Below are 144179 nucleotides of genomic sequence, written 5' to 3' on the forward strand. Positions count from 1 at the left end.
AAACTGCGTGCAAGTGCCATATACAGTATTTACAAGGATAATTTCAGGTGACTGGGAGGGGAAGGGACAGAGGGAGCGTGACCAATATTAAAAAGTCACTAAGAGTATTCTGTAAATCCCAATAGTCAGTTTCATAAACAGAATCCTTAGAAAAATGGTCTACTGTTATATTTTGTGGACGTTTCAACCCTAATGTAGCGCTCTTGACGCGTTTGCGTGGGTCTTCATCAGGACTGAGGGTAGGGGTAGGGATAGATTTGGCAGCCTCCAGATAGACCCAGCTGTGCTGTCCAGTAGGAGTGTAGAGTTTGCCGAGGGCAGAGTATTAAATAAATTATTCCGGTTCCTAGTTCTCCAGGTAGACCCAGCCGGGCTTTCCTTAGGAGTGTGTAGGATGATAATTTCTTTAGTGCAGAGTTCTCAAATATAATCAATATGCTCCTTGGGATTTCTTCAAAATATTAGTAGCATCCAGAGTTTTGCTGTGGATGCAGGCAGCCGTCGCTTATGCACAGCGTGGGACAATACAAGATCGCTCCTAGGCATTTCTTTACTTTCAGCATCCAGCGTTTATGCAATGGATGCAGTCCGCTCTGGCTTAATCACAGCACAGGATTAGGTCCCATGGGATCCTGATAACTTGACGGGCCTGAAGGCGAAGAATGCACTTGTCGGGTCGCTGGTGACCCGATGAGTGCATTCTTCGCCGTCAGGCATGTCAAGTTATCAGGATCCCATGGGACCTAATTCCATGCTGTGATTAAGCCAGAGCGAACTGCCTTTTATACCTTCAAAAGAGAATATTGATAAATGAACACAATTTATAAAGTATCTTGCATATACTACGGCTTGTTTGGATTCCCTCTATCTGATTGTTACTTTGTTGATCTATTCATGTCCCAATGATTGAATGCTTTGTGTGAAATATAAATAGAAGTAAAGAGAAATATAAAGTGAAGAAATGTATAGTGCACCCGAATGAACCAATTGTTTAAAATTTACTTTACTACCCAGGTTCTTTGGGATACTTGGTCACTCCATAGTTACGTAAACAGTTTTTAGGGTGTCACAGAACAATTGCAATAATGTGAGATATTTAGCTTCTTGCATGTGTATGAAACTTATGAAACTTATGAAAATTCAGACATGCCTTTTTATCAACATAAGTAGGATTCCACATTTGTTTTCCAGGAGTGTTTTTGTGAACCTGTGAACTTCTGAAAACCTTTTTGAATTCCAACAAAGGCACCGATTCCGATCTCGTCAGGAAGGAGTTCGAATTGTGTACAGAATTGCCTAAACCGTTACCGAGCCTTTGTCCCCGACTGAATCATCCCTCATTCCGAATGACCAAGTGCAATGCGAATATCGCGTCTGCGTTGACTGAATCATTTACAAACCTGATCCAGTCTGTACGACTCATGCAGAGACGATTCGTACAGCTCTATGGACTCTGTTTACGAGCGAGCAAGTACGATGAGCGAATCAGACAGCCTTCACGATACTGTATGTCCGGATTGAAAAGGCTGCCGGAATCGTTCTTCGGGGCCCGTAGCAGGCCCTCTTTCACCTGGAGACCTCCAAATCAAACCCATGGGGGTGCCCATGGGTACCCCCGATCCAAGCATGCACAGTGTGGTGGGCACCATTCGTTGCCCGCCACAGGTTATATGCTTTTCCACAATCACCCCTTTTTTGCTATGGGAGCCTGTGTATGCTTCCAGTATACAGGCTCCAATAGAGTTCAATGGGAGTCAGAGCGAACCGAGTCCGTGACCATGCAGATGCATCGTACTCGCTCAGTCGGACTCCAGTGCACTGAATAGTACAGCAAGCATTCCAGATCCGAATCGGTCAGGATGCTTTCCTTACGAGATCGGAATCGGGCCCTGAATGTGCAATACACTCCAAATATCTAAGGAACTAGAAATTACAAAATGTAACATTTTCTGGTATGAAAAGGGGTAGTTGGCGATCTGCCCGCCATCCTTGCAGAAGTGACCCCCGCCATATTACAATGGCTGGGGGGGTCTGCGGCGGACGGAAAGACCGTCCGCCGCTTTTCCGCACGGTCGACATGTCGCCTATGCGGAAAATGGGTTCAATATGGTGGCGGTGTCTGAAAGACACCACCAGCCATAATACAATGTGGCTCTGGAAAGGAATGCAGAGTTTGCTTGGGGGGCCTAGTGGGCCCCTAGGGACTCCGGGGGGGTAGGAGGTGCACATGGGGGGTACCTATGGTACCCCCCTGCATTTCAATGTACAACGAGACAGGCACCACGCGGTGTCTGTCACGTTGTGCATTGAAAAGCACAACATGCATTTTTGGCAATGCGGCAGGCGGTGCATTCAGCAAGGTCAAAAATGCGGGATGCGCCCACCAGTGTGGTGGGCGCATCCTAATGGGATGTACGGGACTGCCGCACCCTTAGCGGGCAGTCCCAGTTCCCACTGGTATGGCGAGAGGACAAAGTCCCTCCGCCATACTTATGTGCCCTTAGGTATGGATATGGCAACACACTCGTTCTTCTTTGGTGGCAGGTGACTATTAGGATTACCTTTGGGCCACAGGACTTTTATTTTTGCAAATTGTGCTTTCAATAAGTTTTCATAGAGTGCTTTAAGTGGGATGTTAAAGGTAGAGGCTCTCTAAATGACCTTTATCATATCTGTGGTGTATGCACCCAAGGGTAACCTAATACATATGAACTTGAACCATTTACTGTTTTTTAAGGCAACTTTAAACTTGAAAATGAGCAATAAAATACACCTAGATTAAATAATTATTTTGACTTAATGATGTTAATCGAAATGTAAAAGTATTGATTTAATACTAATCGAAATAGCACTACCCACTCAATCACCCGTAAAATCATGAGCCATGAAAATAAAACTAAATACTCTATTCAAATATGTTCAAAGAAAGAAACACAGAAACCCACATGAATAGATTATTAAGAAATCTGTAAGAAAAACAATTTAATACATATACACTAACAATTTAATAATAAATATTTAAAAACAAAACAGGACCCCCATAAACACCCAAAGCAACAAAAAGAACATAACAAATAATGTATTACTATAAATTAAAGAACATGCATTTACATCCAAAATCATACCCCAGAAATACACATTAAAATACTAGTGAAAACTATATTAAATACATTTAAGAAATTGGGTTACTGGTTGAGGGGGTGTAAATTCTTCTCAAACAGCAAGCATAATTCTTCTCAGGATCAATCACTAAATCAAACTGTTCCTATAAAGCAAGGCTTGTCACCCATGAGTGCCACCACGATGGATTGCACGCCGGCTACAGGGAGCCAGAACACCCCCAGAAAAGAGTACCTTAAATCCTGGTTTGTGGAGCATTGTGAGGATCCACATTGCGCAGTCGAAGAGATGCATCAGTTCTGAGAGGTGGTGAGGCTGCAGTGCGAGTTCTTGTGTCTTCACTGAGGAACCTTTGATGAGGGCTTGTGATGTGAAGTCTGGTGTTGAGGATGCGTCTCACTGTCAGAACAATGCCCCGGTTCCAAGTAGGTGTGGGGCTGCGGTGTGGAGTCTGGCATCGTCATTGAGGCAGCCGCAGGCGAGGTATGAGGGCCTGGGCTTTGCTGACGATGCGTCATGAAGCAGCAGTTCAGATGAAGCAATGAGATTACATGCAATGCAGGTCTTCATGACGGTTCTTCCACACAGCGGCGGTGATGCAGCAGTTCTGCTTGGAGTTTCACCACAAAGCAGAGGCACTGTGTCGGTTCTGCTGTATCCACTGAGGCTGGCAGAGCACCTTAGCCCACTTCCAAGGGTCCAGAACTGGGGTGGCACCAATTGGCAGGGTAGAACAAAGCCAAGTGCAGGTGCAATGTGGGAAGACTGTTGTGTCCTTAAGGCATCAGATCAGAAGGCCAGCCACCGACCCTTAGGAGTCACTCTGGGGTTCCGAGTTTAAGAGATGAGGTCCAGTCCTTCTCACCCAGGCAAGAGGACAGCAGGCAGCAGGTCTGTACAGCAAAGCAGCAGTCCTTCAGAGCAGCAGTCCAGCAAAGTGGCAGTCCTTTCAGCAGCACAGCAGTCCTTCTTCCTGGCAGAGTATCCACAGGTCCAGGAATATACTGAAGAGTTGGTGTCTGAGCTCTAGAATTTATACTCAGCTATGCCATTGAAGTGGGGGAAAAGCTTCTAGTGGTTTCCCTATGAAGTCCCCAGGCATACTGACTTCGCTGACCTGGCTCCAGACTAACTACAGGGGGTATGCAGCTCTTTATGTGGAGGCAAGACACAGCCTATTCAAGTGTAAGTAACCCCTTCCATGCTTGTGACGGAACCACTCCGTCATAAGCACAGACTACCCGTGGCTCGAGATGGAGTGGTTCCGTCACAAGCATGGCAACGCCGCGCAAACCTCTATTACACCCCATTACAATTCCAAAGACACTAAACATGAACTGGTTACCTGTTCCCATTTGGAAATTACAGCTCATTAAATGTAATACAACTCCAATCTTATCCTGTAGAAGAGGTGGGCCTTGCAATAGTGATGGATGTACCATGTTACAACGCATACCATTACAACTACCTACCATTACAACGCGACCATTACAACGCATACCATTACAACGCATAGCGCTTAGAGGTGCTGGATAGTGGTAAGTATAATTTACTATTCCAACTCCAGTCCCCGTGGACACTAGGGAAGGTGTTGGATAGTAAATTAAACTTATTCCCTATCCTAGAGCGCCCCAAGCGCAATGCGTTGTAATGGTATGCGTTGTAAAAGTTGCGTTGTAATGGTAGGTAGTTGTAAAAGTTGCGTTGTAACAGGTGTATACCAATAGGGATAAACACATTTGAGAGTTTTTCACTACCATGACATGTAAAACCTCATATTAAATGACCCATTTTTCAAATACATTGCACCCTGCCTTGAGGGCTGTTTAGGGACTTCCATAAGAGTGACTTATAGGTATTAAAAAAGAAGGTTTGGGCCTGATAAAAGGATTATTCTGCTATGTTGAAAGTGCAGTTTTAAAACAGCACACAAAGGTTGCAATGACAAGCCTGAGACATGTTTAAAGGGCTACTTAAATGGGTGGCACAATAAGTGCTGCAGACCTGATTGTTCAACACAGGGTTAAGCCCAATGACAGGAACCAGGTAGGGCCCAAAATACAAGATACACAGAAAAAATACCTGGATTTCTACTTTTTGTTTTTCAGAAACCACACTATATTCTTTTTGTGGTTAGGTTATTTTATTCAACCTCTTATTTTTCAGTTTGAATATTTTCTGAATAGGAAGTCTCTTCTATTCCCAGAAGGACATATAATTTACACCACGAGGACACATTAAATACAAACATATATAAATGACTTTGGACAAAATCAATTAAACAAAATAGACACATATATATACAACAATTGCTTCAAAATTGCAACATACAATACAACGCAATATCTTTTATATATACGTGCGTAGCCAAATTCATTTTTGATTAAAAAAACATGCTGCTCAATGTAATTCATCAAAAAAGCAACACAGCAGATAGTTGCCTATTTGTAAAACACCATGAAAAGGTTTTAATCGATTTCATCAATTTAAGAATATGCCGACGCATTTCCAGCCACATTTAAATTCTTCGCGGGCTTTCATCAGGGCTTCTGATTATGGACACAACGGGGCAATCTATGAAGCAAATAAATAAATAAAAACTAGTCAACAATGGTGCCTCTAACCTTCCCTCGCAGCCTTCATCTGTTTCTAATGGTCACAAATCATACCTTCTAGACGATTCTTAAATGGGGAGCATTTTGTGATTTCCAAAACATGGGTGGCGGCCACAAACGTAATAATCTGAAAAAGACAATTATCTGATTCAGTGCTCGTGTCTCCTATGCTCAATTTCATGGATCTAGTGGCGAGTACTGTATCACAGCATACCTTGCATTGATTTGTATCAGGTTCGTGCAAGCGATCTGTCATTCCAAAATGTGTGGTCTCACGTGGGATGGGAGGCTGGGGGCAGCGCTGTAGGAGAAAGAGTATATATCGTTGGGAGATACTCCCTTTTACAGTCTTTTATCCACATTGCATATAGATATTTTATGGCGGAATACCTGTATCTAATTACGATGGTTTCGGACACGGTTTTCTTCTTCTTTGAGCCGATCCTATTATAAAAATGCCAACAGTCATATAAGTGCACATTCTATGTCTTGCACTACGGGAGATTTATACAACTACTACGGTGTCTTCTCACCTATTGACTTCTGAAATGCCCAAGGAGCAAGTCCCAGCGTTATCTCTAGTAGTGAAGGACCCGGCCGGATTCTTCTTCCGCCATTCTGATACCTCGCACTCTAAAAACACCGGAGATATGATTACTCTCGGGTGCACGGCCTCAATACCGGCAGTTTACAAATGTTATTTGGCGCATTCTCACCTATTCCGCTTTGTTTCTGCCAACTACCAAGGTGTCTTTACTGCAGTCAACCGCTAGTTTGTTCACCCGGAAGTGGTACCTTGATAACCTGTACCTTGCGCCTCTAAGAATGCTAGGATTGTGGTCCAGCGTGTATTCTCGCCGCTTTTTATGGGTTGTTATCACCGCGCTTTTACGTTATTTGAATGCAAAGGCCCAATATCCATACTTTGCACTATAATCATTAGCGAGCTACCCTCTTACCCCTAAGGAGTTTCTAAGTTTTGGTGTCAGCTGTGTACTTAGCTCTATACCCATTAGCGAACAAGTTTATTTTGATGTCTCGACCCGCCTCCATTGAGGTCACTTACACTGCGTGTCCATCATTCTCTCACTATAAGAATCTTCATTAAAAGGTCTCACTGACAGGTTAGTTTAACCAGGCTTATAGTTACACCATATTTTAGTCGCATCCATTCTTCTGCTCTCCGCCAGATAAATTGTTGGGGTATCCTAGACAACTCTAGATAACTCAGACATTTCATTAAGGCCTGTTAGAATGCTGTTAAATTTCATGATCAGGTATGCTTCTTTAGTCAGTAATATGGAGTCCATGTCTGCAGTAATTCTAGATGTGTTTATCAAGACTGTCCATTTAAAATCATGCTCAGAATGATTTTCTTTCAAAAAATGGTCAACCATCGTGCTGTACACACTTTCTTTTTAATTGAGAAACGAAGTTGTGTGATTCTTTGGTTAATTTGTTGGCTGGTCTTGCCAATGTAGATTTTTTGGCATGGGCAGACTACGGCATATATGACATTTCTTGTCCTGCAGTTCGTGAATGTTGAATGCTTCCATTTGACGTTTTCATCATGGAAGACTGTTCCTTCGACTGTACTTGCACAGGCAACACACTTGCCACATTTGTGGTGTCCCTCAACTGGTTTTAAGCCCCATTTGGAGAGTAGATCTTTTTTCACTTCCCTAGTGAAGATGTCAGCTCTTACCAATTTCTGCCCAATGCTTTTGCTTTTCCGCATTGCAAACATTGGGTGCGGTAATTTGACCTCGATGTTTTCCAAGAGGTGCCAATTTTGCGTTATTATTTTGTTTGAATTTGTTAGTTTGTGGTCCAAATGTGGTCACACAGACTAGCTTATCCAATGGTGACTTCTCTCCCTTTCCCAACAGTGTCTCTCTTGGAGTATTCCATGCTTGTTTCTTTGCATGCTTAAGCATTTTTTTAGGGTAACCCCTCATTAGCATCCGGTCACAAAATACATCTGCATGGTAGTCAAAGTCATCTCTACATGAACAATTCCTGCGAATATGCAGTAGCTGGCCGTAGGGGAGATTTTCTTTTAGACTTTTGGGGTGTGAACTCCAAAAATGTAGGATAGTGTTTTTGTCTGTCACCTTCCGGTGTAAAGTAACCGTGAGGTGCCCTTCCCTAGGGGCTACATCTACATCCAAGAATGTCAATTTAGTCTGGCTTTTAGAACAGCAAAATTTAATGTCCTTGTGTCTGCAATTCAGCCAACCGAAAAAGTGGCTAACTCATCACTCGTGCCTGTCCATAGGCACCAGACATCGTCTATATAACGAAGCCATTGTGTAATATTCTTTGAGAAAGGATTGTTTTCATAAATATATTTCTCTTCAAACTCTGCCATGTAGAGGACCGCCATATATCTATAATATATTGTTTTTGGTCATTGAAGTCCATCGTTTCCACTTTGTGTATTAAAGAAGTTTCCCACAGTACCGGTGTTTTACTTCCTCCTGAAGATACACCAGAGGCTAAATGATCCACCTGGACGACCTATCGTCTCGGGGTGTGATTCCGCCCTAGAGCCCTTATCAAAGTATGTCGATGTTTTCTTAAAGCCCTTTTTAACAGGGGTGCGTTCGTACCTTACCTGACTTTATACACAAAGTGGAAACGGTGGACTTAATGATCAAGAACAATGGATGGTGACCTTTGATGTCACCTCATTGTATACCCAAATACCACAAGACGAGGCTCTTGAAGTTATAGAATTGTATTTGGACAAAAGAGAAAGATCCCACAGAGTTCCAACAGACTTCATTCTCAGCTTGGCAACACTTGCCCTTAAAAAGAATTATTTCAAATTCAATAACTCGTTCTACCTACAAGTCAAGAGGACCGCCATGGGATGTCCTTTTGCCCCAGAGATGGCGGTCCTCTACATGGCATAGTTTGAAGAGAAATATATGTATGAAAACAATCCTTTCTCAAAGAATATTACACAATGGCTTCGTTATATAGACGATGTCTAGTGCCTACGGACTGGCACAAGTGATGAGTTAGATCACTTTTTCGGTAGGCTGAATTGCAGACACAAGGACATTAAATTTTTCTGTTCTAAAATCCAGACTAAATTGACATTCTTGGATGTAGATGTAGCCACTAGAGAAGGGCACCTCACGGTCACTTTACACCGGAAGGTGACAGACAAAAACACTATCCTACATTTTGGGAGTTCACACCCCAAAAGCCAAAATGAAAATCTCCCCTACGGCCAGCTTCTGCGTATTCGCAGGAATTGTTCATTTAGAGATGACTTTGACTACCATGCAGATGTATTTTGTGACCAGATGCTAATGAGGGGTTACTCTAAAAAAATGCTTAAGCGTGCAAAGAAACGAGCATGGAATACTCCAAGAGAGACACTGTTGGAAAAGAGAGAGAAGTCTCCATTGGATAGGCTAGTCTGTGTGACCACATTTGTACCACAGACTAACAAATTCAAACAAATAATAACGCGAAATTGGCTCCTCTTGGAAAACATGGAGGTCAAATTACCGCGCACAATGTTTGCAATGCGGAAAAGCAAAAGCATTGGGCAGGAATTGGTAAGAGCTGACATCTTCACTAGGGAAGTGAAAAAAGATCTACTCTCCAAATGGGGTTTAAAGCCAGTTGAGGGACACCACAAATGTGGTAAGTGTGTTGCCTGCGCAAGTGCAATAGAAGGAACAGTCTTCAATCATGAAAACGTCAAATGGAAGGATTCAACATTCACTAACTGCAGGACACGAAATGTCATATATGCCGTGGTCCGCCCATGCCACAAAATCTACATTGGCAAGACCAACAAACAAATTAACCAAAGAATCACACAACATCGTTCCAGAATTAAAAAGAAAGTGTGTACAGCCCCGATGGTTGACAATTTTTTGAAAGAAAATCATTCTGAGTATGATTTTAAATGGACAGTCTTGATGGCGGTAAACACATCTAGAATTACTGCAGACATCGACTCCATATTACTGACTAAAGAAGCATACCTGATCATGAAATTTAACAGCATTCTAACATGTCTTAATGAAATGTCTGAGGTATCTAGAGTTGTCTAGGATTACCCAACAAAAGGCTCTTAATGCATTTATCTGGCGGGGAGCAGAAGAATGGAGGCGACTAAAATATGGTATAACTATAAGCCTGTTTAAACTAACCTGTCAGTGAGACCTTTTAATGAAGATTCTTATAGTGAGAGAATGATGGACACGCAGTGTAAGTGACCTCAATGGAGGTGGCTCGAGACATCAAAATAAACTTGTTCGCTAATGGGTATAGAGCTAAGTACACAGCTGATACCAAAACTTAGACACTCCTTAGGGGTAAGAGGCTAGCTCGCTAATGATTATAGTGCAAAGTTTAGAAATTGGGCATTTGCATTCAAATAACGTAAAAGCGCGGTGATAACAACCCAAAGAAAGCGGCGTGAATACATGCTGGACCACAATCCCCAGCATTCTTAGAGGCGCAAGGTACAGGTTATCAAGGTACCACTTCCGGGTGAACAAACTAGCGGTTGACTGCAGTGAAGACGCCTTGGTAGTTGGCAGAAAGGAAGCAGAATAGGTGAGAATGAGCCAAATAACATTTGGAAACCTCCGCTATTGAGGCCGTGCACCCGAGAGTAATCATATCTCTGGTGTTTTTAGAGTGCGAGGTATCAGAATGGCAGAAGAAAAATCTGGCCGGGTCCTTCACTACTAGAGATAACGCAGGGACTTGCTCCTTGGGCATTTCAGATGTCAATAGGTGAGAAGACACCGTAGTAGTTGTATAAATCTCCCGTAGTGCAAGACATAGAATATACACTTATATGACCCATGGCATTTTTATAATAGGATCGGCTCGAAGAAGAAAGCTGTGTCCAAAATACCATTGTAATTAGATACAGGTATTCCGCCATAAAATATCTATATGCAATGTGGATAAAAGACTGTAAAAGGGAGTATCTCCCAATGATATATACTCTTTCTCCTACAGCGCTTCCCCCAGCCCCCGGTCCCCCTTGAGAACACACATTTTGGAATGACAGATCGCTTGGACGAACCTGATACAAATCAATGCAAGGTATGCTTTGATACAGTACTCGCCACTAGATCTATGATATTGAGCATAGGAGCCATGAGCACTGAATCAGATAATTATCTTTTTCAGATTACTACGTTTGTGGCCGCCACCCATGTTTTGGAAATTACTAAATGCTCCCCATTTAAGAATCGTCTAGAAGGTATGATTTGTGGCCATTAGAAACTGATGAAGACTGCGAGGGAAGGTTAGAGACACCATTGCTGACTAGTTTTTATGTATTTATTTGCTTCATAGATTGCCCCATTGTGTCCATATTCAGAAGCCCTGATGAAAGCCCGCGAAAAATTTAAATGTGGCTGGAAACGCGTCGGCATATTCTTAAATTGATGGAATTGATTACAACCTTTTCAAAGTGTTTTACAAATAGGCAACTATCTGCTGTGTTGCTTTTTTGATGAATTACATTGAGCAGCATGTTTTTTTAATCAAAAAAGAATTTGGCTACGCTCGTATAAATTAAAGATAGTGCATTGTATTGTATGTTGCAATTTTGAAGCAATTGTTGTATATATATGTGTCTATTTTGTTTAATTGATTTTGTCCAAAGTCATTTCTATATGTTTGTATTTAATGTTTCCTTGTGGTGTAAATTATATGTCCTTCTGGGAATAGAAGAGACTTCCTATTCAGAAAATATTCAAACTGAAAAATAAGAGGTTGAATAAAATAACCTAACCACAAAAAGAATGTGTGGTTTCTGAAAAACAAAAAGTGGGAATCCAGGTATTTTTTCTGTGTATCTTGCAGACCTGATTGTAGCATTTATTTTGCAGGCCCTAGGTACATGTAGTACCACTATACTAGAGATTTCTAAGCAAATTAAACGTGCCATGGCATATGCAAACTGGAAAGCATATGGATAGAGTGCAGAGTCCTAAGGCTAGCAGAAACCTAGATCAACAAAAATAGAGAAGGTAAGTAAAATTTAGGGGAAGACTACACAAAGGCCATCCTCACGGAACAAGGGACCACCCACCATAAGGGCAGGGGTCCCATGGGGGCAATTAGGATGCGCCCACCACAGTGGCGGGTGCATCCCGTATTTTTACACCGCCAACCGCAATGCAAAAAATACATCTTGTGCATTTCAAAGCACAATGTGACAGGCACCGCATGGGGCCTGCCATGTTGTTCTTTGAAAGGCAGGGGGGTACCATAGGTACCCCCCATGTGCACCCCCCACACCCCAGAGTTCATGGGGGCCCGCAACGGGCCCACAAAGCAGACTCTGCATGCCTTTCTGTGGCGGCATTGTAAACTCGGGCAAATGAAAATAGTTTTTCAAAAAAACACAGTAAGGATATGGCCAAGATGTAGTTGCAAACATTGGTGACAGCTGAATAGTGCAAGGGTGCCTGCGTTGAGGGAATGATTGTTTAAGTGCAGGAAGGTGATCACTAATGGTGATTTGTAACTCCTATGTGTGGTACATTGTGTAGAACACATAGTAGTTGCGTATCGTCATTTTTTTAATGACTGTTTATGTGCAGGAAGGAGCATCTTCATGCACATAAAAATAATTTCTTGTGATTTGCTGTTTCTATGTGTGCTGCACAATGCAGCACACATGGAAACAGCAAAATAAAGGAGAAATGTATTATTTCTCCTCGTTTCGCCATGTTAAGGCCAGGTTTTTTTGTCCTAATTTTGGCACTGTCCCATAAATACGCCACCCTTGTAAATATATATGGGGAAGAATCAAAATCAATGGGTGTTGCGGCTGAACGCCCACCGCAACACCCATTGCACTGCCCTTTCAAGCTAAGTGCAGAGTGAAAGGGGACATTATTTACAAAGCGGCATTAAGCCACGTTAAGTGGTTTAATGCAATCTTGTAAATAAGGGGAAGGACTTACTGCCACCAGGAAGTCTCAAAAAGTGATTCTGTGGTGGCGTTAAGTCCCTGTAAATAAGCCCAGTACTCTGTAGAGTGGCTCAACAAAGGGAAAAAAATAGCTCTGAAAAGTGCGAGCAGTGGACAGACACAAGTACTTGGGCTATGCTTTACGGGAGGGTAACACACAATAAAAGGGAAGTGCCGGCAATGAAGTAAGCAATCGAGAGTGGCTTTGAAGCCCACCACTTGTAAATAATGGGAGGGCTCCATGCCCACTAACAGTAAACAAAATGTCTCGAAGAGACAGCGCATGTGCTGTTTACGCAAGACCTTAAAATGCACAATGGAACATCTACCTTAAATAAAACAGATGGTCTGTCATACATTGATTGCTCGATGGTACAATGGCTGATGAACTAGTGGTCAAAGGTTTCGACTGAGGGAGCCAGCAGAGGTTCCTCGGTCAGAAGGACGGCACTACAACTGACTCTATATAGAGTGGGGGACCACAAGTCTGGCAAACTCTGGAGGAGCCCATTTAGTCCTTATCATTCAGGCACTCATAAATTCTTTCATACAATCACTCACTCTTCATAAATGCACACATTATGCACCCAGTTCCTTTCACTATCACTCGTTCCAGCTCTCACTCCGACAAACATTTTCCTAAAACAGAAAATGCGATGTCTAACAGATCAAATTAAATTATTCAGAAAAAAAAATAGAAGTGAGTTACATACCTAAGCAAATGCCTTGGGGTCCTCAAAAGTCAGGCAAGACGTATTTTTCAGATATTTCCTCGAGAGCTTTAGGAAAAAAAGAACAAAAATGTAATGACTCCAAGGAGATTCCAGTAAACAAAACAATTGCACATCTGTGTTCAGGGTTATTGACAGCAAAGAGCCGTGTGTGTAGCTGAGCCAGACTCCTGCTGCTGCTCAACCTCCAGTGATTTCAAATGTGCTCTATCTGGCACGTTTGAGAGAGCTCCTCAGTCTGATCTGCCATTCAAATTATGGCTAATGTGTTATTCAATTTACTACCAGCTTTTCATATGTATTCATCGTACCAAGTAATGTAGGTTTGGTGCCATGGACCTTGAAGCAAGCTGTGAAATGTCTTTGCTCCTATGTATTGGGTAGTAATATATAGCAATCATTGGGGAGCAGTGGACCCCTGAGACTCCTGGGCCCTGGTGCCACTGAACAATAGTTACAAACCTGATGTCACCACATGCAATTGGATAAATATATTGACTCTCATTACGAAAGCTCCTTGTCCCTTCCTCGGCAGTAGGCAGAGTTACTACTTCTGGCCATGGATGAAAAAGATGAGATTGCTGCTAAAATGTGTGTATCTAGATGTATGCTAGCCTGTGTAAAGCAGCAGACATAGTTAAAACAAAACTGTGCAGCAGGCATTTCAGAAGCATTTCTGAGGCCCATGTCCATAATGGGTAGAGGGGATACAGCGACCAAGGCGCCTGACTCCGGAGCGTGGGGATCACAGTTCAATTCCCCGAGGCAGATCAGCTCAGCATCATGTGACTCTGGGCAATAGCTCACTTAATCTCGCTGACGGCCCCCACTGCTTGAGACCCTTACAGGTGATAAGTTTGTGCTTTACAAATACCGGGTTATTCTTATTATAATACCACCTCTCTCTTGGGGGCCCTGCCTGGTGCATGAGGACCTCTTAGAAAGGAAAAACAATGTCCTTGGACATTCTTCAAGACTACACCAGTCTGTGTTGCTGTTTAGAGGCAGCCGGTGTTACCTGCCCACATTGGCAGAGCAGGACCGGGGCCAGGGGCAGACAGCCCAAGTTGCTCACCTGTTGTGATGGCCATGCTGTGCAGGTGACTTCCTTTAACTCCAGGTGTTGATTCCTCTTCTTATGAGTTTATGAATGGCTTGAACTGTGTCAAAGCACTGAGATGAAACTCTGGAGTTAGGAGTCCATGAGCCTGGGGTACACCGAAAAGGCCCTGGGTATGCCTGCTCTCAGGGCGAGAAGGGGTTGTGGATCATCAATCCTGCGTGACCTGAGGAGGCTTACATTTGGGGTACTGCTTGAAGCGAACCAGACCACAAAGAGCAAAACAGAATAATGCTTTCAAGGCATAATGAAAATCTTAAGACTGATTCTCATTGCACCAGTGGATAAATAAGGGAGAAAAACTCATCACTTTAACCAAACACCCAATAAACTGCAGCATTCCGTACACTGGCGAATCCCGTACTCTAGCTGTCCTTCATAGGAGGCTTTTCCATACCCAGTTTTGGAATGAATAAGTGCCACCACTGTCATCTAGACTAGAGTGATGTCATGGACAATGCTGGAACTTTTCAGTGAGTTATGCACCTAAGTACGGGCTCTCTGTTGTGATCAGCAACAAGCGTGCCAGAAGTTGTTGTGGAGCAGTCAACCTGCTAGAGCAGGACTTTTCCTATAACGAGAACCAGTTTCAAAATCTCCTGTTGAGAAAGAGTACAATAACATTAGCAGTGGTCCATCCTTAAGGGTGGGAGGGCCATGCCCCTTCACATTTTGGCCGACTTGAAAAGTGCTTGGCAAGCTGAGCAATAGTCAGACTGGCAGATACTCAGGCAGCCAGGCACTAGAGATGCACTAAATATGCAGGTGCCTGGCTGCCTGAGCAGAACTTTGCCAGGCTAAATACGTCACAGCCCTGTGGCCATGATCTCTTCAGACTGGCATAGCACTTGGAGGATTCGCCCTCAAGACGAGGGAGAGCGTCACTGATAGCCTCGGACCTGGATGCTTCAGTTTTAAGTCCTGAAGGGCTCAGGGCTGAAGCCCGAGAGTCTATCATTGACACCTCATCACAATGTGAGGTGTGGGGTCAACAAGTCTCACTGACCCCATCCCACGCTGTGACGAGGTAGGAACTGCAATTTTGCAGGAACCTCAAGGCTGAGATCTCTGCTGCAGCCGGTAAGGTATTTCTATTTTATTTCATGTGTGTGTACATGCGTGTATGTAAACAAATAAACATACATTCATACTGTATGGAGGTATGTTTATTTGTGAGTGTTTGAATGAGTGTGTGTGCGTCTGTGTGCTTGTGGATGGTAGGTGTATGCATCAGGGTGTGGGTGAGTGTGGATGTAGATGTCTGCGTATATGTCGTATATGTGTATGCGTGTGTTGCCTGCCTGCCCGCCACCCTCCTGCATAAATTACTGCCCGCCACTGTGTAGCATATGTGTGTAGCACCTGGAACTATTTTGTGGTATTAGCCATGTCAGCTGTCTCATCATTAATACACAGGGTGGAGTTGCTAGAAGATCTATAAATAAATGTTGCAACATGAGCACAAAGCACTCAAAATGTTGAGGGCTGGGGGTACAATTACCCCATCGCCCCTTTGTGACAGGCCATTATTACAAATGAGTATATTACCCTTTTCATCAGTTAATTAATATTTTATAAAATCATTAGTAAATGAAATGGTGGTAAGAAAAGCAAGGAATGTTTTGCCATGTTCTCAGGAATTTAAAAAAAAGTGCACTAACTGATAAAAAATGTAAGATCAGCATCGGTGGTAATGACAATAGAGGCATGTGACAACGTGATAATTAGGCGCAATATCATAGAAATGTGGCTACTATTGCCAAAATGATGGTTTGCACCCATTTTTGCACAGATGCGCATTGTTCATGATACAGTCAATATTTTGTTTCAATTCCAGTAAATGTGCTATTCATTCAGAATGTAGGATTGCTGTCTAAGCCCTGCAGAATATGGATTGTCGTGCAGTGGTGTCACATGATTCATTTATTATTCTATATACTAAAAAAGCCCTAAGGCATAATACTTATGACATTTGGGGTGGATTAGCCTTTTGTTCGAGATGCATGTATGTATTCTATCCAATGTTTAGGTATTGTAATGAGTATCCTTTGATAGAGAAGAAAATATTACATACCTGCAGCACCTTTTCTCAGTCAGGGATATCTTCACAAAATTCACAAAACCACCCGCACACCTTCACTATTGAGTCGCGGGAATAGGAGCAAGGAATTTGGCATGAAATCCTGTGGTTTTTAACAGACCGCCAACCTGAAGCAAAGGAATAGCTGTCATTGTGGTGCAACTGGCATTGTGTTGCATCTGTCATTGGTGGCATTGTGGTGACTCTGACATTGAGGTGGATCTGGCATTGAGGTGCGTCTGGCATTGTGGTGACTCTAACATTGGGGTGCATCTGGCATTGAGGTGCTTCTGGCATTGTGGTGACTCTAACATTGCGGTGCATCTGGTATTGTGGTGACTGACATTTTGGTGCATCTGGTATTGTGGTGACTCTGACATTGTGGTGCATCTGTCATTGTGGTGACTCTGGCATTGTGGTGACTGTCACTTTGGTGACTCTGGCATTGTGGTGCATCTGTCATTGTGGTGACTCTGACACTGTTGTGCATCTGTCATTGTGGTGCATCTGTCATTGTGGTGACTCTGACATTGTGGTGCATCTGTCATTGTGGTGCATCTGTCATTGTGGTGACTCTGACATTGTGGTGCATCTGTCATTTTGTTGCATCCGTCATTGTGGTTACTGGCATTGTGGTTCATCTGGCATTGAGGTGCTTCTGGCATTGTGGTGACTCTAACATTGTGGTGCATCTGGCATTGTGGTGACTCTGACATTGGGGTGCATCTGGCATTGTGGTGACTGGCATTGAGGTGCATCTGGCATTGAGCTGCTTCTGGCATTGTGGTGACTGGCATTGAGGTGCATCTGGCATTGAGCTGCTTCTGGCATTGTGGTGACTCTGACATTGAGGTGCATCTGTCATTTTGGTGGACCAAACGGCAGTCTTAAAGTGAGGCTGCGTTTCTATGGCAATTTCTTTAACTTTTTTACTTGTGAAAAGTAAACATAATTGCTATATGGTTTATTAACCCATTTTACATCTGTAATGGGCTTTTGATAATTTCGAGCTTTAAAACATGCAAAGAAAATTAAAAGCATGTGTTGCCTAGTCATAGGCCCTTTTTGTTTGCTGGATAGCTTTTTCTCGCCAACATTAAAAGTGTTCTCGGTTTTCATAGGTGGGTGATACTTTTCAGTGTTTATCAATATTCATGAAGATCCCTTGATGGAGAATTGTAAAGGAAGGCTCAAAGTTGGTCAGGGAGGAAACAAGAAGAGGGACTTATTAGCCCAGAGACTTGAAACAAGACGTCGGTTTTAGAACTAAGCCGAAAGCAGTATTTAAAATATCTTACCTATTAATCACGATTTTTTCTGGAATATTGTTTGAATGTGCTAAAACAGTTAGGAGGGGTACATTTTTGTGTGTGTAAATTATTATATATATAGAGAGAGAGAGATAGATAAATAGATAGATAGATAGATAGATAGATAGATAGATAGATAGATAGATAGATAGGTAGATAGATAGATAGATAGATAGATAGATAGATAGATAGATAGATAGATAGATAGATAGATAGATAGATAGATAGATAGATAGATAGATACATAGATAGTTAAAGTATTTTTTGTTTGCAGTGAATAGTAGGAGCATTGACAAAACACCTATAAATACTTCTTCAAGATTGTCAGAACCATGTTCAAAGGTTAAGTAAAAAAAAGTTGGATATTTACTCCCACAACATTATTCATACATTTACCACAAATTTGACATTACCAGCAAATATATGAATATGTTGGTGTCCTGTCCAGCGCAACCTCCAAAAGAGCTTCTCTCCCAAAGGTGGAGAGTGCAGAAGGCGACACAAGAAGTTGCGTTCACCTGGAAGAAAAGGAGTAGACCAGTAGCAACAGAGCTTTGAGTGGCCCACCACCCTCGGGGTCTCAAACCCGGCAGTAAATTCAAATGAACACCGAAAGGAGTTTCTTTCCGACCCTATATTCATGTCCTTAACTGGAATGGCAAAAGCACTGATCAATGAATGTCAAAAAAAGTTATGGTAATCCATGTCACGATTTTGTTTCTGTTTATATTTTACATGTTGTACTGATTCTTGCATTCTCGAACGGCCATTTGCATCAACCTATTTACGAAGTGCAAATGGTGCGAATCGGTAAAGTCGGCCGTTTGCGATTCCTAAATAGGTTTTTGGGATGCATCAAAAATTTTGGGAAAAATCGCTATTTTTAGCGAATTCCAAAAATGCGATTGCTTGTAAGGAATCGCAAATTTGTGATTCCTTAAAAGCAATGCATGATTACTTTTAAAATTGCGAATTAGCAATTAGGGGGTGCAAATTACCACGAGGGTGAACCTCGTGGTAATTTGCGAAAATGTATTAAAATTCTCAAAATTGCATTTTAAAACACTGTCATGTTACAGACACACATGTCCTTAGGACATGTGTGTGTGAAACATGCACTTCAAAATACATTTCAGGGGTGCAGGGGGGGTCCTTTGGAATGCATTAACATTTTGCGAATCTCTAATTGAAATTCGCAAAATGTTAATGCCTTCCCATTAATTCCTATGGGCCTTTTTGCCCATAGGAATCAATGGGAATTGCAAAATCGCAAATTAGAATTCGCATAATATTTGCGATTCGGTAAAAATCGCAATTTTTACCGAATCGCAAATATTATGCAATTTAAATCATGCATCCCATTTTGCGATTCCTTATTTGCGATGCCCTAAAAATCGCAAATAAGGAATCGCAAAACCGTACTTTGATGCATGTGGCCGTAAGAGTGTTAACTATTTCCAGGATGTTTTTTTTATTTCCACGTAGCATATTACTATTGTATAGTGCATACTTTCAACTGAGTTGCCACCAGATGTTTACAACTGTCCAGAATTGAGAGCTTCGGAGTTGAGACTAAAGGCAGTGCGAGTTACTCACTTTGCCTGTCAGTGGGTAAAAACTGTGTTAAAAATTCATGGTCATCCAATCCTGTGCAAATATGCATGAAGGAATTGCACAGTTGTCAAAATACTGTCAAAGTGAAAGTAAAAGAAAATGCAATGCTTATAGGCGAGTGAGTATATTGTGTGTTTGGGGGTAGTGAAGTGAAGGAGATGCTAAGAATTGCATTCAGGAGAGAGTGAAAAGGGGTGATGAAGAGGGAAGGTGAGGTTAGATGTTTAACAGAGTGAACATAACGGTAGTGATTGAAGGACTCGGAAGACCACACATTCCAAAGGCCTCCATAATGTTTAATTCACAGTCTCACAATTTCAGAATTTAAATATTTGTAATTTTTTTCTTACAACAAATAACTTTGTTACTCATTTGTTTTACACTGCTTACAACCAGTAAGTAATTAAGTATGCAAGTGGTTTGTAAAGCGCTCAAATGCCGAGGCGTCTTAGCGCTGGGGTTGCAGAGAAATGCAGAAATACCAGGGGAAGTTCAGGTCACTACGGTGGAGGGAAGAGCCAGGTTTTAACCACGCTCCTAGTTTGTGATCTGACAGATTGAAGCCTGATGGTGAGTGGTAGCTTATTCCAGAGCTTAAATGCTAGATAGGAGAGAAATCTTCCTCCCCATCTTGCCTTGTTCATTTTAGGATCGTTGACCAGTGCTTTCTTAGCCGATCTCAGCAAGTGGGTGGGGGTGTACCATTGGAATAGTTTATAATAATCCATTGTCCCTACTCCATACAGGACTTTGTGAACCAGACATAATGCCTTGAACTCAATCCGCTGCTTAACTGTAAGCCAGGGAAGGTTCCTAATAGCCCCAGAGATGTGATTGAATGTGGTAAAGGAAATAGTCCTTGCTGGATTTAGGTGTATGTAAGCTTAGAGAGGAACCAAAATACTGGTTGGGCAGCACACTATGGGAAACACAGAAATGTAGTTTACATGTTTAAGCCACACCCTTAATTAAAACACATCACACCCCTTTTAGCAATCCCCCCACTTTTTTAATCCCACTTAAAGCTCTGAGTAGCTTAGACATTCATTCAACCGGCAGATTACAAACCTATTCTTGCACAGATACACATTGTCCATGATGCAGTCCCTGATGGTCTTTAGAGGGAGCAAAAGGCAATACTGAAAACTGAAGAACCTTAGAAATAGAGCCCTGACCTACAAGGTGAATATGTCACTTCCTATGATGACACTGGAGTATCAAAGCCCATGTGAAACTCTTTCCTTGTATATGCAGAGGGCAAAAGGCCATGTAGACTAAAAAAGTTAATTCAAAATGTGATTCAATGTCGCACAAATTTAACAACAAAGCGTTAACGCAATTCGGTGGGCTGACAAGAATAAAGCCACCGAGGAAGGTGGCTTTATGATGTACCCTCACAAATGATCTTTTTAATGAAAAATGTGATTGTGTTATGTGTTGTCTCTCCCATTTTTATAACACAAGTTTGAAAGATATTTTATATATGTTTTAAAATATATTTCTGTATTAAATTGCAAAGGATGACCTGTGAAACTGAATATTTTTATTAAACTGGATTTATAAGTGGTTCGAAATCCTGTTGAATTCATATTTTGTTTAAGACTGAGTTATTGTATGTGTGAAGAGTACATGTGGAGTGGGTGATCTGAATGACAAGTGAACCCCAAGGGAACTATATACTTGACTGTTAAGTCTTACCTGATGCCCTGTCCCTTTGGTCCGTGGGGCCCCTCTCTTTGTATTTGATGGTAGTAGAACACACCTGATGTCCGTTGGCCAAATAGAAACACCTGCATACCACACTATAAGACACACCTCATTTCAGACCATGATCCTTTGCACTCCACTGCACCACAACATTTGCTACCAGATTCTTTGCCAGTTAAGTGAGGGTATTTTGTTACTTTCCCCTGTTTCTTGTCCCTTCATCCTCTTTCATTTAATTGCATGTGCTTTTTATTTTTTACATTTCTTCATATTCTTTTGCACAATGCCAGGCCACTACAATCCCCATTTTACTGAGGGAGAATTGCCAGTCATAGTGGATGAAATCCTAAGAGTAGAAACACAATTATTTGGAGTCCAAGTACATAATACACCCCTAGCTCAGAAAAGGCAAATGTGGGTCAGAATAGTCAACAAAGTGAACACTGTAGCAAACAACCTGTTCACACAGGAGAAAATTAGGAAGAGGTGCAAGGACCTGCAGGGGAGGGTGCATTCCCCGGCCTTCAAGTGTCATGTGAAGGTCAACAGGACTGTGGTGGTTCTCTCATGCCCGAAATACAACTCATGCCCTGGGAGGAGAAGGCTTTGCAGATCCTACATACTGAAGGCATGACAGGAATACTTGGTGGAGTGGAGTCCGGTAAGGTACACTTTACAACGTGTCACTGAACCTCAATGTCATGTTTGTTCTCAACCCTGCTCTTGCCAAGGTGTTCTGCACATATTTTCCAAACATAAAAGCCTCAAAGTATTAATAAAAGATAATTTGGATTGTTTGTGTGAATGTATTGAGTCGCATCTAAGATTACAGATGTCAATCTCCATTACATGTCACATGATGTTATGGGGCGTGTAAGTGTAACAACAGCAAATAACTCATTACCCATATGTGTGTCACATTGTAAGTGTCTGTCCCATTTCTACTGCATATTTTCAACAGGTATGTTTCACTAACCATTTTGTAATTGTTGGGAAGTTGCCTTTGAAATGACTACAACTACCACAATGCCCTGTTTCTGACTTTGGCAAAACTATATTGCTATGTTATATTGCTGAATCTCGCTTATCTAACATATTTCTACTTATAGTAAAGTATCAAGTAGTGATCAATGCCTATGCAATGCTCTCATTTCAAAATGATCTGTGCTGTTTTCTGAATGTTGTTCTGTTCTTCTCAAACAATTGAATTGATGTCATGAGTTCCACAAATCAAACTGTGTTGACCCCAAATGTGTTAGGTATGCACATTACTATGCTAAATATCAGTAGTACTTGAAAATAATGTGTCTGCACTGTTCAGATTATTACTATTGTTAAACCATTACACCAAAGAGTACCCAGGAGTCAAAGACATATTCTACTCATAGACAACCAACTGCATGACAAAAGATTGTGGAACAAATGTGATTAAACACGTAAAGTAATTTCAACCAAAATACGTGTAACACACAACCAAGGCGAGAATTTTTCCCATCAGTCGTCTCTCTGTGTCACCACTATTTCATCATTTGGGTTCTCCTTACCCAGGAGTTTGTGTGCACACAGTCTCACAGGTTGTAAAGGAAAGACTGTGCGAGTAAGAAGACTACGCAGTGATTTTTTACACACAAAGTGGTGCCAGTTTGGTGTTACAACTGAAAAAGCAGTGCAAGTGAAGATAGTGAAGTGAGTAAAATTAAGTGAGACTGAGTAGAATTGATTTTAATGTTTTCTCTCAGCTCAACATTGGTAGTAGTGGTGGCACAGAGAGACGACTGATGGGAAAAATTGTCTATGAGTAGAATATGTCTTTGACTCCTGTGTACTCTTTGGTGTAATGGATTTTCTGTGAGGGGCATGTATCCAGTGCAGAGTCATTAAAATAGCCCTTGGACCCCCTTCTAAGTAATGTGTTTTACAGTACTATTGTTAAACATCTGTCCAAGTTGTGGAAATGTCTGTTTTGAAGTCAGCTAGGCCTTTGAATTGTCAATTATATATTTCACCTCTCTAAGGTGTTAGGTTGAATGGTTGGGAGATGCTATGTATACGTCATTATGACTTCATAAACATTTAAGGACATCATATTACCTTCTTATTTGAAGTTCGGACTGATTGAAATTGCAAAAGATCAGGGTACTATGTCCAATACCCCTGAAAGCTATATTCATAATAATCTCTATCTTTTTTTCTTCTAGGTGTCAACATTGTTTGTCTCAAAAGATTTGGATGTATAAAACACACTTTTACTAATAAAAACATTCTCAATTTCTCAATAGGTCCAACTGCCAGACCACGTGGCCAGGAATCTGTCACTGAAAAGACCTCCACTCTAGCCCAGGATCAGGTTGTCAGTAATGACAAAACTCCTGGTGATCTGGATGACGATGAGGATCCTGGTCCATCTGGTCATCATGGGCAGACTGCTCAAAAGACTCTCACTGGGCCCACACTGACACAGAGCTTGCGGAGTGCAGAAAACTCTGCTTCACGTAGTGCTTGCGGTGTATTTTCCCTGGTCACGCCCGCGAACTGTAGGTTCGTGAGCGCAAGCTGCCGCTCGAGTATAATTTGTACTCGAGCAGCAGGAAGACCAGCCCAAACAACAGTTCGCACTACACTCCACCACTTGCGGAGCTTTGTAAATTTGCTGAGTTTCACGTAGCAAAACTCTGCGAACTATGCCCAGGCTTAATTTACAGCCATATGTGCAGGGCTTTCCGAACACCATCTACCCCTTCTTGTGGGGCTACAACATCTGGCCCATCTACATGTGCTGCAGCCATAGGAAAGAAGGCCCTGCCACCGGAACAACCACCTGCAGCCACCCCAGGCCCTACAACTGTGAATCCCCCGCAAGAGGTGACATCCATCAAAATTATCTGATGCAGTAAGCGAACGCCGCATAGCGCTACAGACACAGGGGGAGATCGGCGGCCAGCGCTGGAAGGGCCCCGTCAGAGCAGTGCCATCATGGCCAAGAGCATTAAAATGGTCGCAGGAGGCCAAGGCGGGTAGCTGAAACGGCGGCATACCAGGAGATGTGATTCACAAGGCGCACAGGCAAAACCTTGGCACTTGTCGGCCCCGTGCCTGACCTTGCCTGATCATAAGATGGCTGCCCATAATTAAGTGAGCAGTTGAGGGAAAAGAGGCTCGTAAAACGAGGGGTTTCAGATACAGCCAACATGAGTGCACCCCTCTTGCACAGACACGTATACCTGCTGATACCCTCTGGGCTATACGAACCCTTTGATGCGGCTCTGCATATCTGAAGCTCACAGCAGGGTGGATTCCCCATTCAGTTCCTGCAGCACCATGCCCCGACTAGGGCATGAAGGACCTACAAAGCCTCAATGTCGCCAGCCTACACTGAAGGTGCCCACTATGATATATATAGACATTCCTGCTCTGAGTCACTGCTGCCACCACACACAGCTCGCAGGGTGCAGAGGAGCCCACACTTATGTCACCAAAGAAGATACAACCGCCACCCAAGGTCATCAGCTTCTTCCACCCCTCAGACAAATGACAGCCACTTGACCAAGGGGAGTCTACGAGTGTCATGGCCCTCACCAAAGATGACTTATTAACCTCATTGCGCGATTTTAAGGCTGAACTACACACTGAGTTAAATCAAGACATGAAAGCCTCCAACGACCAGTTCCGGGCAGATCTGTTCACACGCATGCCCACTCTCCAACAAGACGTTGATTCGGTAGACACGAGAGAGATGGACCTGGAAACGCAAGCTTCTGGAACAGTCTGTGCTAGGTCTTTAGCTTAGAGATGGGGCAAACTCATGGCCACAGAGAGAAAACAGTCTATTCCCCAAACTGATGTTGTTTGTTCCCATTCAGTACTCTTTTCTTTGTCTACCTCCTTTGCTCCTATCCCCTCTCCCTTGAATCCCCCCTTGCCTGCTTCACCACCCACTCCCCTGTCCTTCGTGCCCTTTGACTAAGCACTCCTTCTCCCCTTGTTGGGAAAAGATCCAATATTTATACTCTGGAGTCTTAGCAAACCCACTGAGAGAGTCCACAGCACCAAGGGAGCCACTCACAGTTGAGGTGTGGTATGACACCCCTTGCCAAAGCACTCCTTCTTCCCTTTTTGGGGAAGGATCCAGTATGTTGGCCTTGGAGTCTCAGAGACCCCTCTGAGAGCGTCCACTGCGTAAAGGGAACCTCTCGCAACGGAGATGGGGAAATTATAACACTTCCCCTGGGATCACAGCTTACTGGACTTTGGACGCAGTTTTGACTCGTCTACCGGTTTGTGACCCCGTCACCCTCCCCCTCCTCTTTCCACGCTGTTGTCTCTCACCCTCATCTACTTTTTCCCTCCTTCATTTTCTGCCTATTTCCCCTGCTCCTACCCCCTCCCCTGAATCTCTCCCCTTGCCTGCTTTTTCTCTTATGTATATGTCCTTATTGTCTATCTCGACCTTACATGTAACTATGTTGCCATGCTCTAACAACTGTGTAACCTTTGTAACGATGTAACCTGCAAGTACGGTCTGATACTCATGCAAAGCACTCTGATACCTCCGGGTCTAGCCAGCGCTATATAAAACCTTTAAAATAAATAAATGAATAAAATAAATAAATAAAATGTAATTATCAGGAAGTGAGGATGGCAAGACCTCTGCCACCACTAGCAATAAACTACAACTCTAATTTCCTCCAGTGTGTGCCTACCTTTCGCTCTGTGGATGATGTCTGGGCACATTTGCCTTTCTGATACCAGTAGTATTTTGGACATTGAACTTTAAACAATTTTGACTCTCCAACTATGGTTTCATTCATCATGACTGACTTTTTCACTTTTTGCTTTGCTTTTTCATTTCCCCCATTTAATTTCTGCACATTTACTTCAATAAATTCACAACTCAAAAACTCATAGAGAGAATTTACAAATAGGTAATATTGTTCTCAGGTTCCCAACCATGACTCACATAAAAAGACCATTTGATTATCTACTACTTGTTTATTCCATTTGACCAATAATTGTCTGTCAACATTTTTACAAACATAACATTCAATACATGATACTAATACTCAGTGCCAGTTTTCACATTTCAAGTTCCTGACCTTACCAACATGAAATTAGGTAATATATCAAAAACAAACAGATTGAATAGGCTGAAATGCCTGAATTGTGCATGTTTGCACATGTGGCACACATACTGCCACATAGCACTTTTAAAAAAGCACAAAATTGCTTTTTTAAAGGTTTTTTGATATTTACCAGCAACTTGCAGTTGGTGGTAAATAACGAATACTTAAATAAAAAAAATGCACTCACTTGAGTGCTCCCTACATAGGATTTAAGGATTCGGTAATTTACAGATTCAGTATTTTAAGGATTCTGTAATTTACCGATAAATTAAATTACCTAATCAGTAAATTACCAAATCCTTAAATCCAGCCACCTACATTGGAAAAAGCTAAATACCGGTCGGTAACAGCAAATTTACCGATTTTCGGCCCTTACCGACCGGTATTAAGCTACCTACATATGGCCCAAGATCATGTCTGATGTAGGAGATATCGGGGGAAATACTGAGGTGCATCCAAATAGTATCGAAAGATATTCCCTCCACGCATGAGATGCCGATATAAAGTACCAAACTTTGTGAGCTTTGTAGCAGGTGAAATATAGAAAATAGGGAAATATTTTGTGTTCAAAGTTAATAGTCAGTTGTATTCACACAGCGACAATAAACCTTTGTATTTGCCTTTGCAGTATCATCCGCAGCAGGCGAAGAAGACCATGGCCACATAGGCAGGGAAGCAGTTGAAACCTGTTTCTCAGCTGGTGAGACCAGGGAGACTGAGGAACAGAGTGTCATAGAGGGTGAGGGGACTGTCACGGAGGGCATCAGCACATCATCATCTTCGGAGGTCTCCACAAGTGACCAGTCCCTAGTGGTGGCAGATCGTAGTGCTCCTGACGCACTGGCATCCTTGTCTGCCACCCAGATATCCATCTCCAGCCTCCCTCTGGCTTCCCCCAGTGGCTACACCTGCCACCCCCCACCCCCCTACGAGGGGTCACAGCTCCTTCGCTCTAGGCATCCCACCCTCTGCCCTTGTCCCCCTGGCTGCGCTGAGTGAGGAGGCTATTGATCACCTCTGGAACCTCTCTGTAGGTCAGACTGCACTACTGATTGCCATCCAGGGGCTTGGTTGCAAATTTCTACTAATGGTAGACTACCGAGAAGGCATTCACAGTTATATGTCTGGCCTGCAGAGGTCTTTTAAAGGTCTAGCCTCTTCACTGACCACACCTCCCGACCATCACAACCTTGTGTCCCACCCCATACCCATACAAATTCCCTATTCACATACCTGTCCCAAGCACACTCATATCTTTGCATGCACCCACTCACACTGACACAAGCAGCACACACAAACAGAAACAACACAAAAAAAGAGGCACATATCCATATAGACAGACACTACCCCCACAACCAGCACAGCCACCACACCGACCACCATACATACTGACACAACTACCACACCAAGTGCAGCAACAGACATCACCTACACCACCATACACAGGCACCATGACCATACCCAGCACCTCCACATCACACTCACCAACCAATACACACACGCTCACACCACCCCCACACCCAGCACCTCCACAGCACATAGATATACAACACCACACACACAGATACTGCAACCAAACCCAGCACCTCCACAGCACACACAATCACCACCACACACATAGACAGGCAGCAGAGGCAGGATGTGAATGATCGGGTCCATGGCGGCACAGGCTGTGGGAAGGTGAGTAAAGGTGAGTTTGTGCATATATGCCTTCCAATCTACCAACTCAGGTGTGGTAGTTTTGCGGCCACAGTTACGTCTGTGGGAAGGCACATCAGGATTGGCGCTGTACTGCCTCCGACAACCGCTTTTGCCTATCCCGCCATCAATGCGGTCGAGATTTCCTGGCTTTGACTGCGGGACCGCGGCAGTCTTTTGTCTACGCCATAGCCAACATCTAAATAGGGTGGGCGGACCGCCAAGCTGGTGGGCGGATATACCGATGAAAAGGCCACAGGGGGACCCGTTCTGCCAAGATCTAAATCAAACCCTCAATGTTAATTGTCTGTTCAGGTACCAAAGAATAGCCATACCATCTTGACGTAAATATATAATTTACTCTCTTAATTTCTATGCAGGTAAGTACTTAATCAATAATAACTCAAATCGGAAAGAAAGAACCAGAGTCCGTGGTGTTAGAGTTCTTAGGGGTTTTATTCCTCAAAAAGGAATGGTCAGGACCATAATATCATGTTCTTCCCACCGCAGGGGTGGAAGAAGGGATAGAGCGCTACATTTTATTGACAGTACATAGCTTATATACTTAATTCATGTCATAGGAAACGGTATAGTAGGCGTAACAGCTGAGAGAAGACAAGATAACAGTATACACGTGTTACTAGTACGTAATCAGAAGGCGTGGACTAGGCGTGAACTAGAGGTGTGTGCTAGAAACGTCACAGATGGGTGTCACAAAGGGGTGGCACTAACAGAAATGTTGCAATGTCAGCAGAAATCGGAAGCTTGGATGCGCGCGCAGCTGCATGACGTGTGATAGACGTGAAACTGGAGGGGTGCAGGGGACTTGACATTTACACTGACGGAAGAGACAGAAGTCTGGCATGTCAGATCAACTTGTACTTCTATCATATCTGATATCTGATGTTTAGGAACCATATTATCTGGACGGAAAGGTCTCTAGGGCAGAAGCTATTCTATACTAACTGTGGATGCGTGTATAAGCGCCTAAGTGTCTGCATGAGAAGCGTGGGGGCACGGGGCCTTCCATGGAAGCATGGTAACAGAAGCTATGAATTTCTTGCACTGAGACAGGTCGGCCCTTTGGCTCTGCAGCTGGGGAGGATGTTTACTGAAGCTAGTAGGCAGGAATGCATTTTCGAGGAGCGGAAACAGATAACTCGAAGGTTATAGTCAGTCTTGGCAGAAAACAGGCTGAGCTGAGCGCGATGGGCCGCGCTGGAAGTAAGTCAGAGTTCACGGGTACAGAGGCAGCCTGGGCTGAGGCTGTCAGAGTCAGAAGCCAGAAAAGAGGCTTGATGGCAGAAATTCAGGGCCTACTTTGCCAGAGCAGGAAAAACATGTAAAGTGCACTACAAAAAGACGTTGGCATAGCATACTTAGGAACGGGTTATTTAATCCATTCAGGGTGGATCTGAAAGAGGACAAGTTAACGTTGGACGCAAATGTATTTGCGTCTTCATAACTGACACAGGAGGGAAGTTACATGCACTTTAAGCTGGTACATGGAGTCGGTGGGGTACGCGCTAGGGAACACAACTTGACCATAAAATTTATATTTCCTCATTCCCTCCTTGTTCCCTACGGACCCTTCATGATATATCGATCCTCATGAATCGATCAGTTTGTTCTTGTAACATCATTTGTTCTTCTTTCTTTCTTTTACGTTTTGAGAGAAAACTGGAATGTTCAATACAAGATGTGGCACACAGTCCACAAATCGCTGGCCCGCACTGCAGGCACAGGCAGCAACTGAATACTAGGACTAGGCCAATGCCTAGGAAGGATAGGATCTTCCATCCCCAAGCGGTTAACGTTGTCCAGAACCAACCGGACCAAGTCCAGGTGCCTGGATTCTGATGTATCTGATTTGCAATTTTATGGAGACGTGTAATAGCTTGATATACAAATGGTGCGTTTTGTGGTATGAAAACACAGCAACTTGACCCGATGACCTTACAAGCTCCACCTCTATCTGCCAAGATGACGTCAATAACAAGACGATTCTGAAGGACAACAACCCGCATGGCGGACTGCTCTTCTGTTAAGTTACCTAGGGCGGAGGCAGTTTCATTCACTACTGCTTCAAGTGTTCTAGTTAATCTGCGTATTAATTTACTATTCTGAACAGGTCCTAAGAAGAAAAAGAATCCTTTATTAAAATCGGTGTACTGTTCCCATGCCGTTTCTGTGTAGTCGACAAGTGGGATATCTCTTCTGGGTCTATTCTTTACTAGATTTGTATTTCTGTGGTAATCAGGAGGAGCTAGGAAAACAGGTGGCAGAAGGAATGCTATATAACAGGTACCATCCCAATCTGGAGGTAGACGTATGTATGCGGTATGACCACAAACAAAGTAAGAATGACGAATAGCTTTAAAGGACGATTTTCCATGATCACTGAATTCGATCACAGTAGTGCATTTACTATGACCTAAGTTTACTGAACCTTTCTTCCTGATACATAATTCACCCGTGACTGGCAATACTGACATAGTGGGTATAACAGGTGCGGCTTCGGATTCAACAGTAAGAATCATAAGGCTAATTGTATAATTACCTAATCCATACACTTCATTTTCTAGATCAGTTCCTATTCTAGTGGGGAGTCCCTCCTTATCAGGGTAACAGACGTCGAGCAGGACCAAGTTCAGGTTTCCCCAAACCCAGCCCCCGTCGAAAACAGCAATATCAGGATCTAAGGAATTAATTATTTTAAACTATGCACCACAGGAGCCATTGTGAGTGAACGGGTACGGAAAGAGGGGCAGAGCTCCCTTGTAATTCTGGTAGGGAGGGAGTCGGCCACATATCCAGCAGTCTGTAGCATTGTTAGTTTGATGGGAATGGTGTAGCATACTAATGAATGTGTTGTTGCGCAGCGCAAGTCTGTAGGAGAGTTCGTGTGGAGGTAACTCGCTAAAAGTGTGTTCAGCAGAGACATTGTAAACAGATTGTTCACGCCTGAAAATAGGGTAGTAGATAGGGAGAAGTATACTGGCAACTATGATCAGAAGACTTAGAAAAAACATTATTAACAATGTCACTATACAGTGACTACGCAGTGATTTACAGTATGTACGTTTCTTGAATTCTCTCTCTCTATCTCGATCTAGGGGATACATGTCAGAAACTATTTAACCGATTCACCTAGGGGAGGACTTAAACAATTAAACTGTCTGACTTGCTAGATCGGAGTTTCGATCGGTACTCCTCTTGGGGAGTTTTTTCTCGTTCAGATACTGTAAAGTCTTTTGCCTCAACACAGTCTTTGGTGGGGGTGGACGAGTCTCGGTCTGGTTTCAGTTCATGGAATTTTTTCACATGACTCGTATGGACCCACCCCTTTCTCCCTTCGATCTTCACGGCGGTCCTCGTGGTGAGAAGGACGGTCTTCGGCGATTTCCAGCGGGGCTCCAGCGGGCTCTTCCTATCAAAGTTTCGTACCAATACTAGGTCCCCAGGACGGACATCATGTGGCTTTACATCAGTGTTGTCAGGGAAGGCTGCGGCAACCTGTGAACGACATGATTGGAGTGCAGACATCAAGGAGGCAAGGTAATCTGTCAACATATTGCAATCAACATCAGTAATTTTTTTCGGAATGGGCGTCCCCCACATATTCGGTGGTCTACCAAAAACCACTTCGTACGGGGATAGCCCTGATCTCGAATGGGCAACCATTCTCATATAGAATAGTGCCACTGGCAGGGCGACTATCCAGTCGACCCCTTTCTCTTTACATATTTTAGCAAGGCGGATCTTTAGTGTCTGGTTATGCCTTTCTACAAGGCCTGCGGCTTCAGGATGTCGGACACAATGGAATTTCCACTGGTATCCTAGCAATAAAGAAACTTCTTTCATTAATGCGGATGAGAATGGCTGACCGTTATCTGAGTACACGACACGAGGCAAGCCGTACCGTGGGAAGAATTCACGAACCAACTGCCTGGCAGTGGTCGGAGCAGTGTAATCTGGGACTGGGTATGCTTCGGTCCAGCGGGACAGAGCACAAACAACTACGAGAACATATTTAAATCCTCGACAACGGTCCATCTGGATATAATCCATCTGGAGGACTTCAAAAGGGTGATCGGGAGGATGAAATCCACCTTGCTCTACAGGGACGCTTTTACCTGGATTGAACTGACAACAGATCATGCAAGTACGCACTTTCTGTTTCGCTGCTGCTCGTAAGTGTTTATTGTTCCAAAGAGTTTGTAAACTGTCTAACATCGCTTTCTCTCCTAGATGTGCTGGACTATGTGCTGTATTAATCATGACTTGAACCATAGAGTCAGGGAGAAACCATGTAGATTTTCCCTTCGTCATCCAACCTTGATCTGTCTGGATCCCTCCTAGTTCAATCCATTTCTTTATTTCTTCTGGGGTAGCATGTGTCTGAATATCGATAACATCTAGTGTGGGATCTCTGACTGTCATACAATGTGTCGGTCCGGTTGTCTTTGTCATGTCAATTGTCTGAGTGTGAGTCAATGCTGTATGTTTTGCTGTCTGATCTGCCAGGTCGTTACCCTGGGAAACAGAATCTGTGACTTTAGTATGTGCTTTACACTTCATGACGGATATGCCTGAAGGCAGATGTATTGCTTCTAGCAGTGCTTGAATGAGGGGACCATGTTGGATCTTGGCACCGTGAGAGGTCAGAAAACCTCGTTCCTGCCATAACATGCCGAAGTCGTGTACAACTCCGAACGCATAACGGGAATCAGTATATATGTTGACATTTCTGTTCTTGGCTAGAATACAGGCTCGGGTCAGAGCAATAAGCTCTGCCGCTTGAGCGGACAGTGTGTCAATACGATGTGTTTCTTTTACTTCTGTTTCAGTGGTCACGGCATATGCGGCCACTAATTCTCCTGTATTTGTTCGCATGCATGAACCATCCACATAAAGTGTCAGGTCTGGATTTGTCAATGGAACATCTGTTAAGTCTCGTCGGGGCTTTGTTACTGCATTAATGATCTCTATGCAATCATGCGGGGCTGGATCTGTCATAATTGTAGGTAACAGTGTTGCGGGGTTCAGAATGCTGCAGCGTCTGATTTCTATGTGCGGCTGGAATAGTGTTAATTCGTAACCTGTCAGTCGTGCTATAGTCAAGTGCTGAGTCTGGGTTCTGTTTAAAAGAACCTCTACAGAGTGTGGAACTTGTACTGTTAACTGATGGCCTAAAACAATTGAATCGCTCTGTCTTATTGCTAACGCTGTTGCTGCTACTGACTTTAAGCATGCAGGGAGTGCCTGGGCTACTGAATCCAATGTACTTGAAAAATAAGCGCAAGGCTTATGTGAACCTGCTTGATCTTGAGTGAGGACAGACAATGCTGTACCATCACGTTCTGTAACAAAAAGTGTAAACGGTTTGCTGTAACATGGTGTCGCTAAAACTGGTGCTTGGCATAATGCTTTCTTTAATTCCTCAAAGGCTTGTGTATGTTCCTGAGTCCAAGGGAGGACAGTCGAAGTTGCTGCCTCCTGCGTCGTTAACTGGATGAGTGGTTTAGCTAGAAATGCATATTGAGGAATCCATTGTCTGCAGTACGAGGTGAGGCCTATGAAGGCCCGCACTTCCTTTTGTGTCTGGGGTCGTGGCATATTTACAATTAACTGAATGCGATCGGGAGTGAGCTGTCTCCCCACTTTGGACAGCAAGTGACCCAAGTACACAACTTGCTGAACACAGAATTGCAGCTTCGAAGGAGACACCTTGTGTCCCTTGTCTGCCAGAAAATGTAGAACTGTCAGTGATGCTTGTTCACATTCGGGCTCACTTCGTGCGGTGATCAACAGATCATCAACGTATTGCAGTAAAGCTGTGTTAACTGGCATTTGAATACAATCTAGTTGCCTTTTCAGTGCTTGACTATAGATGCTGGGGCTTTCTGTGAATCCTTGAGGTGCGCGGGAAAATTTGAAACTTCGTCCATTTAAACTGAATCCGAAGAGATATTGGCTCTCCGGATCAATAGGTACACTGAAGAAAGCGTTCTTGAGATCAATTACAGTAAAGAACGTTGCTTCTGAATCAATAGCAGTCAATAGGGAAGAGATATCGGGGACCACAGGGTACTGTGGTACAATACATTTGTTCAGTTCTCGAAGATCAATCACCAGCCGATATACTGGCGGTGCATTGGGGTCAGTACGTTTAAGAATTGGGATGATTGGTGAATTACAGATATTGGAGTCGGTCTCTACGACCACTCCTTGGGCAATAAGCTCTTCAATGATTTCCAGTAAAGCCACTACAGCATCGGGTGGTAACTTGTATTGTCTGATTCGTGGTAGAACAACTCCTGTCTTGAGTGTAACACGGTATGGTGTGATATGCATACAACCTACATCAGTTGGGCCTTTTGCCCATAGGTGATCTGGAACATTTTTCAATCTGACATCGAATTCTCGCAACACATAGTGACCCTTGAAATCCCGTAGAAAGAGTCTAACTCCCTCCGGGGAACAGAAGATTATAGGTCCTAGAGCCTTCAATGTTTTAATTCCTAACAGATTTTCTGGACATGAGTTCGTAAGTAACAAATCTGTAACTCGTGATAATGGACCCACAGCCAAGGGTACTGGTTCCGATACTTCATTTACAATAGGCTGTCCTGAAAAACCAAGGGAAACATTCTGTGAGCCTGAGAGGGGTGCCCCTGGGACTTCATTATGGCTGATTGTGGTGCGGCTTGCCCCCGTATCAATTAAAAACTTTCTGTCTTTTCCCAATACGTGACTGTGTACATAAGGACCTTCTTGATCTACAGGAATTTCTATAAGAGGCAAGCCACCTTCCCTCTCTAGGCTGTTTCATGTATATCGGGGGTAATCTGGATATGCAGACTGGGCATACTGGTACATCTGTTGCGAAACTTGCTGAGTCGCGGCAATGGGCTGTGGTACTGCTACTGTCTGTGCTGTATGAGATGGGGCATGCATAGGCTGTGTATTCTGCATGGGCTGTACATTTTGTGAGGTCTGTTGCTGGACCTGATCTTGTCTAGGCGGATGCGGTCTCTCTTTAGTTTTACCTGTTGCTATATTATGTTTCAGAACTGGACATTCATGTACGTAGTGACCTGGCTGCTTGCAATAATTGCACGTTCCTTTAACGGGAGCTGTAGTGTGACTTGTCTGGGTCCCACCCTTCCTTTGACCGTCGGCTGGGACCGTCTGAGCTACTAACATCTTCATCTTTGTGTCTTTCATGCGCTTCTGTTCCTGATCTTGTTCTTCTCTAATTTAGTTCTGATGATATTGGAGCATCTGTAACATCTGGGATGGCGTATTTGCCTGCCAAGTACTTTCAACTTTGTACACTCTGTTTTTAACTAATGGTAGGGAGTTCTCGACTAGTTTTGATACAAAAAGGTGTGGATATGACTCGCTACTTGGTTTTAGGCCACTATTAATAATGAAACATTTCTCGAATCTTGAATAGAAGTCACTAGTATCTTCATCATGTTTCTGTTTACAGGACGAGATGGCGTCCCGATCTTCCTTTCTAGTTGTCAATAATCTTGGCAGAACCTGTACTATTAAACCGGGTAATGCTTTAGTCTTATCCCCAAGGCCTACCCCTGGGACACGTTTGCTTTCTTCGTCTTCTATTTCTGCCCATACAATCTTTTTCTCTCCCACCTCCCATTCTTTTTCCTTTAATTTCTCGTAGATGCCCGTGGGCAGCAGTACCTTTAACATTTTCATGATATCCTCATACGTGTAATCCCCCATCAGTAACATGTCTTTAAGCTCTCTGTGAAAACCTGCAGGGTCTTTATCATGACACGGGACTAGTTTCTTCATTTCTAACAGTTCTAACTTAGTCAGCGGCGTGTGTACATATACACGTTTCAAGAGGTGATCCGCACCCATAACTGGGTGTACTTCTCGTAAGGGGTTCTGGCTTTCAATGCCACTCCCGCATTGCATGTGGTACATTTTCCTTTCTGGAGGCGGGGCGGGAACATATTCAGAGCTTACGAAAGTGTTATATTTATGTCGTTGTTCTAGAATTATTTGTATTAACTTGGTACTGAAACCTCTCCATCTATCCATGAGTAGTGCTTCTAATGTTTCGTGTAAGGGACCTGGATCGGAATGTTGGTTTCTGTATTTCGTGAGGAGGTGCTGAATCATGTATACACCTGCTAATTTCTGTTCGTCTGGGGAAAGGTTCAGAAACGTCTGTGCTAAGGTGTCATCATTATATATGTCTGGATTTTCGGCCCATAATATGGCTGACCGGGCTAGTTCTTGTTCATCCATCGAATTGAGTACATGGTACCCCATTCTTTCTCGTAGTCTTTTATCAGTCTCCTGGAACTGATGTTCAGAAGAATTCGGGTTTGTTAAAGCAGAGAGAAAAACTCTCTTGTTTTCCGGACGGATGCCCTTCCTAAGGTAAGTTCCCTTACCTACATACGCTATAGTATCTGTAGTCCTTTCTGGTTCTTCAAGTTCTTCTTCCTCCTCGGAGGAAGCTTTTTCTTTTTGGTGTACTGTTATCACTGCTTTTCTAATTTTCTTGTACATACTGGCTATGCAAGTCCCCTTGTCATGTTTTCCTTCAGCTATATTTTGACCCCACTTGTTTAGTGCATCTAATTCACTCTGATCTGTTCCAGGCCTGTCTCGTTCTCTTATTAGACAATTTATGAAAAATCGTAGTATCTGTGCTTGAACGTCAACTTTCTGTTTCTCCATGGCATCCTTGATACTGTCAGGGTCTTTCCCTGTCTGAACAAACTCATATATTCTATCTAGACGGTCCTTCATTCCTACATAGCACAACAAGATATCAGTAGCAGATCTTAACCGTAGTGATGCCAATATCATTAGATCGTCTTTTCCGGGTACTGGATCATATCTGCAAACTGAAAGGTTTTCTTTTAAGGCGTCAAGGCGGGGTGACCTGAACGTGAGAGGACTCTGCATATCCCTGAGATTGAACCTGTGTGTTAATGGCGGGGTCCGAAGACCCGCGGTCGCACCTCCTGAAGCGGATGTTTGGGCATTATCTCCCTGTGGAGTCTGTATCTGAACTTGAATTTGTCGTTTAGTAGGATCAGGTAGACGTGGTTTCGGTAGGTCAATTTTGGGTGCGGGAAGTGGCGGGGCTGGCGGAACGGGGGAGGTCTGTCGCGGTACCGGCGGGACATGATCTGGGGGCGGGGTGCCACCCCCGTCCCTGTCAGTAGGCAAGGCACGAACAGGCAGATTGGTGTAAGCCGGTGCTACATCCTCTAGATAAGAATTTAGGAATATGTCTTTAGTAGTCTTATGCATTACTTTAGTTGGAACTAATGGCGGCGGTAAGTTTTTCGGTATTTCTGATAGGGCCTCAGGTGTACCCTCGGCCGCAAGATACATACCGTTTACGAGATTGTTTCGGGCACGGTCTATTTGTTCTGTTTTTACTCGGATCCCTTCAGTAACTAATTCGTTTTCTTGGGCTTTTTCTGATTCTTTAAGTCTGTCTTCTCTACGGAGTGCTTTCTCAGCACGCTTATGTGATTCCTTACGCCAAAATTCTATGGCGTCTTTCTGAGATTGTCTAGCTTTCTTTTTCCATAGCACTTCCTCTACCTTCATGATGCACTCGGCATCCCATGTTCCGGTAAGAGGCCATCTGTGTCTTTCGTCTAGGTGTTTAGTATAGTCGGCCCATAACTCTAGATACAATATGGCATCTATGCCATGTTTGTGGTACATAAAGTTACCTGGAGTGTCCCTAGGGGGAATAGGAATTTCTTCCTCCAGTATCCCTTTTCTAGTTCCTATCTGCTTTAGCTTGTTGAAAAACGGCATCTTGTTTACTTATTACTGAATACTCAATCCTTACTACTTAATACTGGATACAGCTAGTTTATACAAGAAACACAATAATGCACATTAAAAACGGTCACATTCATACCACGACATTAATCACATGAAAAGACATTTGAGACATAGATGACTACCCCCTATACTGGATGTACTGCTAAACAGTACAGATACACTGGTGTAACAGTGCAGAAATTCAGAAATTCAGAATACTAGATATACTGCTAAACAGTACAGATACACTGCCTAAAAACAGTGCGGACCGGACTTGTGTACCCAAACCCGTCTAGATACGTCCCAGCAATGGTACTCACCGGGAAGCACGGAAACAGAAGGCCTCGGAAAACTCGGCTGGACTGGACTCGACTCGGCTCGACTTCGGAAAACTTCGGAAAACTTCGGAAAACTGGTGGGCCTCTTGACACCTCGGACCTTGCTTCTTTCTGCTAGGCTCTGGTCGGGATCCTCCGCACTCCTCACCGCCTCGTCTGGGTACTGATCGCAGTCTTCGTCACCTCCGTGGGCCAGAGGGAGATGCAGGAAATCCTGCCGGTACGCGTAGTTTCCTTCTAACTGATGGCAGGGGACAGAGCTTGCAACGCACCAACCGGCGCGTGAGGTGGGGGAGGGGTCCCTGTTCGGGTGCCAAAATGACGTAAATATATAATTTACTCTCTTAATTTCTATGCAGGTAAGTACTTAATCAATAATAACTCAAATCGGAAAGAAAGAACCAGAGTCCGTGGTGTTAGAGTTCTTAGGGGTTTTATTCCTCAAAAAGGAATGGTCAGGACCATAATATCATGTTCTTCCCACCGCAGGGGTGGAAGAAGGGATAGAGCGCTACATTTTATTGACAGTACATAGCTTATATACTTAATTCATGTCATAGGAAACGGTATAGTAGGCGTAACAGCTGAGAGAAGACAAGATAACAGTATACACGTGTTACTAGTACGTAATCAGAAGGCGTGGACTAGGCGTGAACTAGAGGTGTGTGCTAGAAACGTCACAGATGGGTGTCACAAAGGGGTGGCACTAACAGAAATGTTGCAATGTCAGCAGAAATCGGAAGCTTGGATGCGCGCGCAGCTGCATGACGTGTGATAGACGTGAAACTGGAGGGGTGCAGGGGACTTGACATTTACACTGACGGAAGAGACAGAAGTCTGGCATGTCAGATCAACTTGTACTTCTATCATATCTGATATCTGATGTTTAGGAACCATATTATCTGGACGGAAAGGTCTCTAGGGCAGAAGCTATTCTATACTAACTGTGGATGCGTGTATAAGCGCCTAAGTGTCTGCATGAGAAGCGTGGGGGCACGGGGCCTTCCATGGAAGCATGGTAACAGAAGCTATGAATTTCTTGCACTGAGACAGGTCGGCCCTTTGGCTCTGCAGCTGGGGAGGATGTTTACTGAAGCTAGTAGGCAGGAATGCCTTTTCGAGGAGCGGAAACAGATAACTCGAAGGTTATAGTCAGTCTTGGCAGAAAACAGGCTGAGCTGAGCGCGATGGGCCGCGCTGGAAGTAAGTCAGAGTTCACGGGTACAGAGGCAGCCTGGGCTGAGGCTGTCAGAGTCAGAAGCCAGAAAAGAGGCTCGATGGCAGAAATTCAGGGCCTACTTTGCCAGAGCAGGAAAAACATGTAAAGTGCACTACAAAAAGACGTTGGCATAGCATACTTAGGAACGGGTTATTTAATCCATTCAGGGTGGATCTGAAAGAGGACAAGTTAACGTTGGACGCAAATGTATTTGCGTCTTCATAACTGACACAGGAGGGAAGTTACATTCACTTTAAGCTGGTACATGGAGTCGGTGGGGTACGCGCTAGGGAACACAACTTGACCATAAAATTTATATTTCCTCAATCTTTTGACTAAATGAGAGAACACAAGACATTTTGAAATTTAAATATAATTTATTTTGTAAATACAATCCATTTAACCCTAAGAATCAGGGCCAGCCTGACAATAATCTAAGGTAACACTGTTGCCTTAGGCCACTCACAGTAGGAAGCACCTGTTTGCAGCTGAGAGCAGCAAAAAATGCTCTTTGTGGGAGAGGTAAACTGCAAATCTGGCAGAATTTAATTTTGAGTAGTGCACCAAACATATCCTTGCACCATTCCTGTTATTATAACAGATAGCAATAAAAAGGCCTATGTACTGAAAAAATCTTTTTAAAACGCTGATATAGCAAAGATAGCTCAATCCACTCGCGTATTGCCTTATGGCAATGCATATCATATACCTAGTTTTTCAGATAATTACAATTTTAAAACGATCTTTACCCAGAAACAGTATATAGATTTTTAGCAATCCAGAAACAAAATATACTTTTGCCTGCTGGAGTGCTCCATATACATAAAAGAGGCAATGTTCAGCTCTTTTGCTTTTATGTGGGGCTTGCCACTACATACATGTTTTACATACCTCCTAGAACCATGGGCACTGTTTCTTACCTGCAGTTTTGACAATGCAAATATGAATGTGATACTCATTGTGGGCTTTTTTCTATGACCCACTTTCAGCACTTACATTTCAGTATTATGTGGCTTGCACCTGTGATGGAAAAAGGCTCTTTCTTAGTATTAGTACGGTTGGTATAGTTGGATATGAAAATGTCCAGTCACAGTACTGAAGGATGCTTTACAGTAAGGGTAGGAAGTCTGTTTCATCATGAAAATGTTTCTGTAATGCTGGGTATGATCTAAAATTGTTCGGATAAATGGGAACTAATGAAAGATTTGGGACTGGAGTTCTTCCTTCGGCCCTCAGCCACTCTCTATTGTGTTTTATTAGATTTAAATTATTAACTCACCAGATATATTCAGAATGATCCTTTCAAACAGAATCAGGAGAACACATTTCAATGCATCTTTTTGGTTGCAGGAGAATGATGAAATACCAGGAGGCAGCTGAAAGGTTTTCAGCACAAAAAATCCTTCAAACAACAGCTCAGAGGAGGATGTTGCTTGGCCTAAAGTATAGTTAATACGCCGGAAGAACGGTGAATGTATCATGACGCAGAGGATGTCAGTACTGAAAATGTAATTTTCATTAGGGATTTTGAAATTAAGTTGATGGGCTCTTTAGAAAGTCACCAGGCGTCCAAAGGTCATATTGAATTCATGAGAACCGATAACAATGAATTAATGTAGAGAATAGTAGAAAACATCATTAATTATTATAAATTGATGTTTGACAAGCATGGCCCTAGAGTAAAATAACTTTAGTTGTTTCTTCTCGCAGATCCAATATATGCAGAGTAATAGAGAGCGTCATAAAATTGTGCATTTTTCACACAGAGCCAAGCCACTGATATAACATTTAAAACATGATAACACATTTATAAGGCTGATTACAAACAGACCTAGCAAACTGGAGACATCTCCACATGATTGCCACTCTACAAATGTCATATTAAACAATTAACAAAGTAGCTTTAACAAATCAGAGTTAACAAATTATTCAAGAACCAATATAAATTGAATATTGAGAGGTTCATGCATGGTGGGCCCTTTCTTAGTTGGTCGGAGCCCTTCAGCCTACATCGTAATCGGCTGGTTGGATTCCTTTACGACTGACCCACTTTGATGGGGTCGGTCGGAAGGGAATCCAAATTGGATTTCCAAATAGCCTCTGATGGGCTCGGAGAGCCTGTCCGCCATTCGGAAAGCTTTCACTAATCCGTCGGCCGGCTCTTCCCGGCCTTTCTGTGTCGGCCTTTCCGACTCAGAAAGGTTTTGGGAGTCTGTCTTTGGTGGCCTCCAGCAGGGATAGTGTTTTCTGGGACAAGAATATGCCACACTTTGGAGGAGGTTGACATACCTGAGGGTGGCACCTTGCACCCAATTGGTCGAGAGTGTACCCCCGGCTGGTCACCCAGGAGCACTGTATGCATATGGGAGAGCTGCCCAGCCACTCAGATCCCTGCCTGAAACTACAAGAAGAAGGACTACCCTGCTGGAACCCTGGCCAGTACCAGGAGGACTGCACTCTGAATGACTGCATCGCCTGCAGACTTTGGGAACTAAATCCCTAAGGACTTTGCCTTTCTTTAAAAATTGAAGGAGTTGAATCCCTGAAAGCAACAGCTTAAAAGAGCCCCACTTGCATCATCTCCAGCAAGAAGAAACCAGCTGGTCACCTTTGGCTGGACTTTTAAGGATTTGGCCAGGTGAATTGTGGGAGACGTAGTCCCAACATCCAAGGAGTAACTCAGAGCTTCAGGAACCTTGGATTGGTGTTGTTGGCACTTTGTAACCCGAAAAGGACGTTCTGGAACTTGATCCAGAAGTTTGGGGAATTTTTGTAAAAAGCTCCATAAGGTGACCTATCCATCGACAAGAGTCAAGCTGGGGACATCAAACCGGGACCTGGCCTGAGATTCAGGTTTGCCCCGCTGAAGCTCTAGAAGGTTTTATCATCAACAAGACTTCCAGGAGCTGGCCTAGGTATTGCACTGAGCTATGTGGCAGCCGCGCTGACAAGCAGCCTCACTCAACGTCTAGAGAAAGAGCTCCAAAAAAGGGCCTAAGTCAGAAGGTAAAAACGTGACCAGGCCCTACAACTAAGTGTATTTGACCTGCACTCCATCGTGGTCGGCCTGAAACTTTGACCTTGTCCCGGTCAAGCGCAACTAGATGTTCCACAGTGGCACTTTTGGCTTTTAGGCACCAGAACGTGTCTATTCTTTAAAAATTCAAATCTCTGGTCCCTTACATTGGAGATTTATAGTTTTGGTGTCATTTTAATCATACACATATTTCCTATTTATATAAATTAGCGTTTGAGGTTTATTCTGTGCTGTGCCTTACTTATTTAATGTATTGGTGTTTTCAAATGCTTTACACACCTGTCTCCTAAATTAAGCTTTCCTGCTCGAAGCTAACTACCAAGGGTTCAGCACGGGAATGATTTATGGGTACCTTGACCGGGCCTTATATTGTGACACATTCCAACAGTTGCATTCATGGTAAAACTGTCAGAACTGTAACAGGTACAAAGGTCTATGTGGTATGCATTGTTAAGCCTTTGTATAATGAAAGGCATATTGTAAGATTTAAATCACAGTCAGTGTTTTTACAGATTGTTTTTACCCTGGCTGGTCTCCATTGTACTCTCATAGATTTAAATAAAAATAGTTTGACCCCTATGAGCTTATATTGAAAAAGTAATTTTGGGTACTTTTATTTTGAAATTTTACAAGCTAGCTCCAGAATTAATACTCTTAAGAAAGAAGGGTTCTACTTTCATTACTTGGCATACTTACAAGAATTTCTTGAATCCTAAAATTAAACAAATCATAAGGAGCTAGTCCTTCGCAAAACCACTATAATAATTGAATAACAACTACATTTGGAATTATGTTATAACCTATTGCTTTGTGAAACACTGCTTTAGATACATGGACTAAACAACAGACATTTTAACATTGCCATACCAAATGGCTTAAGGGAAGTTTAATGCTTTTGATTTTGGAAAGAATATTCTGCTTATCTTTAGTTTGCCTTTAGAGATTAATCCAAATCCTATGACTAAATATGTTAACATTAATTTTTGTACATTAATTTTTTGTAATAATTACATATTTTGGGCATCTCGATGCCAAAAGGGAGTTCTTTAAAACTGTACAGTAATTAGTTTCTTACATAACCTAGTGTTATTGCCACGCCTCATTTTCTTAATAATTTGGCTTTACCCAACTGCTGAAGCAAGCAGTTCCATTGTCGGATTGAAAAGATGGTGTGACAATGGGCATCCCTACATTGTATCAATTTACAAAAGAAATGAATATGATACTACATCATTAGTAACTACTCCCCTAGGAATACAAAAATGTAAATATTCTTCAACATATTTCTCCAAAGCGTACATAGTGTAAACTCTAGCTAATACCAGTGTTCATTATTAAAAGGCAATTCCTTGATACTGTTCTTGCTGTATGTGCCTTTCATTATCCAGTTTGAGGAAGATGAATGGGAGTGTCATATACTCTATTGAAATGTATAGCCAGTATCGGTGACAGTATATCTATGTCAATGTTTAGGGAAGATAGCAATAATGTTTCAGTATATAAATCAAAATGATCAGTCATGTCCTCAGACAGTGCCATTTTCATCTGATTAACACATATACTATGCACACATCACAAAGCTTTGGAACACTGTCATTTGTATGTCTTAAATACCATGCAGATATAGAGCCCATAGCTTTACCCTTGGACTTTTGTTTGAATACTACTTTTACTGTCTTCACCTGTTTCTTAAATTCAATATCACTCTTCCCAACTACATCTAGATAAGATGGATGCAAGTCCTCAAACAAACTTTCTAAATGATCTAAAGAGGTTGTTGTAAAATTCCCAAAATAATCCTGAAGACACTTTTCTCAATGTAATCTTCCTAGCACTATACCTCCTACTCACTATATCAAATCTGCTCACTTTTAAAACATGGCCTTCTTACAAAAGTCAACGTCTGGCTTTTGTCACAATGTGCAAGCATTATTCTTCACATTAAAATATTACAAATATTTATTAATTCCTCATGTATTAGATTAGAAAAAACTGTTTATTTAGCACAAGTTCAAATCGAACAATGATATTAAGTACATCCCAGATAATATTTGTAATCATTAATCTTATCCCAATCAGAAAAAACACAACACAGAACAAAGGTACAATTCTTTACAGGAAATACTTCAATTCAGAAGGATGAATCTCTCCCTAGTTTTACATGCAATAGTTAGACCACTCCTTTGTACAAGATTCCAATCAAAAAATCCAAAATAAAAGATAGATCATAATAAAGACAAGCAGGCAGCCCATTTAACAAAGTAGTGATGCATGAATCCCTCACTTTCTTCATGTATTAATATACACTGCAGACTAAAAAAATAATGAAGACCAAACGAGACAAGAATAATTAATCCTTGGCCACTTTGGAGTCTCATAGTATTTGAACTTAGAGGCATCCAGCTGAATAAATCCCTCGCCCCCGAAAACTGCTGTGACAAACTAATCTCTAATTTCAACCATGCGAGGGGCAACTCAGCTTTTATCTTTCTGACATCAGTACATTAAGTACCATTACATTGGGTAATGGTAACACCTGTTTTTACAGCATTTAGAGATGGTAAAACTTATTTGTTAAACAGTGGATAAAAAGTATTTTTGTGTGGGAGGATTCAGCAGGAATTTTCAAGGGTCGTGCTATATAGGTGGATATCACATTGTTGTCATTCACATTTCTGAAGGTTAAATGTAAGCTTCAGGGACATTCAAAATTGAAGTACCTTCATTTAAGGATCGTGTTTGTGGAAATAGTCGGCATGCACCTGATGGACATATCTTGTAACCATTTGAGACATATAAATTACAAATACCCTACTATGAGCCATCACTGTTAAGTAATTTATATGACATAAAGATGATTCAGACAAAGATTTTGAAAAAAATATTATTATAAATCTTGAAGTACAATCTTAACACTGGAAGAAAGCTTATAGTTCCAATTTTCCCAACAAAATTGTCTTAATTGTTTTGTACGCACATCAATGATGATATATTGACTCTTGTCAGCTTCGTAGATTGGACTAGCAGGGTCAGAATTGATTGACTCATCTGAACACTGTCACCCATGTTCATGTAGATAACCCTGTATACAGAAATGCACATATCTTGTGTACACCTATGTGGGACTAGCCACATATTGCTATCCCCATATATGTATATATGTTTAGTATAGAACCATGTAGTGCTAGGATTGTGTAGACTTAAATTGGTAGAGTTGAAGTCAATTATTTCCAGCTATTGTAGGAGGATTGTCTCTCCTTCAATATTTTCAAGAGAATCTCCAGAAAATGCAACATATTAATATGATGTTATTCACACGTTGATAATCAACATTTGTATTTTACACCAACAACTGGGTGCCTAACTCCTATGGTGAACCATCCCAGAGCCACTTCATATCCTTGTTATAAGCAGTTTTGATGTGTTTGAACTGTATAAAACAAGGGATTTCTCCAACATTTAACCTAAAGAGGCGCTTTTACAGGCGTCTCTGATGACCATACTGAATTAGTAATCAAATATTTCTCTCTTAAATGTGTATTAACCCCTCTTCCTTTTTCAGATTGTCTTAAATAATGGACATAATGTGTACTTTTCATAGAAAGTCTCCCCTTTCACAATGAGCTATCCACATAGCAGCATCTTGCTTTATTGGTATTTAGGTCAGGGGAACTCTTTTGATATCTTTCTTCTGTACAGTCTACACTCTGCATAGTGATTTACCCACATAGCTCTCCCCTTTAATGCGAAACATTCTATTTATTACTATCATGCTGACCTGTTTCTGTGCAGCCTGTATGACCCCCATGGTGCCACCATGCTTTTAGGACCAGCCGCGGCAGCTGCAGGTAAGAGCAGTGGGGCGGGGGCCAAGTGAGGGGGGATTTAGAGAGACAACCACAAGGGAAAATTAAATAAATAATTAATTTCCCCTTGTGGTTGTTTCTCGAAATCCATCCTCACCTGCCCCCCCCCCCACCGCTCTTACCTGCAGCGGTTATGCTATGTGTACTATTGTTCTGACTCGCTCCGTTGACCATGTCACTCTGTTGAATGCATCACCCACATTACAATCTAGCTACTAAGGATGGGCAAAATATATATTCTTGTGGTAGACGGATGCAAAACTTCAGGCACTTTCACCTGTTTCCAGTGGTTTTTCATCCCCCTGCCCCAAGGTGGAACGCTGATGGAATCCTTTTTTGCACAAGAATTCCTTGTTCCGTCCTGTGCGGAGACCAAGGAAGGATAAATACTTGTATCAATCCAGCACTGTCAGGGGCCAGGCAATGTAATGGCGTTAATCGTAATTCTGTTCAATTAATTTCACTGCAGTACAATGAAGCACTCTCCCCAGCAGGGGACCATGTGCATTGCCAGACCCTCCTGTGCTGTGAGTACTCTGTGTGCAGGTGCTGGGCACTGGCTTCCTTGCAGAGGAACTGCTTTCAAGAGCACTGTCTGGGCTCCAGACAATGTAATTATCTTAATGCAATTATCATTAAGGTAATGTCATTGCCTAGCCACACAAAATGCACCTAAAAGTAAGTGTTTGTATTTTCTGTCAACAGAGCAACCTAATTGATCTCCTTAGGTGGAAATAAAATACAGTGAATTTCATCTGTTCCGCAATTTGCGGAACATGCCCCCCAGTGTTGTCATCCCGCTGAATGAGACAGTGACTTTGATCGTTTTCTATATTTATCTTGTCATTTTCTCTTAGTAGATGATTATGTTGATTTCAATCACAACAGCATCCCCATGCTGTATACAATTAAATTAACCACATCTGAAGTTGTCTGGTCTATGTTCTATAAAATAACACCAACAGTTAAACAAAATAACTTATTAAGGTATCAACCTGCTGGAATAAGTTATGGGACTGATGCCAGGTGACTCCTCATTGGAACAGTATAATGGAGGGTAGCGTTTGTTCCAGTACTCAACATACTGTGTACTTTATTGGTTTTCAATTTCCTGTGTTCCCAAATGCTGGTGTGAATCCTTCTGATGACCTGCTGTGACCCATGTTTGACTGACCTATAGGGCAATCAGGAAGTGCCGGGGGTGGGGGGGCTTGTGTGAAGGGCCAGTGTGTGGGTCATTTTTTTTGGGGGGGGGGGGGGGGGGGGGTTGTGGGTCGGTTTTTAGATTTCGCTGTGCTTGTGAAATATTTTGTTAATATGTATCTTAAAAGAGGCTTACTTCCCGCCCCCTTGGTTTTAATTGATTCCTGTGCTTGCCACTTACTTTTCCTCCGTTTCATTTGGCTGTAGCATGATATTTGCTGTTCTTCTTCGTGTGTTTGCTATTATCAGTGTCCTGATGCCAGGATACTGTTTTCATCCGCTTTTGGGGAACTTTTTTTTATGTTTTGGCTGCACATCACTTTGTGTGCTTGTTTACATAATCTCCTTAGGCTGCACGCATTTCAAGTGTGCTTGCAAGAAGCACCCCGCCCTCCTCTCTCTGATGTGTTTTGCCCACCCCCTGCTCTGTCTGTTGTTCCTTACCTCCCACCCTCCTTCTATTTCAGTTGTTCGCCCGATTCCCCCCTGTCTGTTGTTTAATCCGGGGCTTTTCCAGCCTCATTGCAGCATACGAGGGCAAATAACTGGATTGCATTTCAACACATCTACCGTGCACAAAGATTTCACTGCAAACTTATATTATTGTATTTACCTGCACTCACAGTTTGGCACTGCGCACTTCAAAGTCAGGGGCATTCCAGGATATGTAGTTCTGGAGCTGGGCTTATTCCCAAGATTCTGTGATTATTATCACCAGTGAGTGGCTCGATTTGAACAACATTGTCCAGCTCTTTCTGGCTACATCTTCTCATTGTCCATGCAAGCTTGCCAGGCTCGCAGAGAGAGCAGGATGGTGGAGATTGTGTGAAATCTGATTGGTCTACTGGTCTTTACACCTGACATCCATTGGCAACAGCTGCCTGATGCTCCCCTGGGGTACACTGCACCATTAAATCCATCTGAGGGTGTGGAAGAGACCCGTGTGTTTCCGGCTGGACAATTGTTTGTTTTTCTCCCAATAGTCCGTTTCATTTCAGCCTAACCCACTCAACTTCAAGTCCATTTCTTTTCCCTTGACCTACATGTCCGTTTATTCACCTCATGCACCCACCACCCCCACCAGTCCTCCCATTATTGAAGTTGGGTGAGTGATTGTCATACTGTGTGCAAACAGCAGTCAATGTATTTATTTTTAATATATTTTAATGATTTGAAATCTCTCTGTTTGAAACGTACAATATGAAATGCCCCGCTTTCTCATCCTGTTGTCACATTCCACTTCCATCGCACCTCATCAGCCTTTCCCCCAGCACCCCTCCACCCAGCTTTTTTGTGTCAGGTTGACAGTTCCATTACACACCTCGTCCCAGCTCATCTGTGTGTGCTTGGACCCTAAAAGCAGTCCATTGCTTGTTCACACAGACCTTAAAGTGCGAGCTAATTCAGATTTGTGTGTTTCTCCAAAAGTACCGGAAGGCTTCCGAAAAAGCTGTCAATGGCCTTTTTAACTGGCCAATGTTTTTCTAAAGTCGCATAAAAGTTTTAAGGAATTGTGCTGTATTGGGCTGCTAAGCACTGTTACACACACCAGACAAAAGTCTACTGCAACTACAGTTTGACAATGAATGGAAACTTGTAGCATGCCACAGCTATCATTGGAAAAACTATGCATACATTATTTTATCCAAAATGCCTGAAAAATATTTTTAAATCCCTTTCACGCCCCTTGTGGACAATTTACACCGTCTGAAGTAAACACATACATAAATAAAGGCATTCAAATTTGTTATTTATTTTTCTGATTATTTGTGCTTCAAGATTTTCATGCACCAAAGCACTGTAACTCACTGGTGTTGGTCCTGTCCTGGTTGTATCTCGCTCGGAGAGTTGAAAGACTTAGTTGGCCAAATAGTATTGCAAGATGTGCCCTGCAGGCAGCGGCAGCCGGCAATATTAAAATTTGCTGAGGTGCGATGCCCAAAAAACACTCTCCATATATGCCAGCCGCATGGTCTGAATGCAGTCTCCATTTTGGCACGCTCCTCTTCGGCGCTGCCTCGGGCAGAAAGGGAGGGACTTCCTCCCTTGTACAAACCAAAACCAACCAATAACCTCCAGGATTGGTTTGAACAATCTCACCCAGCGCTCATTTTGAGGCTGGGGGCCACGGCTGCAATCCCTCAGCTGTTTCTCAACCTTGGAACTGCAGGTTCTGAAGTGTGTAGGTCAGATTGGTTGGCTGTCGGCAGCCGGCAATCTGACATGCACACTGGCAGGGGACTGCAATAGTGCAATTACACGAATCAACTCATTTATTAATCTGTGTGCCTCTTATACTGCAGCAGACGCGGCAGCGCTCCTCCGCCATAACGGAGGAGCCGCCACTGCCTGCAGGCCATATACAAATCTCTGAAATGTGCTCGTTAGCCAGGTACACACCTCAATGACCATTTTCACATACTGTTCATACCCAGAACTCTGCAGCAGTTGCACTAACCATTTGAGCTAGCTTACTGAAATTGTGACTGGCAGGCGATGCCCCGAGCTTTAACCAATTAGCTTTTATACTGAAACTGTAAGTCCGAGGCATATCGCAGCATCATGCACATTAATGCATTTAGCAATCTTAACAATTGTACCTGAAACCAATTGATGGTGTTACTCAAGTGCACGCTGCGTGGCAAATGGAGAAACGTGGAAGCCATGTACCCGAATCACCATAAGAAAAGGAACCGGTGACTTGAAGGTTCCAGACCTAACTCTGCAATGAGATCTCAACCCTCCGTGTTATCTTCATATTTGGGAATTCCCAGGGTGTGATTCAGACACTCAGGAAATGTTGTTCAATCTTGGAGCCCGTTTTTTTTTCTTTGTGCCAGGCGCATATCTTTGCATCTGATTATTTTTCAGTTGGGTATGATCCATTGCTGCGTTTTAAACCAAGAAGAATGTAGCATAATTAATGTGTAAGACACTATGGGGCATATTATCAAGGGGGTTTATCTCCGCTTTTTTGGCTTTAAAAGCCAAGAAATCGGAGATAACATTATCTCCCTATTACCTAGCTGTCGCTAACACCAGTTAGCGACAGCTAGTAGGAAATAGCGACCATCTTGGGCCCCACTTTGCATGTCAGTGATATTTATCACTAATGACATGCAAAGTGGGCGTGCCAAGATGTTAGCGACTGAAAACAGTCGCTAACATCGTTATGTCCTATTACCAACTTTTGGAGATATTCGCGCTAAGCACGAATATCTCCAAAAGCTAACACCTGCCCTGAGCAGTTCTTAGCCATGTTATCAAATGGGAGGTGGATAACATGCCTAAGAGCATTAACTCGGTAATGCATGAATATTGCTGACTTTTCAGCGATATTCATGAATTGCAGCGATTTTTATCGCATTTGCGGTAATCCTTGGTAATACCAAGGTTTATTTGCGGTAAAAATCGCCGCAGCTCAGCGGTAAATTTTTGTCTCTAACCAAGCAATAGCGATAATTATCGCTATTGCTTTATATTTTGTAAGAAGCAGCATCATGTGTGGGCGATGATAACACACATCTGTGGTGGGCAGGTGAGAGATTTCTGCCCCACTCCCATGTCTGTCCAGGCCACACCTATGCCGCGTGCCCGTTGCCACTCCCTCTCCAAATAACCTGACAGTGCTTCGGTGCCATAAATCCACAGCTAAGACTCTCACCGATTTACATGTGTGCATTTTTGGTTTCTTTGCCAGCCTGCTGATTTACGTATGTCCTGTGTCTACTGTGTATTGTTGCCCCATCTGTTATTTCTCCTGTTTTGTGTCTGATCTGTGTTTTCCATGTCTGCAAAGTCCCGCCTTCGATCGTCATCTCGCATGTCTTTTTTATCTGTGTCTGCGATTTTTTTGTGTCTGTTCATTATACTTGCTGTCTTTTGACTCATATCTATGTTGTTTATCTCTGATGTGCTATCTCTGATCCAGGTCGAGGATGTCATATGTCTCTGTCTGTGATGTCTTTTCTCTTTGTGATAATTGTGTCTGCTATGCCCTGTCTCTTTCTTGGTCAACAGTCTGCCACCTTTGGTATTTGTGCCAACAGCCACCTGGCTTTGATATTTGCCTCTTTCTCTGCTGTCCTCTGTCTCTGCCATTATATTATGTCTCTGATCTTTGTCTCCACTTCCTGTCTCTACAGCCCATATATATGCCTTTATCTCACCTGTCACACATCAAAGTTTGCCTCTGCAGTCTCTGATCCTTATCACCACAATTTCCCCACTCTGACCAGTCACTGCAGTCTCTGATCTTTGCCTCTTCAGTCGCCTGTCTCTGATCTTTGTCAGTCTATGCAGCCATATCACTCTTTTTCCCTAACATTTAGCTTTGCCTAATTCTATAGAACTGACAGGTTGTGTAGGAAATGTGTGCTGTGAAGTGTCAGTTGAGGGAATCTCCCAATATTATTCACCTGTCTCACTTAACTCACTCACCCTCTCCTGTACAATTCTTTATTTTAAAGGGGTAATCATAGATGCACAGCACATAAGTAATGTCACAGTTACAAACAACTGGTGATTCAATAAACAATGTCAAACTGTTTTTAAGTTTCAGTAACTTACAGTGCACAGAAATTCCGCAAGCTGCAACTTACAACAAACAGCTTCTCACTGATCACATAGGCGAAACCTAATGCATCTACCAATGCTTGTTACTCTTGCTTTCCCTGATTCCCACAAACATTGCCTGTAGCAAGCACAAATACATACTGCCTCCTATACCTTGCAAAAAACGTATACAATGCGACATTACGAGTTCAAAACTGCACTATTTCCATATGTAGACAGTTTTGTAACTATTTGATTTGCTAATTGGGACCACTGGTATTTTGATGCCCGGGCCAGCAATTTTCTATCGCAGTCCAACTCTGGCTGGGACTGTATAGGGCCTTCACAGTCACAACAAATTACAGGGCTTGGACGTCTAACCAGAGATGAATGATGGACTATTGCAAGTCAAGCGTTGACAATACCATTTGTTTCAGCCTTTGTTTAGTAAATGGTTCCTCACCAGTAGACACAGAATGGGTTCTACATAAGCATGATAACTCTTTCACATCTTTTCTCACATCTGTGCTGGTACAGGTTAAACACCAGTAGATCAGGCTACTCTCACACCCTCACTGCATGGGCAGCAGCTGTGCATGCTTCCCTAACACCTATTAGAAATACAGCTTTGACATCAGGTCAGACACCTATTTGTAGCATTTTTCCAGCTTTGGTACCTGGAAATGACTGTGCCACACAATGAGCTTGGCATCATACGTCTTTATTTGTTTGCGTGTAACTGCAAACCCCACATTCTAAAGCAACTTTCACTTCAAGACACTCGATCCATTAGATCACTGATCTACGGAGTTCATCATGAGCCAAGAGTGTTCCATCATTGTTAACTCACAAGATATTACATACATTGCATGAACAACGTAGACCTTAGCAGAGTAAGCTTCACTCACACAAACTGATTAAATAGGTAACTGCTTCAAGTTGCATTGCTAGCCTCGAGCATAATTTGTGCATTGGCCACACGTTACAGAGCACTGCACCCAATTGTTTCTGTTAACGAATGGCTCCAAACTACGAAGCTATATAAAGTAAGGGTTCATAGGCAAACCCCAAATCCTTTAATTCTTAGAACTTTATGACACATATGATGCTTAGAAGGAGACTATGGAGGACGAGGCATGGTGGAATAAAATATATCCTTTTATTTAGAAAGGACCATTTGTTTATACAATACAATTGTCTAAGTTCAAGCTTCAGAAAAAAAGCCAATAGCATAAGCTACAAGTGACATGTTCAGCTATCTCGTTTGGAGATCCTCCTTCTCTCTTTCGCCTCTCTCCTGAACAAGGAAGATAGAAACAACATGCATTAAAGTGTGAACACCTGCTTAATAGGACTCAATCCCTGCAGAAGTTTCAAAGACTTTTGCTACATGCATGTAGCTTGGGACTACACTATGTGCTGGGGTGGCTCCACCGTAATGGCGGAGGAACGTCACCTCACTGCTCAGAGACAGCAGATGATAAATAACATGATAATAAAACAGTACTATTATCATTTTATTTATCATAAGTCTAGGGTGGGGTGGGGCCGTGCCATGTCAGGGAGGAGGAGTGGTCGGCACTGTTAAGTGTGCATGTCAGTTTGGCCAGCCATCTTAGGACGGCCAAACCGAAATGTGGACTTACTTTTATCCAAACAAGCTTGGCTGCTAAGCTGGGTAGAGAAAAAGTGAGCATCAGAGCAGCCCACTCAAACCAATCCCGATGCTTCTCTCATGGTAGGTATAGCATGAGAGAAGCTTCTGGATTGGGTGTGGAGTCTGTGCTCTGGGGCCCATCTAATGCTGGGACAAGAGGAGCAACGAGGTGGCCGGCAGTGTCAGCGGGACCGGCAGGTATGGGGTTTTATTTTATTTTACTTCCCCAACCCTCCGCACTGCCCTACCACTTAAGAATGGCAGCAGCCGCTACTAAAAGCTAGACCAATTTGAACTCAGAAACCTAAGGCTGCACATGGCCAACTGTTTTGTGAATCAGCAGCCTATATTTCGGCAAATAAATAAAATACTGTAGTCATTTGAGAAGGACTGTCCAGTGGTGTGATCAAAAGGAAGTGTGGAAAATGTCTTGCTGGACATGTGCTATGTGGGTGAATCATAAGCAGGTTGAAGGTATCACTGCTGTGTGTGGAGGATGGAGGTTGTTTTCATTGAATACAACCCTCTTTTATGCTTAGAGGATGATGGGGTACTCAAGTGCAATGGAAATCCTTCAGGAGAGATATGGTGCATATCACAAAGATGTATTAATTTATTTATTTAACATGTTTTATATAGCGCTAGCTGGACCAGGGGGTATCAGAGCACTTTACAGGAGTATACGCTGCAGTGACAGTGACAACAGTCAATTCACAAAGGTATATTGAGTCATATATGTAGGTTTACAATTGAATGTACCTTTTTTATGCCCACAGGAAATCTTTGAAGGCATCATTCACACTAGGGGCTGCAGGAGTTGGTAAAGAACATTTCCTGGTGTCATTTGGCTTGGAAGTTAGGGAGCACCAAACAATTATGCCCCATTTCCACCATGAAAAGGAAAGGAGATATACTTCAGTTTGGGGCTAAAGTAACATTCCTTCCAGTGTGGGAAGGGGAATGCATCACCATAAGGTTTGTAGGGGGCGTAGGAGAAGGGGTTTCTCTGTGGGGAAAACGGTGTATTTGTACAGGGACCCAGAATTCAAATTCATTGGGAAATAGATTGGATAGGTCACACATTTTGCATGCTATCCATGATGAGTTGCCCTGCTGAAAGAGGAGAAAGTTAGGTTGCTTATTGATTCCACTAAATCTGGCGCCCATCAGACACCTTCCCACCAACAATTTTGCAGTCAGTAACTAACACAATTTTGGGTCATCTAACTAACCTTTTCCTTGTAATCATTCAAATAGGGACTTTCGTGACTGACTGGAAGAAATTCCCCATTCTTCCCCTGTTGAAAAAGCTCTCACTTGACCCCAATGAGGTTAAAAATGACAGGCCAATCTCTAGGCTCCAACAAAGATACTGGAAAAACAGCACAACTCTGAACCCTCATCCTTCTTTGACCTTAGATGATGCGCAGTACGGTTTTAGGAAAAACCATAGTATAGAGTCAGCACTGGTCGCAGCAGCAGAGGAAATCAGAATGAACAGTGGGGGGAAGCGACATTCATTCTGTTGCTCTTTCTGCTGCTTTCTTTACTGTCTCCCACTCAGTGCTCAGGAAACGTTTGGAAACCGTGGGTGTCGGAGGGTCGGCACTTGAGCTTCTAACATCATGTCTGTGAAGTAGAAAGCAGTCAGTAGCCCTCGGAAACATTACATCCATATCTTTCACTCTGTCATGTGATCTTTCTAGAGCCCAACCCTTTTTAATATATTTGTGGCAATACTGGCCAAATTGATTAGGTCATTTTATTTTTCCACCCTATGCTATGCAGATGATATGCACATTATAGATTCTATTTCAGGGGATCCCATATAGGTTGCTAAACAATTCAGTAAATGTGTGAGGCTGTAGGCTGAATGGGAGACAACTGTCTTAAGTTAAACTCATAGAAGACAGAGGTTCTATTTCTTGGAAAAGAAACAACCTTTTGAAATCCCACATGTTGTCCTCATGAGTTGGGCCCTCCTCCACCTCCAGTCCCTAAAGTTAGAAATCTGGGAGTAATTGTCAATAGACAGCTCACTTTTTCAGACCAGATTAATGTTAATGTTAATGTTAGAGGGATTTATAGAGCGCAGTTACCAAACGGTGTCCTGGTGCTAACCAATGATCTAACGCTTTACCAGAAATCAGATGTACTGAAAAGCCATGTTTTCAGCTCTTTTCTAAATTTGAGGAGGGAGGTGGCAGATCGAAAGGATAGCAGGAGTGAGTTCAAAATGTTCACGGTACCGAGGTAGAAACTTCTGCCATCCCATTTCTTTCTATTAAGTTTTGGTACCGCCATGATATTCAAATTAGATGACCTTAATGTCCTATGTGGAATGTAACATCTACATTTCAGTCCAAGATATTGGGGGCCTTGTTTATGCAAGGTTTTGAAGGCAAAGCACAAAGCCTTAAATGTAATCCTCTTGTTTATTTGTAACCAGTGCAACTTCTTAATAACCTTCCTAACTGAATCATGTTTGGGTGTACCCGATAATACTCTAGCAGCTGTATTTTGCAGTACCTGTAGTTTTCTAAGCTGTTGGGCCCTAAGATTGAGGTAAAGACCGTTACAGTAATCTAGTCTTGCTAATACCAAAGCTGAAACCAGCAGCCTTTGAGTATTTTCCGGGATTAATGCTAAAATCGTCCCAATTTACCTTATAACAAAGAAGACAGATGAGGTCAGAGCATTAATCTGACTCCCAAAAGATAGCTTGTTGCCGATTATCATCCCAAGGTTTTTATCTTTTTCGACTGGCTTGAGTAGGTTAGCTGGCCACCAGCTAGAAGACCAAAAGGAGGGATTGTTCCCAAACAACACTAATTCTGGTTTGTTGCTGTTTTAACTCCTTAAGAGCGTCGAACATTCAGCGCCCAGTGCTGAACGTTCGAATAACGGGTGCTGGCCCGTCGGCCAACGGTCGTGCGCAGCACTGGTAAAGGTAGTGCTCGCGACGACCGTTGGCCGACGGCAGCACTTAAAGGGTTAAACAAATAAAGCTCATCCAGTTGTTTACTGCTGACATGCAGTCAATGAATTCCCTCCTCAAGGAATCAGGTTGATCTGTGACTGCTATGATGATTTGTGAGTCATCAGCTTGAGAGGTTAATGCAAAACCAAAAGATCTTAGGACTGGAGCCAGTGCTGCTATGTATATATTAAAAAGAGTAGGTACTCCACACAGGAGTTGGAACGGAGTGGACTTATGTCTGTCTTTGAGGGCCCCCAGCAGGGATAGTGTTTTCTTGGACAAGAATATGCCACACTTTGGAGGAGGTTGACATACCTGAGGGTGGCACCTTGCACCCAATTGGTCGAGAGTGTACCCCCATCTTGTCACCCAGGAACACTGCATGCATATGGGAGAGCTGCCCAGCCACTCAGATCCCTTCCTGAAACTACTAGAAGAAGAACTGCCCTGCTGGAACCCTGGCCAGTACCAGGAGGACTGCACTCTGAATGACTGCATCGCCTGCACACTTAGGGAACTAAAGCCCTAAGGACTTTGCCTTTCTTTAACCCAGGAACAGTATATAGATTTTTAGCAATCCAGAAACAAAATATACTTTTGCCTGCTGGAGTGCTTCATATACACAAAACAGGCAATGTTCAGCTCTTTTGCTGGTATGTGGGGCTTGCCACTACATACATGTTTTACATACCTCATAGAACCATGGGCACTGTTTCTTACCTTCAATTTTAACAATGCAAATATGAATGTGATACTCATTGTGGGCTTTATTCTATGACCCACTTTCAGCACTTACATTTCAGTAATATGTGTCTTGCACCCGTGAGGGAAAAAGGCTCTTTCTTAGTATTAGTACGGTTGGTATAGTTGGATATGGAAATGTCCAGTCACAGTACTGAAGGATGCTTTACAGTAAGGGTAGGAAGTCTGTTTCATCATGAAAATGTTTCTGTAATGCTGGGCATGATCTCAAATTGTTCGGATAAATGGGAACTAATAAAAGATTTGGGACTGGAGTTCTTCCTTCGGCCCTCAGTCACTCTCTATTGTGTGTTTTATTAGATTTAAATGATTAACTCACCAGATATATTCAGAATGATCCTTTCAAACAGAATCAGGAGAACACATTTCAATGCATCTTTTTGGTTGCAGGAGAATGATGAAATACCAGGAGGCAGCTGAAAGGTTTTCAGCACAAAAAATCCTTCAAACAACAGCTCAGAGGAGAATGTTGCTTGGCCTAAAGTATAGTTAATAAGCCGGAAGAACGGTGAATGTATCATGACGCAGAGGATGTCAGTACTGAAAATGTAATTTTCATTAGGGATTTTGAAATTAAGTTGATGTGCTCTTTAGAAAGTCACCAGGCGACCAAAGGTCATATTGAATTCATGAAAACCGATAACAATGAATTAATGTAGAGAATAGTAGAAAACATCATTAATTATTATAAATTGATGTTTGACAAGCATGGCCCTAGAGTAAAATAACTTTAGTTGTTTCTTCTCGCAGATCCAATATATGCAGAGTAATAGAGAGCGTCATAAAATTGTGCATTTTTCACACAGAGCCAAGCCACTGATATAACATTTAAAACACGATAACACATTTATAAGGCTAATTACAAACAGACCTAGCAAACTGGAGACATCTCTACATGATTGCCACTCTACAAATGTCATATTAAACAATTAAAAAAGTAGCTTTAACAAATCAGAGTTAACAAATTATTCAAGAACCAATATAAATTGAATATTGAGAGGTTCATGCATGGTGGGCCCTTTCTTAGGGCCCGATGACGATGCGGGCTGGAATGGCTCCGACCGTTGGTCGGAGCCCTTCAGCCTACATCGTAATCGGCTGGTTGGATTCCTTTACGACTGACCCACTTTGATGGGGTCGGTCGGAAGGGAATCCAGATTGGATTTCCAAATAGCCTCTGATGGGCTCGGAGAGCCTGTCCGCCATTCGGAAAGCTTTCACTAATCCCTCGGCCGGCTCTTCTCGGCCGAGGCATTACGATGGCAGATTCTCAAAGCCTTTCCGTGCTGGCCTTTCCGACACAGAAAGGCTTTGGGAGTCTGTCTTTGGTGACCCCCCAGCAGGGATAGTGTTTTCTGGGACAAGAATATGCCACACTTTGGAGGAGGTTGACATACCTGAGGGTGGCACCTTGCACCCAATTGGTCGAGAGTGTACCCCCGGCTGGTCACCCAGGAACACTCTATGCATATGGGAGAGCTGCCCAGCCACTCAGATCCCTGCCTGAAACTACAAGAAGAAGGACTGCCCTCCTGGAACCCTGGCCAGTACCAGGAGGACTGCACTCTGAATGACTGCATCGCCTGCAGACTTTGGGAACTAAATCCCTAAGGACTTTGCCTTTCTTTAAAAATTGAAGGAGTTGAATCCATCAAAGCAACAGCTTAAAAGAGCCCCACTTGCATCATCTCCAGCAAGAAGAAACCAGCTTGTCACCTTTGGCTGGACTTTTAAGGATTTGGCCAGGTGAATTGTGGGAGACGTAGTCCCAACATCCAAGGAGTAACTCAGAGCTTTAGGAACCTTGGATTGGTGTTGTTGGCACTTTGTAACCCGAAAAGGACGTTCTGGAACTTGATCCAGAAGTTTGGGGAATTTTTGTAAAAAGCTCCGTAAGGTGACCTATCCATCGACAAGAGTCAAGCTGGGGACATCAAACCGGGAACTGGCCTGAGATTCAGGTTTGCCCCGCTGAAGCTCTAGAAGGTTTTATCATCAACAAGACTTCCAGGAGCTGACCTAGGTATTGCACTGAGCTATGTGGCAGCCGCGCTGACGAGCAGCCTCACTCAACGTCTAGAGAAAGAGCTCCAAAAAAGGGCCTACGTCAGAAGGTAAAAACTTGACCAGGCCCTACAACTAAGTGTATTTGACCTGCACTCCATCGTGGTCAGCCTGAAACTTTTACTTTGTCCCGGTCAAGCGCAACTAGATGTTCCACAGTGGCACTTTTGGCTTTTAGGCACTAGAATGTGTCTATTCTTTAAAAATTCAAATCTCCGGTCCCTTACATTGGAGATTTATAGTTTTGGTGTCATTTTAATCATACAAATATTTCCTATTTATATAAATTAGTGTTGGAGGTTTATATTGTGCTGTGCCTTACTTATTTAATGTATTGGTGTTTTCAAATGCTTTACACACCTGTCTCCTAAATTAAGCTTGCCTGCTCGAAGCTAACTACCAAGGGTTCAGCACGGGAATGATTTATGGGTACCTTGACTGGGCCTTATATTGTGACACATTCCAACAGTTGCATTCATGGTAAAACTGTCAGAACTGTAACAGGTACAAAGGTCTATGTGGTATGCATTGTTAAGCCTTTGTATAATGAAAGGCATATTGTAAAATTTAAATCACAGTCAGTGTTTTTACAGATTGTTTTTACCCTGGCTGGTCTCCATTGTACTCTCATAGATTTAAATAAAAATAGTTTGACCCCTGTGAGCTTATATTGAAAAAGTAATTTTGGGTACTTTTATTTTGAAATTTTACAAGCTAGCTCCATAATTAATACTCTTGAGAAAGAAGGGTTCTACTTTCATTACTTGGCATACTTACAAGAATTTCTTGAATCCTAAAATTAAACAAATCATAAGGAGCTAGTCCTTCGCAAAACCACTATAATAATTAAATAACAACTACATTTGGAATTGTGTTATAACCTATTGCTTTGTGAAACACTGCTTTAGATACATGGACTAAACAACAGACATTTTAACATTGCCATACCAAATGGCTTAAGGGAAGTTTAATGCTTTTGATTTTGGAAAGAATATTGTGCTTATCTTTAGTTTGCCTTTAGAGAATAATCCAATTCCTATGACTAAATATGTTAACATTAATTTTTGTACATTAATTTTTTGTAATAATTACATATGTTGGGCACCTAGATGCCAAAAGGGAGTTCTTTAAAACTGTACAGTAATTAGTTTCTTACATAACCTAGTGTTATTGCCACACCTCATTTTCTTAATAATTTGGCTTTACCTAACTGCTGAAGCAAGCAGTTCCATTGTCGGATTGAAAAGATGGTGTGACAATGGGCATCCCCACATTGTATCAATTTACAAAAGGAATGCATATGATACTACATCATTAGTAACAACTCCCCTAGGAATACAAAAATGTAAATATTCTTCAACATATTTCTCCAAAGCATACATAGTGTAAACTCTAGATAACACGAGTATTCATTATTAAAAGGCAATTCCTTGATACTGTTCTTGCTGTATGTGCCTTTCATTATCCAGTTTGAGGAAGATGAATGGGAGTGTCATATACTCTATTGAAATGTATAGCCAGTATCGGTGACAGTATATCTATGTCAATGTTTAGGGAAGATAGCAATAATGTTTCAGTATATAAATCAAAATGATCAGTCATGTCCTCAGACAGTGCCATTTTCATCTGATTACCACATATATTATGCACACATCACAAAGCTTTGGAACACGATCATTTGTATGTCTTAAATACCATGCAGCTATATAGCCCATAGCTTTACCCTTGGACTTTTGTTTGAATACTACTTTTACTGTCTTCACCTGTTTCTTATATTCAATATCAGTCTTCCCAACTACATCTAGATAAGATGGATGCAAGTCATCAAACAAACTTTCTAAATGATCTAAATAGGTGTGGTGATTACTTATAGAGCTTGTTGTAAAATTCCCAAAATAATCCTGAAGACACTTTTCTCAGTTTAATCTTCCTAGCACTATACCTCCTACTCACTATATCAAATCTGCTCACTTTTAAAGCATGACCTTCTTACAAAAGTCAACGTCTGGCTTTTGTCACAATGTGCAAGAATTACTCTTCACATTAAAATATTACAAATATGTATTAATTCCTCATGTATTAGATTGGAAAAAACTGTTTATTTAGCACAAGTTCAAATAGAACAATGATATGAAGTACATCCCAGATAATATTTGTAATCATTAATCTTATCCCAATCAGAAAAAGCACAACACAGAAGAAAGGTACAATTCTTTACAGGAAATACTTCCATTCAGAAGGATGAATCTCTAGCTAGTTTTACATGCAATAGTTAGACCACTCCTTTGTACAAGATTCCAATCAAAAAATCCAAAATAAAAGATGGATCATAATAAAGACAAGCAGGTAGCCCATTTAACAAAGTAGTGATGCATGAATCCCTCACTTTCTTCATGTATTAATATACACTGCAGACAAAACAATTAATAAAGACCAAACGAGACAAGAATAATTAATCCTTGGCCACTTTGGAGTCTCATAGTATTTGAACTTAGAGGCATCCAGCTGAATCAATCCCTCGCCCCCGAAATCTGCTGTGACAACCTGATCTCTAATTTCAACCATGCGAGGGGGAACTCAGCTTTTATCTTTCTGACATCAGTACATTAAGTACCATTATATTGGGTAATGGTAACACCTGTTTTAGAGCATTTAGAGATGGTAAAACGTATTTGTTAAACAGTGCATAAAAAGTATTTTTGTGTGGGAGGATTCAGCAGGAATTTTCAAGGGTTGTGATATATGGGTGGATATCACATTGTTGTCATTCGCATTTCTGAAGGTTTTTCAAGAGAAGTTTGTTGAGCCCTCGTTTAATCCTACAGAGTGAGTTGAAACGGCGTTGGCCAAATATGATCAAGCCATTCGTACGGCGGTAGATATTATTGCCCCTATGAAAGTGTTCCATCCACGTCCTGCACACAAACAGGAAGTATGGTTTTCAGAACATCTACGCTCCTTAAAACAGGCCGCCAGAAGGCTGGAAAAGGTCTGGAGAACATCACACATAGCGGACGACAGGAATGACTATTGGTCAGCTCTCACTCTCTATCACAAGGCTATTCGGATCGCTCGTAAGAATCACATTGCGTCCCTGCTTTCGGCCGCAGGTAATGCACCCAGGGTACTATACCAAATTCTCCAATTCTTTGTGAAACCAGTGGCTTGTGAGAGTGTTGAACTTTCCTCACAACAATTATGCGATGAAATATCACAATTTTTCACAAATAAGATAGACAAGATCTATGATACCATCATTACTGCCAACCGGTTTTCTATAGGAGATTTACCATCTCCACTAGTGGAAGAAGAAACATGCTCAGCCACCCTCAGTGCATTTCCTCCTATCTCTTTGGAAGAGGTACAATGCCTGGTGAGTCAAACCAAGAGTGGCAGTCCTTTGGACTCTATTCCAGCTAGAATGATGCCAGTGGTGGTTAAGACACTGGGCACAGGGATTCAATGCCTGGTAAATCTTTCACTGACCGAAGGCCATGTGCCCCTGGCATGGAAAAAGGCATCGGTAAGACTTATTAGGAAGAACACCACAATCCCCTGGACGGATTTGTCTAATCTCAGAACGATATCCCTACTTCCATTCATGAGAAAGCTCACTGAAAGACATGTAAACAAGCACCTTTCGAGCTATATCGAACAGGCCGGCAGTCTAGACAACTCGCAATTTGGCTTTAGGCCGAAGCATTGTACGGAGTCGGCACTACTGTCAGTAACGGATGATCTACACATGTACCAGGACAGGGGTTACTCGGTAGTCCTGGTACTGTTAGATCTGTCGGCAGCGTTCGACACTATATCCCATAATATTCTGCTCGAACGGCTTGCTAAGATCGGTCTTGTGAGTACAGCGCTGGCCTGGCTAAGAAGTTTCCTATCTAACCGGACTCAATCGGTCAGTATGGGTACATTTCGTTCGGTGGAAACTGAGATCACCAAGGGGGTGCCACAGGGCTCTTGTTTAAGCCCAACTCTTTTCAACATCTACGTGGCCCCCCTGGCTAAAATCTTGAGAGAGTTCGGTTTCATCCCAGTATCATACGCGGATGATACACAGCTCCTGTTTCCTTTCAAAACTCTTACAGACGAAGTGAAAACATCTTTCTCCAATGGCATGAAAGCATTAGCAAATTGGATGACCTCCAATTGCCTCCAATGCAACGTAGGCAAAACGGAGGTTGTGCTCTTTGGGGAAGCAAAGATCCTGTGCACTCCGGATTGGTGGCTGCAAGACCTTGGCCCGGTCCCAGACCCCAAAGTGGTTGTGAAAAATCTAGGAGTGCGCTTGGATCACGAACTTTCTTTCAAGCAGCATTGTAGCATCATTGTGGGTTCCTGCTTCCATGTCATTGGCCTGTTACAAAAGATCTTTTCCCTGTTACCGGCCTTTACCAGGAAAACCTTGGTGTAAGCTCTGATACTTAGTCGTTTCGACTATTGCAATGGCCTCCTGTTATCGGCCAATGATGGAGTATTAGCCAAACTCCAGATGATTCAAATTACTGCGGCCAGGCTGGTATTAAACGCCCCCCCTAGAACATCGTCTAAACCTCTCTTGGAGAAATTGCATTGGCTCTCAGTCCGTAACAGGGTAAAATTTAAGATCTGCTGTTTAATACACAAGAGCCTAAATGGACTAGGGCCCTTACACTGGAGAGATAAATTCATCTCATACAACCCGGTTCGGTCTCTTAGGTCCAGTAACCAGCTTCTCCTGAAAGTGCCAGCTGTAAGAAGGGCCAGACAGGGTGGCAAGGCCTTATCTGTAGTTGGCCCGACTCTATGGAACAAGCTTCCCCTTGAGTTGAGGCAATGTTCTGAACATCTGAGCTTCAGGAAGAAGCTCAAAACATTCTTGTTTCAGAACTAATTTGCTTGACCATGCTTCTGGTGTTTTGGGCGCAGAGATACTCCGCAAGGAGTCGATTCAAGCGCGTTATAAACCCGCAAATAAATAAAATAAATAAATAAATGTAAGCTTCAGGGACAATCAAAGTTGAAGATCGTGTTTACATATCTTGTAACCATTTGAGACATATTAATTACAAATACCTAACTATGAGCCATCATTGTTTAGTAATTTATATGACATAAAGATGATTCAGACAAAGATTTCTAAAAAAATATTATTATAAATCTTGAACTGCAATCTTAACACTGGAAGAAATCTTATAGTTCCGATTTTCCTAACAAAATTGTCTTAATTGTTTTGTACGCACATCAATGATGATATATTGACTCTTGTCAGCTTCGTAGATTGGACTAGCAGGGTCAGATTTGATTGACTCAACTGATCACTGTCACCCATGTTCATGTAGATAACACTGTACACAGAAATGCACATATCTTGTGTACACCTATTTGGGACTGTCCACATATTGCTATCCCCATATATATATATATATGTTTAGTATAGAATCATGTAGTGCTAGGATTGTGTAGACTTAAATTGGTAGAGTTGAAGTCAATTCTTTCCAGCTATTGTAGGAAGATTTTCTCTCCTTCAATATTTTCAAGAGAATCTCCAGAAAATGCAACATATTAATATGATGTTATTCACACAGTGATAATAATCAACATTGGTATTTACACCAACAACTGGGTGCCTACCTCCTATGGTGAACCATCTCAGAGCCTCTTCATATCCTTGGTATTAGCAGTTTTGATGTGTTTGAATTGTATAAAACAATGGATTTCTCCAACATTTAACTTAAAGAGGCACTTTTACAGGCGTCTCTGATGACCATACTGAATTAGTAATTAAATATTTCTCTCTTAAATGTGTATTACCCCACTCCCTTTTTCAGATTCTCTTAATAAATGTACATAATGTATACTTTTCATAGTAAGTCTCCCACATGAACAACCAATTCTTCTGTTCCCGTAGTACTCCCCTTTCACAATGAGCTATCCACATAGCAGCATCTTGCTTTATTGGTATTTAGGTCAGGGGAACTCTTTTGATATCTTTCTTCTGTACAGTCTACACCCTGCATAGTGATTTACCCACATAGCTCTCCCCTTTAATGCAAAACATTCTATTTATTACTATCATGCTGACCTGTTTCTGTACAGCCTGTATGACCCACATGGTGCCACCATGTTTTGAAGATCAGCCGCGGCCGCTGCAGGTAAGAGCAGTGGGGCGGGGGGCCAAGTGAGGGGGGAATTCGAGAGACAACTACAAGGGAAAATCAAATAAATCATTAATTTCCCCTCGTGGTCGTCTCTCAAAATCCCTCCTCACCTGGCCCCCCACCCCACCGCTCTTACCTGCAGCGGTTATTCTATATATACTATTGTTCTGACTCGCTCCGTTGACCATGTCACTCTGTTGAATGCATCACCTACATTACAATCTAGCTACTAAGGATGGGCAAAATATACATTCTTGTGGTAGACGGATGCAAAATTCAGGCACTTTCACCTGTTTCCAGTGGTTTTGCATCCCCCCACCCCAAGGTGGAACGCTGATGGAATCCTTTTTTGCACAAGAATTCCTTGTTCCGTCCTGTGAGGTGACCAAGGAAGGATAAATATTTGTTTCAATCCAGCACTGTCATGGGCCGGGCAATGTAATGGCGTTAATAGTAATTCAGTTCCCTGCAGTACAATGAAGCAGTCTCCCCAGCAGGGGACCATGTGCATTGCCAGACCCTCCTGTGCTGTGAGTACTCTGTGTGTAGGTGCAGGGCACTGGCTTCCTTGCAGAGGAACTGCTTTCAAGAGCACTGTCTGGGGTCTAGACAATGTAATTATCTTAATGCAATTATCATTAAGGTAATGTCATTGCCTAGTCACACAAAATGCACCTAAAAGTAAGTGTTTGTATTTTCTGTCAACAGAGCAACCTAATTGATATCCTTAGGCGGAAATAAAATACACTGAATTTCATCTGTCCCGCAATTTGCGGAAAATGCCCCCCCAGTGTTGTCATCCCGCTGAATGAGACAATTACTCTGATTGTTTTTTATATTTATCTTGTCATTTTCTGTTAATAGATGATTATGTTGATTTCAATCACAACAGCATCCCCATGCTGTATACAATTAAATTAACCACATCTGAAGTTGTCTGGTGTATGTTCGATAAAATAACACCAACAGTTAAACAAAATAATTTAATAAGGTATCAATCAACCTACTGGAATAAGTTATGGGACTGATGCCAGGTGACTCCTTATTGGAACAGTATAATGCTGAGGGTAGCGCTTGTTCTAGTACTCGACATACTGTGTACTTTATTGGTTTTCGATTTCCTGTGTTCTCAAATGCTGGTGTGAATCCTTCTGATGACCTGCTGTGACCCATGTTTGACTGACCTATAGGGCAATCAGGAAGTGCCGGGGGGGCTGGTGTGAAGGGCCAATGTGTGGGTCATTTTGGGGGGGGGGGCTGTGGGTCGATTTTTAGATTTCGCTATGCTTGTGAAATCTATTGTTAATATGTATCTTAAAAGAGGCTTACTTCCCGCCCCCTTGGTTTTAATTGATTCCTGTGCTTGCCACTTACTTTTCCTCCGTTTCATTTGGCTGTAGCATGATATTTGCTGTTCTTCCTCGTGTGTTTGCTATTATCAGTGTCCTGATGCCAGGATACTGTTTTCATCCGCTTTTGGGGAACTTTTTTATGTTTTGGCTGCACATCACTTTGTGTGCTTGTTTACATAATCTCCTTAGGCTGCACACATTTCAAGTGTGTTTGCGAGAAGCACCCCGCCCTCCTCTCTCTGATGTGTTTTGCTCATCCCCTGCTCTGTCTGTTGTTCCTTACCTCCCACCCTCCTCCTATTTCAGTTGTTTGTGCGATTCCCCCTGTCTGTTGTTTAATCCGGGGCTTTTCCAGCCTCACTGCAGCATACGAGGGCAAATAACTGGATTGCATTTCAACACATCTACAGTGCACAGAGATTTCACTGCAAACTTATATTATTGTATTTACCTGCACTTGCAGTTTCGCACTACACACTTCAAAGTCAGGGGCATTCCAGGATCTGTAGTTCTGGAGCTGGGCTTATTCACAAGATACTGTGATTATTATCACCAGTGAGTGGCTTGATTTGAACAAAACTTTCCAGCTCTTTCTGGCTACATCTTCTCATTGTCCATGCAAGCTTACCAGGCTCGCAGGGAGGGCAGGATGGTGGAGATTGTGTGAAATCTGATTGGTCTACTGGTCTTTACACTTGGCATCCATTGGCAACAGCTGCTTGATGCCCCCCTGGGGTACACTGCACCATTAAATCCATCTGAGGGTGTGGAAGAGACCCGTGTGTTTTCGGCTGGGCAATTGTATGTTTTTCTTCCAATAGTCCGTTTTCATTTCAGCCTAACCCACTCGACTTCAAGTCCATTTCTTTTCCCTTGACCTACATGTCCGTTTATTCACCTCATGCACCCACCACCCCCACCAGTCCTCCCATTAATGAAGTTGGGTGAGTGGTTGTCATACTGTGTGCAAACAACAGTCAATGTATTTATTTTTAATATATTTTATTGATTTGAAATCTCTCTGTTTGAAACGTACAATATGAAATGCCCCTGGTTTCTCATCCTGTTGTCACATTCCACTTCCATCGCACCTCATCAGCCTTTCCCCCAGCACTCCTCCACCCAGCTTTTTTGTGTCGGGTTACAAGTTCCATTACACACCTTGTCCCAGTTCATCTGTGTGTGCTTGGACCCTAAAAGCAGTCCATTGCTTGTTCACACAGACCTTAAAGTCTGAGCTGATTCTGATTTGTGTGTTTCTCCAAAAGTACGGGAAGGCTTCTGAAAAAGCTGTCAATGGCCTTTTTAACTGGCCAATGTTTTTCTAAAGTCGCATAAAAGTTTTAAGGAATTGTGTTGTATTGGGCTGCTAAGCACTGTTACACACACCAGACAAAAGTCTACTGCAACTACAGTTTGACAATGAATGGAAACTCGTAGCATGCCACAGCTATCATTGGAAAAACTATGCATACATTATTCTATCCAAAATGCCTGAAAAATATTTTTAAATCCCTTTCACGCCCCTTGTGGACAATTTACACCGTCTGAAGTAAACACATACATAAATAAAGGCATTCAAATTTGTTATTTATTTTTTTGATTATTTGTGCTTCAAGATTTTCATGCACCAAAGCACTGTAACTCACTGGTGTTGGTCCTGTCCTGGTTGTATCTCGCTCGGAGAGTTGAAAGACTTAGTTGGCCAAATAGTATTGCAAGATGTGCCCTGCAGGCAGCGGCGGCCGGCAACATTAAAATTTGCTGAGGTGCGATGCCCAAAAAACACTCTCCATATATGCCGGCCGCATGGTCTGAATGCAGTCTCCATTTTGGCACGCTCCTCTTCGGCGCTGCTTCGGGCAGAAAGGGAGGGACTTCCTCGCTTGTACAACCCAAAACCAACCAATCACCTCCAGGATTGGTTTGAACAAGCTCACCCAGCGCTCATTTTGAGGCTGGGGGCCACGGCTGCAATCCCTCAGCTGTTTCTCAACCTTGGAACTGCAGGTTCTGAAGTGTGTAGGTCAGATTGGTTGGCTGTCGGCAGCCGGCAATCTGACATGCACACTGGCAGGGGACTGCAATAGTGCAATTACATGAATCAACCCATTTATTAATCTATGCAGGGCTCGAGTCGGGGTACCACGCGGGTGGACGGCATCCCCCCACTTATTTTACCAGGAGCGGTGGGGTGGACGCCGTCCCCCCTGCCAAACAGCTGGAGAGAGAAATAAATGCTTTTTTGTACTTAATTAAAGAAGACGATTTTCCCAGTAAAGCCACTTTACTCGTCTACTCGCTCCACTTGACTGTTCGGTTGCACTCTTTGAACATATTTAGCAGGACATAGGCAGGTTGCAGAAGCGCCGCGAGGGAGGCTGCGTGCACTCCAAGCCTGATGGTGAAAGCCACCTTTCATGACGTCACTTCCGGTCGTGACGTCACTCCCGGTGACAGCGTCCCCCCACTTATTTGTTTACGACTTGTGCCCTGAATCTATGTGCCTCTTACACTGCAGCAGACGCGGCAGCGCTCCTCCGCCATAATGGAGGAGACGCCACTGCCTGCAGGCCATATACAAATTGCAGCAATGTGCTCGTTAGCCTGGTACACCCCTCAATAACAATGTCACATACTGTTCATACCCAGAACTCTGCAGCAGTTGCACTAACCATTTGAGCTAGCTTACTGAAATTGTGACTGGCAGGCGATGCCCCGAGCTTTAACCAATTAGCTTTTATACTGAAACTGTAAGCCCGAGGCATATCGCAGCATTATGCACATTAATCCATTTAGCAATCTTAACAATTGTACCTGAAACCAATTGATGGTGTTACTCAAGTGCACGCTGCGTGGCAAATGGAGAAACATGGAAGCGATGTACCCGAATCACCATAAGAAAAGGAACCGGTGACTTGAAGGTTCCAGACCTAACTCTGCAATGAGATCTCAACCCTCCGTGCTATCTTCATATTTGGGTATTCCCAGGGTGTGATTCAGACACTCAGGAAGTGCTGTTCAATATTGGCGCCGGTTTTTTTGTTTTTATTTTCTTTGTGCCAGGTGCATATCTTTGGATCTGATTATTTTTCGGTTGAGTATGATCCGTTGCTGCGTTTTAAACCAGGAAGAATGTAGCATAATTAATGTGTAAGACACTATATTTTTTAAGAAGCAGCATCATGTGTGGGTGATGATAACACACATCTGTGGTGGGCAGGTGAGATCAGGGGTGTAGCTAGAGTTTGTGGCGGGGCTATCCCTCAGATTGCCGCCCCTGGGGAGGGGGGCAGGGGGATGGGGAAAAAGGACCGAGAGAGACGTAGTATCACCGCTAATAGTTACCTCGATCATGCAAGTTACATGCACATACATGACACGGTCAAAGGCTACACAGTTAAATGCACCGGTGACCGGCAGTACAAAGGAGAACACACAGACTGCCACCATACTAACACTTACATTTGTGACATTTAATTGCAGCTCTCTCCAGCACCTGCACCGCCACCTATGCAGTGCAATTGTTTGTAAAAAAAGAACTGTAGAGTACTTTAACGTTGTCTGTGTGTGTTATAAAACTTCAAAGAAAGAAATAAAAACGTAGAAATTACCTGCATTCGCAGGGTTCTATACTTTATGGAATGTTCTCCGACACCCCACTGTACAACCGGCGGCCATGTCTAGGTTTCTGCAGTTGCAGGGCAATACCTGCAATATTCAGCTCATGGTTTGTGCACGTGGAGTGCCACAGCTGGCACCGGAAGTACAGGTAACAACAGCAGGCCGGACATAAAGGAAGTCATAGCTGCCAAGGTTTCAGATTACTAAATGTGACATTTTTATGTCAGCGTAATTATGAGTGACATTTCAACAACTATGAGTGACACTTTTTTCACAAGAAAAATCAAGCAATAAAAACAACGGAAACATAAATATCAGAAATTACACCCATTTGAGCAAAGAGAACTGTAAGAAGATTTTAGAACAGCAGCAAAGTACTGGAAATCGAAGGGTACACGCATAGCTTAGAGGTCATAAACCCTCTGCAAGCTGTAATTTATCTCAAAGCAATTTGATAAGAAATTAATTCGCTGATAATAGCAGGGTGTGCAGCGCCGCCCGTTATTTATTAACAACATGAGGCTGAAGCTACGTTGCATTGCAAGTCTAAGCAATTACCATTAAGTCACAATTAAGCATGGGGGTGCATGCAAGCCTCAGGAGAAAAGATTGATTAAAGTACACATAGCCTTGGGGTCACAACTCGGCTGTAGGCAGTTTTATTTCAAATATATATACTTTTGAGAGAGTGAGCCTTAAAAAGCCTGCGCTATCTAAGAGTACTTGCACCAGTGCGTGTTATGCAGCAGGCTGTAAAAGTAGTCTAATAAAAAATACATATGGCACTGCACAGAAATGTTTGCTTTAAAACATACCTTACCGTTACTCGTACTGACTCCTGAAGATGAATGACTTCTTGTGGCAGCTGTGCATCGGATCAGGCGTGCAGGTGCCACGACGAGAGAAGCTTAGACAGCTCCTATACTTCTGCACAGGTTCGCCAGTGACTCAAAAGGCCTGCCTCACTCGAGTAAGCCACAGGTAGACCTGAGGTCATGGGTCGAGTCATCAGGATGGATCGCATTACCATCTGTTTTAAGCCGCTGTCCGCGACATTGCCCAGCACTTAGCAGGCTGATGACCAACTCAATTTAGCTGCGGCCCGCCTGTCCCGGATGGCGTGTGGTGTGTCGGTGGTGGGAATCCCGAATCAATCCATTCCTCAAGATCCCCACCGGGCACCGGGACACGGTCGAATAGTTAGAGGCTGGCTCCCGAGTCCCAGGATGTCGCGCAGTTCAGAAACCTTTGAAATGCCACCCGCTCGATGCGCACCGCGGGCGGCAGCTGAGTTCAGCAGAACTCTGGGACCTGTGGCTCATCCCAGCATTAGCCAGTTTCTTTGCGCAGGAGGTTGACATTGCCCAGGAGAGACTGCCTGACTCGTGCAGTGCACCACACCACCATAGCTGCCAAGGTTTCAGATAGCAAAGTGTGTCATTTTCATAATTCCAATGTAATTATGAGTGACATTTCAACGTCCATGAGTGACACTATCTTGCGGGCAAAAATCAAGCAATGAAGATGAGAGGCACATATTAAATATCAGAGATCCTACCCATTTGAGCAACGAGAAACTCTAAGAAGATCTTAGAACTGCTGCACGGCACCAGAAATATAAGGGTACTAACCAGAGACACACTGTGTGACAGCAGGCTGGCAGGCATTGCTGCTGCTCAGAAGATGATCTGTTCGTGACCACACACTAGCCTAAAAAGCACATTGTATAGCATGGGTCAGCTTCTTATTGAAACTACCCTCACAACCCTAACCCTCCTGCATCTGTCTCCCACCTCCAAGAAAAATACCAGCCTTCTGTTCTCATTGTAACATTTTGCAAAGGGCCTAGACACGATTCTTACATACAACTTTACATAGCTGCCAATTTTTATAATTGCTTATGTGTGATATTTATATGTTTTCATTGTGTGACACTTCGAGTGGCACTTCCTCGTGAGTAAATCAAAGCAGGGACTATGCTTTGCGTGGCTGTGAGTTTTCCATTACTATAGCTAAAAATACAACACAGTCTTCAGAGTGCCTGAATCCATCACATTTTGCCACTTATACTGTCCACTGCAGCTTCTCACTCTTTTCCTGCAGAGTGGACTGGCCTCAGAGATAACGATCTGCTCTGAGTCGGACCGGCTGCCCGGGACCGAAATGATGTTTGGGGTGTAGGGCGGAGTCAGCACTTAGGTAATTGCGACGCAGGGGGGAAAACATCCTGTCAACATCAACTGAGATTAGAGGCAGGGACAGCCTAGGGCAGTTCGGTAAAAAGAACTAAACTGCCCATTTCCATCTGGAATTTGTGCACCACTAGTGCATAACAATAACTGTCTGGGGGGCATTGGATGCCAGCATTTAAAAGGAAGGCGAGGTACCACCAGATCTGTGTGTGGGGGCTGCTGTTCGGATAATAATATGAATCGTCACATTGTTCTCTTTCTCATTTGAAGAAAGCCTGTGGGAAGGCCCGAAAGTGGGCTTGATTAATCACAAGTTTTTATCTGGGCTTATGTGAAGCAGGTATAATAACGTGAAAAAAATCCTAGCGCTCACCTCTACGATCCGGGCCCGCCCGGCTCAAATCACACCGGCATTGATTCATCAGTAGATCTGCGCCGCTAGGAGGATAAACTAGATAAGCAGCAGCTGAAAGCCAGCGGCAAGCAGCTCCCTCAGCTACAGGCGGCCCATGGCGAGTCTAAGTTAGCCGGTCACTGTGCTGGTAAGGGTCGGGTGAGCCTGAGAGGCCTGTCTCACCCGTGGTATTGTAGAGGCCACCGCACGCCCCCGCAGGGGGGGGGGGGCTTGGAGGCCTGCGCCATAACACACACGGTGCCCACCGGTGGGGTAAACTGGTTCTGGGTGCCTAAAAGCGCCCAGGAACCAGCGGAAGCGGAGTGCGCACCAGCCACTCCGACCGGAAGTGACCCGTGGCATGGGTGCCCCCAAAGGGCGGCCAATGGTCGCCTAGGCTTTGTTTGAACCCCCCAATCAGGGGGGTTCACCTGAGGCCCCTATGGAGGGGTCAAGAGGATTTAAGCGCCGCGGCTCCCCAGCAAGAGCACAACGTCTTCGAGGAGCTGGGGGAGCGGCGCAACAGCAACAACGACTGAAGACAACCGAAGCAGAAGGAAGGCGAGGCCCTGTCGGCGAACTCCAGGTCGCGGTTTTCGAAAAGGACATCCCAGCTGTGCAGTGCGCCGAACTTATCCCCATCTCCTCGAGGTAGCAGCGCAAAAGGTTGGAGGCGTCGGTGAATGAGCTCGGCAACACCAGCCAAGCCCCCACAGAGGAGGTAACCCGTCCTTACTCCATCTCCCCCCCCGCCCCTCGGACCTAGCGCGCATCGGGCCGCTACGACTAAAAGGGGGAGACCTCTACGAGCGGCAGAATCCGGGCGGGCCTGAGAGCGGTTGCCAGCACGCCCCGCTCTCCGGCTACGGCGGTAGGCGCGGTGCACCTTCCCGCCTCGGCGACATCTCCGGCCACAAAACCAGGCTGAACGCATACCTTTCCCCCGTAGTCCCGGGCCAGGACTTCTTCTGTGAACCGGCGAGCGGCTGGCGGCGCAGGAATAGCCCGCAGGGACTCCGCACTCCCAGACACACCCCCCGCCGACCACGTGGGGAGCGGAGCACATAGTGAGAACGCGCCCGCCCCATCCTCTCGACCAGAGCCCACACATCAGGCAGAGCATTCTCCAGAAGGGGAGCAGCACGCGCAGAGCCCTGTGAAAGCACAGGCATTGTGCGGTGCCACAGCAAACGGCCAGACGCAGGCGCGCTGAGACGCCAGAGGCAGCCACAAAGAGGCTGAACGGCCGGCACAGGGGTGACTGCGGCTACGCGAAGGAGCCATGGCAGAGGGTCAGCCCGAAGAGGTTGCAGAGCTGCTGAAGAGGATCCGCGAGGTATCAGCCATCCACGGGGATGACTGGCTGCAGCCTCATTTGAACAAGGGGAAGGAGAACAGACCGGAGGACCAGGCAGAGGAGGAACCAGGCCCTTCAGCACCCAAGAAGCCCAAAGGCACGCCGCTGAAGAAGGCATCCAAGAGGAACCCCCCAAAGAAAGTGCGCCAGAAACCCCCTCCGCCGAGGCTGGACGACGGGGACCAGGGCGAGGCGACTGGCAGAGCAGTGAATGGTGAGCATATCAGTACCATCGTAAAAGAGTGCTTAAAGTCGCTGGCGCCAGCATTACTTAATGGCACAGGGCAGGGGGTAACGGGGCCTAGGGAGCAGCGTGCAGAAGAAACGGCAGGCATGGCGGGGCACATGGTCGACCCAGGGTGGGCACGACAGGCAAGGGTGCAGGAGCAGGTGGGTCTGTCTACACAGGGCGAGCAAATTTCACCGGTATCCGGTTGGGGGTACGGTCCCACGTCAGGGAGCCCAGCGCTGGGTGGGCTAGTCACTGACCCCTACGTCAGGCCATCCCCCAGCCCGGCGTCCTTGACAACAAAAGCCACTGGCCTAGCATGCCTCATCCCCCTTGCGGTGAAGGAGAGGATATGGGGCAAGGAATTCATAGATATATTTTCGCTACTGGAGATACAGCTTGAGGGCCTCGACCTTACCACGTGCGACAGGAAAGAAGAGGACAGGAAAGAAAGGCGCGGTGCCAGAAAGGAGCGTAATTTTGAAAATTGGTTAGATGCATTGAGAATTATGGCATGTATTATAGTAGAGAAGTTTCCCCACTGCGCCGCTGATCTATGGTTATACGAGGCCAATATCCATTTAGCACAGAGGCAGTTCCCTGGGGAGGCATGGCTGGAATACCATAAAATATTTACAACAAGGGGTGGTGAGGGACAGAGTCTCTGAATTAAACAGAATACTCTCACCCAGTCAAGAGATCAGGGCTAGATCCAACACCGTTTTTTAGCTCACTGCACCATCCCAGTTTCAGAACCTGGCTGTATGCAAATTAGTCTGTTCCTGTCCCAGTGCATGATGGGAACAGGGCAAACCAAACTACAAAAGCCAATTCTTACACTGGGAAGGAATACCCACTATAGGTGTGGCAGGGTATACTCAGACATGAGTCCCTTTCTCACTGCACCATCAGGATTCAAGCAAGCCGGGCCGAAGACGGCTGAAATGCCAGAAACCGGTCCCCGGTAGCTTGTCTCCTTTCTGGTGAAGAATTGGCTCGGTAGTTTAGTCTGCCCTGTTCCCATGATGCACTGGGCCAGGGACAGACTGATTTGCATATAGCCAGGTTCTGAGCTGGGATGGTGCAGTGAGATAAATAACGGTGATGGATCACGCCCTGATCTTTGGACTGGGTAAGAGTGGTCTGCTTAGTTCAGACACTCTGTTCATCACCACCCCCTTTTCTGAATCGTTTTTGGCCACTATAGGTGTGGCAGGGTATACTCTCAGACATGAGTCCCTTTCTCACTGCACCATGAGGATTCAAGCAAGCCGGGCCGAAGACGGCTGAAATGCCAGAAACCGGTCCCCGGTAGCTTGTCTCCTTTCTGGTGAAGAATTGGCTCGGTAGTTTAGTCTGCCCTGTTCCCATGATGCACTGGGCCAGGGACAGACTGATTTGCATATAGCCAGGTTCTGAGCTGGGATGGTGCAGTGAGATAAATAACGGTGATGGATCAAGCCCTGATCTTTGGACTGGGTAAGAGTGGTCTACTTAATTCAGACACTCTGTTCATCACCACCCCCTTTTCTGAATCGTTTTTGGCCACTATAGTTGTGGCAGGGTATACTCAGACATGAGTCCCTTTCTCACTGCACCATCAGGATTCAAGCAAGCCGGGCCGAAGACGGCTGAAATGCCAGAAACCGGTCCCCGGTAGCTTGTCTCCTTTCTGGTGAAGAATTGGCTCGGTAGTTTAGTCTGCCCTGTTCCCATGATGCACTGGGCCAGGGACAGACTGATTTGCATATAGCCAGGTTCTGAGCTGGGATGGTGCAGTGAGATAAATAACAGTGATGGATCAAGCCCTGATCTTTGGACTGGGTACGAGTGGTCTGCTTAATTCAGACACTCTGTTCATCACCACCCCCTTTTCTGAATCGTTTTTGGCCACTATAGGTGTGGCAGGGTATACTCAGACATGAGTCCCTTTCTCACTGCACCATCAGGATTCAAGCAAGCCGGGACGAAGACGGCTGAAATGCCAGAAACCGGTCCCCGGTAGCTTGTCTCCTTTCTGGTGAAGAATTGGCTCGGTAGTTTAGTCTGCCCTGTTCCCATGATGCACTGGGCCAGGGACAGACTGATTTGCATATAGCCAGGTTCTGAGCTGGGATGGTGCAGTGAGATAAATAACGGTGATGGATCAAGCCCTGATCTTTGGACTGGGTAAGAGTGGTCTGCTTAATTCAGACACTCTGTTCATCACCAAACCCCTTTTCTGAATCGTTTTTGGCCACTATAGGTGTGGCAGGGTATACTCAGACATGAGTCCCTTTCTCACTGCACCATCAGGATTCAAGCAAGCCGGGCCGAAGACGGCTGAAATGCCAGAAACCGGTCCCCGGTAGCTTGTCTCCTTTCTGGTGAAGAATTGGCTCGGTAGTTTAGTCTGCCCTGTTCCCATGATGCACTGGGCTAGAGACAGACTGATTTGCATATAGCCAGGTTCTGAGCTGGGATGGTGCAGTGAGATAAATAACGGTGATGGATCAAGCCCTGATCTTTGGACTGGGTAAGAGTGGTCTGCTTAATTCAGACACTCTGTTCATCACCACCCCCTTTTCTGAATCGTTTTTGGCCACTATAGGTGTGGCAGGGTATACTCAGACATGAGTCCCTTTCTCACTGCACCATCAGGATTCAAGCAAGCCGGGCCGAAGATGGCTGAAATGCCAGAAACCGGTCCCCGGTAGCTTGTCTCCTTTCTGGTGAAGAATTGGCTCGGTAGTTTAGTCTGCCCTGTTCCCATGATGCACTGGGCCAGGGACAGACTGATTTGCATATAGCCAGGTTCTGAGCTGGGATGGTGCAGTGAGATAAATAACGGTGATGGATCAAGCCCTGATCTTTGGACTGGGTAAGAGTGGTCTGCTTAATTCAGACACTCTGTTCATCACCACCCCCTTTTCTGAATGGAATACGATAAAGGTTTTAGATTAAAAATGCAGAGGCATCCTGAGATGGAGTGGAATGAGGAGGACGTCTCGGGGTTCATCCACAAAATGCTCGCAGCCAAAGAAGTGAGAGCTTGGGCAAGTAGAAACGACCAGTCCTTTCGGAGCTCTTACCAAAAAGGTAGGAACAGAACTTATCAGAGGCAGACCACGGGGAGATTCTACTCACCCACCACAACCAAAGCGATCTGTTGGAGATATGATGCAGGGGATTGCTCATGGGGCTCTTCTTGTAAATTCCAACACGCATGCTCCAGCTGTGGAGGCAGGCATGCCGCGGCGGCATGTAAGGGGGCCAAGCGCGAGTCAAAGGGCGACAAGAAAGAGAAGAACAATAAGCACTAACAATAAGGCAGGTAGAAGCGGTGACCTGGTAGACATTCGAGGTTGCCAGCTGGCCTGATCCCCCATTAATACGCAACAGCTGCGCAGATTAGCAAACAAATATCCAAACAGAGTGCACGCCAGGGTGCTGGTGGATGGATTTGAGGAGGGTTTTGTCATCCCATTCCAGGGTCCATTACCACTAGAGGGGGCGAACAATTTAAAATCAGCGATGCAGCACCCGGTGGTGGTAAGCGCCAAAATAGCCAAGGAAAAGAGCTTGGGTAGAATCGAGGGCTCCCTCCCAAAGGAACTACACGCAGGCATAGTGGTCTCTCCGCTGGGGGTGGTCCCCAAGAAGGAGCAGGGTCAATTTAGACTAATACATCACCTATCATTTCCCGAAGGATCGTCCGTGAATGACGGAATCGATCCTGAAGCCTGCTCAGTGGGTTATGCGTCGGTGGAGGACGCAATTGAATTAGTTAAAGCGTCAGGAAAAGGATCCCCCATGGCCAAAGCGGACATCAAATCTGCTTTCCGCCTGCTGCCCGTCCACCCCTCCAATTTCCATTTACTGGGCTTCCAGTGGGAGGGAGACATGTTTATTGATAAGGCCATGCCCATGGGCTGTGCCATATCGTGTGCCTACTTTGAGCAATTCGCTACCTTTTTGGAATGGGCTCTTCATGACGGTCACCAGGAAGGCGGAAAATTGCACTACCTGGATGATTTCCTGTTCACGGGCCCAGCAGTGCGCTAGTACGCTGGCAGCTTTTGAGGTTTTGGCCAGGTCCCTTGGGGTCCCCCTGGCAAGGGAAAAAACGACAGGCCCAACCACGAGACTCACGTTCTTGGGCATAGAACTGGACTCCATTGCAGGGACTGCCAGGCTGCCCGCAGACAAAGTAAAGGAATTCAGGGAAGAGGTGGCCAAATTACGGGGCCGGAACAAAGCCACCCTTCATGACATCCAAGGAGTGATAGGAAGGCTGAACTTTGCGGCCAGGGTAATCCCCACCGCCAGGGTATTCTCTAGGCATCTGACAGGGCTGACAGCAGGCGTCACCCACAGACATCACCACATCCGGTTGAGTGCGGGTGTAAAACAGGACCTGCGGTTGTGGGATGAGTTCCTTCAGGATTTCAATGGGGTTCTGATCTGGAGAGAAGGGTGGGTGACGGCCAAGCAGATAGCCCTCTACACGGATGCAGCCGGGAGCCTGGGTTTCGGGGCAGTCCTGGGGAAAAGATGGTGTGCGAGCCAGTGGCCTGACAGGTGGCATGCGCAGGGGCTCACCAAGAACATCACATTCCTTGAGCTGTTTCCAATAATAGTGGCACTGACCATTTGGAAAGAGGAAATAAAAAACCTGAAACTCACCCTATGGTCAGATAATAAGGGAGTAGTGCAGGCCATTAACAGAGGCGCAGCGAGATGCCCTGACATGTTGAGGCTAATGCGGCAGTTAATTAAAATACAGCTGAAAGGGAACCTGGAGCTGAAGGCTCGCCACGTTCCAGGGGCAGAGAACACGGCAGCGGATGCACTATCCCGGTCCCAAATGAAGCGTTTCAGAGAGCTGGTCCCCGGGGCAGACAGGGAGATGACCCCTTTTCCAGCGTACCTTTGGGACCTGGGGGGTTACACCTGTCCAGACTGATAGGGCACTCACTCACCCCAGAAGCAAACAGGAGATACAGGAACTACGCAAGCACAGTAATGAGAGTCGGGGCATAAAATCACTCGAAGACAAAGCAGGGACACGCACAGCAGTGGAGAAATTCGTGCAATGGGCATTCAACGCCAAGAAAACAAGATCTTGGGCACAGGCACACTTGTCCGCCATTGCCCATTTTGTCCAGGCTTCACACAGGCGAGGATCCCACGGCCTCCTCCTATCTAAAGACAGCCTTGAAGGGCTGGAGAAGGGTTGAAGGGACAAGGAAGGACAACAGGCGCCCCATTGACTTCGACAAACTGGGTCAGCTCCTGGGAGCCTTAGTAGACATCATTTCAGACAAGTACGAGCTACTACTATTTAGGGCGGCATTCACCACGGCCTTCTTCGGCGCGTTTCGCATCAGCGAGATAGTTGCGCCCAGCAAGACAGGCCCAGCACAACGATGCCTACAGGCTAGGGATATCAAACCGATGGCAAGGGCCGTTGAACTCACACTGAGGCAGTCCAAGACGTACAGGGCACGAAAGGGGACGACGATACGTCTCCATTGCATTCCAGAGGCTGGGCTTTGTGCAGTATGCTGGCTGTTCAAGTACATGGTGGCCCGCCCAGCTGGCGAGGGCCCCCTCTTTAAACACCAGGATGGAAGGAACCTGAGCAAGTTTCAATTCACGGCAGAGATGCGCCAGGGTCTTGGTAAAGCCGGGTTTCACTCGGCGTCTTTTGCCCCTTACTCTTTCAGGATCGGCGCAGCGACCTCGGCATCGCAGCATGGCATGCCTGAGGACAGGATCCAGGCCGTGGGCAGATGGCGATCCAGGGCCTACAAGTCTTACATACGCCCACACCTGGTATAACAAAACAAAAAAACAAAAAAAGCAGAAGAAAAAGGGGGGGGGGAGGGAAGTCACTTTGGGATGCCGCACGGCAGGGTGCTTGTCCCTCAGCCAAACCCGGTGCTTAGCAGGCCACCTTAACGGAATTCTTTCTCTTGGCAGGGGGACGCCCGCGGCTGGTCTGGGTGGTGGAACATTCATTCGTGTCCAGAATGGAGTCTTGGTGGCGGCGGTCGGGGCACAAAGCAAGCAGGCCCAAAGCGACGTACATCCGCTGGATAGGGCAACCGGGTATGAGATGGGAGCAACTACTGCCAACGCTGCACAGCCTCATGGCAGACTCGGCGTGGCTGCCTGACGTCCTGATCGTTCACCTCGGGGGCAACGACCTTACGCGACTAGGGTGCAAGGGGGAGGGGCAGAACATCCAAAGGGACCTCACCAAGGCGACGACATGGCTGGGCACCACGACGGTGGTCTGGTCGGAAATGATCAGCAGGAGGCACTGGAGAGGTGCTGACTCCAACAAGGCGGTGGATAATGCGAGGCGTAAATTGAGCATTGCAATGCACAAGTTCTGCTCCACCAATGGCCTGGAATCAATCAGGCACGGCCTCATCCACCGGAGCCGCCCTGAGCTCTATGGCCAGGACGGGGTACATCTCTCTGACAAGGGGATGAAGGTATTCTGGGATAACTTGTGGGGTGCAATGGCGCTCGCAGGTTGTAGTTAAAAAAAAAAAAAACAGGGGGGAGCCATGAACCAGGGGCAGGAGGGGGAGCCGCAGAAAGACGTGAGCCTCCCTGCGGCGTGGCGGAAATCCTACAATGGTTGGCTAAGGAAACACACCGGCGAGCGGTGTGTAGGAGGAGGGCCACTCACTTTTGAATGCCGCACGGCAGGGTGACGTGGCCACACAAAGGAGGGGAGTAACAGGAGGAGACGGCACTCGCGGCCCAGACCCGGCCGGACGGCAGGGTGCAAATGGTAGCGAGCTGGGGACCTAACTCCAGACAGAAAAGCTCCCCTCCACGACACGCAGAAGGCGTGGGCAACCAACCACTGGAACACCAATAGACTGACAAGGAACTGGTTTTGTACAAGTGCCATTTACGAACTGAGGAGTACACAAAAGACTGACACCTGTTATCACAAGATAGTGTCATAGATTGTATATGACGTGTATGATTGATGGGTACAGTTCGCAAATGGAAGATTGCATAACCAGTATGTGTTTTAATATTAATAAAACTGCGGCCAACAACGACCATCACTAATAACCGTTATTGTTGGCTGACATTATTTTGAAGAATGGCATGCGGGCATTCTGAGGGGAGGGAGAAGCCGGAGAGTTGAGTTGCGGTTGGGTACCCACGGAATAGGCACGTGCAGGGGTTATTGCAGAGGCCGCCGCACCCCCCGCAGGGGGGGGAGGCTTGGAGGCCGGCGCCATAACCCACGCGGTGCCCACCGGTGGGGTAAACTGGTTCTGGGTGCCTAAAAGCGCCCAGGAACCAGCGGAAGCGGAGTGCGCACCAGCCACTCCGACCGGAAGTAACCCGTGACCTGGGCGCCCCCAAAGGGCTGCCAATGGTCACCTAGGCTTTGTTTGAACCCCTCAATCAGGGGGGTTCACCTGAGGCCCCTATGGAGGGGTCAAGAGGATTTAAGCGCCGCCGCTCCCCAGCAAAAGCACAACGTCTTCGAGGAGCTGGGGGAGCGGCGCAACAGCAACAACGACTGAAGCCCACCCACCCACACCTAAGGGACAGCAAAGTCGCAGTGCTGGACAATGGAAGGGGCGTTTGCGGAAATCCTATAATGGTTGGCTAAGGAAACACACCGGCGGGCGGTGTGTAGGAGGAGGGCCACTCACTTTTGAATGCCGCACGGCAGGGTGACGAGGCCGCACAAAGGAGGGGAGTAACAGGAGGAGACGGCACTTGCGGCCCAGACCCAGCCGGACGGCAGGGCGCAAATGGTAGCGAGCTGGGGACCTAACTCCAGACAGAAAAGCTCCCCTCCACGACACGCAGAAGGCGTGGGCAACCAACCACTGGAACACCAATAGACTGACAAGGAACTGGTTTTGTACAAGTGCCATTTACGAACTGAGGAGTACACAAAAGACTGACACCTGTTATCACAAGATGGTGTCATAGATTGTATATGACGTGTATGATTGATGGGTACAGTTCGCAAATGGAAGATTGCATAACCAGTATGTGTTTTAATATTAATAAAACTGCGGCCAACAACGACCATCACTAATAACCGTTATTGTTGGCTGACATTATTTTGAAGAATGGCATTCTGAGGGGAGGGAGAAGCCGGAGAGTTGAGTTGCGGTTGGGTACCCACGGAATAGGCACGTGCGGGGGTTAGGTACTGGCCCGCGGTATTGCAAGCAGCGTATACACTGCAAATGCACTGCAGCTAATCGTGAAATGCTGATCTTTTTGCTGCACCGCCATAATAAGTATCCCATAGCCATTGGGTATTGAAAGTCACTCTTATGCCAGCCATTGTTTTGGGTGTTCTTTCATCATAACTCCCTAACGCACACATTAACATCATACCCTCAAGCCTGCCTGCCGGAAGCTGCGCACATCGCGGTAGCACGCTGACACTGCAGCTCCCAATCATGCGTGCAACGTGCGTATGCACAGGCAGCAGTTGAAAGCAGGTGACATTGCTTGCTTGCACTCCAAACTGTGCCGCCGCATTTATAATTTATTTGGGGGCTGGGGAGACTGACTGACAAAGTGTCAGACAGTGAATGTCCCCAAATAAATTATAAAACCCGCCGCTATGGGCCACAAGTGCTGCGCTTGCCGCCTCCAAAGCAGTGCCGCCTGGGGCGGTCCGCCCCCCCTTCCCCCTAGCTACGCCGGTGGGTGACATTCCTGCCCCACTCCCATGTTTGTCCAGGCACACCTATGCTGTGTGCATGTTGCCACTCCCTCTCCAAATAACCTGACAGTGCGTCGACGCCATAAATCCACAGCTAAGACTCTCACCGATTTACATGTGTGCCTTTTTGTTTTCTTTGCGAGCCTGCTGACTTACGTATGTCCTGTGTCTACTGTGTATTGTTGCCCCATCTGTTATTTCTCCTGTTTTGTGTCTGAAATGTCTGATCTGTGTTTTCCATGTCTGCAAAGTCCCACCTTCGATCGTCATCTCGCATGTCTTTTTATCTGTGTCTGCATTTTCTTTTGTGTCTGTTCATTATACTTGCTGTCTTTTGACTCATATCTATGTTTATCTCTGATGTGCTATCTCTGATCCAGGTCCAGGATGTCATATGTCTCTGTCTGTGATGTCTTTTCTCTTTGTGATAATTGTGTCTGCTATGCCCTGTCTCTTTCTTGGTCTACAGTCTGCCACCTTTGGTATTTGTGCCAACAGCCACCTGGCTTTGATATTTGCCTCATTCTCTGCTGTCCTCTGTCTCTGCCATTATATAATGTCTCTGATCTTTGTCTCCACTTCCTGTCTCTACAGCCCATATATATGTCTTTATCTCACCTGTCACACATCAAAGTTTGCCTCTGCAGTCTCTGATCCTTATCACTACAATTTCCCCACTCTGACCAGTCACTGCAGTCTCTGATCTTTGCCACTTCAGTCGCCTGTCTCTGATCCTTGTCAGTCTATGCAGCCATATCACTCTTTTTCCCTAACATTTAGCCTTGCCTAATTCTACAGAACTGACAGGTTGTGTAGGAAATGTGTGCTGTTGAGGGAATCTCCCAATATTATTCACCGGTCTCACTTAACTCACTCACCCTCCTGTCAGTGGCGTAACGAGACTTGAGGTGGCCCCCCTGCAAACTACATGGAGGGGATCCCCCTCCCATCCTCTGTGCCAGTCTAGAGCTCTCAGGCCAGCTACCCGCCATACTGCAGGGGATGCGGTACGATTGTTACGCCACTGTCACCAATACAGCTGTTATAAGTAACACTGGATGGTGGAGTTAAAGGTTGGGCTTAGTCTGCCGGCAGGCTATCATAGGTGGTGGTCCATTCGATACAGGGTCCCTGCCATCGGTAGACCGGGGAAGTTTGTCCAATTTTAGGTGGGTTTCCTGATGCAGACTCCTGTCATGATATACAACATCGGGCCCACTCATCGTTAAGTTTTGACAAAAGTGCATCCACTGCTCCTTCTCGTTTCCGTTTTAAAACATTAGACAAAGCGACAATGCAGTATTTCAAAAGCAGATGTAACTACAAAGAGCACATTTTGAAAATAATTTTTTATTAGTAGACAATAGCAATCTTAAGAGGCGTTGCATAGCTTCATACACACTGAGACCCCAATTCCATCACAGTCTCTCTCTCTCTCTCTCTCTCTCTCTCTCTCTCTCTCTCTCTCTCTCTCTCTCTCGCTCTCTCTCTCTCTCTCTCTCTCTCTCAATGAGTCAGTCTCTCTCTCTCTCTCAGTCAGTCAGTCTCTCTCTCTCTCTCTGTCATTCAGTCTCTCTCAGTCAGTCAGTCAGTCTGCCAGTCAGTCAGTCTGTCAGTCTCTCTCTCTCTCTCTTTCAGTCAGTCTGTCTGTCATTCGGTCTCTCTCTGTCTGTCAGTCTCTCTATCTCTCAGTAAGTCAGTCAGTCAGTCTCTCTCAGTCAGTCAGTCTCTCTCTCTGTCAGTTTCTCAGCCAGTCAGTCTCTCCATCAGTCAGTATTCTGACTCTGAGTCAGTCAGTCTCTACTCTCTCTCCACTCTATCTCTCTCTCCATTCTCTCTCTCAACTCTGTCCACTCTATCTCCACTGTCTCTCTCTCCACTGTCTTTCCTTCCACTGTCTCTCCCTCCACTGTCTCTCTATCCACTCTCTCACTCTCTCTACTCTCTCTCCAGTCTCTCTCCAGTCTCTTTCCACTGTCTCTCTCTCCACTGCCTCCCACTCACTCCCTTCTCTCTCTCCACTCTCCCTACTTTCTCTCTACTCTCTCCACTCTCTCTACTCTCTCCACTCTCTCGCCACTCTCTCTCCACTCTCTCTCCACTCTCTATCTCCACTGGCTCTCTCTACTCTCCCTTCTCTCTCTCTACACTCTCTCCACTCTCTCTACTCTCTCTCTACTCTCTCTACTCTCTCACTCTCCACTCTCTCTACTCACTCTCTCTCTCTCCGCTCTCTCTCTCCCCTCTGTCCACTCTCTCTCTCTCTACTTTCTCTCCACTCTCTCTCCACTCTCTCTCCACTCTCTTTCTCCACTCTCCCTCTCCACTCTCTGTCTCTACTCTCTCTCTCTCCACTCTCTCTCTCTCCACCCTCTGCACTCTCTCCACTCTCTCCACTCTCTCTCTCTCTCCACTCTCTCCACTCTCTCTCTCCACTCTCTCCACCCTCTCCTCTCTCTCCACTCTCTCTCTCTCCACTCTCTCTCTCTCCACTCTCCCTCTCTCTCTGCACTCTCTCCACTCTCTCTCCTCTCTCTCTCCACTCTCTCTCTCTCCACTCTCTCTACTGTCTCTCCACTCTCTCTCCACTCTCTCTCTCTCCACTGTCTCTCTCCACTCTCTCTCTCCACTCCCTCTCTCTACTCTCTCTACTCTCTCTACTCTCTCGCCACTCTCCCTCCACTCTCTCCACTCTCTCTACTGTCTCTCTCTACTCTCTCTCCACTCTCTCTCTCCACTGTCTCTCTCTCTCCACTATCTCTCTATCCACTGTCTCTCTTTCCACTGTCTCTCTCCACTGTCTCTCTCCACTCTCTCTACTCTCTCTCTACTCTATCTCTAATCACTCTACTCTCTCTCTCTCCCCCCTCTCTCTCTCCACTCTCTCTCTCTCTCCACTCTCTCTTTCTACTCTCGCCCTCCACTCTCTCTCCACTGTCTCTCTCTCCACTGTCTCTCTCCACCCTCTCTCTCCACCTTCTCTCTCTCTCTCTATCCCCACTGTCTCTCTCCACTCTCTTTTCACTCTCTCTCTCCACTCTCCCTCTATCCACTCTCTATCTTGCTTCACTCTCTATCTTGCTCCACTCTCTCTCTTGCTCCACTCTCTCTCTTGCTCCACTCTCTCGCTTGCTCCGCTGTCTCTCTTGTGCCACTCTCTCTCTTGCTCCACTCTCTCTCACTCCACTCTCTCTCACAAAGCAGTGTGCGTTGCCATGGGCGTCCGCAGATTTATCCGGGGGGTTGGGGGGCACATTTTTTACTTCATCACCATCCCCCTTGCACTCTTCTACCCTCTGCCTTGCACCCTTCTCACCCTCTCCATTGCACCCTTCTCCCCCTCCCCCTTGCACCTTTCTCCCCCTCTGCCTTGCACCCTTTTCTACCTTGCACCCGTCTCCCCTCTGCCTTGCACCCTTCTCCCGTCTTCCTTGCACCCTTCTACCCCTCCCCCTTGCACCCTTCTCCCCCTCTGCCTTGCACCCTTCTTCCCCTCCCCTTCTGCCTTGCACCCTTCTCCTCTCCGCCTTGCACACTTCTCCCCTCTGCATTGCACCCTTCTCCTCTCTGCCTTGCACCCTTCTCCTCTCTGCCTTGCACCCTTCTCCCCTCTGCCTTGCACCCTCCCCCCTCTGCCTTGCACCCTTCTCCTCTCTACCTTGCACCCTTTTCCATTCCGCCTTGCACCCTTCTCCCCTCCGTATTGCACGCTTCTCCCTTCCACCTTGCACCCTTCTCCTCTCTACCTTGCACCCTTCTCCCCTCTGCCTTGCACCCTTCTCCCCTCTACCTTGCACCCTTCTCCTCTCTACCTTGCACCCTTCTCCCCCCTGCCTTGCACCCTTCTCCCCTCTGCCTTGCACACATCTCCCCTCTGCCTTGCACCCTTCTCCTCTCTACCTTGCACCCTTCTCCCCTCCGCCTTACACCCATCTCCTCTCCGCCTTGCACCCTTCTCCTCTCTACATTGCACCCTTCTCCCCTCCGCCTTGCACCCATCTCCTCTCTGCCTTGCACCCATCTCCTCTCCGCCTTGCACCCTTCTCCTCGCTACCTTGCACCCTTCTCTCTACCTTGAATCCTTCTCCCCTCTACCTTGCACCCTTCTCCCCTCTGCCTTGCACCCTTCTCCTCTCTGCCTTGAACCCTTCTCCCCTCTGCCTTGCACCCTGCTCCCCTCTACCTTGCACCCTTCTCCCCTCTGCCTTGCACCCTTCTCCCCTCTGCCTTGCACCCTTCTCCTCTCTGCCTTGCACCCTTCTCCCCTCCGCCTTGCACCCATCTCCTCTCTGCCTTGCACCTTTCTCCTCTCCACCTTGCACCCTTCTCCTCTTTGCCTTGCACCCATCTCCTCTCTGCCTTGCACCCTTCTCCTCTCTACCTTGCACCCTTCTCTCTACCTTGCACCCTTCTCCCCTCTACCTTGCACCCTTCTCCTCTCTGCCTTGCACCCTTCTCCTCTCTGCCTTTCACCCTTCTCCCCTCTGCCTTGCACCCTGCTCCTCTCTACATTGCACCCTTCTCCCCTCCGCCTTACACCCATCTCCTCTCTGCCTTGCACCCATCTCCTGTCCGCCTTCCACCCTTCTCCTCGCTACCTTGCACCCTTCTCCCCTCTGCCTTGCATCCTTCTCCTCTCTACCTAGCAACCCTTCTCCTCTCCGCCTTGCACCCATCTCCTCTCTGCCTTGCACCCATCTCCTCTCTGCCTTGCACCCTTCTCCTCTCTACCTTGCACCCTTCTCCCCTCCGCCTTGCACCCTTCTCCTCTCTACCTTGCACCCTTCTCCCCTATGCCTTGCTCCCTACTCGCCCCCCCTTACGGACGCCCACATGGTGCTTCTAACAAGAGTGCTTACCTGAGGACACCATTTTGCTGCCTCATCCGCTCTCATATGAGCTTTGCCATGGAGAATGCTCTCTCTGGGGGCCACCACTCCCAACCTTATCAGGGTCCTGAGCAGTGCTCTGTGCTGCCTCCTGCTCTCTCTCCTGGGCCCCCACCCCGTCTTTATCAGGGTCCCGAGCGGTGCTCTGTGCTGCCTCTTCTCTCTCTGGGGGCCCCCACTCCCACCATTGTCAGGGTCCCGAGCAGTGCTCTGTGCGGCCTCCTGCTCTCTCTCTAGGGCCCCCAGCCCCCGTCCTTGTCAGGGTCCCGAGCAGTGCTCTGTGCTGCCTCCTCTTTCTCTGGGGCCCCCCCCTCACCGTCCTTGTCAGGGTCCTGAGCAGTGCTCTGTGCTGCCTCCTGCTCTCTAGGGGCCCCCACCCCCATCCTTGTCCTTGGCTCTTCTCAGAGGAGCAGAGGGAAATGCTGTCTCTGGGCTTCAACCCCCATCCTCTTTCTGGGCCTGGCACCTCTGACTGATGAGAAACAATGTATGTTGATACTTTGTTTCTCTTCCGGCAGAGGGAGGGGGCGCTCATTTAATGAAGAGAGTGGGCCCCCCTGCACCGCGGGTCTGCTGGGGCATTTGTTACGCCCCTGCTTCCTGTACAATTCTTTATTTTAAAGGGGTAATCATAGATGCACAGCACATAAGTAATGTCACAGTTACAAACAACTGGTGATTCAATAAACAATGTCAAACTGTTTTTAAGTTTCAGTAACTTACAGTGCACATAAATTCTCCAAGCTGCAACTTACAACAACAAACAGCTTCTCACTGATCACATAGGCGAAACCTAATGCATTTACCAATGTTTGTTACTCTTGATTTCCCTGATTCCCACAAACATTGCCTGTAGCAAGCACAAATATATACTGTCTCCTATACCTTGCAAAAAACGTATACAATGCAACATTACTAGTTCAAAACTGCACTATTTCCATATGTAGACAGTTTTGTAACTATTTGATATACTAATTGGGACCACTGGTATTTTGATGCCCGGGCCAGCAATTTTCTATCGCAGTCCAACTCTGGCTGGGACTGTTTAGGGCCTTCACAGTCACAACAAATTACAGGGCTTGGACGTCTAACCAGAGATGACTATTGCAAGTCAAGCGTTGACAATACCATTTGTTTCAGCCTTTGTTTAGTAAATGGTTCCTCACCAGTAGACACGGAATGGGTTCTACATAAGCATGATAACTCTTTCACATCTTTTCTCACATCTGTGCTGGTACAGGTTAAACACCAGTAGTTCAGGCTACTCTCACACCCTCACTGCATGGACAGCAGCTGTGCATGCTTCCCTAACATCTATTAGAAATACAGATTTGACATCAGGTCAGGCACCTATTTGTAGCATTTTTCCAGCTGGGGTACCTGGAAATGACTGTGCCACACAATGAGCTTGGCATCATACGCCGGGTAGATAGCGCTATACAAGTGTAATTTAATAATAATAATAATAATACGTCTTTATTTGTTTGCGTGTAACTGCAAATCCCACATTCTAAAGCAACTTTCACTTCAAGACACTCGATCCATTACATCACTGATCTACGGAGTTCATCATGAGCCAAGAGTGTTCCATCACTGTTAACTCACAAGATATTACATCATTGCATGTACAACGTAGAACTTAACAGAGCAAGCTTCACTCACACAAACTGATTAAATAGGTAACTGCTTCAAGTTGCATTGCTAGCCTCGAGCATAATTTGTGCATTGGCCACACATGTTACAGAGCACTGCACCCAATTGTTTCTGTTAACGAATGGCTCCAAACTACGAAGCTATATAAAGTAAGGGTTCATAGGCAAACCCCAAATCCTTTAATTCTTAGAACATTATGACACATATGATGCTTAGAAGGAGACAATGGAGGACGAGGCATGGTGGAATAAAATATATCCTTTTATTTAGAAAAGACCATTTGTTTATACAATACAATTGTCTAAGTTCAAGCTTCAGAAAAAAAGCCAATAGCATAAGCTACAAGTGACATGTTCAGCTATCTCGTTTGGAGATCCTCCTTCTCTCTTTCGCCTCTCTCCTGAACAAGGAAGATAGAAACAACATGCATTAAAGTGTGAACACCTGCTTAATAGGACTCAATCCCTGCAGAAGTTTCAAAGACTTTTGCTACATGCATGTAGCTTGGGACTACACTATGTGCTGGGGTGGCTCCACCGTAATGGCGGAGGAACGTCACCTCACTGCTCAGAGACAGCAGATGATAAATAACATGATAATAAAACAGTACTATTATCATTTTATTTATAACTGTCTGAGTTGCGTAGCTCATAAGTCTAGGGTGGGGTGGGGCCGTGCTATGTCAGGGAGGAGGAGTGGTCGGCATTGTTAAGTGTGCATGTCAGTTTGGCCAGCCATCTTAGGACGGCCAAACCGAATGTGGACTTACTTTTATCCAAACGAGCTTGGCTGCTAAGCTGGGTAGAGAAAAAGTGAGCATCAGAGCAGCCCACTCAAACCAATCCCGGTTCTTCTCTCATGATAGGTATAGCACGAGAGAAGCTTCTCGATTGGGTGTGGAGTCTGTGCTCTGGGGCCCATCTAATGCTAGGACAAGAGGAGCAACGAGGTGGCCGGCAGTGTCAGCGGGACCGGCAGGTATGGGGTTTTATTTTATTTTACTTCCCCAACCCTCCGCACTGCCTTACCACTTAAGAATGGCAGCAGCCGCTACTAAAAGCTAGACCAATTTGAGGTCAGAAACCTAAGGCTGCACATGGCCAACTGTTTTGTGAATCAGCAGCCTATATTTCGGCAAATAAATAAAATACTGTAGTCATTTGAGAAGGACTGTCCAGTGGTGTGATCAAAAGGAAGTGTGGAAAATTTCTTGCTGGACATGTGCTATGTGGGTGAATCATAAGCAGGTTGTAGGTATCACTGCTGTGTGTGGAGGATGGAGGTTGTTTTCATTGAATACAACCCTCTTTTATGCTCAGAGGATGATGGGGTACTCAAGTGCAATGGAAATCCTTCAGGAGAGATATGGTGCATATCATAAAGATGTATTAATTTATTTCTTTAACATGTTTTATATAGCGCTAGCTGGACCAGGGGGTATCAGAGCACTTTACAGGAGTATACGCTGCAGTGACAGTGACAATAGTCAATTCACAAAGGTATATTGAGTCATATATGTAGGTTTACAATTGAATGTACCTTTTTTATGCCCACAGGAAATCTTTGAAGGCATCATTCACACTAGGGGCTGCAGGAGTTGGTAAAGAACATTTCATGGTGTCATTTGGCTTGGAAGTTAGGGAGCACCAAACAATTATGCCCCATTTCCACCATGAAAAAGAAAGGAGATATACTTCAGTTTGGGGCTAAAGTAACATTCCTTCCAGTGTGGGAAGGGGAATGCATCACCATAAGGTTTGTAGGGGGCGTAGGGGAAGGGGTTTCTCTGTGGGGAAAACAGTGTATTTGTACAGGGATCCAGAATGCAAATTCATTGGGAAATAGATTGGATAGGTCACACATTTTGCATGCTATCCATGATGAGTTTGCCCTGCTGAAAGAGGAGAAAGTTAGGTTGCTTATTGATTCCACTGAATCTGGCGCCCATCAGACACCTGCCCACCAACAATTTTGCAGTCAGTAACTAACACAATTTTGGGTCATCTAACTAACCTTTTCATTGTAAGCATTCAAATAGGGACTTTCGTGACTGACTGGAAGAAATTCCCCATTCTTCCCCTGTTGAAAAAGCTCTCACTTGACCCCAATGAGGTTAAAAATGACAGGCCAATCTCTAGGCTCCAACAAAGATACTGGAAAAACAGCACAACTCTGAACCCTCATCCTTCTTTGACCTTAGATGATGCGCAGTACGGTTTTAGGAAAAACCATAGTATAGAGTCAGCACTGGTCGCAGCAGCAGAGGAAATCAGAATGAACAGTGGGGGGAAAGCGACATTCATTCTGTTGCTCTTTCTGCTGCTTTCTTTACTGTCTCCCGCTCAGTGCTCATGAAACGTTTGGAAACCGTGGGTGTCGGAGGGTCGGCACTTGAGCTTCTAACATCATGTCTGTGAAGTAGAAAGCAGTCAGTAGCCCTCGGAAACATTACATCCATATCTTTCACTCTGTCATGTGATCTTTCTAGAGCCCAACCCTTTTTAATATATTTGTGGCAATACTGGCCAAATTGATTAGGTCATTTTATTTTTCCACCCTATGCTATGCGGATGATATGCACATTATAGATTCTATTTCAGGAGATCCCATATAGGTTGCTAAACAATTCAGTAAATGTGTGAGGTTGTAGGCTTAATGGGAGACAACTGTCTTAAGTTAAACTCATAGAAGACAGAGGTTCTATTTCTTGGAAAAGAAACAACCTTTTGAAATCCCACATGGTGTCCTCATGAGTTGGGCCCCCCTCCACCTCCAGTCCCTAAAGTTAGAAATCTGGGAGTAATTGTCGATAGCCAGCTCACTTTTTCAGACCAGATTAATGTTAATGTTAATGTTAATGTTAGAGGGATTTATGGAGTGCAGTTACCAAACGGTGTCCTAGTGCTAACCATTGATCGAAAGTTTTAGATAGGTTCCCTTTACCAGAAATCAGATGTACTGAAAAGCCATGTTTTTAGCTCTTTTCTAAATTTGAGGAGGGAGGTGGCAGATCGCAAGGATAGCAGGAGTGAGTTCAAAATGTTCACGGTACCGAGGTACAAACTTCTGCCATCCCATTTCTTTCTATTAAGTTTTGGTACCACCATGATATTCAAATTAGATGACCTTAATGTCCTATGTGGAATGTAACATCTACATTTCAGTCCAAGATATTGGGGGCCTTGTTTATGCAAGGCTTTGTAGGCAAAGCACAAAGCCTTAAATGTAATCCTCTTGTTTATTTGTAACCAGTGCAACTTCTTAATAACCTTCCTAACTGAATCATGTTTGGGAGTACCCGATAATACTCTAGCAGCTGTATTTTGCAGTACCTGTAGTTTTCTAAGCTGTTGGGCCCTAAGATTGAAGTATAGACCGTTACAGTAATCTAGTCTTGCTAATACCAAAGCTGAAACCAGCAGCCTTTGAGTATTTTCCGGGATTAATGCTAAAATCGTCCCAATTTTCCTTATAACAAAGAAGACAGATGAGGCCAGAGCATTAATCTGACTCCCAAAAGATAGCTTGTTGCCTATTATCATCCCAAGGGTTTTATCTTTTTCGACTGGCTTGAGTAGGTTAGCTGGCCACCAGCTAGAAGACCAAAAGGAGGGATTGTTCCCAAACAGCACTAATTCTGGTTTGTTGCTGTTTTAACTCCTTAAGAGTGTCGAACATCCAGCGCCCAGTGCTGAATGTTCGAATAACGGGTGCTGGCCCGTCGGCCAACGGTCGTGCGCAGCACTGGTAAAGGTCGTGCTCGCGACGACCGTTGGCCGATGGCAGCACTTAAAGGGTTAAACAAATAAAGCTCATCCAGTTGTTTACTGCTGACATGCAGTCAATGAATTCCCTGCTCAAGGAATCAGGTTGATCTGTGACTGCTATGATGATTTGTGAGTCATCAGCTTGAGAGGTTAATGCAAAACCGAAAGATCTTACGACTGGAGCCAGTGCTGCTATGTATATATTAAAAAGAGTAGGTACTCCACACAGGAGTTGGAACGGAGTGGACTTATGTTGCTCCATGGCCACAAATTGTATCCTATCCTCCAGAAAAGACTCTAGCAAGCGAAGGGCCATTCCCTGTACTCCTGTTGCTGCTAACTGCTCTATCAGAATGGCATGATGGACAGTATCGCAGGCCACAGACAGGTGTAGTTATATGAGGGCAGATCAAACACTTCAAAATGGGCAGTTTGTCTTCTCATGAAAATCCCAAAATATGCATCCATCTACCAAACCATCAAGATGCTTCATTGTCTCCCAGTCTGGAAAACAGTAGTATTTAAAGCTTTTTGCTTTGCACACAAAGCACCTAACGATTCTGGCTGACTCTATAGAGTAAGGTATTTTACTGGTATATTCTCACAAGACCCTTCTGTCCGGCTCTTCTAAATCAATTGCTAGGTTCAAAATTAGGAAAACATCCTGGGGAGGGAGAAGTCTTTTATTCGCTACCATTAAATAGTGTAATGAGTTACATTTGCAACTCAAAGCACAACCCACCCATCTGCAGTTCAGGATACTTAAAACTTGGCTCTTTTCACAAGACTTGCCTCTTTAGTACCACTTCTTTATCCCCTCCCCTGCTGATGACGGAACCGCTCTGTCATCAGCTACAGTTGGGCTGTGCTGATGACGGAGCGGTTCAGTCATGGCCCAGCCGCCGCGCCTGCGCGGCGATGATTTCGCACCTGCGCGGGCGTTGTAATGAGCGGGGCGGGTCATGACGGAACCGCTCCGTCACCAGCATAGCTCAACCGCGGCTGGTGACGGAGCGGTTCTGTCACCAGCATGCGGCCGCCGCGTGGCCGCCCCGCCCCTTTAGCGCTGCGGTGGAATAGCCGTCACAGCGAAGGGGTTAACATTTGCATAGATCTGTGTTTACAATCATCATTTTGGACGACAGCACCAAGACGCCCTTGGGCAATTGAGTGATTTACAAATTATCAATATCAATATCCCCTGTGTGGACTTCTCAGCTATGGAGAACTCCGCTCAGTAGGAATAGCAGCTGTGAGCAAAGTAAGCTGACCTTCCCACTAGTATTCTTGGAAGCCATCCCCATGCAGGTTTCCATGCTAACTATTGGGAAATTTGGGGAATTGGATATTAACATAAAAGTACGTTAAAAAGGAGGTGGAAATCGTGTTAATCTGGCCCATGGAGTAAAAGGGAGAAGACACTAGGTGAAGTACGCTCATGATTTCGCCAACTAATGACAAAGTAAAATTGACCACTGAAATAGCACCACTGATACACGCAGATCTCTCATATATTTTGTGACTTTACTGTACTTACGCTGCTTGCACACGGAATAAACGTAGAACGTTTGGCTTTTCTAATGCTTGTTATAATCTGTTTTATCATAGTCTGCGAATTGCCTCACATAATCATGAGAAGGAACTTGCACCTCAAAAGAGCTTATATTGGGGTGGCTATATCCGTGGACTCTAGGGGCGCTCCATCAAGTTGTAGTTAACTCGGCAGTAGATATCAGGTATATTATTAAAATGGTATCTTTATCCAGCGCACTTTACCACATGGATGAACGTGTGTAAATATCTTGGACATATTTGCTGAAAAATGGTACTGTCACTGTGAACATTTTCTGAATTTGTACAGACACATTGTTTGCCAAATGCAACAAATTAGTTATCTTATTACTAACACATTTCAATGTTTAAGTTCTGCAAAAACATGATTTATAGATGGATTTCATGTGTTTCCCCAAGGAAAGCATCAGGTGGAGAGTCTAGGCATCAAGGGCCAAGCTGTATTTATCTTTAGCAGCTCTTGTTAGAGTTAGTCTCAGAACCTTACTCTGATGCTTACTGATCTGCTGTCGGAGGCAAAGTCTTCTTGTCCATTGCTGAGTGAACCTTCCTTTCAAGAGTTCTTCTGCTATTGTCAGCATAACTATTATCACCTGCCTGTGGGATTGAAGCACATACTTTCCTCAGAAATTCGTCCTGGTAGGAATCCCTCAAAGAAAAATTCTTACATTACTTACATTGATGGAAATGCACTAATTACTTATCTTTGCAGGACAAATTACTGAACTGAAGAAAAAAGAACGTACCGTAACAATTAATTAAATGGGTTTAGCCAAACATAAAATAGAATGTACAGCAATAAATAATGTGAGGACATATGTACTATCTAAGTGAAGTAGTCACAAATTGCTCACCATTTTTATGCACTTACTACTTTATTTTGTGAATCGGACTACGGGCCTGATTTAGATCTTGGCAGGATCACAATGGAGGGGGCTTTTTTGGCAGTCTTCCAGCCCTCCTACCTGGTGGTCCTCTCGCCCAATTTAGATGCTGGATTTCAATGTTCGGGGAAGACTGCCACGGTCCAACCAACTCCGCCCGGACTTTGCTTGTGGGAGGAATTCTGCAAGGATTACCACTGTCAGTATTTGATTCTAGCCTATTTCTAAGGGAATTCTGGTGGGAAACCTTCCCACTTCGAGGCGGTGGAATGGGACGAAAAGGAGCATAAGCTCAGCTTTTTTCAGGGTTCAGGATGCAGTTTCCTCCTCTTCACGTTCATCCGGGTCCCTCCCGTCGTGCTACACCTTGACCGTGACTGATCAGCACCCTGATTAGATGGACCCCAAGGTAGGTGTCTGTGGTGTATGCACCTATACATTGCACGGTGCATGTATGTTGGCGGGGTGCAAGCAGAATGCATACACAATGCTCACTACACATATCCTACATACCCATATACATGCAAAGACAGAATATATGTTTTCCGTAAAAAACTGAATGCCACGTACCTGTTTCCCCACCACCGCAGTTGTCCCTGTCAGGACTCCGCTGCCAGGACACCACCAACCCATTGGGAGCATCCAAATTGGCTTGGCGGTACACCACCATCAAAACAGTGACAACGGGATCTTCACCAGCACAGAAGACCACTGGTGGTCTTCTTCGTTCTCTTATACATCTAAATAGGGCAGGCGGGGAGCCGTCGGCTTGGCGGTTGTTCTGGGCCCGCCACGGGAAGGCGGGAAGATCGCCAAGATCTAAATCAGGCCCTACTTAGGAATAATTTGGTTCACAAAATAAGGAATCAAAAAGGTTCGCAGAACAACATACCTAATTAATATGCATTGGACAAGTTGCAATTTGAGACTTTATATGATTGACCAGTGCCACAGGGATGGTAGCCGGCAATGGACAGAAGACCACCATCACTGTGATTCCATTTCAAAATGATTTTTTTTAAAAAGAACGAAGGATCAGTGGCCTGCCGACTCTGCAGCTACCACCGTGAATCTTGGCTCCACCTGTTGTGCTGCTGCCCAAAGTTAGTCAGTGAGCAGCAGCGCTAGGTTCTCCCTATCTGTAGGTTGTTTGGCCTTCAAAGTTGAAGAGCAGTTTCAGACCTGTGCTTCTCCGTTAAAACAACTCAAATTGTGGCCCGACTGGGGAAATTCATAGACCCAATCCGGGACTCACTGAAACTGAAAACTGAGACATAAAAGCAATCAGTCAGCCATCAATCAAGAGAGACTATGACAAACGTTTCCTCAAGTCCCATGCACAGCACTTTACTGCTAGATAGGATAATAATTCTAGCAATAGTTCTTTTACTATTCTAATCGCCTTAACATTTTTACATTCTTATCTAAATTGTGTGAGATTCTAAACATACCTTTGTTCATTGATACAATATTGTAACAATTTTAATAAATTGAACAATAAAGTTTCATTCACATTCACATTCATAATGGCTTGCAACCGAAATTAAGGTGGCGAACCATTGATTCATATTGTAAGACATTGGGTTATTAGATGAGGGGGGTAGAAGCCCCACTTAAATAACAAACACATCATGTCTGGGTAAATCAAAAAGTTAACTAAATAAACCTGTGCTTAACCTTTTGGCAGCTTTTTTTTTTTTTTTTTTTTTTTTTTTATATCCTCATTTTGCGAATGAATGTATACGGATTACAATAGAGAACTTTAAGACTTCCACTTTTATTCCTTCACTCTTTTCTCATATTTTCCGGCCACATAGAGTACCCCTTTGGTGGAACTGTCATGTTATAGTCCTCCTGTATCCTTTACCATATTCAATAATTCATGGCGGCAAGGAAGGAGAGCTAGCCTTTTTGGCTACTCGATGGAAATTATTCTCATCTGAATTATTGTCACCGCTTTAATCATCGGACACGTTGTTTTAATCAAATTTCTCTTGTGTATTAATTAGTATAGTAGTTTTCCCAAATTTCCCAGAAGTTAAATTTTTTGGAAAGTTTCCCCTTTCTGTCTAATTTGTTAATGGTAATAATGGAATTAAGCCAATCTCCATGCAGCGGAGGCGTTGGCTTTACCCAGTTCAGACAAATCTCTCTTCTGGCAAGAAGTATCAAGACAAATAATAAATTTTCTTGTTTTTTGGTTAACCTCTCGTTACTTACATTTAGCTCAGTGCATATCCCAAAAATAATTAATGTTGTACTTACATTTAGGTTTGTTCCCAATGTCCGACATATCGTGTTACCTACTTCCTGCCAGAAGGGTTCCAATCGTGGGCATCTGTGAAACATATGTATGTCGTCCGCCTTCTCTAGCCCACACTTGGGGCAGGATTTTATACTTGCTCCTTTGAATTTTGACAGTTTTATTGGTGTCCAATATGCCCTATGCAGTGTGAATAAGTGATTTCGCTTTAGACGTGCTGGTTTAATGATATTCCAACATTTTTCACATGATTTCTTCCATAAGCTATCAAGGTCTGAGTCTATGATGCTTTTACTCCAAGTCGATTCAGATAATGAGACGTCATCATCTCTTGGCGTGATTATAGCCCAGTACCATATAGAGATTTCCTTTTTTATTGGGGAGGTTTTCATGATCTCTTTCTCTATTTCTACATTTCCCGTTTTTTTCTCCAACAGGGAGCTTGCCCAGCTTGTAAGTTGATAATATTTAAATTTTGAAAGGGTCCCTTTAGTGGTTTCTGTAAGTTGTTCCCAAGGTACTATTGAGTTCTCTGTCATCAGTTGTCCCCATTTGTTGATTCCTGCCATTCTTAGAGGAGTTGCTAGGGCGTCTTTTAGGCATTCAGGTGTGCCTGGTGAGTCCCATATAGGGGCAGCATAACTATAGTAAGGAATGTTTAATGCGCTTCTTACTTGATACCAGAGTTTTGCCATATTTTTTAGTATCTTTAATTTTATTTTTTTAAAGAATTTGGGATGTCCAAATTTAAACAAGAAATGGTCGACTTTGTTTGTTAGTATTTGGAGATATTGAGGGTAAAAAACATAGCTGTTCACCAATGATCTTGCATTCTTGAATTGAAAAGCTCTATAGTATTCCATAATGTCTGGACTGGCTATTCCACCTTGTAGTTTCCTTCTTCTCATTTTGTTCCAGGCAATCCTTGAGCCTTTTGACGCCCATATGAAAGTCGTTATATCTCCTTGTATTTTTTTCAACTGGTTATTTTTAAACTCCAATGGTATGACATTAAAAAGGTAGGTAAATTTAGGAAGGATCGACATTTTCACCAAATTAGATCTTCCTATCATGTTTAAAGGTAGCTTATCCCATACCTTCAGAAGCTTTTTCATTTGCACAAAAGCTGTGAGGTTTAAATTTCAGCAATGTCTAAAACATTTATGCAGTACTCAAATAGTGATAAAGTGAAAACATAAGAAAAATCCCAAACTAAGGGGCGGATTATGATTGCGGATTATCCGCTGCGGACTGGAAAAAGACCTCCGCCAAATTAGGATGGCTGGGGCATCTATTTTCCGTCCGCCGCTTTTCCGCCGCGGTCGCCTTCCGACCGCGGCGGAAAAGCTCTAACATGGCTGGCGACACCGCCAGCCATATTAGGATAGCTGCGGTCATATGCCTTTCCACTGCGACATTTCCGCAGTGGAAAGGCATACAGTGTTGTCTTTGGGGGCCTGTTACAGGCCCCCAGGGGTGAAGGGGGGGTGGAGGGTGCACATGGGGGGTACCTATGGTAACCCCCTGCCTTTGCGTGCACGAAGCGTCAGGCACCACACAGTGCCTGCAGCTTCGTGCATGCATTTTTTTAACATTGCGGCGTGTGCTGCTTCAAGCAGCACCCGCCGCAATGTTAAAAATACAAGATGATCCTAATTAGCACGGAGGGACCGCCGCTGACCCTGCGGACGGCCCCTCCACCTCTGGGGTGACGGATGGATGCAGGTCCGTCCGCCATCCTAATCGGCCCCTAAGTTAGGAAACTGAGTAAATTTTATGAGTAAAATGGCATCAAAATGACAGAAATCTAATCAGTAGAACTGGAGTTATGAAAGTCCATCAATTGCGGCTATCTGGTCATGCTGGACTGGATCAAAGTCACAAGTTCAGGCTAACCGCAATGGAGCGCAGGTGAGATACTGGAACCAGATTCATCCCAGAGTAGAGTTTTACCTTCTCTGAGTCCAAGTCCACAGGGTGAGCTGCAACAAGCTTTGTGCTGGTGGTCAATCCTTGAGACCATTGTTGGCATGAGACGAAGGTTGGGTGTCGCAGACAGTCAGTGTTTGGTGCCAAGAGCCAGCTGTTGCTGGAGCTTCACAATGATCGTCGATGTGGACACTCATCGCAAAGGTTCTCAGAGCTGATGTAAAGAGCAGGTTGTACTAGAAATTCGTGTTGGCAGGCATTGTGAGTGATTGTAGGATGACACGAGAATCACATTTGTGGTTGCAAAGAGCCCAAAAACTTCTGGATCTTCACCTGGAGCTCAGAATTGGGGTTTTGAGGCAGGAGGAGTACACTTTGATGACAGACAATGGTCCAAGTCCTGGAGAGGCACCTCTTCAGGATTAGAACTCACTCCAACAGAAGCCAACAGCAGGGCATAGGCAGGTCCAGTTGATGCTGGCAGCTGTGTGTTTGCAGGAAATGCTCTGGAAGCTTGATTTTCCCCTGTAGCTCAAACAGGGGGTCAGCCAACTGACCCTTGGATTGACTTCTGGGGAACCAGGGATAAAGGCAAGCAGGTCCAGCCTTCCTTCTTTAGACAACAGGGTAGTCCTTCTTCTGCAGCTTCGACAGGTCCAGGAGTGCTTTAAAGTGAGGTTCCGAAGGTGCCCCTTTTATCCCCAGTGCCACCTTGTGCGTGGGCAATGCGCCCTTTGTCTAACCTTCCCCCTTTCCAGGATTTGGTTTAGTTCTAAAATTTCCAGGATAACAAAGGCACTCATGCATAGTGTGAGGTGAAGTTGTCAGTGGCAGGAGAGGCAACCCTTAGAAGTCAGGAAGAGGGTGGACATAGCCCTGAGGCAACACTATGAAGCTCAGGGACATCCAGCTCAGGACAGAAACACCCTGCCCTACATCCAAGGCCCTTTTGTCCCCATGTTTAGAAGGAATACACAAAACACTACAGGGGAGTCATTCACAGTAATGTGGCTCTGAACACCGACATAAAGGCCTATTTGGGCTAAGCTGAAAAATGGCAACCTTCTGAAAGTGGCATTTTCAAAATAGTAAATAAAAACCCAACTTTACCATGAAAGAGGAATTTAAACTACGATTTAAATAAATGAAAGAGGCATTTCTCGTTCTGTTCCTAACCGGAGGTTTCACTTATATAGTGTGATAAGGTAACCCAGTGTTAGTCCTTGAGAATGGTAGCTTTTCAACGGTGAAATTTATTTTAGGAGTTTTCACTGTCAGGACTTGTAAAACTTAAATAGACATGTCCTACTTTTTTAATTTCATGCACCCTGTCCTCTAAGCCTTTAGGGCCCCCTTTAGAGGTGATGTTTAAGTATTAAAAAGGAAGCTTTAGGCCAGGCAAAATGTTTTTTGTTCCAGGTCAAAATAGCAATTTAAAACTGTACTACAGGCTTCAGTGGCAGGCAGGAGACATGTTTTACAGGGCTATTGTTGTGGGTGGCACAATGAGAGTGGCAAATCTCTAGTAGCATTTAATTTACAGTATCTGTATACGTGTAGTGTAATTTACTAAGGACTTAGAGTAAATTAGATATACCAATCAGGTGTAGGCCAATTATACCATGTTTTCAAGGTAGACCACAGCAGTTTACCATTGATTTGCTGGCGTAAATGGAAAGGGGCGACCATTCGGTCCCCCCGAACGTATGGTGGAGTACCACGATCCCCCCGGGAAGCCATCTTGGGCGGGAGGCGTGTCTCGGCTGGTATGCCCGAAGCGGCGTAGCCGGTGCGCGCCTTTTCCCGCCCTGGAGTGGGCTGGCCTAGACACTGACGCGGCCGACCACGCCCCAGGGGCAGGCAGGGGCGGGTTTACGCTCGCCCTGAAGACGGATAAAAGCAGCAACAAGCCAAGGAAGCATCCTCTTGTTCCTGTGCTCTGAAGCTGCACCACCTCGCTGCACGTGAGCTCGAGACAGAACGAAGAGCCAATTTTGAGCGTTGTAATCTTTCTTGTTTGTTTTGCAGATACTCTGTCGGAGAATGCCCAAGAAGGCGGGAAAGCGAATGACTACCGACCAGATGCTGCGTGTTCTTATGAAAGAGGTGACCGACCTAAAAAGGCGAATGGCGGATAAAGACGAGGAAGGGGGGCCGAAACGTCCTTTGGCAGGAGCAGCTCCAGGAGGAAAAGGCAAGAGGCCCAGAAAGGGAGCAGCTGGGGGAGACATCCCGGTTCCCTGTACCCCACTCGAAGCACCAACTCCCGTGCCGGAGGAAGGGAATCCGATTCCCGTGGTGGTCACCCCCGTGTCCGGGGAGGATATGCCGCCCGAGCTGGCAGCACAATTAGCAGCGTGGTTGGGTAAAGGTAGCAAGGGCGCCACGGCTGACGACGCGCAGGTGTTGATGAAGCAACTGCGTGAAACAAGGGAAGCGACGAAGGCACCATCGCCGGCTGCGGCAGTAGAGAAACCACCTGGGACAGGTCCAGTCGCAGATACAGCTTCCGGTTCAGGTAAGCGGCCATTGCCGATTGCGAGGGATGAGTCTGCACCCTCTCGAAGGGAAAAGTTGGGTCAACATGTCCCTCTGGCTATCAAAGAGTAGATATGGGCAGAGGAGTATATAAACATCTTCTCGTTGCTTACCGATCAGTATGAGATGGAGCATGTTAAGAGCCAGAAGGATCTCATGCATCCGAGTGTTTGGCGCGCAAAGATGGCCGCCTTTAAGGTAAATGAAAACATTGGCAATTGGGGCAAAGCATGGGGGATTTTTACATCCATCATGGGTGAACGTAGGCCCGAATTGCTGTCCGAATTGCCGATTTATCAGTCACGGATCATGGGGTATTCTGTATCACACGAGGGCAATCAATGGTTCTGTTACGATAATATTTTCAGAAAAGCGAAAGAACATGATAAAAACTTAACTTGGGATTGTTATGATTCTGTGTCTTGGTCCAAAATGGAAGATACTGGTATGTTGAAGTTGCCATTGGTAGGGAGTAGCGTGGGTGAATCCTCCCGCCAATATGCTGGGACGCCCTTTCGATCAGGTACGAGTAACGACAACCACTCGAGGCCAATCGGCAACGCAGGAAAAAGGGGGATTTGTTGGAACTTTAACAGGGGTAAATGTACCAGGCCCCAGGGGTCATGCAAATTTAGACACGAATGTGGTGGGTGTGGGCAATCATCCCATCCTGAGTCCATGTGCAGAGCCAAAACGGGTGATAACGGGGGTAGAGGAGGCGCCAAACAGGTCTGACATAGTCCGAGGGGCGCCTTTACCTACTCCGATTGATACCATGGCAATGATTCCCTGGCTCAGCGAATACCCGGATCACGCTTCCGCTGGGGTGTTGCGGAACAGGTTTTCATATGGTTTCCGCATCCCAGTGGGGAAGTTTCAGGGTATAGCGAAATGTAAAAACCAGATATCGGTCTTGCAGCATACGACCGTGGTACAGGAAAAGATCGGGAAAGAGGTTACTCGAGGTCGAGTCGCCGGTCCATTTAATGTGCCACCAGTTGCTAACTTTGTTTGTTCCCCTTTAGGGGTGGTCCCCAAGAAGGACCCGGGTGAGTTTCGGCTGATACATAATTTATCAGCCCCACGTGGTCTTTCCGTAAACGATGCGAAAGACCCGGAAGTGTGTTCGGTGCGGTACGCATCCTTCGATGAGGCCGTAGCCATATTGAATCGCCTGGGGCCCGGTGCGCTGATGGCAAAATCTGATATCGAGTCAGCGTTCCGGTTGCTCCCGGTACATCCAGACGATCAGCGTCTCCTTGGTTTCATGTTTCAGGGTCACTATTACATGGATAGGTGTATGCCGATGGGGTGCTCTATATCTTGTGCCTATTTTGAAAAGTTCAGTTGTTTCCTGCAATGGGTCTTCACAAAGAAGACGGGGTTTCAACATGTTATGCATTATCTCGATGACTTTTTGTTTCTGGGGGCAGCCGGGGATCCGGAATGTGGACGGGCTTTGACCGAATTTTGTGTCTTGATGAATCAGTTTGGCGTGCCATTGGCACCAGGTAAGACTGTGGGTCCCTCGACTTGCCTCGAGTTTCTGGGGATCGAGCTCGACTCCGAAGAAGGTTGTTTTCGTTTACCAGGTGACAAAGTGTTAAGATTCAGGGCATCCCTGCAAATGTGTATAAATGAGTCTAAGGTTAAGCTACATCAATTACAACAATTGGTGGGACAGTTGAATTTTGCCCTAAGAGTAATACCGATGGCCCGCCCCTTTTCCCGCTCGATCGCTCAAGCCATGGTCGGCCTGAAGGAGGGTCATCATCGCACAAGGCTCTCGGCAGAGGTTCGCCAGGACATGCGCATTTGGTTGGCATTTCTGGCGGATTTCAATGGTCGAATTGTCTGGAACAAACCGGCGGCTTCCTCTGAGGAGCTGGGGCTGTGGACAGATTCGGCAGGGAGCATTGGTTTTGGTGCCATATTCGGCACTCAGTGGTCAGCACAAAAAAAAATGGCCGTCATGGTGGCATGATAGTGGACTGACAAGTAACATTGCTTTCCTGGAACTTTTTCCCATTCTGGTGGCCCTGAGAACTTGGCCCGAAGGGTTCAGAGATCACTCTGTGGTATTCTGGTCTGATAACATGACCGTGGTTGAGTGTATCAATAGCCAGGCAGCACGATGCAAATGGATTCTGAGATTGCTCAAAGAAATTGTATTACTGTGTATGCAATTGAATGTGCTATTTAAGGCAAGACATGTCCCGGGGGTGATGAACCAGGCGGCTGATGCGCTTTCTCATTTTCGTATGCAGGCCTTCTGGGGTTTTCTGCCCACAGCGGACCCGGTGGCGGCACCCTTTCCCGAAGCTCTCTGGTCTCTCGGTGCCCCGAACTTCGTAACCTCGTGGGAGAGAGTTTAGCACCCAGGACGAGGAAGGCATATGAAGGGGCGTTCCGTTCCTATTGGGCCTTTTTGGGGGCTGCTAGAGGGGAGCTTTGGGGCCAGGAGGAGTGGGTAGTGAAATTCCTGCTGTCTTTACATCAGGCAGGCAAATCAGTGGCTACGGCCCAGAGGCATCGGGCCGCCATTTCCTTTGTTGCTAGGGCTCATGGGATCCAGGACCCGACAGCGTCTTTCGTTGTGCAAAAGGCACTACGTGGGTGGCAACGCCTTGAGGGTCGCAGAGTAGATGAAAGGCGCCCGATAGGTTTGGATAGGTTGGCCCTGTTATTATCCGTACTCCCTGCAACGTGTTCATCCAAGTATGAAACAGTGTTATTCCGAGCCGCTTTTACGCTGGCATTCCATGGGGCTATGCAGGTAAGCGAATTAGTGGCAAGGAACAAGCAGGATGTGATGGGGGGACTGTGCCGAGAGCACGTTCAGGTCAGAGGGGGGACAATGACTGTCTCGTTTGCCAGGTCCAAGACCGATCAGGGTGCGATGGGTGATTGCATAATCATACAAAGGATTCCCGAGTCCTCCATGTGCCCGGTGAGTTGTGTAGAGGAATATTTAGCACAAAGGGTGGCATCATGGGGGGGCACCTTGTTGAGACACGCTGACGCCACCCCACTGACGAGGTTTCAGTTTCAGCGGGTGCTTGCGATGTCGATTGCCGCTGCGGGCTTGAACCCGGGCGAGTTTGGGACCCATTCCTTTCGGATAGGGGCTGCTACAGAGGCTACAGCCAGGGGTCTGAATGTCGAACAAGTTAAACGTGTGGGGCGTTGGTCCTCCAATTGTTATAAAAGGTATGTGCGGTTGCACATGTTGTGAAGCTGTATGATGTACTCACGCTTCTTGTTTTGTTTGGTTTCAGTTGCGCAAGCCTGCGAGGCGGGGCGGACTATGCAGTCGACCCATCACCGGGCCAGCGGTCAGACATCACCGGCTGTGAAAAAGGAGGTGTGGGTCGTGGGCCACTCATACGTGAGGCGTGCCGCGGACGTATTCAAAGCAGGTGACATGATTCACGTGGCTGGGGAATACGGGTACAGTGTGTCCTTCTACGGAAGGGGCGGACTCTGTATTGACCAGTTTCAATCATTTTTCGAGGGTTTATTAGGGCGGACAAGGTCACCGCCGTCTATAGTCATAGTACATCTTGGGGGCAATGATTTGGTCACCACTGGTAGACGACTTCTTCTTGAGGCGATGCTTTCCACTGTAAGTTGGTTAGCAAGAAGAGTTCCAGGGTGCACAATTGCATGGTCCCATATGATCCCACGAAAAGTATGGCAGGGGGCTATTTCTGTTTCTGCTCTGAATCATTCAGTAAGGAAAGTTAATAACAAAGTGAGTAGATTGTTCCGTTCCAATACACTGCATTCTATTTCGCATGGTTGTATTACTGGTGACAGTATGTATTTGGGGGATGGTGTTCATTTGTCCCGGGTGGGGAACGAGTTACTCATAGGAGACTTGATAGCTTGGCTAAAGACTTTAAGACATGACCTTTAGGTAGGAGTGTTGTGGGGGGTCCGGATAGCCGGTCAACTATCCGGCCTGTGGCGGTAAGGTCATGATCGGTGAGCACTAATTGGAAGATCCCTATGAGTGGGCGTCACCCATTACGGATGGGAGCGCTCGAGGGAGGTGGCCATTGGCCCCTCAACGGGGAGGCGGGCCCTTCTAAGGATGGGCCGCCGAAAAGGAAAGGAAAGGCGGTCAAGGCCCCTTCCTGGGTAGGAGGGGCTACAGCCCCCTCCTGCAGAATTTCCCGGGGCCAGGACATCTGCGACGGCAGATGTGGTAAGTTGTGTGGGGTTTGGGGGGGGGTCTACGCTACCTTCTAGATACCTCACACGAGTCCTCGGACGACCTTTAAGTGGCGTCGAGTTTATTGGGGCCCCCGTCAAGTCAAGGGAAATTGGTAGTTGCACTTGAGGTACACCACTGTGCGGTCGCCCCTCACAAGTGAGGGGGATATTTCTGGTTTAGGGATCTTGACACCGGTTACGACCTTGCCGTTGGCCCTTAAACGTTAGGATGTACAATTTCAAAAATTTCAAGTTAAATGTTTTGTAGGATGTTAGTTCGGCTAGGAGAACCTTTGTATTAGAGAATATGTTAAGGTTAGCCAAACATCGCAATGTGGTAATGAAATTGTACATAATATGAAACTGTTATTTTAATGTTTTAATTTTGTTTCATATTTTAATAAATACGGCCGGGAGGGTCACTCCCTCCCGTCTTCCAAAAGTTCAGAACTGTTTCCGGTTTCCCATCCTTGGGGATTGTGTTGTGAGGGGGTGGCGGGTATCTCAGCCATATGGAAAGGGGCGACCATTCGGTCCCCCCGAACGTATGGCAGAGTACCACGATCCCCCCGGGAAGCCATCTTGGGCGGGAGGCGTGTCTCGGCTGGTATGCCCGAAGCGGCGTAGCCGGTGCGCGCCTTTTCCCGCCCTGGAGTGGGCTAGCCTAGACACTGACGCGGCCGACCACGCCCCAGGGGCAGGCAGGGGCGGGTTTACGCTCGCCCTGAAGACGGATAAAAGCAGCAACAAGCCAAGGAAGCATCCTCTTGTTCCTGTGCTCTGAAGCTGCACCACCTCGCTGCACGTGAGCTCGAGACAGAACGAAGAGCCAATTTTGACCCACCCACCAGCCCCTGAGGACAGCAAGTGGTTTTGAATAAAGTTTGATGTGGTAACTCTAATTTTGTTTACAGGTTCGGATTACTATCGTGATAACTTTGAATATGCAATAAAGAATGGTCAATTTGTGGTATGTTTTGCAAATAAAGTAATCCTGCTATAGTGTTGATCAGTAAGCATGCTTTTAATAAAGTTGTTGTGTTACTGTCTTTTAAGTAAATTAGTCATTTAGTTTAGAATTGTCGTATTTATTTTGGTCGGGCGGTAAGGTCATGATCGGTGAGCACTAATTAGAAGATCCCTATGAGTGGGCGTCACCCATTACGGATGGGAGCGCTCGAGGGAGGTGGCCAATGGCCCCTCAACGGGGAGGCGGTCCCTTCTAAGGATGGGCCGCCGAAAAGGAAAGGAAAGGCGGTCAAGGCCCCTTCCTGGGTAGGAGGGGCTACAGCCCCCTCCTGGAGAATTTCCCGGGGCCAGGACATCTGCGACGGCAGATGTGGTAAGTTGTGTGGGGTTTGGGGGGGGGTCTACGCTACCTTCTAGATACCTCACACGAGTCCTCGGACGACCTTTAAGTGGCGTCGAGTTTATTGGGGCCCCCGTCAAGTCAAGGGAAATTGGTAGTTGCACTTGAGGTACACCTCTGTGCGGTCGCCCCTCACAAGTGAGGGGGATATTTCTGGTTTAGGGATCTTGACACCGGTTACGACCTTGCCGTTGGCCCTTAAACGTTAGGATGTACAATTTCAAAAATTTCAAGTTAAATGTTTTGTAGGATGTTAGTTCGGCTAGGAGAACCTTTGTATTAGAGAATATGTTAAGGTTAGCCAAACATCGCAATGTGGTAATGAAATTGTACATAATATGAAACTGTTATTTTAATGTTTTAATTTTGTTTCATATTTTAATAAATACGGCCGGGAGGGTCACTCCCTCCCGTCTTCCAAAAGTTCAGAACTGTTTCCGGTTTCCCATCCTTGGGGATTGTGTTGTGAGGGGGTGGCGGGTATCTCAGCCATAGTGCACAGAGTCATAAAAGCTAAGAAAAACAGGTTCAGCAAAGGAAAGCAAAAATCTGGGGTGACTCTGCAGCGAGGGACCGGTCCAACACATATGTTATCAATTTGCAGTTTGGAAGGATCATCCCTAACACATCCCTTCCAAATTGTGAATTGGTAATCGTTTCTAAACACATTGTAAAGATTGGAAGAACCTTTCCGAATCACAAAATAGGTTTGGAACTTGTCTACAAGAGGTTTTAAAGGGTTTGCAACTGTAAAAACACTTTGTACGTCGGGCCCATGAGCAGAGGCAATGATGAAAATTGGATCAGATGCAAGCTGCAGTGCTTAACTAGTGAGAAGAATAGGAATGATACAGGCATACAGTTCATTTGTTGTTTGTAGGGGTAGAAGGTGCAAAGAACAAAACAATTGTCTGGATCTCAGTCACTGAGCTATGGTATTTGTAGAGTGGTGTGTTCACCAAAATTGTTTTCTTGGCACTTAGGGTGAGTGATCTACATTTATTGAGAAGAAGCATTACTGGTTAAAGAGAGCATTGTCCAGGATTTAGCTGCTGCCACTGAGAAGGTGTTATCTCCAAATCTGGTAGCATGTGTTTTGAAAATGAAGAAGTGATCAGATCTTAGATTTCTTTAGGATCTGTTTTGGCAGAATGTTTTGGCCATGGATTTAGGAGAGTTAGAATAAATAGCTTGGTGAACGACTGTCTTGGCTTTAAACAGAATTTGACAGTGCAATGGAAGCCAATGAGGACCACTACTTGCTTCTGTCATTCATTCAGATTTTTTTAGGCAACATAATAAACATATAGCAACATTCAGCACTAAATGGAGGAGACTTTCACTTTTTTATGTCAGTCAAAAGTATAGTGCTCCATATGCAATCTTGATTAAATGAGGGTTTTGACTCCAGAGACTCAAATCTTTATCAAAAATTTGCAAACTGTGAGACAGCATTTCCAGGTGGAAAAACCACATTTTGGAGGTGTTAGCAAACTGTGTGGCTGAATCTAGAGTGTAATCAATCTGAATCTTGAAGTTTCAGATGGATTGTCCTGAGAAGGAGGGGGAGTCTCACAATGGTGGGATAGTGGAGGTCTTCAACCACCTTTTTGGAGAGGTTGACGTGCCTTATTATGGGTGCGTTTTTGAGAGGTTAACCAGCCTCAATAGGGTTGAGGTTTTAGAGTGGTCCTTCCGTATTAGAGTTAAGTTTTGGCTAAGTTACTGCAAGACTGTAATCCAGAAGGGACACGCTTTTATTGTTAGATACTGAGTTGGAGAATAGTCCAAACATGAGCTGAATGTTGTCCTGACTGGTGGTGCAGATGTGCCAAGGGAGGCATATAAATATTAAACAATAGGTTTGAAAGATGAGAAACCAGATGAATACCCTTACTGATGGGTTAAGGAGAAGAAAGATACAGGGTCACAGGCACAATCTCTTTCCTATCTGCTAACATCAACTATAGCCAGAACATGACTAGTCCTTTGATGCCAGTGTCAGTCAGTCTAGATTGTAAGATGCCATGGTCTATGGTGTCCAACACAGAAGAGACCAGAAGCACCAAGGCTCCTGGTCCTGCGCTATCCTACGGAGATTGTCTATGTCTCTTAAACCTCATAAATACAAGACAATACACTCGCACAATCATATGTGCGTTACAATATTATACATCCATCATGTAAATTAAAAAACGAAAACTGTGAGAACATACTGCTCTATTTTTAATTAACATATTAATATTGTCCAAAGGTGTTCATCTTGTTATTAACCTCCCTCTAATACAGAGACAGGAAAATGTGATGTCAATGTTCCGGTCCCTTGATAAATGTGTATGGGACCATCATCAGGACAGTAGAATTTTTCTTGTATAACTGTCTCCTCAACTTTAAAAACCAAAATACAATCTCGCCTAACAATTAAATACATAACAAGGTAGCTGTTAAAACAAACTCTAGCCAAAGAGAGTAAAAGAGTGATAAAGAGGAGGGGGTACAGTATAGACACATGGGATACACAGCATGAGAGAGGATCTGCATAGCAGTAAATTGTTGTTCAGAGTGTGGATTAATTTCAGAACCGTTATTTGACAAATGCTTAATTCTTATACAGGGAGTATAGCTAAATGAGCAAAGAACGAATGTATTTAGTCAACAAACACACACACACATATACATAATAACAAAGGTTAACCCCTTCCATGCTCTCGTCGGCCGACGGGAGCACTCTCTCCTGGTGCTGCAAATGACAGTTGGCCGTTGCAGCCCGCCCACCCTTTAGAACACCCGCATTGCGGCGGATTTGACGTCGCGGTTAAGGCGTTATAGAAACACTATAGTTAGGTGAAAATGTCAGTTAAAACATCATTTTTAGGTCGAGCCTAGGCAGCGAGCATGGGCTGTCTGTATGACATGCTGAATCTACAATATGGGCTAAAACCATGCCCATCGCTTTCCATTCATGCTTTATTGTGCCATTCAGAAATGCTGGTTTTCTACAAGTCCATTGCTTTCAATTTTCTCTCCTTTGGGTGCTTGGTTCACGGCCAGGTGATTTCACTAAGTGATGCTTTTGGTTGGCCATCACACACTTCCTCCTCGCACAGTGTGCAATGGCCCCTCCTCCTATCTGGGCATCACAGCCTAGTTGTGGCATTCTGGTTGGCACAGGGAGCATTTTTGTTGGCCATCGCAACACATGTCATCGATATTAGAGCCATAATGCTTTTTCTCGCAGCCAAACTATAGTTTTCTTTGCAACGCTTCATCTCTGCTCATTTCTGATCTGCTCGATTTTTAAAGTCAGCTTTAATTACATTTTGCCAAACATTTCTACAATATTACAAAAATCTTTGTTGATTCTAAAAAAGCACAAACCTGGTGAGCATGGATCAGTGCATATGCAGTCCTGGCCCGCAGTTGGTCTTACCAGGGGCTCATTTGTATGTAGAGTGGATTAGCCAGAATTTGCTGTAGCTCTGTGTAGGCATCGAGTAACTGATTGGATGGCCTTGCTACAATGTGCCACAATTTCTGGACCCATATTTGCAGGTTGATAACTTGTTACTTTGGTCTTTATGTTTTTTCCAGGATGAAGAAGACATTTGGTTTGTATGCCCAACACCACCAACTTTGCTGAAGGTGCAAGCACTAAAAGCTGTGTATTTGCTTCCTTTGCCATCGGTTATAATGGATGAAATGATGTCAGTTTTAAAATTGTAATTGGATTTTTTCATGTTTTGTGTGTTTCACGCGTTGTCTCTGTCACAAAATACACACAGCTGTTTGAAGCTTTTGGTCTGTCTCTCTACTTCCCAAAGTCTACCCATGATCAACAGCCCCCCTCCCAACAACCCCACCCCGCAGACTAAGGAGTCTGTCCCAGAAGTGTATGAAGGGTTGATCATTGATACGTCCGATTTAAGGTGCAAAACATTCTGCACCGGGTACGGCATCCATTCAGTATGAGCAAACTATTTTAATATTTAGTAGGCTCAGCCAAGTCTGGCCCCCATATCGCACCGCAGAACTTTAGATTCCCTTTCAAATTACTCTTTTCAACTTATTACAGAAATTCAGTGTCATGACGTGTGCATATGATATACAGTTAACCCCTTGCGTGCGGCCGCGATTCTGCGCCTGTGCGGCGGTTTTAAAGAGTGGGCGGGTTCATGGCGGCCCCCAGCCGCATCAGCACACGCCCACCATGCTGCATGACGGACGGGGGCCGTCATCAGCACGCAAGGGGTTAATTTTAAAATGCTAAAGACCCATTCTAGGGAATCATCCGCTAACGTTTCCAAAGTCCCCAAGGGTAGGGTTTGGATGGATGCAAATGTTTTCAACAGTAATGCTGGAAAGTCCGAAATGCTTCCAATTGTTAATAATATCAGTACATGGGACAGCACGTCATTGTCTCCACTCCCCCACCCAACCAATTCCCAGTAGTTATGAATCACAGTACTTTCCTAGATTCAGATCTGTCTTTGCAAATGCAAATTGCTACTATTCTAACTAAATTCTGCTGCTTTCTTCAGAGGATATTGCTAGGGTTTTCTCTTCATTTAATGTTTTTCTTTTTGAGTCACAGTTTATTAATGCATATGTTCAATCTTTCATGGTTTATAGACACTTGGGCCCACATGCATTAAAGCAAAAACCGGTCGCAAGCGGGCAGATTCTCAGAATCTGCAACTTTGCGACCAGTATTTTAGCATTTGGGATGCATCATCCCAAATGCACAAATCGCAATTTAAGTAATCTCTACATTGCGATTACTTAAATTGCCATTGCATTTAAGGAATCGCAAAATGAGATTCCTTAAATGCAATGCATGAAAGTAAAAAAAGTGAGCAATTTCGCTAATAGGGGGCGCAAATTACCATGAAGTTGAACTTCATGGTAATTTGCAAAAACTTTGAAAAATACCAATTCCAATTCCAAAAATTCTTTATTTCGGCCACATAGGCCATAAAAGATGCAATAAAATACAATACATATATTTAACACAGTATTTACATATAAAAGATCTAATAGGTCTGCATGGGGTAAGGAATACATGGTAGTACCAGTTCAGGGGGACATTTTCTTCCTTATTATCCATGCTGCCATTAGGAATTTTGAAACAGCAAAGACAATGTGGCCCAGGGTGTTAGTTTTCATGACCCTTTATGCCTGTAAGTAATTCCTGAAGCCCAGGTTCCGACACAACGGTGCTATCCAACGCTTCCTGGGACTCTGGTAGGCGTGGCAAACAAACATTATGTGTAGGTCATCTTCATCCTGACTTTTACAACAGGGGCAAAGTTTGTCACCCCCTATGGACCATTTGTGAGTGAATGCTTTGGTAGGAAGTGTACCAAACCTCCATTGCAGGAACAGTTTCCTCGCCAAAAGAGGAAAAATAAAATCCATAAAAGGTTCAAAAACATAAGAATTTTTGGATTCCATAAAACGTCCCGTCAAGGTGCCGCTATTGTGAGCATTATCCATGTCAGCAAGATTTTTGTTTTTATAGAGCTGGGCGAGAGTTTTGCGCGTAATCCTTTGGCAGCCCTGAGCTGGATCATCCCATAAGTCTGGCAAGTTCAAACTAAGCAATTCCGACTTGATAAAAGCCAGCCAGGGAATTTTGTTGCTAACATTCAGCCTCAATACATGAATAAGGTCCTGTCTGTAATGATACAGTTCCTCGGTGGTCCATATCCGGTGCCAAAACTTCACGGGTTTCGACAGGAGATCTTCAGCAATGGAGTGAAAACCCAAGTCTAGTCTTAAGGGGAGGAGTGGCGTACCTTGCGGGAGAGCAAGTAAGCGTCTCAAAAAACTATTTTCCACAACTGCCAGTACCTTCCCTGCTTTGTGTCCCCACAACTCACTACCATACATGGCTGCTGCCTTCGCTTGGGATCTATATGTTTCCAGGGCCGGGCTTACAGGCTTAAAGGTAGACTTATTTGCCACCTTCAGGAGTGCGCCCGATAGCTGGGATAGTTTCAGCCTGGATCTCGCTATCTGGCAGTCCCAAGCTAAGTTTTCTTGTAGTGTTACCCCCAAATATATAAAGGTCGAGACCCTCCCAAGACTAACTTCCCCCAGTTTAGGATTGGGTCTGGTTTTGGTAGGGGGGTTGAAGATCATGAACTTAGTTTTTTCCGTGTTCACCTCCAGCCCGTGTTGACGACAGAAAAGGCCAAAACCATTCACAATCCTCTGGATCCCCATAGGGGATTTGGAAAGCAGGAGGGTGTCGTCAGCAAACATAATTGCCGGGACCCTCCTGCCTGCCAAAAGCGGGGCATCATTGTCCTTAACAGTGTCAAGGTGTTGAATGACACTGTTAATGAAAAGACAGAACAGGGTCGGCGCCAAGACGCAGCCCTGTCTGACTCCTCGACGGACCGGGAATTTGCCCGAGAGCTTACCATCCCTCCCACACCTCACTTGTGCATAGTTGTTCTCATGCAACCTGATGATAATACTAAGGAGGTGGGGGGGTACTCCTAGCTTCTGCAGAACCTCCCATAATTTCCCTCTAGGGACTAGGTCAAAGGCTGACCTCAGATCCACGAAGACCATGTACAGTCTTCCTCCCTCTAATGTTACCGTCTTCCAATATAGAAGAAGAAGGCGGAAGATCTGGTCCATGGTCGACGTGTTCTTTCTGAAGCCAGCCTGGAGGGGGCTCATGATGTCATTGTCCTCCACCCAGTCCAGGAGGTGGTTAAGGATAAGGCGCGCAAAAAGCTTTTGGGGTACATCTATTAGGCTAATAGGCCTGTAGTTGGCGGGGAGCAGAGTGGATCCCTTCTTGTGGATCGGAACAATCTCTGCCCCCAGCCACGACCCGGGGATTGACATACCTCCTAGAATGGCATTGAAAAGAATGAGAAGGTATGGACCCCAGATGTCCGGATGATGCCTGAACAGATCCCCGAGTAGCCTGTCCAGGCCTGGCGCCTTCCCCAATGATAAATGCTTCAGGGCTGTCTCCACTTCCCCCAGGGATAGTTCCATGTCATGGTCCTGTGCGCCAAAGGGCGCTAACAGGGCTATATCAGGGCAGGGGTTAGTATCTTGATAAAGTGCCCCAAAGTGGGCCTCCCAAACCTCGGGGGCAATGTTGGGTTCAACTGCTTTTTTAAGTTCCCCTATCCCATTATTAACAAGGGCCCAGAATTTGCGGGAGTCCCTAACTTTTAGGGCATCATGAAGATCTTGCCAGTGGTTCCAGTCCCACTCGGTCCTAGCAGTCGCCATCACTGATTTATAATGTTTCCTAAGGTCACGTACCTTGGCCTTATTTGACCCCTCTTTTATTGCAGCAATAAGCTCAGATTTTGCTGCCCTACAAGAGGAGGTATACCAGGTGGGAACATGGGTCTTTTTCTTTCGGATTGGCACCACCGGGTGAAATACCTCAGCCAAATCCCTCACAAGATCCTGGTGTATGTCACCCAGTTTCTCATTATATTCTGAGGTTCTTGGTACATTTAGAAGTACGTCCACCTCCATAAACCTTGGGAGTGCCAACTTGTATAGCTTATTGATAGCCTCTTCTGAGCTCACAAGCTTTCCCCACTTAACCCGGCGCCTGTTAGTTGTAAGGAGCAATTCCCCCGTGTCTCCCCCTCCATTTTCTACCGATGTGCCCGCTAGATGCGGGGGCCACTGGATGTTTAAGCAAAGGGCATTATGGTCACTATCTGACCTGTTTATTACCCTAAAGTCGAGGACTTTGGGCCAAAGTGTAATATCTAACATGATATAATCTAGCCTCGACTCATGGCCCCTTCTATTGAAAGTACACACTGAGGGGGTATCGGAAGGGGTACGACCATTACAAGCCCTCAGTGCGTAGTTCAGGGTAAGGGACATAAGTTGTATTGCTAGGGGGGACCAGGCTTTGGGATGAGGGGAAGACGAGGGTGGGACCCCCCAGTAGTCATCCTCGGCCGTGAGGGCACCCTCCAGTAGGCCTTCCAGAGGTTCAAAGTGGCAGTTGAAGTCTCCTCCAAGCACCACCTTGAAATCTCCCGGGAGTTGACCCAGGAAGGAGGACAGATCGTTTAGGGTCGGTGATTCATTTGTCGCGGCAACTGGTCGCGAGTAGACATTCACAATAGCCCATGATGGTTTACCAGGCCATGTGAGCCAAACACACTGGATGTCCTGCGAGAACGTAAGCACCTGTTCCGCCTGGCACCCAGTGTGACTCGCAATCCAGATTGCCAAGCCACCTGACGGCCTCCCCCTCCCACTCCATTTGGCAGGGATTTCAAATATTTCAAACCCTCTCCTAGTTTGGGTGTCCCTCGCCCATGTTTCCTGAAAAAGGAGGATGTCGCTGCTACCTACTAGATGATCCCACTCCGGTGTGCCTTCCTTATTTGCAATTCCTGCCACATTCCATGAAACAATTCTCAAGCCCTGATCTAGTGGTAGAGAGCCTTGACCTTCAATAGGAGGTTGTGCAATGACTGTGGGTGGGTGAGTGCCTGGCAAAACAGTAATGCAATCCGCGACGGCGAATGGACCAGCCAACTCCGCCACCCCGGGTTGCAGGATATGGTCAGTCCCGATGTTAGGTGGAGGCCCCTGTTGATCCAGACTATCACCCGTGATAAGTGATCGATCTTTAGCGGTATCTTGCGGACCATGTTCAGTTACAGGGGCTGTACTCACTCCCACCCGACTTTGCACCTCATCGACCATCTTCCCAGGGCTGAAAGAAGTCTCCCCGGTTTGTGGTCAGTCGACCTGATCTAGACAAAAATACACTTTTGTTCATTTTTCAAAGTTTCATGTTGCGCACACACATGCCCTTAGGGCATGTGTGTGCGCAACATTTCTGCACATCACAATTTCAGGGGTACAACAGGTTGTCATTTTGACACTCTTGCAACCTTGAAATTGCATGAGCAGTTTGCGAGTTCCTACTGGTACTAGGAAATTGCGCATGCAATCTCCCATTCATTCCTATGGGCCTGTAGACCCATAGGAATGAATGGGAAGGCATTCCTTAACTGCGAGTCGCAAATTGCGAGCCGCAATTAACGAATGTTTAGGAATCACTATTTTTATAGCGATTCCTACATGCATAGGCTTTTGCGATTCCTTAACTGCGATTCCTTAATAATCGCAATTAAGGAATCGCAAAAGCCTACCTTGACCCATGTGCCAGATGGTCTATTGTGGCCTTCCGAAAAAAGAGTCTCACTGTCATCAATCAATCTATGGCTTGGATAGGAAGGCCTAACATCCCGCCTCCATAAAAAATCCCTCTATAAGGCTTGGGGACGTGGGCTGCATGCCCCTCCCCATATCTACTGATCTGGCCCAGGGATGGGGTCCCAGGGCCCTTACACAACCTGCCTGTACCCTACATATTTACTGATTTGGCCCGGGGAGATGGGGTCCCCAGGGACTTACATATGGTTGGGGAGGGGAGTGTGCAGCATTAGTTATCATATAGCCCCAGGGAATGGGGTCTCTGGAGCCTTCAGAAGGCACAGGAATGGACCCCATTCCCTGGGGCTATGATTCGGACTCCATACGAATCGTACAAAGACCGTACGACTCGAATCTCAGCACGAATCTCCATCGGAACCCGCTGTACGCAACATCTGTACAGTCCGCGGCTGCTTTTTCCAACCTGGCAAGTACGATTTGTGTCGGGTACTCCACCCCTCTTTTGAGTGTCAACAAAACCTACCATGGTGTCTAGTGGTAGTAACACAGGCCCCTGTAGCACCTGCCTAAAGGGGCCCATCCATACCTTCAATGGGGCAAGGACAATGAATATCTGTGAGATATGGAAAACTCTGGAACCCTATCACATTCTGCGGGCGCCCCATCATTCTGCGTAACGCCATTAAACAAAACAGCACCATAGAGCCAAGGAGAATGTGTTGTACAAGCCCCAATCTGGTTCCCTTACTCCCACATACACTGCCATGCCTGCTTCACAATGCATCCAATCTGGCAGATGACATTTAAGATCCTGGCACCAGAATAAACATAGCACACAAAACAAAGGGACATCTGTGAGGTAGGTATGCAAACAAGATCATGCAAAAAAAAACATAGAGTATCCTGTGAGTAGAATATATAGTCATGGCTGGCTTTTCAATATGGTTTAACAATTCGAGATTGCAAAATGTTTTGGAATGGCAGGTTATTTTCATTTTGAAATAGATGAAATTCAAATTCAAAAAAAGGCTTTATTCGAGTAATTCTCATAAAAGCACATTACATACATACATTTAGAACATCATTAAAAAGTCATTAAATAAACGCCTCCAGAAAAAAATCAATTAAAAATGCCTAAAATATCAATGGTAAAAACAATTTACAGGTTAGCAAAGATATCCACAATTGATCAAATATGCGCAAATACAACAATCCCTATGTGGATGAACCCTCGATTATAGCTTTCTGCCTGATAACCCATGCCCACCCCAGATATTTAGCTGTTGCTATAGCTAATGGCAAGCAGGAGCTAGTACAGATAATTCTCAATGTCACTGAGCTACTAGAGGTGCCTAAGTTCTTACAGGCAGGTGTTAACCAAATCCGCCTTGGAGCGACATAGGCCTTACAAGAGAACAGAAAATGCCCAATAGATTCTTTTGTGGTTCCACAGACAGGGCAAGTGGTGTTGGATGATCCCCTCCACCTGCCAGTTAAGGACCTAAAGGACCTAAGGGGTAGGGCTCCTATCCTCATCTGGAAGAGAAGTTTCCTATCCCCTGGCTTGTTTATGTTGTCCCAATACAGTTCGATGGCAGGGAATGATTTGGCTTCCAGATATCGACCTGCCATAGATTCCGCAGCGGTTTTTCTCCAATCCCGCTTAGCCACATAATCCCTATAAAGCTCCTTGATTATTATTTTACTGGGAAAAGCGACTCCTAGCGGATTATCCCAAAGGAATTGAAGGCCAAGCACACACAAAAAGGTTCGAAGATCCTTTAACCATTTTATCCTGTGGAACACACCAGCATCAATCATTGCTAGGAAGCCATCGGCATAGTGTTTGAGCTCTGGAGTAGTCCAGAGCCGCCTCCAATATAGAATCGGGCAAAGCCTCGCCGGATCACCTACGGCCTTTCTGCCCAAATCATATCTAAGGGGGAGCAAGGGGGTACTTTTGGGAAGACCCGTAATAGTCCTCAAAAACTTGTTTTCGGACTTTTGCATACAGAGGAGCTTCCCGAATCCCCACAGCTCTGCCCCATATAATGCTGATCCCAGGGCTTTTGCCTCGTATACCTTTAGAACTGGCGCAATTGGTTTGGACTTTGATTTTCTATGCTCAGCCCCAAGAGCTCCCACTATTTGCCTATGCCTTAGTATCGCAAGGTCGATGTGCCGGGACCATCTTAGATCATCAGTTACATAAATGCCAAGATAAGTAAAGGCTCTAACTACCTCTAACGGACGTTGGTTCATAAATTCTCTGGACCGAAAATTACGATGGGGATTAAATGTCATTAGTTTGGTTTTTGCTATATTGACTTCTAGACCGTGCTCCCCACAAAATTCATCAAAAATATGGAGAGCACGTTGTAGGCCACTCGGGGTCTTTGATAAAATCAGGGTGTCATCTGCGAACATTAAAATCGGTACCTTAATACCCGCCAACGAGGGTGCATCAACATTGACAGATAACATTCGTGTAACTACCCCGTTAATAAATAACGAAAAAAGCAAGGGGGCCATTGCACACCCTTGCCGGACACTCCGTTCGACCGGGAAGTCATCAGTGGTCTCCCCCTGTCTACCCCACTGAATTTTAGCAAAATTCATCTCATGCAGCCTCATGACCAGGGTTAGTAATTCCTCTGGTAGTCCCAGGCTCCTCAATACCAACCACAGCTTTGTCCTAGGGACCAGGTCGAAGGCAGCCCGCAAATCAACAAAAGCTGCATACAGGCTGCCCTCTCCTAGCACCACCGTTCGCCACCGTAGCAAAGTAAAGCGGAACACCTGGTCCACCGTGCTTGTGGCCTTCCGAAACCCAGCCTGATATGGGGATAATGCGTTATGCTCATCAACCCAGTCCATAAGTTTGTTAACCACCATCCTCCCCACCACCTTTTGGATGGTAGCTATCAAGCTTATGGGTCTGTAGTTACCCGGCAAACCCCGGTCTCCTTTCTTGTAAATTGGGATGATAATTGCACCCTTTCAAGAAGATGGTACTAATGCACCCCGGGCAACAGCATTAGACAAAAGAAAAATGTATGTGCCCCAGCGTTCCATATCTTTAATAAAAAGGTCCGCCGGGACCCCGTCCAGACCTGGTGCTCTGCCCCTAGACGCTTTACTGAGAGCCATTAGCACCTCACCATGGCAGAAAAGATTTGCTTTGGGGAACACAGCCTTGAACCCATCCATCTCCCTGCTAGGTTTAGCTTCAGCATATTGTGGCTTAAAATAATTGACCCAATCCTCCTCTGGAACATTATTATCTGGACAATCAGGTTCACCTCCTTTTCCCCATTTAACAATGTTTCAGAAAAGCCTGGAGTCTTTAGTACTGCATGCGTCCTTTAGCTCACTCCAATGCAGCTCGTCCCACAACTTTTTTGCAGTAGCTATACTATCTTTATAATTCTTTCTGGCACTACGAATAGCAGTCTGTTCCCTCGTTTTAATAGCAGTGCCCAGAGCAAGCCTAGCGTCCCTACACTGTGCATTATACCACTTTGCAGGCCTAGTTGGCGCCCTATTGGTTTCCCTGGCTGGTTTCTGGAAATGGGATTTAATAACAGAAAAAAGGTTATCATGGACAGCTGTAGCTTCATTTGACCCTGGCGTAACTATAGTAGCCTTTTCCAATGCTTTAATCGCACCATCTACCTCCATATTGATGCTGTCCATGGACTGTTGGTTTGCAAATACACAGGGCCATTTCAGCCAATGCATGTTGTTAGTAGGAACGGGGATGGGGAGACCTTCCCACTCTACATTTGGGTTCCCATTTTGGGTTGACCACCATTTGTGCACTACACACAAGGGATCGTGGTCGCTTTCGAGCCTGTGCTTAACTTCCATATCAGAAACTTGCTTCCATAGCTTCAGGCTGCACAATACATAGTCAATCCTGCTCTTACTTCGCCCATTGTCGAAAGTACAAGCCCCCCTCTGTCACTCTTTGTTCTCCCATTCAATACCCTAAGACCCCTTTCAAGACAAATCGCATTTAAGCAAATAACGTCCTCAGACCACCGTCTAATAGGGTTTAAATCTAGTCTGGGGACCCCCCAATGCCTTTCCTCTTCTGCTCCAACGGAATCATCGCAAATATCCAGGGGTTCGAACATGCGATTAAAGTCACCACCTATTTTTGCGCATTATAAGACTCATATTCATTCATTCATTCATTCTATGACTTCATCACCTTCTTTCTTTGTTATGTTTTTCTGTCTGTTACCTGCGCCTTGATGCCCTTTGGGGTTAAGTTTTTGCGCATTATAAGACTCATATTCATTCATTCATTATAACATTATTGTCAGGGGAGTACGTTTCAAGTAAGGAGATGAGAGCCTCTAGTACTTCTTACTTTCCTCCATTATTACCCCTAACATATACATTATATATGTCAAGACACCCCAAAGTGCCCATATCCAGATTTATAAGTTGAATGTCCTTACTGCCTGAATCTACCATCTTAATAGGGAAAGACAAACTTTGTCTCACCCAAATTGTCAAACCTCCCTTTGGGCGACCCTTTTGGCCTTTGGTTGCAGGAACTGAGTAATTCAGATACCCCTGGAGAAAAGAAGGTTCACACATCCAGGTTTCTTGGAAAAGACACACATGAAAACCATTAATGAAATTTACCCACTTGTGTGACTCAAGTCTGTGTCGCAAGCAAGCTATATTCCAGGATACTAGACCCCCCCCCTTCCCTAGCATTACTTACTAATTCCCCAGCAGAACATACCATTGGTACAACTAAATCTATAGCGCTACCATCGACAACTACTGGATTAGAGTCACCCTTTATCGTGGATACATGGTTAGAAGAATGGTCCAGGAGGGGGTTAGAATCATACACCAGATTGCTGCCAATTTGGTTAACCGCATCGCTGAGGCGGCTTTTCCCGCTGTGTGCGGCGTTTTTTAAAATACTGCGTTACATGACGAGCTCAGCTCGTCATCAGCATACGAGCGCCGTAGCTGATGACGAGCTGAGCTCGTCATCAGCATCGAAGGTGTTAAAGCCAAGTCAATTGCATTCATTGAGCCCTGATAGGACATTGAATTTATTTCTAACTTCAATACCACCTCTGTTCCATAGATCACCTATGTGCCATGGACCCATTGGAGTCATATGGGGTGTGTACCTCCTCCCTTGACCTACCATAGGGCGAATTTGTTTATTAAAATTCCTTAATATGGGAATCCTAGGTGTGGATGGTTCGTAAGTACCTGGTCTATAAAAAAACCCTAGGGGTAAAATTTCGATGCCCTGCTCCCTTGATAGTGAATGTTGCTCTATCTCCCAGAGGACCCTAGCAGTGGAATTGGGGCTATTAAAATTTATGACTATACAGTCACCTTCTCTGGACTTCCTCGAGCGTCCCACCCATGCCACTTTGCGTGCCATGATTATATTGCGTCCAACCCCTTGGCCCTCCTCCAAATTCTTTGAGAACCAATGTGTAACTTTAGACTTTAGCTGGTAATAGTCTTCAGTTATCCCAGCACGGAGGGGGGGAACATTAGCCATGACTACAACCAGAGGCGCACTTTCAGGTGGTAAATCTAGTGTGGGATGTTTTCTCATAGTTGATTCCAATTTTACGGGAGGCAAATGGCCAAATACTGGTCTTGGTGCTTCAGAACGCACCTCCTGATATAAATTTAGGGTCCCTTGCTTACCCTTATAGGTGTCACTACATGTATTTAAACTCCCACAGTCAGTCGGTCTTATATTGAAATAGATGATGATGAACCCAAATCTCAAATCTTCTCTACAGGGTAAACCTCTTGTACACATGCTGACATTTAATCCACCTACAAGGGAGAGTCAGAGACCGAAATAGAAGACTTTAGTTTTCCCATTAACTTGCTTTAGCATTGAGAAGTTTCGAGAAGGAGAAAGTTTAAGTAACATAATTTGTACATTAGAAAATTGGGAACACTCCTCCCTGTATTGGGAGGGTGTACATGTATAATGAACCATAACAAACTGTGCACCAGAAAAACCAATAGAAAAAGAGAATACATGTAAGCAGATTATGCAAAATAGAAGCACGAGTGTACAGCAAATGTTTTAAATTGCACACAATAGTCCAAATTGAAACACACAACTAATTTACAGATACGTTCTCCGTAACCTCACTGTCAACATCCTCTACTAAGAAAGAAACTAGACTTTATCAAACAAAATTATGTACCTGACGAAAATCAAAACCAAGCATAAAAGTAGCAGCTGCGGAGCTTCCAGGCAGCATGGTTTTCAGATCTCTGGTTGGAAAGTGAAACTGAAAGCAGGCTATGCTTAATCAGAGCCCAGCTCAGATTACATGTGTTTCTTCTTTTTTTATTCTCCCCTTATCAGCAGAGACTACATATATAATAATCAAGGTACATATAGGTGAAATATAATACTGTAAATCTATATTTACCTATACAAACTTACATTCAACAATATTCTGGTAGTCTATGTCATGGTCATGATTCTTTTGCATGTTGATATTTAAAGTTTGATAAAATGATATAATTATCATCATAATCAATAAATCTTTATTCGGCTTAAGCAGCCATACAAGAATACAAATACGAAAAACATTCAGCACATCAAAAACATCACATAAGGGATCCATAAATCTTGTCAATACATAGGATAAAGTGCATTTCTAGTGGGCTTTACAGCAACTAAATAGACCTCCAAAATTCCTGGATGAATTAAAAGCCATAGCCTTCAAATGAGCACACTTCATAAAATTCAGCATCTGGTGGCAATTCAAAACACCAATTCAAATTTACAAAGACATTATCACAGTATATATTAGCCAACTAGACAATATATTAAAAACAAATCCTAAAAGACCAGGGTCATATGACTCTTTAGATAAAACAGTTTCACTGGGACAACTCAATGTCTTCTAATTCATATATTTTCCTAATGGCCAAAGATACTTTTATCTATAACTGGCTGTTGCACTACAAATGTCGGGGGTGGCCAATGATTGCAAATATTTAAAACCATCAACATATATACAAGAGAGAAATTTCTTTAACAATGGAATTAAAAATCTACTACTTGCCATTTAATATGAAGCGCAACATAAAATAAAGTGCAAAGTGCTCTGACTTGTGAGGTTGTCACATGGACAAAGAGAGTGATCATTCGCCCAATCACACTGTCATGGAAACGCCAGCAAAAAGTGCATGATACCTAACTGGAATCTAGTTAGGTAAAATCTAGTCTGTAAGTTAATGGTGAATGTTAAATAATATTGCAGTGGGGCAGGGGGCAAATGCATCGAGCCAATTTCTTCTTGATGAAGATAACGTGTGTTTCCCCTTAAAAGCAATGACTCTTTGAGGATAACTTTGGCGTTCAATGGAAGACTTTCAGGGCTATCATAAAAGTGCCCCAGACCTATTTCATGATATTTGTCTTTCAAGAAGGGAAGCCGTGGTATTTTGAGAGAGTTGGCCAAGTTTTGACAGTCTTTCACTATATCTTGTGAGAACATTAGTTCTTCAGAGAGGCAATTTTCACCCATAATAGTAGAGGGGCACCAGCTATACGGTCTTCCAACAGTTCTAGGCCTAATTCATCATGACATAGGCAGTTAGAGGCACAATTAGGCATCATCGAAAGCGTTTTAGTGAATTTATTTTCCACTACTCGTAACTGTCGTGTATTGTGATGCCCCCACACCCCTACGCCATAAGTTGCAATCGAAAGGCATTTAGCTTTATAAAGAGTAAGAATTTCCCTTGCAGGCTTATGACCAAATTTGCAGGCAAAACGAAAGAGCCCATCCACCGCCCTGGTTGTATGGTGAGCTCTTGCTGTCACAAGTGGGTCCCAGCTTAGTTTATTGTTAAATAAAATACCCAAGTACATAAAATTCTCAACCTTTTCTATTCTCTTGTCCCGTGCTACAAAGGTCTTATTCTTTGTGCTCTTTGGACCGCAGACCATGATGTATGATTTAATAAAATAATAGACAACATAAAATCAATAAAAGTGTCCAGGGAATTCTGATGGCCATTCACTGTTGTGGCCATTAGCACTATGTCATCAGCGTAAGATAACAAGGGGGCAGATTTGCTACCAATCTTGGAGAAATCCAGATTTCTGTTTAATAGGGAGGCCTCCAGGCCATTAGTGCAAAATTAAAAACAAAAAGGGAGCTAGGATACACCCTTGCCAGATGCCCTCTGTTGAAGCTATCTACTCCTTTTTTCCCCTTGAGTGACATATCTTATGGAAACTGTTGATGTTAAAATGTAGCCTACGGATAAACGTCACCAGGGCTTGTTCTATTCCCAAACTTTCCAGCATGGGCCAATAATTACTGCCCTAAATACGTTCATCAGCAAGGGTGCCCACATATTTGGATTATTTTTAAAAGGTCAAGGGGGACCCAGTCAGGACCTGGTGCTTTCAGGCGGGACCCCAGGGCTAGCGCCTCCTCAACCTTAGTTACTGTAATAGACATACTGAGTTTTGTAGCTGCAACTAGGTCTACAGGCAGGCCCCTTGTGTGTTCTTCCACCCTTTTGTTTTGAGGAATAAAAATGCCATTAAATGGGCAACCCAATCGACTCCCAATATCAATGAATCCATCTGCCTGGCTTCTTCAACAAATAACTGGTGATTTATGATTTCCCAAACTATTTTTGTATCTCTTAGGGCTCCTACTCTCCAGTAGAGAATGCTAAGCTTCTTAATTCAGCTTTCCTCCCCTAAATTATTATTTTATATTCATGCCTTGCCGCTTTGATTTTCTCTCTGTTACGGGCGCAAACACGGAGTGCCCTTTTTAAATCTTTATGGGCCCTAGAACATTCGGGGTTAAACCACCAAGACTCCTGTGGTTCCCGGGCTTGGGGCTCCTTGTCAGCCTTGTAGCTACCTCAGCACATAGTGAGCCAAACTCCTGAACAACATCCTCAGGAGGTGAATCTGAATTTAGGCACACCATAATAAAATGGGGACCGCCTTTGACAATATCTCCCTCAGATTTTAGGGGATCAATCTTTCCCCAATTCAACCTGGCACCCTTATTCTGATAAAAGTGGATCGGGCGATCAACACACCCTCTCCTACTTGGATCTTTCATTCTAGGGAGACAATAAGGGGGCTGTGGTCGCTTAGGCAGTGAGGTTACACCACAAAGTCCAAAATATATTTTAAAAAATTGTTTTCAGATATGAACATAAAATCAATATAGCCACATCCAACATAAGTGGGGCACTGCAGTGAAATGTCCTTGGCCCTACAGTTGATAAGGCCTTAGTCGTTCCCTATCAGGACAGAATATAGAGTTTCTCCCTGTAATAGGTAGATAAAATGGGCTGTCCCTCAGTATCTTCTAGTCCAGACACATGTTGAGTGCTGTGCTTGCACAGTGTACAGTTAAAATCCCCTACGCAGGCGATCAGAGTGGCTGCCATTTCCCAGTGATTTGCGTGAGCTCATATTGTAGGGCCTCACTGGCTTTACAATTATTTGGGTCAAAGATCTTATGGTACCAATTGACCTTAAGTATTATGACCTTACTTAAATTATCAATAATAATCAGTTGATACCAGGTTGATGAACTTATACTAGTAACCTTTAGGGATCTGTATTTTACTGCAATAAAGACTACAATCCCACCCTTGGCCCTCCCTTCATCAGAGGATATTGCAGGCACACAAAAGTAATGATAACCATCCAGGAATATGTCATCTTTCGACCAAGTTTCCTGGAGGCAAATTAAGTCAAAGCCTCTGATATATCCTAGCAACTCTTCATTCCCTACCTGAGAACAGAGGCCTGCAATATTCCATGAGATGATTTTGAAACAAGAGGTAGATTTCCCCTGATTTTCTGTGCCGCTAACTCTATTAATGGGGGGGGGGGGGGGGGCGGAATATGGGACTCACTAAGGGCACAAGTCCTATATCTACAGTTTCTACCTCCTCAGCAACTCTGCCTAAATTGTTGCCAGCCTGTAAACTTCCCCCTCCTCAGGAACCTCTTTGGGATAAACTGACTGTCAATCGATATCAGTAAGATCAGATAGGATTCCAAATCGGTATCGAGTGCTGTAAGTAGGTATAAGTTCTTGGGCCTAAGGTAGAAGGCCTTTTGAACTGCTTGATACCCCTAAAGCGTGGGTAAAAAAAGACCAGGGGGATAGACCCTTATGGGGTCGATCTCCTCGGCCGCATCATTAAGGGACCTCAAAAGGAAGTACACTCACCCAGCGTCCCTAAAGTTGAGAACCATACAATCTCCCTTAACTTATTTTATCGTGCGCACATCCAGCTCACTCGCCTAGCCATAATTATGTTTTCAGGTTTGCCTGGAGCGGTAATTTTCTATGCCACCAGTGTGCTGATCTATATTATAAGGCTTTGGCAATTTTCTTGGAAGCCTGAATGGGGATAGGGGGCTCCAGTGAGTACCAAGGTGTAGGGGGTACAAGGTGGTAGGTTCAATATAACATTTTCACCCTCCCTATTTATAGATGTAGTTCCTGAGCACTCTAGATTTGGGGTGTGAAGTGGAGTATGAAGTGAGTGTCATCGATTGGGCCCAATTGGCAGAACACGGTCACCAAAGTTTGAGGCTACTTGCCTGACCGTACGATTTTGCCTAGGGGGGCTGGTACCCAAGGGGACCCTTCACAAGTATGAGCTGCATGCTCTATAGATAGAGAAACACAGGAGGCTTCTTCCAAGGTGTTTGAGGTCAATGTATTTTAGGGGTGATCCTAGCATTTAGTAAAGCCGCTGTGCTACTCTGATTAATATCCTAAGCCTTCTGTGATACCGGTGGCAACGACTTATTTCATTCTCGCAGCACAAGGGCGAGCTGATCGTGTACACGATCTAAGCGATCTGCAATAGGGGCCTGTGCCTCAGTTATTAGCTTGCTAATTTTAATTAGGGGAATGTCTACCCCCTCTAGTGTGAGCCCTTTGCCCGGTCCCTTTCTGGTCCTACCTCCTGGTAATGGGTCTTGTCTGATTTTTTTTTCACAGGCAATGATCCTTTGGTTTAGATCCTAACCCCGCTAACTCAGTTCTCTTCCTCCTCCCACCTCCTACTTGCAGGGAACTGCTCTCCTCTAAACTATGATTGACATCTCTCAGGTTTGACCTATTTTTTGCAGGGACCTCATCCTTATGCCTGACCACAACAGGCGAGAGTGGCACTATGGACCTCCTGTCATCATTCGACCCCATAATATCTGTGCTAACGAATCTATTGGGGTCTGGAGGAGGTGGTGTGTGTAAATCACCTGCTGGGTCTAGTGAGAGTCTCCGTTCTGCTTGCTCTATTTCCTTTGTGGTATCCCCCACTGCTTTCTGGAGAAAACCATCCAGGGTGGTGCCTGTAGGTTTTACAACTGGCGTGGTCTTACGTTAACCCATCACTCAGTCAGACCAGTTATTAAGAATATAGGGTAAATATAGGGTAAATAGGATACCAAAATTAATGAAATAATAGGCGACAATTTCCCTTGTATTACAGAGATAAAATTACTCTCTGAAGCTCAATAGCACACCATCCAGGAGGGGGAGTTCACCCTGGTTTCACAATTATACAAACTTCCTAAGGGGAATTTACACACAACCCCCATCCCCCTTTTGTTTTTATTATTCTGTTTTCTTCCCTTTCCAAGAAACTGCCTTGCAAGGCAGGTCAAAAAGCCTTAACCCAAATTGTCAAACAATAATATGGTGCCCTCACCAGCTTTCCTTCGTCCAGGACCCAGTTGAAAGAGTGATTGCCCTCACTCAGTCTCTCTCTGGAGTGCAACATCGCATGAGATACCACAGCCCCCCCAGTGAGCAGTTGGCACAAACAGGTGGTTATACAGGCTAACAAAGCGTATAAAGTGCAACCTTCATTTTAATTAACACCACCATTCAGACGTCCACCTCTACCCTCCGTCTCAGTCTCAGTAACAATTGCTCCCTGGCATCCTTCCCTTCCCTTCTGTCAGGGTTTCTCCAGAGAAGGTGTTCCCAGCAACAGTCACAGTCGCATACAGTGGCCACACAGTATGAGGTATGAGATACGACTCACTTACATTAATAGGTGTAAATGAGTCACGAACCGCTGGTGGGTTTCAGATGCTGGATGTTAGATGCGGTCCGGCCAGGCCACCTCCGGTCAGTGACGGGCAACGACAGGCCCGGGCTTCGCCTGGGTGCAGGCCGCGCGCGGCCCAGCAGTGGGAGCTCTTCGCCCAATTGATGCGCCTCCGAGCACAGAAGACTTGGTCAGTGTGGTGGCATTGCAGGGGAGCCTGGGAAATGCAATCCCTGGGGTGTTCCAGCCCTGATGTCCAGAGCAGTAAATGATATAACACATACTGTATTTGGCTCTTTTATATCCAGAGGCACAAAGTGGAAATTTGCCAAACACATATGTCTAATGGGGGGTTCTACCATATTAAGGCTCAAGAAAAACACAGTATGGTTTTTCAATAGTTCGACATTGGGGTGTAGGACTTTTCTCTGGTACGTATGCGCAATACCGGGTTTACAATTTCCATTTTTGTTATTCAAAATTGTATTTTTAAGCATGCATTTTTAAAGAATCTATTCTGATATTATAATTTTAAATTGTTGTAGTCAATTCTTCTTTTTTAATAATTTAACAGAGAAACTTGTTGTAAAGCCCAAAGAAGACATAAAGCTCTGGTGGTACAGGAATCCAAATTATGCTTTATTATACAAGAGACTCCATCCATCAGCACTCTCTGAAACAGTACAATATAGCTATTTCCACAGATAATTTCACACCAGATCATATTAACACATTCCATAACAGAACTTAAGGTGAGAAAGAACATAAAGAACATACTGCTACCCCAAGATCAGGGGCGGTTCTGCCACTAGGGTGTAGGAGCGTCGCCCCACTCCTTTCTTGCAGTGCGAGAAATCCAAAACATAAAATAGTAATAACTTTTAGTTATTAACATTTTATGTTTGTTTTGCGCATTGCGGGTGGGCAGGTGGGCGGGGCTGCACTGCTCTTTGAGAGGAGGAGTCGTTTGCCCACTCCTTAGTGCGCAAAAACTGTTTGGTCGGCCCTCTCGGGCCACCCAAACCAGTTATGCGCACTCTGCCCTTCTCCATGCAGGCTGTACTGCAGCGTGCAGGCAGAACATGTCCACACACTAGCCCCTGGCTGGGCCCTGTCCTGACCAATGACAATGCTGCAGCATTGTCATTGGCTTAGGGGAGGGAGCCTGGCTGCCTGCTTCCTGTCAGAGGCAGGAGCAGAGAAAATGCGGAACCCGGCGGAAAGGTACGTTTTTTTTTATTTCCTGTGATCCCACCCCTTGCACCCATCCCCCTACTCACGAGCAATGCCAGACGCTATTGCCCAAGATACCACACTCCCCACTTCCCAAAGGACAAAAACTCATAAAACACAAGGATGACAAACTAATGACCAAAAAGAATGAAGTCAGAAAGGTAAAATAGACACAAATGACACTAAAGAAAACATTGCATGAAGCCGCGACCGCAGTGGTGCACTTAGGTCACACATGAAAATCCCCTAGTCGGTGTAGACATACCCAGCTAGGATGAATTCATATCCCAACACCACTTTCCCATGAAGGTAAAAATATCCTTACAAGATTACATTTCAAGGAAACGATTCCCACACCCTCCCTGTTGACCATCCCAAACACATAACAAAAGAAATTCAGTGTCTCTCTACCACCCCACCCACAGTTCAACCCAAATGTTACAGGTTCGTGGTTTGGCATCAGCAGTTTAAGCTCTGATGCTAGTTTGTTGGGAATGCAAACAGTCAAGAAAGGACACATTAAGTACTGGAACAGGCACACGATGGAAGTAGGTCTACACAGGTCGATCGTCAGCAAACACACCTGTACTCCATAAAGCTATTGCGGATCACACATAGTAATGGGAGGACCCACCTTCCATGAGGTACTCCCTATTGTTTGGTGATTATAATGGATGTGAACTATCAATAACTATCACATGTTAACACATGACTGTGCCATACTGTTACGGGGTCCCAACATCCACCACGCAGACAAGAGAGTGCTGGAACATACCTGATTGCGGGAATACTCTTTCTTTTTTACAGCGAAGGACTCCACAGAATGCGCTGCCATGGCGGTTTCAGACCCGGATGTGTATACCCCAGTCTTCTGCCAAGGTCCCTTTAAGTGGAAGGGGCTATCCAGAGAGCCTAACCCCGACCTTCACGTCACCCACACCGTTTCCAATGAAGAGGCGCGCACAACGGAGATGAGCGTCTACGGAAGAGGAAGAGAGGAAGCTGACAATAACACCGGGGAGAAAGCCGACTCAACTGAGGAGATTACAACAGGCAAACAAGTCCAGCTGACAAGGATTGAATGAAGAGGAAAAGACGCCCCCATCCCCGTCCTGGCCACCAACACCAAGTCTCCGGAGGGGTCAGGAGACCAACAGGACCGCGTTTCCTCCTGCCACGCTTTCGGAAGAGCGTGGCTTACACAGGTGCGTGCAAAAGTTAAGGGCTGGGTTGGGAGGCGAGAGAAGAGGCACAAATTCACTACGTAGCCTCCTCAGTTCCCAATCCCCTGAGAAGTCTGACCACCACCACGCACAAGTAGTCTCTCTGCTCGTGTGCATGAAAAGCACATAATTCACAGGGTGTCTCACTCCTTTTCCCTTGTGGTGACGGGAACGAAGAGGATTCCTTACCGATTATTTGTTTTATGTTTTGTTCTTTTGAGGGAGGGTGGACATTATAAGACGCCTGCTAGAAGAAACCCTTAGTCTATTGAAGAGGAAAAGTAATGCAGCAGTACCATTATTCTCCTTATAACCTTAAAGACATGAACATTATTAATCCAATAAAAGAGTAAATAAAAAGAGTATTCATAAACTCGTTATGGTCCCGCTTACAGCTTGGTGGAGAAAACGGGCAACTTTCCATTAGATTTGGAATAATGGAAGCTCTGATTCAGCATCTTGTGGCAAGTCAGGAAAAACTGGAATGGGCAGTTCATCGACAAACGACATCGGCACAGGCCGATAGAGATTTGATTAAAGAGAATATAGCAGCCCAAATAGAAGGGCTTCATAAGGTCTCGAAGGAGAAAGAAATCTCGAGGTCAAGAGACATTAGAAACAGCACCTCGGGTCCCCCAAATATTTCATTACAAAAAGATGTCGCAGGGGAGGATCCGGATGCATTTCTTCTTAATTTTGAAAAAGCAGCCCAAGTCTGTGGATTTCTGTGGATGGCCATACGAGAAATGGCCTTTCTTTCTTTCTTCCTTACAGGCGAAGCACAAGCGGCCTACAAAGTCGCTAATGCTACCGGTAATACCCCATATAACAAAGTCAAGACAATCATCCTGCACCATCTTTGGCTAGATGCGGAAGCATACCATGTACGATTCTGCAAGGAAAAAAGCATACCGGGAGAAAACCCCAAGACCCTTTTCTTTCACCTGAAAACCGCGGCAGATAAGTGGCTGAAACCAACAGAACATACCAAGGAGGAGATAATGGACATGATTTATTTAGAGCAGTTCCTAGAGTCCCTTCCGTTTAATGCACATCACTGGCTATGACAGCATAAGCATCTCACCACCATGGAAGTGGTAGAAATGGCTGCAATCTTTTCCCGTGCTCAACCACGAGGGTACACAGGGGAAATAGAAAGAACCCTCCGTCCGACACCTGGAAAACCAGAGAAAAGGTTACCCCCAAAACCTAACCCTGATCTTCAGCGGGTACGACCCCACAAACTGGATGTTCCAACTCAATGGGGTCCCCAATGTTTTGACTGTGGTGAGTGGGGCCACATCGCTCGTTTGTGCCCCCATAAAAAACCTCAGGAGGAGCCCATGGACATTGGATATACACCAATAACGTTTTTATACACCGCTGATTTGGGAAGTGCCTTCTATGAGAGTGTACTACTAAATGGACAATGGGTTATGGCTCTCCTAGACTCGGGGTGTTGCCAATCCGTGGTACAGGCATGCCTGGTGGAAAAGAACCAAATGGAAAAGGACTCTGCTGTACACATTTGTTGTGTACACAGGGACATTAAACCATATCCTGTGGCATTAGTGACCCTAGTGACCCTCCGACCCCGACCCCACATGTGGTCGGGGTCGGAGTACTGGATAATCTTCCGGAAGATGTCATAATAGAAACAGATAATCCCATTTTTTTCAGACTTTTCATCACCACTCTAAAAACACCCTAGATAAATGGAGGGGAGAACAAAACCAGGAAATCCCCATACCCAGCCCTAATTACACCCTTGGCTCTTAGATAAACATTTCAAATACACTCAGAAGAATGATCCCACCCTACAAAATACCTGGCAAATAGCGCAGAACCTAGACCCTGAAAAAACTTGACATATCCCCGTTTCCACATAAAGAATGGTCTCCTATATCGAGTAGAGAAAGCAGATAGTACCCCTCAGCTACTGGTGCCTCTACTCTAGTCTTCAGGGACCACGTACTCTTTTTCACCAATTCCCACCTGATGGTAGGCCACTCGGGAGCAGAGAAAACGACCCAAAATATCCTAAGGCATTTTTATTGGCCAGGCATATATAAATCAATAAAAAACTATTGCCAGAAATGTGAAATTTGTCAAAAGAGGAACCTCTACCGACCACCTCCTGTTCCCCTTCAGCCTCTCCCGGTGATAGGACATCCATTTGAGAGGATCGGGGTGGATTTAATCGGCCCCTTACCAAAGACAAAGAAGGGGCACCTCTCTATGCCCTGGTCGTGGTGGACTATGCCACTGGCTACCCCGAAGCATTTCCCTTGAGAACACCAACAACTAAAAACATCACGGAGAAGCTCATAGAACTCTTTTCCAGGGTAGGCTTTCCCAGGAAAATCCTGACCAATCAGGGTACCCCATTTGTCTCTCGCCTATTGAAAGAGGTATGCCGAACCCTGATATAGATCATATCAGGACATCGGTTTATCACCCCCAAACTGACGGGCTTGTAGAGAGATATAATGGGACCCTGAAGCTGACCCTGAAGAAGATGCTTCATAGTGAGGGGAAGGATTGGGACCTACTTCTTACTCTTGCTCTATATGTCGTCCGAAGTCAAGTACAGAGTAGTCTGGGTTGTTCTTCCTTCGAATTACTCTATGGAAGACAACCCAGATCATTTCTGGAAATGACAAAGGAGGCATGGGAAAAAGAGGAGGCGTATGAGACCCATGACTTCCTTGAATATACCCACAATCTTAGATCTAGAATGGGAAAATTACGGGATCTCGCTTATTCCAACTTAGAAAAGCAACAAAAGAGACAGAAGTATCACTATGACAAGGGAAAAAGGTGGTGAACTTTGAAGCCTGGTGACTGGGCATTGGTTCTACTCCCTTCCTCTCCTACTAAGTTAAGGGCAGAATGGATGGGACCTTACAAGGTAGCAGGAGTGGTAGGAAAAACTTCTTACAAAATTAAGATCAAGCCTTCCAAGGTACAGACCTACCACATCAATATCTTAAAGAAGTGGTTAGGCCCCATCCCAAGAACAACCCACACTGTAATGTCAACAGAAATAGAATCCGCCTGTACTATACCACAACTAATAGTGAACTACTCGCTGTCCCCAATACAACAACAGTCCCTGAGAAAAATACTTCAACCGTTCTTTTCGGATGAGTCAGGGGAGACATCCCTAATTGTACACGCCGTCGAGACGATCCCTGGTAAGATTGTTAAACAACAACTCTACCGTATCCCAGCTGCCAGGAGACAAGCCGTCCAAAAGGAGATCCAAACTATGTTAAAGATGAGCATCATACGTCCCTCTAGAAGTGAATGGGCTTCTCCAATCGTCATAGTACCTAAACCTGACGGTTCCATCAGGTTTTGTGTCGACTTAAGAGCCATGAATGCCGTCTCTAAATTTGACTCGTATCCCCTACCTCAGATAGACGAGTTAATAGAGAAACTCGGGAATGCCCAATATATAACAACCCTCGATTTAACAAAAGGATATTGGCAGGTTCCCCTTATAGAGCAAGATAAGGAGAAAACTGCCTTTATCACACCTGACGGACTCTTTGAATTCACGGTCTTCCCCTTCGGTCTTCCCGAAGCACCCGCCACCTTTTAACGATTAATGAACTTTGTGCTCCGTGAACACCAGGTCTACTCATCCGCTTATCTCGATGACATCGTCATCTTGAGCCCCACATGGGAGGAACACATAGTGCACTGTCAAAGTATATTCTAAGCCTTACACCAAGCAGGGTTATATGTCAACTCAAAAAAATCAAAACTGGCCTTTCATAGGGTTAAGTACTTGGGCTACATTTTAGGGGACGGGATAATAGAACTGCAAATCGAAAAGGTAAAAGCAATCCTAGACACACCTTTTCCTTCCTCCAAATGGGAAGTCCATGCATTTTTAGGGTTGCTTGGGTACTACCGAAGGTTTATTCCCCAATACTCCAGCATAGCCGGACCCCTTACCGACCTCCTAAAAAAAGAGGCCAAAAGAACAGACCTTAAATATCCTTCCGAAACAGTTAATACTGCCTTTCTCCAACTTAAGCAAGCAATAACATCTAGCCCAGTCCTGATCTCCCCAGATTTCTCCAAACCCTTTATTCTGCACACCAACAGCGGGGTGGGAGCTGCCCTTTCCCAACTCTCCCAGGACGGGGTAGAACATCCAATACTCTTTATCAGTAGAAAACTGTCCCCCAGGGAAAAGCAGTACCCCACCATTGAAAAGGAGTGTCTCGCCATAAAATGGGCGATTGAGAAACTCCGATATTACCTAGAGGGCAATTCTTTCACCCTCTATACCAATCATGCTCCTCTTTTTTGGATGAGCCGTAATAAAGGCAATAATCCCCGTATTCTTAGATGGTTCCTTTCTCTACAACCTTTTACCTTTCAGGTGCGACACAAAAAAGGTCAGAAAAAAATGGAAATGGTGATTTCATTTCTCATATGTTTCCTCTCCCCGAACAGGAAAAGTCTAGGGGAGGGGTATGTCACGGGGTCCCAACATCCACCACACAGACAAGAGAGTGCTGGAACATACCTGATTGCAGGAATACTCTTTCTTTTTTACAGTCAGAGGACTCCACAGAATGCGCTGCCATGGCGGTTTCAGTCCCCAATGTGTATACCCCAGTCTTTGGCCAAGGTCCCTTTAAGTGGGAGGGGCTATCCAGAGAGCCCAACCCCAACCTTCACGTCACCCACGGCATTTCCAATGAAGAGGTGCGCACAACGGAGATGAGCGTCTACGGAAGAGGAAGAGAGGAAGCTGATGATAACACCGGGGAGAAAGCCGACTCAACTGAGGAGATTACAACTGGCAAAAAAGTCCAGCTGACAAGGATTGAAGAAAGAGGAGAAAACGCCCCCATCCCTGTCCTGACCACCAACGCCAAGTCTCCGGAAATGTCAGGAGACCAACAGGACCGCATTTTCTCCCGCCACGCTCTTGAAAGAGTGTGGCTTACACAGGTGTGTGTAAAAGTTAAGGGCTGCATTGGGAGGCGGGAGAAGGGGAACAAATTCACTTTGTAGCCTCCTCAGTTCCCAATCCCCTGAGAAGTCCGACCACCACCACGCACAAGTAGTCACTCTGCTCGTGTGCACGAAAAGCACATAATTCACCGGGTGTCGCCTCACTCCTTTTCCCTTGTGGTGACGGGAACGAAGAGGAATCCTTACCGATTATTTGTTTTATGTTTTGTTCTTTTGAGGAATGTGGACATTATAAGATGCCTGCTAGAAGAAACCCTCAGCCTATTGAAGAGGAAAAATAACGCAGCAGTACCTGCGAGGATAAGACGCATTATTCTCCTTATAACCTTTAAGACATGAGCATTATTAATCGAATAAAAGAGTAAATAAAAAGAGTATTCATAAACCAACCCCAGTGATTGTGGAACTCTTTATGGTCCCGCTTACACATACTTAAATACACATGTCAACCTATGTGTTATGTACGTGTTGTGATCTATGAATTGCAAAACCTCAGTAAACAAATTTAAAGAAAAAAAAGAAAACATTGCAGGGAATGTCAAACTTACAGCCATAAATAAAAGAGAAAAGTATTTGTGCTGTTTATGAAAATCCGAATAACATCAAAAACAAAACAGCATGAAACAAGATCAATAGCTCTTAGCTCTTGAATGCAGAGATATGACTGAGGTTTCAGATTCTGCCATCCTCAAGCTTTGAAGCCCCAATGAACAACTGGTTCACCTTAAAAGGTTTACCATATTTGGAAGTCTCTTGCTGAACTTTTTGGAGACTTCAGTACAACTACAACACCCACCCTCACTTTGAAATCTTTTACAGCATTTCTTTTGTCATACCTTTCTTTTATACTTCTTTGTTTAACAGCCTTTCTTTTAAAGCCCCCTTTCACCACATCAATGGAACACACTTCTTGAGTGTTCCGTTGAATCTTAGCACTATCCTGTTGGTTGCAGTGTGGTATAGTGCACACTTCTTGTGCACAATTGCTCTCTTATGAAGGAAAGACTACATTTCTCTAGAGGTCACCAGCAACCCACTGTCCATCAGCATGGCCTTGGGATTGTTTTCATGGCTGAACACTTCTTCTGCAAAGTTAATCACCACATGTGTGGTGTGCCCCCTCACCATAGTGACCTCAAGTCAACCAGAAAGAAGATCCATCAACCCCAAGAAATACACTAGTATAACACCCTTAGGCTCCACAATATTAAAAGCAATATCCTACCAGGGTTCTATCGTAATTTCTCTGCATAATGTCCGCAGCACCATCACCTTTCTTCATCTTGTGTGTGTTTTGTTTACCTTTTTGTCACTTTATACCATTATCTATTGTTCTTATTGTGCAGCTCTTTTTCTTTTGTTGCTTGGTCTATATTGCCATACTTGGACAGTATGCATAATATTGTTCTGCCTCCTTTCTTTCTGATTTCTCTTGCTGATTCTCCTCTAATATGATTAAAATGAGCAAATCTTTTGGGAATTACCTGAAGGTTTATAGTGCAAATCTGACTGCTGAGAGGGGCAAAATATTTTTTGAGACTCTTCTATTCTAATGTATGATCAAAATCATTCTGCCACTTCTAGTGTGACTAAGCATGAAGAGTATATCAAAACGTTATATATACACTACTTCCAAAGTCTCAACGATCTTTGAAAGGTATCACTTTGGTATGCATGTGTAAGGGGACAATTAAACTGTTGAAGAGTATGGAACGACACTACATAAACTTGCATTCTTTTGTAAATGTGGTAACTGTGTTGAGGAGAGGATAAGGGACCAGTTTATATTGTACTGCAAATCTGATAAGATTAGAGATGAACTTTGGCTTAAAAATAATGTCATCCTTGTCGCCACAATTGTAAAGTTCAAAGAAGACACAACACACTGGTGATGCAGCAGTCTGACTTACTCGTTATTTAATACTCCATCCAGACTCCATCTATCAGCCCCCTCAGAAGCCAGTGTAAAATAACAGCTACCACAGAAAATCTTCCACCAGATCACAGAAACATGTTGCATAATAGAACCAACGTTCGTGTGTCTGTGCAAGTCAGTGTGTATGTGTGTCTGTGTATATATATATACATATATATAACGATATAAATATATATATATATATAAATATATAAATATATAAATATTACCTACTGGCGGTCGCCAGTAGGTATATATAGTTAGGATTTTTTTCCTATGGGATTTCTGAAAATTCTATGTCGAATAACTTTGGCGTTTGTGGACGGAATTGGCTGAAATTGTCAGGAAAATGGCACATTTTGTTCCTGAGCAGCCCCTAAAAATTTGGGGGGGTTTCGTCAAGGGGGGGCCGAGAAAAAAGGGGGTCCCAAAAATGCATTTTTCCCATTCATTTTTCCATAGGACGGTTGGACTCACTTTTAGCTCGAACGGCTGAATGGATTTACACAAAACTTGGCAAAATTGTAGATATGGTTTGCCTGACGTGCCTTTGCTATGTCTCAATATATGTGCTCCAGTGGATTTTGAGAAATTAACGTTTTAAAAAACAGATATATCTGTGACAGCGCTCCGGTTAGCGCCCCGGTTCGCGTACCTGACGCGTAACGGAACTTCGCGAAGCGAAGCTGATTGGCTCTCCGGTGTCTGTCAACATTCTAAACAGTCCGGATCGGCCGCCATCTTGTCTCTCGGTAGGATCGAGAGACAAGATGTGGTGAAAAACGAAGGGGGAAATGAAGGAAAGGGGGCAAGGTAGACCCCTCTGACCCCCTAGGATTGATGAGGAGAATATTAAAGTCACCCGCGAAGCAAAAAATAAAAAATAAAAATTTGCGATTTTTCGCGGTAGAGGCGCTTCCCGGTACGCGAACCAGGCAGCTAACCGGCAGTGTAACGGGAGTCCGCCATCTTGTGTTTTTGGAGCGTACGGTTCACGTACCAGGTAGCGTCCCGGTAAGCGTAACAAGGGGAAAACCAAGAGAAACAGTAAAAAAAAATTAAGGGAATAGATTTCCAGCAAACTTGCCAAAATTGTAGGGATTTTTTGTTTGATGTGCCTTTGCAAGGCCTCAAGATATGTGCACGTGTGGATTTTGTCTAATTAAGGTTAAAAAAATATATATCTGTAAGCGTGCTCCGGCGCGCTTACGTACGGGTTTTGTTTGCGCTGCAGAGCCGATACGTCACGGTTATGCGACACGTCATGAGGCGTCTCACGTGGCTACGTGATACGTCACGTAATAAACAATATATTTTACAGCTATAGATATTAGCTTTTAAAAAACCAATGAAATTCACTGAAAAAACCATAGGTTATAGACCATATATAGTTAGGAATTTGCATTTACAAAACCTTGAAAATTCACTGAAAAAACCATAGGTTAGAGACCATATATAGTTAGCTGGACATTTTATTGACATAAAACCAATGAAATTCCATATATAGTTAGTTGCACTAACTATATATCGTGCACCCGCAATCCACTGCTGATGATGTCACATATTACATCATTCATGACATGGTCAGTGACATCACTGATGACATCACTGATGACATCTCAAATGACATCACTGATGACATCTCATTTGACATCAATGATCACACCACTGATGATATACTTCATGTGATAATACAATGCACCTCCTTACACTCTAATGTAACCTCTGTTACACCTAGTGTAAAATACATAGTATCATTTATGAAACCATTGACACACCAATACCAGTTACTACATACGCAATCACTGATTCCTACGTCTACACACACATTCACTCATTCACCCATACAATTACTCATACATACAGTCACTCATTATTACAACAATATCATATGCACTCATACACCTATGCAAACACTCACACACTGCCACTCATCCATGGAGTTACTCACACACCTAGTCAGTCCTGTAAAGAATCAATCCCACTTCCATTTCCTCATCTATACAGTTAAACACAGAACACCTTACTTTTTCACACATATACTAACACATACTTACTCTCTTATACAATCACTGATACAAGTACACATTGATCTGCACAGAGTCACACACCTACCAGCCAGCCACACATACACTCAGTCTTCAATACAAATACTTGGCCAACCAATCAATAAACCAAATAGCCACTCATATAGCTACTGATCAACACATGCAGCAGCTTGCACAACAACAGACATATTGATGCACACTTTCAGACAGTTTAGTCACTAGCCCATACATTCAGTAAGACACATTTATTCACTCACTCAGTCAGTCACGCACCTACTAAATCCTTCATCCAGACACTTATACATCCACTCATTCTTCAATATGTAAGACATAATTTAACTTTACAGAAACATACAGTCACTGGATGATGTCATCAGTGATGTCATCAGTGATGTCATTTGAGATGTCATCAGTGATGTCATCAGTGATGTCACTGACCATGTCATGAATGATGTAATATGTGACATCATCAGCAGTGGATTGCGGGTGCGCGATATATAGTTAGTGCAACTAACTATATATGGAATTTCATTGGTTTGATGTCAATAAAATGTCCAGCTAACTATATATGGTCTCTAACCTATGGTTTTTTCAGTGAATATATATATATATATCACACTCGCTTTCCACTTGGTAACGATGCACTCTCAGGCGGGTGCTGGTTGCGGTAGTGGCTAAACCGCTTTGCGTTTCGGCGTCAAGCCTTCCTCGGTGTTCATGACACATAGAAGGGAGCATGTTAATAAAGCATTCTTGTTGTGCATGGAAGTAAAGAAGGGACAATAACCCCATTACAAGCATGGGCGCCATATTGAAGTTGTTATTTACACATTCATTCAATGCACTTCTACTTCATAAATAATGTTGAAGAATATTCTTACCGCATAAGCGATACATGATTAATCACTTACATTTCAAGCTGCGCTATACAGCCGTAAATCGGCATACACACCATGCAGTGAAAGGGGGAACAAAATCTTGCAGTAGGTAGTTATAGTTAGGACCTATTTTCCGTAGGAAATTTGCAACATTCTATTTGGAATAACTTTGGCGCCGGTTGACAAATCTTCCCGAAATTTTCAAAGCGTATGATCAGCTCTGGTCCACTCCTTCCCTTAAAGTTTTGGGGTGATTTATGAAGTGGGGGCTGAGAAAAAAGGGGGTCCCACAATGTGTTTTCCCCATGCAATTTCCCGTAGGACCTTTAGCCACAGCTACAGCCCAAACTGCTGAACTGAATTACAGCAAATTTGTTGTCAATTTGTTCAGTAGTTCCTGAGAAAATGACAGTTAAAAGCATTTCTATATCTATGGGCACGGTCGATCCGCGGACCCTGAGCGCACCATGAGCGCACCATAAGCGCACCCTTTCGATCACACGCTGAATGCTAATTGGCTGTCAAGTGGTTGTCAACATTCAAAACCAGGAACTGTTGGCAGCCATTTTATGCCTCGGTAGAAGCGAGGCTGAAGAAGTAAGTGGAATATGTGTGCAAAACGTAGAAAGGGGGCAGGGAAGAAATACTTTTACCCTCTAGACCTGCTTAGGGGGTCTCAGAAGGACCCCCAGGTCCTACAAATAGTTATTTTATTTTTAAAAAGGACCCGGCAGGTACGTGTAGGGTACGCGGACTCTGGGGTAAAACAAATAAATAAAATAAAACAGCTTTTTTTATAATTAGCCTCCAGGGGACTAATACCAGGGCAAAATTAATACATTTTATGGGGGGGCTAAAAAAAAATGTTGGGGGGAGGGGTCCAAGGTCCCCAAAGCCGCGCGGACCACCACCCCCAGGGCTTTATGTGTTGTGGGAGTGGGACCGCATGGCCCCCCTCCTGGAGAACTTGAGGGCCCTGTCACCCCCCGGGGCTACAAAAAAAATGGCGGGGTGGCTGCAAGGTCTCCAAACCCCCAGGGACCACCAATCCCTAGGGCTTTATGTATTGTGGGAGGGCCGGTTCATGCAGTGTCCCGGGGTGTCCATCCCACCCTCCCATAGCAAGGAAATCTTTTCTCTCTTTCAAAATCTAAATCAGATACCTTTTTCACATGGGAAGCTGCATGTTAGTAGCTCCTCATGTGGAAAAGCAATGCCGGCTCTCAAACGTGAAGCAGTTGTGCACAAAGGTGCTGGAGTCGTGCACCCTACAGAGTATGAGTCGTGCATTCAGCGCGTGCACACCAGGGGGCCGCACTGAGCGCTGCGCTGGGTGCGCGACTTCTAATTTTACTGTAAAAAAAAAATAGCCCCTATCAGTAATTTCTAATATCCCTGGGGACCCTATCCCCCGGGTCTTATAAAAAATGTTGGGGACCATGGGGGGAGCCACAATGCCCCCATGGTCCCGCCGGCTCCTCGCGTCCTTTGGGAGCCAGCATTGCTTTTCCACATGGGGAGATGCTAACTTGCATGTGGAAAAGCAATCCGGTTTGGATTTTGAAAGTGAGAACAGATTTCACTGCTCTCTCTTTCAAAATTCAAACCAAGTTTGCTATGGGAGTGGCGGGAGCCGTGAGACTCCCACCCTCTCATAGCAAACAGCAGTGTCCAGCGGGTAGGCACCCCTGGACACTGTAGGAGCTGTCCCTGGGGCGTGGGGGTCCCCAGGGCCCTCGAGGGCACCAGGCGGGGGGCCACGCATCCTGCCTCCCACAATACACAAATCCCTGGGGGTGGTGGTTCCCGGGGCTTGAGGGGGGTCGTTGAGGCTCACACACTTCTAATTTTGCAGGGGGGGCCTTGGACATGAAAGTAGCGCAAGGG

The sequence above is a fragment of the Lissotriton vulgaris genome, chromosome 5, assembly GCF_964263255.1.
Source record: "Lissotriton vulgaris chromosome 5, aLisVul1.2, whole genome shotgun sequence".
Classification (NCBI taxonomy): Eukaryota; Metazoa; Chordata; class Amphibia; order Caudata; family Salamandridae; genus Lissotriton; species Lissotriton vulgaris.